This window comes from Neolamprologus brichardi, chromosome 7, assembly GCF_056152115.1.
Source record: "Neolamprologus brichardi isolate AB-2024 chromosome 7, ASM5615211v1, whole genome shotgun sequence".
NCBI lineage: Eukaryota > Metazoa > Chordata > Actinopteri > Cichliformes > Cichlidae > Neolamprologus > Neolamprologus brichardi.
The window spans coordinates 59,140,107-59,248,203 of record NC_142110.1 but is presented as its reverse complement, the minus strand read 5'-3'; the positions used below and the strand labels follow the sequence as shown (position 1 = coordinate 59,248,203).

The window sequence follows — 108,097 nt, the reverse complement described above, 5'->3', positions numbered from 1 at the left end:
TCCCACTGTTGCTCATATGGGATCATATGATTGTTGGGTTTTTCTCTGTTTCTTTGTATTATTGTAGGGTCTTTACCTTACAATTTAAAGTACCTCGAGGCAACTGTTGTTGTGATTTGGACCTATATATTAACCTGTTTGCTCTCGTGTCATCAGGCAGAAATGTAGTCAAATGCCTTTAGTCAAGATTGGATAAAACTGACATATTGATGTTTTTAACTAAACAAATATAGAAGCTAGCTCAGAGAACTCAATAGGAGAGAGGAAGTCTAAATAAATATGAGCAGTTACTAAAGTTGCTGTAGGTTAAGTTGTCATTTTTATTTTGTCATTAGTAGTTAATTAATAATCTGAGTTGTCTCTCAGAAAATGGAGACAAAATAGTGTGTGTGTCTAGGAAGAGAAAATTGTTTGTGATTGCTTATATTTGTGCCATAGGGAGTTTGACAGCGAAGCTGTAGACTTTGAGAACTCTGTATGCAAAGGAGGAGCGACCCAGCAACTTTTCTTTAATGTGCACTGGGCATTTTCAGCTTTGTTGAATTTTTGACCTTTTCCTCTGCATCACGTCTGACAGGTCCAGCTATCTGCACAGTAATCATCAACCTTGTGTGTGTGTGTGTTCTGTGGGTTATCATAAAAAGTGGACATGTTAAAGAGTCAGTATTCACTTGTCTGTCTGAATGCATTTGCAGCTATTATTGCGTCAACTCTTTTGTAAAGGCTTTCCACAAATTTAGGAGTTTATTAATTGGAATTTTCAACCTTTATTCCAAAAACACAATTAAGAGGTCAGACACCAATATTGGATAAAAGTCTCCATTCTAATTCATCCCAAACATGTTCTATCGGTTGAGATCAAGACTCTCTCCAGGCCAGCCAAGTGCTTTCACCCCAAACTCGCTCATCCATGTCCTTATGGACCTTACTTTGCACAGTGGTGCACAGTCCTGTTACAATAGGATGGAGTCAAGCTATTCCCAAAAAACTGGAAACATGAAATGTTCCAAAATGTCTTGTATGCACCCAAAGGGTCACCTTTAAGTCTGACAAGTAGGGATTGAAATTTAGTAGAGAACTGGTTCAATTCCTTGGAATTATTAGCCTGCTTGGCTGCCAATTCTGCTTATTAGTTCCGCTTGCTCTTGTGCTACAGTCAGTTGATTATAGTTCATGTCCCCTAAAGAGAAAAATAGTAGCATCCACAGCATGGATATGGACATTACTTTTATTTTTATTGTATAAAAGGACAAGAGAACAATGGTAAAGACCAAGGAGCTTGGAAAGAAAAGCGGCTGGACTTCTTACTTAAAAAAGTCAAGACGCTTTCCTTTCCAAGCTCCTTAGACTACGATGACCTGGATGACTGAGAACCTTCACAGGACAATGGTAAAGAGCAAACTGTGTCCAGGACAGACTTTGGTTTTTGCTATCAGCTTTGTGTTGATACATAAATCAAAGAAAAAGATCATAGGTGTGATCTTATTAGAATAGGGATTGTGCTGGTGTGTGGGACTGTGGCCTATAGGTTTATGTAGTTAAATGGTAATTATGAGACAGTGCATTTTACAGAGAAACGTGAAAGCAATGTAGTAAGCACTGTAACGAATGACCTTCGCCTGGGAATAATTAAGTAACGCACTGCATTACTTTTTTTTTTTTTTTTAATGTGTCCAGCAGTTGTAACAAGCAGAATTATGATCGGAATGCTTTCTAGTGACAGACATATTTGCTTTGCCAAGAGAAGGACCTCTCTCTAAGTTTCTTTTGCTAATGTTTTTGTTTTATCTATTTACATTATTTTATTATTCATATGTCTAGTGGATAATATGCTAGAGCACTTAAAGGCCAGATTCGTGAAAGATAAGAAGAAAGCAGAGAAATGGGCACTGGACACAGCTCCAAAAGCCAAGGGTGTTGGTGTCAGGGGATCAGAGGCAGCATGCAGTTGAGGCCAGCTCCCCAAGCAAAAGTCGAGGACATGGCCACAGACCCCAGACCCTCGAGAACTGCCCGAGTCCCCACCAAACAACGAAGAATCCCAAGGCACTCCAAAATACAAACCCTAAGGGTGCAGGCCAGCAACCATGCCAAAATGCCCTGTCAAATTCCAAGGGGAGGAGAGGGGCAGTGGCGACCAGTGGCGACAGCAAGGAGAGTAATCCCCTGCATTACTTTTAGAAAACATGTTCTGTGTAATATGTGTAATACAATGCTTTGTTTGAGTAACAACCTCAACATTGATGACAATATACATAAACATTTGACCACATACTATACAATTAATTTGCTCACATGTGATATCCTTGATATGCTGCTTGCCCATGGTGGTGACTTTCAAAGCGGAGCCAATGGGAATTCAATAAGAACCAATGGGAGAATTGATAAGGAATCAAATATCAGTAATGGAATCTGAATTGCAATTCCTATCTCTACTGACAAGCCAGATGGGGAGGAGGCAAGACTTCCTGCACCCATTTCCTGTACTATATCTGGGGCCTCAGTTGGCTAGTGGTTTGGTGCTAGGCTAACTGCGTATCAAGGTCATTGCTAGTTTTGGTGTGTTCTTCTCCCTGCTGCTCGCCACTGTTTATTGTGGACAGCCTGGGTCTCCTTGGTATTTCTCTGTCCACCTCTGGCTCCCGGGGGGCATTGTTGGAGTCTCTCACTCTCATTATCAAGTACTTTTTATGACAAGCGCTCATACAGAGACACTCATATTCTTTTTCTCTTACTCACACACACACTCACACACACATACACATATGTATGTCTGTTTGTGTAACCACCTCTGTTTTGTTAAAGATGCAGCAACTTTTCAGTTCTCCACCCCTTTTTTCTCTCTTTCTGTCTCATTTTCTTTTTCTGTTCCACGTCCTTTTATCTTTATGTTATTATCTCTTCTCTTTCATCAAAATGGCCCTCACCTCTTTTCAGCAACGGCTCCACTCAGAGCTCATCTTGGCAAAAGAAAATCTGTTTGGGGCAAAAAAGCATTCAGACCATGATTCTGCTGACTAAAACTGCCGAACAGAACCGGTTAGAAAAAATAAAAAAAATCTTCTCTTGGCACAATGCAGTCAGACATGTGTTGTTCTCCAAGCAACCACTAAGCCCGCACTCATCCATCTGTGACACGTCAGACCAAAAGGGTGACTAGCTCAGCAGGTAGAGCAGGTCACCTACTGATCAGAAGGTTGGTGTTCGATCCCTGGCTCCTCCAGTCTGTATGCCAAGTATCCTTGGGCAAGATACTGACCCCAAGTTGCTCTCCAATACATCCATTTCAGCGTGAATGTAGATAGGAAGCACTCAGTTTAGTTTAGAGGAAAGTGAATGTTGTATAGAGTGCTTTGAGTACTCTGGGAGAGTAGAAAGGTCCACTCCAACTATTACCATATTACTAATGAGCTGTATTGTAAAGTGCTACTGGTTTTCTAAATGAGTATGAAACAGTATGGATCGTTTCTTTGTTTTACTGCAATTGTAACACAACCTATGGTGGCAAATCTGAACTTTGGTAGGTTACTTGAGTGGAAACAAGCTAGAGGTTGAAGCTGTAAGCTATAAGCTCTTCGCCACCTGGAGATTACAAGAGCAAGGGGATTGACCCAAAGAGGCCAGAGGGATTACAACACGGAAAGGCTCTGGAGGCCTTCTGGTGAAAGAGAGGGACAGTAACGCTGTCTGATTAATCTCAGGTATACATCAAATGAGTGAGAAAATGTGTAAAATATGAAAAGGTTAGTAATCCAATCCAACTTTATTTATAAAGCACTTTAAAATAGCCAGCACAGGATCAGAGTGCTGTACAGTAAATAAGTTAAGAACAATAGAATAAAACAAAACAGCAAAAAATAAAACACATAATACATAAAATGACAATTAAAACAGCCCTATATTAAAAAACAACATAAAACAACACAGAGTCAACTAATAAAAAATAATAAAAAATAAACTGAAAAAACAACATGTCACGTGGTGTCACAGGCCAGGGAAAGGTAAATGGGTGCTTTCTTATACAGTAATTTTTCTACTGTACTTAAGCACTCAAAGTACTTTGTACAACATGTCCCATTCACACATAAATTCATACAAGCGCTTTGCGTATCTAAGTGCTTTCTATCTAATGGTCACACACACACATTCACACTTTGATGACTCTGTTTTCAGTCTTCCCCAAGGTTATTTTAGTTATGGAATAGCCAAAGATTCAAATGACCAACCTTCCAATTGTTCAACCTTTTCAGGCGCAACATGTAATAACACTATAATACGTGTTAAATTAAAAAGCCCTTTTAAGTCTTTATAAGGTGCTTAATAAAAATTAATATGTTAATAAGAACTGAAAAAATAAACATATGTTAAATGTTTTGTGTGTTTATATGTTATCCTATAAAGCAACACACATAAGTAAATGTTTAATAATGAAATACTAAGTAAATTAGTTGAACTTATTAATATTGTTAAATTAGAAGTTTCCCTTCAAGAATATCCTACAAATGAATTCTAAATCTGTTTCTAATTCTAAAATTCAACACTCTCTGTTCACTTATTTAAAAATAAACCATATTGTAAATATTTATAAATTTTATTACCCGTTAACTAAGGACTTAGCAAAGTCCTTATATTAAGCGTCAAATGGCTATGCTACTTAATATAGCCATGAGCCTGGGAAGAGATGCAAATCCTTCCCAGGCTTTGTTTCAGAATGGATATCCAGGCGTAATAAATCTCCCAAATCAAATAAGTAGAGCTACCAGCTGTGACAATCTGTGATGGGAGCAGCTAAAAGTAGCTTTTAGTGTAGCTACTTATTTATTTCTATATTTATCCAGCTGCTTCTTTATTTGTTAGTAGTAAAAAGGGACTACATCACAGCAATTTTTCTGCACAAGAAACAAAAGGATATAGAAGTGTTACTATATTATATTCAAATATACCAAAATACATATACATATGAGATACAAATTTTAAAAAAAGACAGACATTTAGTATTATTGGCTATTTCACCTCTCCTTGATGTAGTGGTACAGAGAATAGATAATGCAATACATTTGTTAAAATACTTACTGTTCATGTCAAAGTCAAAGTCAGCTTTATTATTAAAAACCATATTTACAGATCATACACAGGAATTTGAAAGTGCAATGCTCCCACGACCCGCAGGGTACACTAAACAACATAAAGATAAAAAGATAAAAATAAAATAAAAGTCTTATATACAACACAATACAATCTTATATAAACAGCAATGTCCAACACAATCCGAGTGTTTGTGGGCAAGAGTTTGTGTGCAAGAGTTTGTGTGCAAGTGGGTTGGGGGAGTCAGGCAATAATTTGATAAGATTTATCGCAACATGTCTATGTCACTTAATTACTATGTTTATCCTATACTCCATCTTACATCAAGAAGACTTGAAGCTAATCTTGAATCCTTACAGCATCCTGGAGCACATCCAGCCTACAGGTGGCTAACACTCCTCTGGAGTCACTGTAATCTGGAAAGATCAAACGCAGTTAGTGTCTAATGTTTGGATTGAGGGCAGAAGGCACCTTAACCAGAAGTGGAAATGGTAACACCCTTCTACTTTAACAGAGTGACTGTGGATAATGCCTGCCTTGAGGCCACACTTGAGGAGTTTACTTTTTTTGTGTGCATGGTTATTCTGTAAATAAGACAAATTGCGACATACTAATTAATTGTAGAGGCAGGGTAATAATACATTAAATAATAGGAATAATTAGTCAGAGTTCAAAATAATTCTAATTATTAAAATTATAATTTAATTCTAAAAAAATCAATTTAAAAATATGGGGTTTTTTTGGGTTTTTTTAGCTCTGTCTGGGTTTGGGAGTTACGATCTCTCTTCTTAGATCATCATCCCCATGATATGGCTGAATGGATGGATGGATGTGTCTAAAGTCCATTCTCAAGCCACAAATAAAAGAGCTCAATAGTATTGGGGAGCTCGTATTGCAGTATTTTTTACAGTATCAGATTGATATTAGATTTTTGGGGGGGCATGACGAAAATATGTGCGAGTGATTGGTGTCCAAACTTCCACACTACCTGCAACATGGCTCCATCTTGTTTCCTCAAATTCTGATAAATATTATTTTTATAGTCTTCTTCTTGTAGGTCAAAATGTCAGTTAATACATTAACCTGCCTGGATATCGGTAGTTTGATATTTTTAGTATCTGAAGAAAACCTTGTACTCCAGTCCACATTCCTGTAGCTCTGCAAACCTTTAAAAGTATCCTCTATGACTTAACGTGCAGACTGCTGTAATGCCCTTGTCCCACTACTATCTGAATCCACTATCATTAGATCTTGGTTTGAATTATGATCAAGGGCTACGTCAATATTTTAATATTGCATAAAAATACCACTTTGAATTAGGAAAGCCTAATCCTCCCTTCTGCCTGGATATAATGGACCCTCTGTCTTTTGCACATAAAAATCTCAAAATACCTTTATTGCAGAATTTAAATTGTGTGTCAGAGATTGTATGGGGAATAGACTGAAAAAGATAGAGCAATTGTGGTAGTATGTTCACTTTAATGTCAATTTGAGTTCCGAAGCATCTAATTTTTGTCTTAACGGTGTCACGAATTGTGTTATACTTAATTAAGATATTATTAATATATTTAGTTACTTCAATCTTCCATTTGATCTAATATTTCTAGAAATTTCTTGGGACCACCAACCCATTCATGTCTATAATTGTTTTTCCCCACTCAGCGACACACCTGCCAAGGAACGTGCTGCAGTTATTGGATAAACTTTTTTGAGACATGTAAAACTATGTATATGAGACATGTAAAACAACAGCAACCATAGTGTCCATTATTTGTCTAGTGAACTGTCCAACATTGAGCGAAACCTGAAACTGCTGGCTAAGGATTAATGTAAATACCTTAAAACTGTAATTCATGTCAACAGTAATGACAACAGGTAACATGAATTGGAGGACACTAAAATTACTTTTCCAAAACAATGTAAGACTCTATACATTGCTGGCTGGCTGAGTGTAAGAGTTTTAATCTTACACACCCCTTTGCAGCTCCTCTCCTCCCCTTATCTCCCCAAAACTCCATCCTGTAAGAGACTGTCTGCCCCCAGACCACAGAAAACATTCAAAATTCAGCAAAACCAATTTTAAAAAAGAACAATGTAGTATCTAAAACTGCACCAAAGACTCAAACAGTGAAATGTGGATTTTTAAACATTAGGTGTCTCTCTTCTAAATCTCTGTTAGACCATCAATTAACTGAACTTACAAAATATAAACAACATAATTCTGAAATCAACAATAGCATACAGATTAAAGCTAAAGAGTATCATCAACATAGCCTGGAGAACATTTGCTAATAAGATGAAGTTAGCTAAATAAGCAATCTCATTCCTAGAGTATTTAAAACATAGAATGGGAGGCAGAGCCTTCAGCTAATGATTGAAGTTATTATATCTTAATCATTAGTTATTATTAATATCTGGCCCATCTATATATACATACATAAACAATAAGATCAGATATAAGGATATTGCATGTTAAAACTGCACCTGAGTTATTTATGTACTATGCGTATATCTTTAGATGGGTACACATACATAGATGGGTATACAGTCATGTGCATACAGACAATACAGGAAGGGGCTCAGCAAAAGCAAAAAGCAGCAAAAGTCCTCTCCAATCCTAGCATGTAGTTATTTTTATTTTTATTTAATTTCTTTTAGCTTTTCTTAAGTCTGCTCTGGTAGTCCCATAAGCTGAGATGTCTTCTTATTTAAAGGTAGTGTCTCTGGCTGTGAGCAATCATTTGATATCACTGTTCTACTATGATTTCAGTTAGTCCACAGTGATGTAAAACTTGCTTCACTGGGCACAGTGTCAGTGATACTGGTGTTCTGGTGGTTTCCAATTCACGGTAGGCTTGAGCTTGGTGGTTCCTAGGTTATTCTTGAATTTCCAAACCATTTTCTCCTCATCCTTCCCCAGACCTATCTGGTCATACATCCAGAAAAACTATTTGAACTGATTTATGTGATGTTTGAACTTGGAATTTGTGGTTGTTCAGGAATGCCTCCAAGAGACCTCTCCAGCTTGTATAAATCTACAATTCTCCTTTGTACATGTTTAATCTGTTCCTTGGACTTTAAAAATATACCTGATCTGACTGCATCACTTTCTAACTTTGCTACACCTGCTGTCACTGAAGATAACAGCATTTGAGATTCTAAATCTCAGGCTTTGCACAGAGCAGTTATGAAAGACAAGAAGTCAGACACAGATATAGAATAGAGAACTCAGTAGGCTTTTAAAAAATAAAGATGTGCAGACTAAATGCTCTAGTTCTAAAAAGTTCACAGTATGATTTGACATGGTATAAAGAAGAAAACAAAACTGCACTGTAGGTGATGTAATCCCAGGTTGAGGTTTTGTGGTCTATGATTTTAAAATGATGGAAGTTAAGATTTGTAGCATAGTATATTTACAGTCATTGATCCTTATTTCTTATATTTTTGCACATTTGTCACACTTCCATGTTTTAGACATAAAACTAATTTTAAATGTTTGCTAAATCACAAATTAATGTTGATTAACCAAAAATGATTTCGTTAATTACCAGTATTGTTAGCTTAGGGTACCTGTGGCATAAACATTACATTGGGTGGTGGTCTAATAAACTTATACACAATTGCAACTTGTGTATGCCACTTTTCACTATGATGAAAACTGGGAACATAAACTGCATATAAGAGCAAAAGAAAGAATAACACATATATTCTTTTGGCTTGATTACTTTCTATTTTGTAACAGAATTTTGTAACAGAAAAAATCCAGGAAATTTGTAATTATAATCATGTTTCTTTACTTTTATTATTTATCTCTCTTTTCTTTTACACTGTCACTCTACTCCCACATTCCTCTCTTCTGCAACTCAGTCACTTTTAATATCTTCCGCTCCAGTGAGAATTTGGAACCATAACACTGATCAAAGAACTGGGGACCGGGAGGTAGACTGGGGTATTTTGGATAGTGTGTTGAGACTGGCCTATTTAAAAGGAATGTGAACTGATTCTACTGAGACCTAGTAGCACTGGCTGATGAGGGCACACATTAATATGTATTGAAAGAATTCACTGTACTTGCCCAGCCATTTTCCCTAGATACCCACAAATGTGAAAAATGGACTGATATTTAGATACTGCATATCTGCCTTAAATTGGTAGTCACAGTGTTTTTCCAGTGTAGGTTTTAGTTCCCATTAGTTATGGTCAATGGCCAAATGAAGCTCACTGAAGCTTGTATTGAAGAAGGATCTACTAGATCTACTAGTAGAGGTGCTACTTGAAGCTTTTCAACACAGCCCTCTTTGGTGGCATCTGGTGGCCAGAAATATTAAGACCAGCCTGAATCAAAATGAACTGCTTCATCATGATTGCCTGCTCAAGAGAACTGATTTGACAGCTTCTGTTTGATATCATGTGACGATTCTTTGTGATATTGGGCTACCGTTCTGCTCCTGTGAACACGTTTTTTTTAACAAAAAAAATGTTATTTAATTTAATAATTTTGATGAATAAACCATCCTTGTTTAGACATGGGCCATTTTTTTCTTCCTTTGCTTGTGACTTTGTAAAAATTGTCAAGTCTGTCTAGATTACAATTAAAATTGCCATTTTGAGGCTAAACATGCAGAGAAACACAAGGTCTTGACTGATGTGGAGTGGTAGGGGGTATTTGAACTTAAAAGCAAAAAGGAATTTGAATCGAGATTTACACATTTAAAGACCAGCTCAAGAACAACTTTGTCATCGTAAAATTGAAAAAAAAAAAAACAGTAAATGATGAGGAGCTTATCAAAAAAATGTTTGGCAGTATCCAGACAAACCAAGACTTAACAAAACGTAACACTTTACATTGCAGGAAATCTGTACAGTCGACAAACATATAGTTTTTCTCCTACGCTCTGATCGAGAGCTGTCATGTCTGCCACACACTCCAGTTACTCATCTTTGTATAGGTCATCTTTGTAACAACACTTTGAGAATACAGAGGATGTGGCAGTAATATGCTGAATGAAAGGGACTAGGTAAGGGAGTGATTTGACCATGGAGCTATATGTATGCTTGGAAAGGTTTAAACTGAAAAGAGACAATCTGACAGATTTTATAAAGGCTGTCCAAGTTTATATCTATTATGATGGATGAAATGGATACTAATGCATCAGTATTCTAATAGGATAATAAAATCGGATATATTAGCCTAGAATGAAGTAAAAGATATTGAGAGTCTTTTTAGCAATTAGCTACAGCATATTCTTCCTCTTCTTTTTCACTCACTTCTTCTTTATGCTCCAATGAACACATCCGGAGCAACTTGGGGTTCAGTATTTTGTTCAAGAGTCCTTTCACATGTAGACTGGAGCAGCGAGGGATCGACCCACCAACCTTTAACACAGAAACCTAGAAAATGATCTGCTCTACACAGCCAGCCTGGAAAGAAACCCAATTCCAAAGAAGTTGGGAAGCTATGTAAAATGTAAAAGAGAATACAATGACTTTCAAATCTCATAAATCCATGTTTTATACCCAATAGAACATAGAAGACATATTAAATGTTTAAACAGAGACATTAACTCAATGTATTCCTTTTTTTCTCACAGGAACATTCTGCACAGCCACAGCAGACAGATGCTTGTCTGCACCCTGCCAAAATGGTGCTACCTGTGTGGACACAATGGATGATTATGCCTGTATTTGTGCCAGAGATGGGGTGAGGTACATGGGCAAAAACTGTGATGAACTCTATGACGCCTGCTCTTTTGCTCCGTGCGAGGACTGCAGTAGTGTTCCTGGCACCACAGAGTACCACTGCATCTGTCCAGACGGACTGACAGGAGATAACTGCACAGAGGAGGTGGATGAGTGTCAGAGCAATCCTTGTTTCAAGCCTCGTTCTCTGTGTGTAGACCAGCTGAATGGCTACTTCTGCAGGTGTCCATCTGGGTATGGAGGACGAGACTGCAGGACACCTGTAACCGATTGCATTGATGAACCCTGCAAGAACAATGGAACGTGTTTATTACAACCCGAAGGGTTCGAATGCCATTGTGCACCTGGGTTTGAGGGAAAGACCTGTGAGGAAGATATAAATGAGTGTTCATCAGAGCCCTGTCAGAATGGTGCCATCTGTATAGATGGAGTGGGAGAATTTCACTGCTTCTGTGTCCCAGGTTTTCAGGGCTATAACTGTGAAATTGATATCAATGAGTGTGCTTCAAGACCCTGTGAGAACAACGCCACTTGCATTAATGAGAAGGACCACTATAAGTGTGAGTGCCTGATGGGCTTTAAAGGTACATTCAAAAGTTGCATACACACACATCAAAGACATAGAGAGGAAAACTGTGTCCATATTACGTTATAGGCATATATTTCTAAAAAGGCCTAAAACTATACTAATACTAAAGTGGCTAAGGCCAATTACAATTTATTTAAATGGCACATTTCATGATATGAAAACTCAATGTGGTTAACAGAGAAAATAAAGACATAAGAACCTGCAAAGGTTTACAGTTCCTTGATGCAATGAAAACAGCAAAACAACAAAGCACCACAAAACAAAACAGTAGCAATTAAATGTATGCATGTGTGAAAGGTTTTGAGCGTGTTTTTGAACGTACACAGAGTTGTAATGGCTCTCAAATGAGCAGGCAATTTGTAACAAAGAATATGACCAGAATATCTGAAAACGCACTCAGCAAACTGAGATATGGAATTGTTAAAAGATAATCACCAAACGGACTTAAATTCATGAGCCCAACTTAACCAAAGTTAATCCAAGTATAGGCAGAGGCAACATCTACGCTAGGAGTTCCCAAGGAGTGCTCTCTCACATAAAACAGAAGTTCATTTTTAGAAATTAGTCCTCAAACTGAAATGGATTATGTGCTTCCAGCTACAGGTTGAGATGTCATTTACTTTGTATTCCTACCACTTTTAGGCAATGTGAACCAAAGTCTCACATAGGCAAGACTTCCATGGTAGTAATAATACAGAAAAAGCAAGAACAGTAAAAAAACAAACAAACAAACAAACAAACAAACAGACAAAAAACAGATGAACAAGCAGTTGGTGACAGGTGGAAGTAAAAAGCCAACAACCAGCAGTCTGAGATGATGGGTCCTGATTGTTTAAGACCTTGTATGTGATGAGGAGGATTTTGAATTTGATTCTGGATTTAACTGGGAGCCAATGAAGCAAAGCCAGTTTGGGAGGAATATGCTCTCCATCGAGTCTAATCAACTCAAGGCTTTTAGGACAGCTTGATAATGATGAAAACATTCCAGACATGAAGTGATAAATGCATGAACTACTTTTTCAGTATCACTCTGAGACACAACATTTCTAATTTTAGAGATATTGTGCAAGTGGAAGAAAGCAGTCCTACATATTTGTTTAATATGTGCATTAAAAGACATATCCTGGTCCAATACAACTCCAAGAGTGTTACTGGAGGCCAAGGTAATGCCATCCAGAGTAAGTATCTGGCTAAATACTACCGGTATGTTTAACCAAGATTTTTAGGACTGAGTACAAAAATCTCAGGGTTATTTGAATTTAGAAGTAGGAAGTTAACCTGCTTTCCAGTTTTCTTCTGAGATTTCTGCACTGGTTCCTTGTATATTTGCTCCCAATTTCACAGAAAGTTTTCAGGGTCTTTATAAATATATTAACTCTTCAGTTGTGCAGAAGCTAAAGAGTCTTTATGTTTTGTACATAACTGCAGCAAGGTGCTACCTTAAATCAATGGACCACGGGGATTACCTTTTTAATTACAAAATGTATTGTGAAAAAATGGAAAAATGAAAGAACCTCCACATTGTTAATGCGCTGACAAATAAACTTCAAAAATATGTATTTCAAGAGTATATGTTACCACTAATTGTGGTCTGAACAGAAACTGGTTAATTTGATTATTTGCTTAGTCCACACATAAATTTTTGTTTCATATCACATACTCATTTTCACTAAGAATGCATCAGTAGGAAGACCGGTGCTCGCTCACATCATAGAGGCATTTCTGCTTCTGCTAATTCTATTGTTTTGTTTGTCGTTGATAAACTGGGCACAGCCGCACAGAGAGTATTTTAAGCATTTAGGTTAGATTCATCTCTCATTCAATTAGTTTGTTTAAGGATTTTACCAGAAGCTTTTAATCATCAAGGGTATCTGAAGACGAGAATAGACACACTAATGTTGATGGTCGCTGATCTCAATGGGTAGTTGATTGTGCTTTGTTTTCTTGACATGACAACTTATTATTCTTTCATCGCTTTGATTTATCTCCTTTGCTTGACTCCCCCCTTCTCTTCCAGGAGTCAACTGTGAGACTGAAATAGATGAATGTGAGTCAAATCCCTGTCGCAACGGAGCCGATTGTCATGACCTCATAGGAATGTACTCTTGTGAGTGTCTACCTGGATTTGGTGGCATCCACTGTGAAGTTGATGTTGATGAGTGTGCCAGTATGCCCTGTCAGAACAGTGCAGTCTGTCATGATATGATTAACAGGTAGGCCAGTCCATCTGTAGCTGCCACAATAGCATAGACCATAAAATACTAAAGACAGATACTAGAAAGCTACCAGGTTGCTGTTTTAAGGAGCTGATCACACCCACTAAAGGCAGTAGTCGAGTAGTCACACTAATTCTCTCAGTCAGCCCTAATGATTTGTGCAAGAGTTTGATTTGTGCAGGAGGCTGTTAATACACAACATACAGTTTAAACATGAGGAAAGCAGTAATATCATATACTATAATGTGTGCTTTTTTGAACATGAAAAATAGACATAATAATCATAATAACTTAACTTTTTTTTTTTTAAATCCTAGTACCTTATTTTAGATAGGCTCTTTATTGCCATTGTGCAATTTTGTTCAGCAAAACTCTTTAATGGCAGTCTTTTTCAAAGCAGCATATATAATAAATGATATAAAAAGAAAAAAAGAAATAGGAGGTACTAAATTGACTATTACTAAGTAGTTTGAGTTCAATAGTGCAATTATGAAAAGAAAAATAATAATAAATATCAGACAAATTATGGCTCATATGAATGTCCAATGAATGTGACGTGTTGGGTGTAAGGTGCAGTTTGCCAGTCCAGCTTTCACAGCCCTTGGAAAGAAGCTCTTGTTCAGTCTTTCTGTGTGTGCTTTATTGACCCCGAGCCTGCTAGAGGGGAGGGAATCAAAAAAAAAACCTAGTCCATGACTGTCTGAGATGGGGGCTGGGAAGACTTCAGTGTAGACCTGGTCCAGTGTTTTTTCATTCCATGTTCCCATGTGGATGTTTTTGTGTTGTTTTTTGTTTTGGTAAAACAGACTTCAGGTTTGTTTGGTGAAAGCCACACAAACTAATGAGGAGTAAACTGGGAATGGGCCGTCTGTGGATAGCCTGATGCAGCCTGGCTTTGTATGATCTCTATCCAGTGTTATGGATTATCCAAAATGGATAATGAACATAGTGAACACATCTAAGAAGAGCTGAAGAGTTTCATTCAGGTTTCAGAGCTCACAGTACAGAAACAGTACTAGTGTCCTCTGACAGTGGACTCATCTGTGTGGCTCTCTTCCACAGCATGTCTTTTATCCTGTCTTCCTTCTCTCACCCCAACCGGTCGCAGCAGATGGCCGCCCCTCCCTGAGCCTGGTTCTGCCAGAGGTTTCTTCCTGTTAAAAGGGAGTTTTTCCTTCCCACTGTCGCCAAAATGCTTGCTCATAGGGGGTCATATGATTGTTGGGATTTTCCCTGTATGTATTATTGTAGGGTCTACCTTACAATATAAAGCACCTTGAGACAACTGTTGTTGTAATTTGGTGCTATATGAATAAAATAAAATAAAATTGAATTGAATTGAATCTCTGGGCTTCTCCTGCTAAGCCTCAGTGCTCAGTTCGATACTGTTGGCTGTAATATTTTATGGCAGCTATTTGAGTATACAGTAGGTCTTGTAAGCTGCTGTGCTGCAGTGGTTTGAATCATATCTATCTAATAGACTCCAATTTGTTCATGTAAATGGAGAGTCCTCTTTACACACTAAGGTTAATTATGGAATTCCACAGGGTTATGTGGACCATTTATATATGCTTCCCTTAGGCAGTATCATTTAGAATGCATAACATACATTTCCACTGCTATGCAGATAATACCCAACTTTATCGATCCATGAAGCCAGATAATACACACCAATCAGTTAAACTACAGGCTCTAATTTCCTGCCTCTTAATTCAAATAAAATTGAGGTTATTGTATTCAGCGCTAAAATCTAAAGAAGAAGCTAAAAACCAGATGCTTACTGTGGATGGCATTTGCTTGGCCTCCAGTAACACTGTGAGGAATCTTGGAGTTGTTTTTGACCAGGATATGTCCTTCAGTGTGTATATCAGGGACTAGACACGGGGCGATCGTGGCTCAAGAGTTGGGAGTTCGCCTTGTAATCGGAAGGTTGCTGGTTCGAGCCCTGGCTCGGACAGTCTCGGTCCTTGGGCAAGACACTTCACCTACCGCCTACTGGTGTTGGCCAGAAGGGCCGATGGCGCGATATGGCAGCCTCGCTTCTGTCAGTCTGCCCCAGGGCAGCTGTGGCTACAACTGTAGCTTGCCTCCACCAGTGTGTGAATGTGAGAGTGAATGGGTGGATGACTGGACGTGTAAAGCGCTTTGGGGTCCCTAGGCGGGACTAGTAAAAGCGCTATACAAATAAAGGCCATTTACCATTTACCATATAGAAAGAGAGAGTATATTCCTCCTACATTGGCTACTCTTCATTGGCTCCCTGTCAAATCCAGAATCAAACTTACAATCCTGATCCTCAAATATAAGGTCTTCAATAATCAGACCCCTCTTATCTTTATGAGTTTACACTACCGTATCACCCTATGAGAGCACTTTGCTCTCAGATTGTGGGCTTACATTATAAAATGATGTAAAAATCTGGGCTTCCAATGTGCAGTATTTAACATTTTAGTCCTTGTAAGGCTCATTTCATTTTGTCATGTTAGTGATGTCATTATCATTGTTTCTATTATCATAGCTACTGCACTAATGTATAGAATTCCCTTTTAACCACATTCACCATGCTCATATGCTTATTTTATATATTTATTTTAAATGCTGGGCTACCTCACGATAGAAATTGTTACATTATAGCTGTCAAAGATATTCAGCATTCATCTATTGCAAGTTAGCTATAAACATTACAATACTTATGTGATGTAACTTAATGTGATGTAACTAAATGTAATGCATCTTAAATGTAACACAATTAAAACTTTAATAATTTCTGCTTAAGTTGCTTCAGATCAGATAATGAATTTCCATGACCTCAAATTACTTTTTTATGTCATTAACTTCCACTTAGCTCTATAAGCTCAATAATATTGTTATTCTCTTAAGACAAAAATGCCTTCAATCTGCCTATATAATTCACTATCAAATATGTGTTTATACATAACAAAGTTTTTTTTAATCTTGTGGAGTTTATGCTAAAACCCAAAAATCTTTATATTTCACTTGATTTCATTCATGAGACACAAACTAAAACTAAATACCACAGATATTTTTCCATAGTTCCTCCTTTATTAGAACAATATATTTCTATTACAATAATAATATTAAATTTCTGAGGTTAAATTAGAAGAGAAAATTAGCATTGACCTTCAGATGGTTGGACACTTTGTTCCACGTTCTCTGAATGTTGATATCCTTGTGTCTTTTACAGCTACGCATGTGACTGCTCTGATACAGGATATGAGGGCAATCACTGTGAGATAGATATTCCTGAATGTCTGTCTGATCCCTGCCAGCATGGTGGTACTTGTCAAGAAGGAGTCAAAGAATACACCTGTCTCTGCTGGCAAGGTACTGATCTACAAGCTCCAATCCAAACATTTCTGTCCCAGACACAAGAGTACAAACTGTGAATGCCTCTGATGTTCACGACTCTCTCTAATAACACCCCATCTGTTTTTGTTGTTGTTGTTGTTTTTGTGTGTTTTTAACCAAACCACAATGAGATACTGGAATTGCCTACAGAAGAAATCAGAGTTGCAGTTCACTAAATCAGAGTCATGTTTTTTTTGTGTGTGTTTGTTTTTTTAAATATTTTCAGTGTGTGACGCACACCTTTTTTCTCTCTAGGTTATGAAGGACCAAACTGTGAAGCTGATATAGATGAGTGTGCTGATCAGCCCTGTGAGAACAATGGGGAGTGTTTTGAACGCTCTGATGCGTCTCACTGGGAGCTAGACTGGGAGCTGAGCTTTGCAGATGCAGCTGGATATATTTGCCAGTGTCAGTCGGGATTTGCAGGTCAATAAAAGTAAAGGAATCAGTGAGCAAAGAATTATCTATCTATCTATCTATCTATCTATCTATCTATCTATCGATAGATAGATAGATAGATAGATAGATAGATAGATAGATAGATAGATAGATAGATAGATAGATAGATAGATAGATAGATAGATAGATAGATAGATAGATAGATAGATAGATAGATAGATATTAAAACTACTGATAATGTTATATTTTGTTTGGCATAACAGGAGAGAACTGCTCTGTCAACATTGATGAGTGTGAATCTGAACCCTGTCAAAATGGAGGCATTTGTAAAGACAAGATCAATGGATATACCTGCACATGTCCTGCTGGATTTTTAGGTAGGTCTTATAATCTTGTAATACAGAGACAGAATTCCCTGTCACACTCAAAATTTAAATTCTGTATTAGTGTGTCTGTGTTTCCTAGTTTATAGTGAATTAAACAAAAGGTGAATCTTGCAAACCATTCTCTCTTATAAAATAAATTAGTAATACATGCACACAATTAAGCAACATTGGATTTCAATTCTGTTAAAAACAAACAAATGAAAAAAAGTTTTTGTCTCCTGGGATTTTCACCTTGAAGATGAGGAATATACTCCTGTGTGTGACCTTTACACGACTTTCTATTTTTTACTATATATGTTTTATTACGATTAATCTTTATTATTCATTTTTTTTAAACCTGTTTATATAAGTCTGGACAGCAAAACTACTCATCTAGGTCACTTTCTGGATTACCAGAAGTACCCTTGGTCAAGATACTGAACCCATGCTGCTCTCCAATGCATGTATGAATGTGTGTAAATGTTAGATAGGAAGCACTTAGAAAGAAAGTGCTGGTGTGAATGGGTGAATGTACAAGTTGTGTAATGCGCTTTGAGTCTTCAGATAGAACAGAAAAGCGCTATATAAGAACCAGTCCATTTACCATCTCCACTACCATCAGGTGGTCATCTACCTCCACCATATCTAACCACCAATTTTCTCCTTCCAGGTGAGTTGTGTGAAGTGAACATTGATGAATGTGAGAGCCAGCCCTGCCAGAACGGTGGCTGGTGTGAAGATGGCAGGGCCACCTACATCTGTCACTGTCCTGAGGCAGCTGCAGGTGACCTTCCTTGGGGAGGTCGTCACTGTAATTTGAAACTCCTTGGTTGCGTTGACCATAAATGTCAGAATGGAGCCACCTGCCATCCATGGCTAGAGGATGGAGAACATGGTCACACATGCTTGTGCCCTCATGGATTCCTAGATGAGAAATGCTCCACCAGAACAACATTCTCCTTCTCCACTCCTGGATTTATTCACATTCAAGTTGTTGTAGAAGAAAGAATTCGGCGGGAAGTTGACCACCATGTTCACAAAGGTCTCGGGATACAGCTTCGCTTCCGGACAACTATATCTAATATGTTGGTCTTCTTCAGAGGGGATGTGGACAACCACCTCTTTCTAGAGATTGTGAATGGTAGTCTTCATGCAAAAGCCTCTTCTGAGGAATCGGAGTTGGATGTAATATTTCCTGGCTTGGTTAGTGATGGAAAATGGAGGGACGCTCACGTGTTTATGGCTCAGGAAGGTCTAGTCTTAAATCTGAAAGGTCCTGACTGTGACAATGATGGATGCACAGTTATAGATAGTGGTGCAGGTGAACCACCTTTCGAGCTCTCTGAAGCCTTTACTCATATTTATATAGGCGGAGCACCAGAGGACCTTTTAGAGTACTCTAAAAGTGGTGCAGGATTCATTGGGTGTATGGAAGACCTGATGATTGACTCTAAGCCTATTCTACCACAAACACTTCCAGAGGACCAAGGCCATGAACTGGGATGTACTAAGACTGAGTGGTGTAATACTGAACCCTGCAATGGCCATGGACGGTGTGTGGACCTGTGGACCAGTTACCAGTGTGACTGCTACCGTCCCTTCCACGGTGAAAACTGTTCTGAAGGTAAAAATGTTTACCACAGGCAAATCTTTCCTTGTCAAGCTTGTTATATGTTGTAATCCCAATTTCCCAGAAACTAAAGCCTGTAATAATATATATGGGGAACCATTGGGGGATAATTGAAGGGATTTATCCATTCCCCTTACCTATTACTTTGCTTTACCTTCTAAAAAAATAAATAAATCAAATTCATTGATTTTATAAAGAATAATGATGATTATGTAAAGAATAATGATTACATTTCCTTAGACTACGATGATCTGGATGACTGAGAACCTTCACAGACAATAATGATTAAAACTAAAACTAAAACCTGAGATAGTCCAGCTAAAATAATAAGCAAATAAAAGTCAGTTTAAAGGAACTTAAATTCATATTACTGAAGAAGGAATGTGAATTCAAAGGAAATTAGACCAGCTGACAACTAGACCAGCTCTTTGTAAACCACACACAGAGACATCACTTTACATTGATTATATGGTTTTCCTTTGAAAAGTACCAGTCTCCATTTTATTTTTTAAATGCTAATTTTGCTGGCCTGAGATTCACATTTGATTTTAGTTTCAAAGAGATATGAATGTAAAAGGTATATATACATAGCGTATGTGAGAGAAATAACACAGGGAAAAATATTAAACATGCTAAATGAAATTTGTAAAATTACTGAAACACTTGGTACAAAAGCTTTTGTTGGTGAGAGGTTATACTTACTGATAGTAATTAGATTAGTAATAGATTTCATAGGAATGGATTTCAGCAAATGTCATGACTTTCCATGCCTTTTTGCGCCCAACTTTCTTTGTGTGTTCAATACTTTTTTACTGTCATTTCTCCTTAAAATACTTAATTTAAGCATATCTATGCACGCTATACTCAGAAATATGAAGCTAAAGTACACTCTAGCTCTTCCAGCATGGGCTCCAGCAGGAGATGTGAAACCAATTTAAAACAGCTGGGGAAGAATTACTGGAGTGATATTCAAGTGATATCCAGTCGAATCAATGACAGATCTATAAAGGTAATGCTGAAATGTAACCAGTGGCGACATGTATAGACACTTATCATCTTTTGACCAAAATAGACAAAATAATTATTGTTGGGCACTTTATTTTTATATTACATTTTAATAATAACATTCCAATTGGCGTCCATCAAAATGTTAATGAATAATAATTATTTGATTCCCTACTGAATTTTTAAGTTTCCTCATTTATAAAGAACAGTCTCAATTTTTTATGGGCCTTTTATTTTCATGGAGAGAGTCAAAATATCAACCAATATCAAGAAAGAAAATATCAAGAAAAAACACATTCAGCAGACATTATTGAGTGAAATACATATTTGAATCACAAGCAAAGCATGACCAAGTACTTGGTGGAGAAAACCTTTTTGGTCTACTCCCCTTTACAGAAACTCTACTTGAAGGCAACTTGAAGCTTTTGCTCCCACCACAGATTTTCTATAGGTTTAAGGTTTGAAGAATTTCTAGGTCACTCCATTCCTTAACCTCTTAAGCCCCAAGCCTAACTGATCTCCTGCCTTTTGCCCCCGTATCAGGGGGCATTGGGGCTTAAGAGGTTAATATGCTTCTTATTTAGCCACTGCATTATTGCCTTAATGGTAAGTGATCATTATCATGCTGGAAGACCAATTCACAATCCATTCTGTGTTCTGGCTGAGGAAAGGAGTTTCTTATGCAAGATTTCATGATACATGATTTCATGATACAACTATTGTCCTCTCACTGTGGTAAAATCATCCTCACCAGATCCATACTCTTACCAGAAAAATAGTCCTGAAGCATAATGTAACTCTGTGCTTGACTGTGGATGGTGTTCTGTGGGTCATAGACAGCATTTCTCTTTCTCTGGAGCTGTAGCCCTAAACAGAACTCCTGCACACCCACCAAGGAACAAACTCTGGTTATTGGCAATTCAGTTTTAAGAAATATGACACTAGAGACACCAGCAACCATTGCTAATTGTCGTCCAGGGGCCAGAGCAGGGGGCACTGAAGAAACGCTGAAACTGTTAGCTAAGGATAAACGGAAATTTCATGAAACAGTAATTCCCATAATAATGAAATCCTGTTAAATCAATCAGAGACATTTAAAATGAATGTTTATTTGTTGTGTAACTTTGCCAAAACATTTAGAATCCAACTTTATTCATCCCTGAAGAAATTACGTGGTTACAGTTGCTCCAAGACAGTAAGAACAGTAATTAACTGAACTAAATTAAATAATACAATATATTGTCAGATTCTTCTTTTCTGGTCCCCTCCCCAATCGGACCAGTAGTGACATTCTCATCAAATTCCTGGCTCTCAGAGTGGTGTCCAAAATATGATGTGGGCTTTACTGATAATTGGGAAACCTTCTGGGGAAACCCTGGTCTTGTTAGAAAAGATGGCATACATCCCACCTTCTTGTTTCAAGAAATCTGGCCAGATTTATTAAACCCCCAAAACATGAACCACCCCAAAGAAAAAAGGGCACTAGAATCCCAAAAAATTGTGGAGTCTGCCTGGCCATGAATCAAGACTAGCAGGGATGGATAGTAGGACCAAGCTGAGGAGCTGCTCAGGAGGGGGTAATCCCAACAACAGCGAGATGAATTCATCAGAAATTATAAGGTCGTTGGTTTGTATCATATCTTTCTAATAGGCTCCAATTTGTTCATGTAAATTGAGTCCTCTTCACACACTAAGGTGAATTATGGAATTCCACAGGGTTCTGTGCTACGCCATTTATTACGCATAACATACATTTTCACTGCTATGCAGATAATATCCAACATCGATTCATGGAGCCAGATAATACACACCAATTAGTTAAACTACAGGCTTTGATTTCCTGCCTCTTAATTCAAATAAAACTGAGGTTATTGTATTCGGCGCTAGAAATCTCAGAAATATGGTATCTAACCAGATGCTTACTGTGGATGGCATTAGCTTGGCCTCCAGTAACACTTTGGGGAACCTTGGAGTTATTTTATTGACCAAGATATGTCCTTCAATGTGTATATTAAACAAATATGTAGGACTGCTTTTTTCCATTTGCACAATATCTCTAAAATTAGAAACATCCTGTCTCTGAGTGACACGAAAAAAAAACTAGATAATGCATTTATTACTTCTAGGCTGGACTACTGTAATTCATTTCATTCAGGATGTCCTAAAAACTAAAAGCTTTCAAGTAATCCAAAATGTTGCAGCAAGAGTACTGACAGGGACTAGAAAGAGTGAGCATATTTCTCCTGTTTTGGCTTCCCTTCATTGGCTCCCTGTTAAATACAGAATTGAAGTCAAAATCCTGCTCCTCACATACAAGGTCTTAAATAATCAGGCCCCATCTTATCTTAATGACCTTATAGTACCATATCACCCCATTAGAGCACTTCACTCTCAAACTGCGGGCTTACTTGTTGATCCTAGACTATTTAAAAGTAGAATGGGAGGGAGAGACTTTTTCAGGCCCCTCTTCTGTGGAACCAGCTTCCACTTTGGATTGGGCCTAATCTCTACTTTTAAGATTAGGCTTAAAACTTTCCTTTTTGCTATAGCATATCGTTAGGGCTGGATCAGGTGACCCTGAATCGTCCCTTAGTTATGTGCATAGGCTGCTGGGTGATTCCCACGATGCATTGAGTATTTCTTCTTCAGTCACCTTTTTCGCTCACTATGTGTTAATAGATCTCTCTGCATTGAACTATACTTGTTATTAATCTCTGGCACTCTTCCACAGCGTGTCTTTTGTCTTTTCTTCCTTCTCTCACCCCAACCGGTCACAGCAGATGGCCGCCCCTCCCTGAGTCTGGTTCTGCTAGAGGTTTCTTCCTGTTAAAAGGGAGTTTTTCTTTCCCACTGTCGCCAAAGTGGTTGCTAATAGGGGGTCATATGATTCTTAGGTTTCTCTCTGTATGTTTTATTCTAGGCTCTACCTTACAATATAAAGTGGCTTGAGGCGACTGTTGTTGTGATTTGGTGCCCTATAAATAAAATTGAATTGAATTGAATTAGATGTATCATTACGTACATTTACTTTCAATACTACTGATGTTTATTTAGACTTTTTCTCTCCGTTTAAACATTCTGAGCTAACTTCAGTAATATCTTCTTCAAAGCCATCAATGTGCCTATTAAATGTTTGCCATGATTAATCTGTTTATAAATGGGCAACATACTATAGCCTTCGAGTGGAGGTAATTAAACCATTACTTAAAAAGCCATTGCTTAACCCAGTTGTCTCAGCCAATCTCCAATCTTCCTTTTATCTCAACATTTTTTGAAAGAGTAAATGTTATCTGATCATCTGCAGAACTCGCCTCCAATTCTGGAGACCCACAAACTCACCACACTTGATTCCTACTTCCGCTTGATAGGTCCCTTCACCTCTGGTGTCCATCATTTGTTCAGGGGATTACTGCCACGACAGGCCACAGCTTTGTACTGCTGTCTCGGCATTTAACACAAGCTATTCAGGCTCAATCTCTCTATTCTCCATCATAAAGTTGTGTTGGTGGTGTGATTCAAAAAATCTCATGGGGCTTCTGCCAGACACTCTCAGTGTACCCTCACTCTATGTTTGGTTACACCAGACTTATCCACCATCCTCCCCATGGTGTTTGTTATGGACAAACTGTGATTAGTACAGAAGTCCAACAAACAACTTGGAGGTTTAGGTTTAGCTCAACTCTCCCTGAAATGTCACCATAAGAATACAAGGACTAGAAAGATGTCCTATTTCTCCTATACTGGCTGCTATTCATTGGCTTCCTCTTAAATAAACAATTTAATTTAAATTCCTTCTCTTCGCATACAAAGTAAACAATCAGACCCTATCCTAAAGACCTCTTAGTAGCATATTATGCCAATAGAGAACTTTGCTTTCAGAGTGCAGGGTTACTTGCCGTTTCAAAAAGCAGAACAGAAGGCAGAACCTTCAGCTATCAGATCCCTCTCCTGTGGAACCAGTTACCAGATTCCCTGCCTAATTTTAAGATTAGGCTTAAGACTCCTTATTGGTAAAGCTTATAGTTTCACTTACTGAGCCTTGTTCTGCTGAAGGGCTTTTCATGTTGCAAGGAATTTCTTCCTTCCAGTTGTTGCTAAGTGCTTGCTCATAGGGGATTGTCTGTTCGTGTTTTGGGGTCCAGGGTTTTTTTTTTTACCAATATAAAATACTACAGTGAAATTGAAAGCTATGTATAAACTATCTGTATGAATGAGTGAATATGGTTTTTAGTGTAAAGGTGCTTTGAGTGGTCAGCAAAACAGAAATTACAACACAAATACATGTCCAATTACCTTGCTATCACCTAATGTAGACTTTACTACTTTTACTACAGACATCCAGGTGTACATATTTTTTACAGAACATTTTAACTTAGATGTGTGCTAAACATAAAATAGAACTGGACTTTATTAATGGAATACCCTGGGGCATTGTTGCAGAGGTGTACATGATGTTTTTAATGTAGTTCAATTATTGTTCCCTGACAGAATTTTCTTGGTGGACCTACAACCATGAAGACACAGTGAGTTCCAGTGGATATGATATTGTTAAAAGCCACGGGAGCAGCTTCAGTGTGTCTTTCATCCTGCGCTCTTTAAAGCCAGATGGGTTGCTTTTCCAGCTGAGGAGGCCCACAGAGGAGGCCTACTTCTCAGTTTACCTGGGCATGGGGAGGGTTTTTGTTAGCTCTCTGCCAAGTAGTGCTCCACTTACAGCTCCAATATTTGTGACTAATGGTGAGAAGCAGCTTCTGCAGGTGGAAGTGCAACACAGACAGGTCATCTTTGAACATGCGGGAATTCGCTACAGAATGGGAGAGATCCCTGAAGTTAGTGTTAACAGTGGAGATCAGGCCTATGTGGGAGGACTTCCAAAGGAATGGCCCTCTGATACCTGGAGGGGACGTTTCAAAGGTTGCCTTCAGGATCTTCGTTTAGACTCCGTGCATTTGGATGTGGACGGTTGGAACACCTTGAATAAAGTGGACATTTATTCATTAACCTATTCTGAGAATGTAAAGAAGGGATGTGTCAGTGACAATACCTGCAAGGTAGGACAAACTTCCTAAATCTTTTTATATTCTTTTGTGTCTTTGTGTTCTTGTGAAAAATACCTTTAGGTATGTTGTTCACCTTCATGTTGTTTGGATGTGCAGTTCTCAGTGAGTGTATAACTATTGTCTTTTTGAAAAAGTAACTTAACTGTCTGCTTATGGTGTATTTAATGGACATCAGTAAACTGCTATTATAAAAAGACAGGTTACACTTTTCCTTAAACCATCTCTAAACTAATGAGGTGATATTTAGGCCAAAATGGTACCCACTTTGTTAAAATATGACTCAAAGGGGAAAGTGTTATAAATGAAACACAGACCATTTTGATACTAGTCCAAAGCCAACAGTTCTGGGCGGCTCTCACTTCATGTTGGCTTTCTCTGCGTTACAGTTTCACGTCCTGTTCTTGTTACAACGCACAGTGGTGTCTTTGTGTAGCATATCTGTGTAGCCCATTTAATTCAAATTGTTTATATAATTTCTTATTTCATAGATCAGTCTTCACATCTTTTATCCAAAGCACACTCTGTGTTGAATCACCTGCTAATTATATTCACAGTAATTTGAATATAATAAGTAATAATGAGTCCCCCAGTCCGCACCCTTGAAAACCTGCAGCTAGCCACGCCCCTGTGATCACTGTGGTCAAAGTGATAAACACTGTTAGCACTCCCCCAGCAGACTGTCCTCTGAGTGGTGTCCAAAAATGATGTGGGCTTCATAGATGATTGGGAAACGTCTGGGGAAACCTGGTTTTGTCCAAATTTATTAAACCCTCAAAAACATGTCTATGCAGAATCAGGACGAGAAAGCAGAGTTGCAGTCTTGCAATTCTCTCTGCAGCTCATCACTTCCTGTTATCCCCCCGAAACCCCATTATTATTAAAGATTAGGTCTCTCTTAGTACATCAATTATTAATCGAACAACAAACTTTTCATTGATTTATTGTGCCTTACCGAAAACTGGTTACAGTAAGATGATTACATTAGTTTATATGAATCAACACCCCTGATTTAGTGCTCATGTAATATGAAATAATTATTGTTATTATGTTAAGTAATTATTGATTTGAAGATCTGTGTAGATGCTGAAAATGACAGACTCAACACAGCATTAAGTTAATTATCAATTATTAGACTCAACTGGCTTCTCTCAAAATGTAAAAGAAACCACACATTATTTTAATCACACTGGATTTTGTTCTGACATATGGCATAAAAACAAACATTTAACAATATTACCCCAGAGCCCTCTTTTGTGTGATCATTCCCTAAAACATTTAAATGTACAATAACACACTAGAGAATTGGGGAATACATTTTATCACAATAGATGTCTTTTAAGTATACAATTCCTCTTCTGTTTCCTTTTTCAATGCCACTTGCCAACACAGTGCAGAGCAGTTACCTGAATTCTACTCCCACAGTGGCCAATTATTCAATTCAGTTCTATTCAGTTTTATTTATTTAGTATCAAATCACAACAACAGTTGCTTCAAAAAAATTATTATTGTAATGACCCTAAAACAAAGGGGGAAAAAAGGAAAAATGATAACAATCAGATGAGGCCTTTTGCGCAAGTGCTTTGGCAACAGTGGGAAGGGAAAAGCTTTTAACGGGAAGAAAGAACCACCTCAGAACCATGCTGAGTTAGGGGCAGCCATCTGCAGCAAACAGTTGGGGGTGAGGGGAGGAAAAAGACATACTATGGAGAAGAGTGAGAGATTAATAATAATTAATGATTAAAGGCAGTGTGGGGTATAAACACATGGTGAGTTAAGAAGAAACAGTGCATCATGGGAAGCTTCCTGCAGTGTAACTAAGGGAAAATTCAGGGTCATCTAATCCAGCCCTAAATATTTGCTTTATTAAAAAGGAAAGTTTTAAGCCTAATCTTAAAAGTAGAGAGGGTGTCTGTCTCCCCAATCCAAGCTGGAAGCTGGTTCCCAGAAGAAGGACCTGCAAGCTGAACAAGGCTCTCTCTGCCAGGCCTTCAGCCTGGGATGCATGAGGTTCGCCCTGAGTTCCCAAAGGCACTGGATGTTGAAGTGCTGCCTTGATTGATGTTTCTCATTTTCAAGATATTGCACAAATAAAAGGAAAGCAGTCCTGCATATTTGTTTAATATACGCATTGGACATATCCTGGCCAAAAATGACTTCAGATTCTTCACAGGGTTACTGGATGTCAAGGTAATGCTATACAGAGTAGACAACTAGTTAGATTTCTAGGGGTGAATACAATAACCTGAGTTTAGAACCAGAAAATTTGAGGTTATTTTTATCTGAATTTAGGTCTTTAAACCTTTAAGACATTCCTGCAGTTTAACTACTTGTTAAACTGTATGGTATGTATGGTATGTTATCTGGCTTCATGGATAGATAACTTTCGTTATCATTCGCATAGTATTGAAAATACATGCTATGTCTTCTAATGATACTGCTAACAGAAGCATGTATAATGTCATAGCACCTAATTCTGTGGAACTCCATAAATAACCTTAGCATTCAATTTAATTCAATTCTGTTTATATTTCGCCAAATCATAAGTTTCAAGGTACTTTACATTTTAGTTTAAAAAAACCCCACTACAATAATATACAGAAAACAGAAATTACAACAATGATATGACCCCCTTGGAGCAAGCACTTTGCATTGGGAAGCAAAAACCCCTTTTTAACAGGAAGAAACCTTGAGCAGAACCATGCTCAGAGAGGGGCAGCAATTTGCAACGTCTAGCTGGGGTTAGGGGAGGAAGACAGGACACTGACACTGTGGAAGAGAGCCAGAAATGAATAATAACTAATAATTAAATGCAGAGAGGTGTATACACACAGAGATTGAAAACAAGTGACTGAAGAAAGTAGCTGTGTGAAGAGGACTATCCATTTACATGTATAAACTGGATATCTGCAAGCCAATCGAACTTCTTTTTATCTCAAAAAATCTTGAAAGAATAATTACGAACAGCTACAGAGAAATGTTTTATTTAAAGAGTTTCAGTCATGTTTTAGAGCTCATCACTGTCCTGAAATAGTGCTAGTGAAGGTTAAAAATTATCCTTCTAGGATAATTTTTATCCATCTCCGTGCTTGTCCTGCAAGACCTCAGCGTTCGATACTGTTGACCAAAATATTTTATTACAGCAATAAGAGCATGATGTAGGTATTAAAGCACTGTACTGCAGTGATTTGAATCATGTCTATGTAATAGATTCCAATTTGTTCATTTATAAATCCTTTTAGAAGCTTAGAGAGTCTTCTTCACACACTGAGGCCAATTATGGAGTTCCACAGGGTTCTGTGCTAGGACCAGTTGTCCTTACATTATACATGCTTCCCTTCGGCAGTATCATTAGAAGGGATAGCATACGTTTCCATTGCTATGTCGATGACACCCAACTTTATCTATCCATGAAGACAGATAACACACACCAATTAGTTTAAACTGCAGGAAAGTCTTAAAATTGACCTAAAATTTCTCCGAGTGATGTTGAAAAGCTTTTCCATGCATTTATTACTACTAGTAATATTACTTTATTACTTCTGGACTACTGTAATTCATTATTTTCAGGATTTCCCCAAAACTCCATGAAAAGCCTCCATTTGAACCAAAATTACTGACAGGGACTAGAAAAAAAGAGCATATTTCACACATACTGGCTTCACATCATTGACTCCAAAGTGCAGAACCAAGTGCTGAGTCAGCTGAAGTAGTTTTAATAGACTTTATTATCTTTGCAACAAACAAAATAATAACTTGGCATAGAAAAGTAGCAAACTTAAAGTGAACACAATATTTAACTTTGATGGATGAGGGGTTTGGGCCTGGGAGGGCTAGTGAAGAGGACTGAGTCGTGGCAGGTAATACAAGTTATTGCACTGAACGGAAAGGGAAAAGGAGGTTAGAGAGATCATAGAACTTCTCCAGGTGAATGTGGATCTTAAAAGAGGGAATAGCTTGTGCTGCAGGTGGAGTCAGAGGTACTTTAAGAGGAGGAGGTGAAATTCCAGGTGAGCTGAACAGAGAGAAATGACTGAGCTGGGTTCCAAAAAATCCTGTGAGCAATGGTGGCAGGAGGGCAGACAGGTGTTGAGCAGGAAGTTTTCCCAGTAACAATGAGTATGACTGGGAATCCGAGGAGTGAGCGAAGCTGAAGAACGGAGCTGAGATGTGACCAGAAAACTGCAGCACAAGATAACAAGGGAAGTGCAAGGACTAGAAACAATAGCAGTGAGAGCCTGTTACCAACATGGATTAGTTGACAAACTGATGGTGAAGAGACGTCAACGCAGGTCTTAAGTAATGTGGACACAGGTGAATCAAGAACCCAGTGGAATTTTTCCGCAGCTCACCCAGCCTGTGACACTCTGCTCACTTACAAGGTCTTGAATAATCAGATAATAATAATAAAATATCCTATCTTAAAGACATCCAAGTAACATATCACCCAAAAAGACCACTTCACTCTTAGACTGCGGGTTTTCTTGTGGTTCCTGAGGTATGTAAAAGTAGAGGGAGGCAGATCTCCAGCTTTCAGGCCACTCTTCTGTGGAGCCAGCTTCCAGTTTGGATTCAGGAGACAGATACCCTCTCTGCTTTTAAAATTGGGCTTTTCTTTTTGATAAAACATATAGTTAGGGCTGGATCAGGTAACCCCAAATCATCCCTTAGTTACATTGCAATAGGCCTAGCTGGGGCTGAAGTGTTTCTCCTTCTCTCACCCCTTGTGTTTTTACACAACTCTGCATTTAATTATTAGTTATTATTATTAATCTCTGTCTCTCTTCCACTGCCTTTGTCCTGTTTTCTTCCCTTTACTCCCAACCAGTCACAGCAGATCACTGCCCCTCCCTAAGCCTGGTTCTGCCAGAGCTTTTTCCTGCTAAAAGGGAGTTTTTCTTTCCCAGTGTCACCAAGGCCCTTGTTTATAGGAGGTCATCTTATTGTTTGTCTTATTGTCTTTTCTCTGTATTATTGTAGGGCCTTAAATCAAACCAAATGTTGGTGTGATTTTGCACTATATAAATAAAATTATTTGAATAAAATAATAAAATGTAACTGATTATTTCCATATCAGTTCATTGTTCTACAGAAATGTAATCTGCATGCTTCCTTTTATAGATGAAGCCTTGCCAAAATGGAGGATGGTGTACCATCACATTCAACGATTTTACATGTTCTTGTCCTGAGGAATACACTGGGAAGACCTGCAAAAAACGTGTGTGGTGTGTCAGCCACCCATGTGTCAATGGTGGCCAATGTGTGGATCTACCTGATGGATATGAATGTAAGTTTATAAAACTTCAACTCCTATTATGCCATGGAGCAAAAAAATATATATTTCTGTTCGCCTACCACCCAGGCAGATTCTCTTGTTTCCCTAGGCACACAAAAACCAAGGGCTGAAAGTAAAGAATAAATATAATTAGTTTATTTGTCCAACAGATAATTAACAAAAAAGATCAAATATTATTGCAAAATAATAAATAGTAATAATAGTAACTGTTTTAGCACAAAATCCAAAACCAGATTCTTAGATACACTATATTACCAAAAGTATTTGTTTATCTACCTTTACACCTATATGAAATTTGAGGGACATCTCAAGTGACATTAAATATAATGCTGTCCCACCTGTTGCAGTTACAACAGCTTCAACTCTTTTGGGAAGGCTTTCCTTAAGGTTTAGGATTGTGTTTATAGGAATTTTTGACCATTCTTTGAGAAGCACATTTGTGAGGTCAGACACTCATGTTGGACGAGAAGGCCCGGCTTTGTAGTCGCTGCTCTAATTAATCCCAAGGGGTTCTGTCGAGTTGTGGTCAGTACTCTGTGCAGGCCAGTCAAGGTCTTCATGTCTTTATGGACCTTGCTTTGTGCATTGGTGTGCGGCCATGTCGGAACAGGAACGGACTGCTCCCACAAAGTTGGGAGCATGAAATTGTCCAAAATATCCTGGTATCATGAATCATTAAGAGTTTTTTCATTGATACTAAGGGGCTGAAGCTAACTCCTGAAAAACAACCCCACACCATAATCCCTCTCCACCAAACTTTACACTCAGCCCTGTGTAGTCAGACAAGTACTGTTCTCTTGGCAACCACCATACCCAGCCTCGTCCATTGGATTGCCAGATAGACTCCAGAGTCGAGTGGTTCTACACTGTGTAGTGGTGTGTGTCCAAGTGTGACTCTATGTTCAGAATTATGTATAATGATGTGTCAGACACACATTTCCTATCTTTCACATTCCTGCAGCCAGTCTCAGACACACAAAGGCATTAATCTGCCACGATGAAAGCTGGATCATGTCTACACACACAAAATTCAGACATTAGAATCATTGTCATTACCCAAACTACATTTGTAATTCAACATATTGATTAGACTTATACTTTGATTATATTTTTTGATTAAGAATTAAAGATGATTTACTATTAGCAAATGCACATATGGATCAATGGTACTGGCTAAAAAAATAAAGCTAAGAAGAATGGTTTAGGATGAGCTTACCCTCTGAATCAAGTGTTGCAGAGGTCAGTATATCACCAGACTCAGGGGTAACTGATTCAGCCACAGGGAGAAGATCTTCAGCAGTAAGCCTGGGCAAAAGAAGATCAGTGTCCAGGGTAACTAGCTCAGATACAGGAAGAACACTCTCTGGGTAGTTTGCACAGTGTTCACACAACCTGTAATGTTACTGGAGGTCAGTTAGGGAGGTAAACATATAAGGTCCATCTCAGTCCATGTGTCTATGTGCAAGCACGTTTCTCCCACACTCAACAGAGAGCAGTGGCACATCCAAAAAAATCACTCCTAAGCTGTTTTTTTGTTTCAATGTATTGGGGTGGGGGTGGGGGGCTGTAGCCTATCCCAGCTGTCTTAGGACGAGAGGGAGGGTACACCCTGGACAGGTCACCAGTCTGTCGCAGGGCAAACACATAGACACAGACAACCATTCACTCTCACTTTCAAATCTACGGGCAATTTAGAGTTTCCAATTAACCAGTTTCCAATTAAATATCTTCTACACGACATCCATATTTTGAAATAATAAGGAAAAATTGTTCATTTTGTTCATTTTGACTCCTAGGTGTTTACAATGCCACATTTGAGAACAACGCTGTGCAGTACAGTTCTGGAGGCTCCCTGGTTGAGCCTATCACTAACATATACATGGAGTTGAGGACCCGGTCAGAAAATGCTGTGCTCCTGAGGGCCTCCTGGGGCTCTGATCTCCTAATGGTGGGTCTGTTGGACTCATCAGTCCGGGTGGAGATCCAGCTAAGCAACAGCTTTGAGCCTCTGACCTTTACAGGCGTCCGTCAGGTTGCAGACGGGAGCTGGCACCGTGTGAACATTTCCATGACTGAAAAGGACCGCAAAGCCTCCCCCTGGATCATCACTGTGGATGGAATCACAGATGCTAACAGTGTGCCAGAGCGCACAGGTAGTATTCGCTTTCTCAATCAGAAGGGGGCGTTACTAGCCCTTGCAGAGAGCTTCAATGGTTGCATGGGTGCAGTGAGGCTCGGAGGAGTTTACCTTCCTTTTGTGGATGATTATAAGGCCCCACAACCTTCTCAGTTCCATTTAATTGGAAAACCAAAGATTTATTTGGGCTGCACTGGTACCCCTGTTTGTGATTCAGATCCATGTCTAAACGGAGGCATGTGTGAAGACCTCTTTAATAAATTTGGTTGTATCTGCAACTCTGGTTGGGAGGGAGACCAGTGTGAGATGGACACTGATGACTGTGCATCTCAGCCCTGTGTTCATGGAAGCTGTAAGGACTACTTGGCTGGTTTTCAGTGCCATTGCCACCTGGGATATGCTGGCACTCTCTGTGATGAAGATATTGATGAGTGTGAGCATCATAATTGTGAACATGGAGGAACCTGTCAGGATGGACCCAACATGTACACCTGCATATGCCCTAAGGAGTACAGGGGCCCACACTGCCAGTGAGTTCTCACTAATTGATCATTTGTTTATTCCCTGTAGTTAAAGGTGAACTGCTGTAGTGAAGCCAAACTACACAAAAGTATTGGGCCACCTGTGCATTACCCCTAGAGGAATTGCTCGGCCATAGAAATTCATTCCATAAAACTCCCTGCAGACTGATGTTTTTTGCTGATGTTAATGCCAATCCTACTCTGTTTTATATGGTCATCCACTTTATGGCTGAATTAAAACCACTTTGCAATATTAGTACTTATGACTGATTATGGATCACTGATCTTGAAGAAATTTCCTAAAATGACTTGTTGCAGCACTGGCATCCTATTACAATACTATGCTCAAATTCAGTGAGCTCTTTAGAATGACCCATTCTTTCACGAATATTTGTAAAGGTAGATTGTATGACTAGGTGCTTGATATTATACATGTGGCCATGATACTGAAAACACTCAAATTCAAAGATTCAAATGTTTTGCCCAATACTTTTGTTCCTATGGTGTATGTAAGATATGCATGCTGCCAGCTTGTGCTGAGTGAGTTAAGAGCACAACTAATCTGCCTCATTTTACACCATATTTGTCTTCACAATTAAAAAAAATGCAAGGAAGCGTTATTGTTTTTCTGTCTTTGTTTACATTTTTTTGTTTATTAGTTTGAAAAGACATTAACATTGTAGATTTAGCACACACTACACATGCACTCAAGAATTCCTGCACATCTTGCCAAGATAAACACTAATACTATTTCCTCCAGGTGGGTCTATCCTCCTATACAGTGTGGTAAAGATGTTATGTGTGCAAACGATGGTGTCTGCAATGATGGACTGTGGGGGGCTAACTGTACATGCATGCCAGGTTTCACAGGCACCAGGTAAGCTCACATCTGAGTCATTTTACTCTAACTGTTACTAAATTTAAGTAATACCACATGTGTGTATGTATATCATGGTAGAGGGGATATATATATAAATATATAACCATAAATATGACTATAATTTTTTTTTTTAATATCTCCATAGCTTCAGAGTTGTTAATGTAACAGTTAATGTTGACTTCAGGTAATTTCTGGTAATTCAGGTAATTTTTGTCTTGCAGATGTGAAATGGAGATCAATGAGTGTGGGTCTAACCCCTGTAGAAATGGAGGTTCCTGTTTGGATCGATTTAACATGTTTGTATGTGAATGCCCGCCCGGTTACAGTGGTCCAGTCTGTGATAGTAACGTATGTTCGCTTCAATTTCTTCTTCAGAGCTAGATAGACGAGATCAATAACTTAGTTGCAACATTTAACGAATGATATATTATATGTGTTTCCCAAACTAAATTCCTTTTCATATTTTACATGAAGTTTCACAACAGCAGTATAAACTTGATTTAGATTCACATCTTTCTAATTTTGAAATGACTGAAAATCACACTATGTAATGGAAACAACCATCAGTAAGACCAAACCTCTACACTTTTTGTCTCTGCAGAAAGAAGCCCGTATACAGGGAATCCCCTGGCTGCTAATTGTGATCCCGTTGCTCTGCCTGTGCATTCTCCTAATGATTATTGGCTTGACCTTTGTAGTGCTCACAGCAAGGAAGAAGCGCCAGTCAGAGGGCGCTTATAGCCCCAGTTCTCAGGAACTAGCTGGAGCCCGGCTAGAGATGGACAGCATGCTCAAAGTACCACCGGAGGAGAGGCTTATCTGATCTGACAGGAACACAAATCGATAAAGGGAGCTAGAGGTGATCCGATGCTGTGGGGAGGTGCACAGGGCTGTCACTGTCAAACTGTTAGATCCTCTGAATGTCCAGGCTCATCTGATGTTATAACCCCCTCCTTATAGACCTGTGCTACAGAAATATATTGACAATGTAGATTGTGCATATTTCATCATCTGAGGAAATAAGCCCTATGAACTTCAGGAACTCATAGCCATCAGTTTATCCTCTGATGACCCCCTCTTATCAGAAATCATGCCAGTTTTTTATGCTCAAAACTGCTAAACAGAGGACAAATAAGCTCTCCGCTACATGGTCACCTTTGGAAAATGTCCAACAGGTTCATGACACACCAGTGGTGCTGCTGCTGGAAACTTTGCTCCAGTGGAGACACTATGGCTCTGAGAAAACTCTTTACTGTTCTTTCTTTTCTGATAGACATGTTTGGCAACATGACTTATTTTTCAGTTTTCCTGGTAATATGGGACTTTGTAGCAATTTTTAGAAATGCTTTTTCTTGTAAAATATTACATTTATTTACATTTGTGTCCATTTGTATGCACATTAATTAAATCTATAAATGTAATAAAGGCCAACTAGAGGTTTTTACTGCTTGGCCAGGAAGAATGCTTGTTATAAAGAATTTAGACAGTAGAGATAAAGTTAAATTGTTTGCTGTTATTTTTAATTCTAGTCTAGATTTTCATTGTCTCTTGTGCTCAGATTTTCTTTCCGACAAGGTTTTTTTCCTAGTTTTTGTTTTGTTTTGTTGTTGTTGTTGTTTTCAAAAAAGCAAACAAACAAACAAAAACAACATCCCATTTTTGATATTAGGGTCATTCGGTCTCAAATCAACCAAGGGTTCTGCTCAACTGTCTCTGATTTGCATACAAATTTGAGAAAATTTGATCATTTGGTATATCTTAAAAAGTATTTCATATATGAAGCTTTGGTCTATTAACTCATAGTGAGTGAGGAAGGTGAGTGAAGAAGAAATACTCAATGCATCATGGGAATCCCCCAGCAGACTACACCTATTGCATCATAACTAAGTCAGGATTCAGGATCAGCTGGTCCAGCCCTAACTATATGCTTTAGCAAAAAGGGAAAGTTTTAAGCTTAATCTTAAAAGTAAAGATAGTGTCTTTCTTCCGAATCCAAGATAGAAGCTCGTTCCATTGAAGAAGCCCATATGGAAAAGATATATATAAATCTTATAAAGTTTGTATCTGTCTTATGTGAAACTTGTATGAAAAGCATACAAGAATAAAAACAGATATAAGATCCCATAAAAAATTATATAAATGAAGCTTGTATGTTTTGGATACTTACTAAAACAATATATGAAAGTAATGAGAAAGTATATGATGTTATATGATTCATTATATGAAGAAGGCCACATCTTATGCAAGTCTTTTATAAGTTTTTTTCTATTTCTTTTCCATATGGGAGGGCCTGAAAACTGAAGGCTCTCCCTCCCATTCTACTTTTAAATACTCTAGGATCAACAAGTAGGCCTGCAGTGCAAGAGTGAAGTGCTCTAATAGGGTGATATGGTACTAAAAGGCCATTAAGATAAGATGGGGCCTGATTATTTAAGACCTTGTATGTGAGGAGCAGGATTTTGAATTCAATTCTAGATTTAACAGGAAGCCAATGAAGGGAAGCAAATACAGGAGAAATCTGCTCTCTCTTTCTAGTCCCTGTCAGTACTCTTGCTGCAGCATTTTGGATTAACTGAAGGCTTTTCTGGGAGTTTTTTGGACATCCTGATAAAAATGAATTGCAGTAGTCCAGCCTGAAAGTAATAAATGCATGAACTAGTTTTCCAGCATCACTCTGAGACAGGATATTTCTAATTTTAAAGATATTGCACAAATAGAAGAACGCAGTCTTACATATTTGTTTAATATGTGCATTGAAGGACATGTCCTGGTCAAAAATCACTCCAAGGTTCCTCGCAGTGTTACTGGAGGGCAAATAATGCCATCCAGAGTAAGAATCTGGTTATATACTATATTTCTAAGATTTTCAGGGCCAAGTAAAATAACTTCAATTTTATCAGATTTAAGAAGCAGAAAATTAGAGGTGAGCCAGGTCTTTATGACTTTAAGACAGTCCTGTAGTTTAACTAATTGTTGTGTGTTATCTGTCTTCATGGATAGATAGCCTTCGGTATCATCCGCATAGCAATGAAAGTGTATGCTATGCCTTCTGATGATACTGCCTAAGGGAAGCATGTATAATGTAAACAGAATTGGTCCTAGCACTGAGCTGTTTGACAACTACTCTTTCAAGAATTTTTGATATGAGAAAAAGGTAGGATATTGGCCTATTATTAGCTGGCTTTTTAAGTAACGGTTTAACTGCTGCCAGCTTGAAGGCCTGTGGTACATAGCCGATTATTAGAGATAGGTTAATCATGTTTAAGACTGAAGCATTAATTAATGGTAGGACTTCTTTGAACAGTCTTGTAGGAATGGTGTCTAAAAGACATAGTTTGGAGGAAGTAATTACTGAAGTTAACTTAGAAAGATCAATTGGAAAAAAAACTCTAAATAAATATCAATGGTACTGAAAGTAGCTGTAGATAATGTTACATCTGTGAGACGATTATGAGTAATTTTTTCTCTGATGGTTAAAATGTTATTTGTGAAGAAGTTCATGAAGTCATTACATTAAAGGGATGGTTGGCTCAACAGTGCACTGACTTTTTGTCAGCCTGGCTACAGTGCTGAAGAGAAACCTGGGGTTGTTCTTATTTTCTTCGATCAGTGATGAGTAGTAAGATGTTCTAGCTTTACGGAGGGCTTTCTTATAAAGCAACAAACTATTTCTCCAGACTAAATGATGATCTTCTAAATTTATGACACACCATTTCCTCTCCATCTTACGAGTCATCTGCTTTAGGCTATGTGTTTGAGAATTATACCAGGGAGTCAGGTACTTCTGATTTGAGGCCTTAGTTTTCACAGGAGCTACAGTATCCAGAGTCGTATGTAGTGAGGAGGTAAAATTATTAACAAGATAATCGACCTTCAGGTAGCTGCTCTGCTCTGTGTTGGTACAGGGCATTGAAGATGATAACGCCACATGAATTATATTCTTAAACTTAGTTACAGCGCTTTCAGAAAGACATTTATTGTGATAAAATCTACTCGCCACTGCTGTGTAATCAATTAGTGTAAATTTAAGTGTTATCAGGAAATGATCAGACAAGAGAAGGTTTTCAGGAAAAACTGTTAAACGTTCAGTTTCTATGCCATATGTTAGATCAAGATCTAAAGTGTGATTAAAGTAGCATCTACATGAATGTTAAAATCACACACAATAATTATTTAATCTATGCTGAGCACTAAATCAGATAAAACGTCTGAGAAATCAGACAGAAACTCTGTGTGAGGCCTGACAGACAATAGATGAAAGCAAATAACACTGGTTTTGAATTTTTCAAGAAAGTAAAAGTCTGTCTTGGTCTTTGGTTGATTAATAGGTTGGTGTGGAAAATTGCTGCCAAACCGCCCCCTCAGCCTGTGCTTTGAGGTTTCTGATAGTTAGTATGACTCGGGGGTGTCATTTTCATTTCATTTTCATAACATAATCATCCTATTGTAACCAGGTTTCTGTAAGGAGGAGTAAATCGATTTGTTGATCAATTATTAACTGATGTACTAACAGAGACTTGGAAGAGAGAGACTTAATGTTTAATAATCCACATTTCACTGTTTTACTCTTTGGTGCTGTTGAGGATACTGTATTGTTCTTTCTTTGTGATTTTTTATGTTTAAGTCATCTTTTTTGCTTTGTTTTTTGTGTGTTTGGGAGCTGACACAGTCTCTAAGGGGATAGGGTTTTGAGGGGATAACAGGAGGAGAGAAGCTGCAACTTTACTTCCTGGTCCCAACTCTGGATAGTCACGTTTTGGGTTGTTTTTTTTGTTGTTGTTTTTTTTTTTTTTTTTTGGGGGGGGGGGGGGGGGGGGGGGGGGGTTGATAAATTTGGCCAGATTTCTAGAAATAAGAGCTGCTCCATTCAAAGTGGGATGGATGCCGTCTCCCAATTATCCATATCATACTGTTTTCAGAATAAAACATTATTCTGAAAACAGTTAGGTACAAGGACTACATGGAAAATAAATGAAAAAGCAGCATATATCCAAAGAAAAATCTTCAGCAAGCCTGGAGAACTATTGATCAGTAGCACATAAAAACATCTGGGAAGTAGGGATTCATCAAGACTTTTGTCAGTATTTTTTTATCAATGCATTATAATGATGAAATTAAAAAAAACGTGGGTTGTGTGGGTTGGACTTTAATTTTATCCATGCAAATTATCCTCATCATCACTACAAGCAAACTTATCACACAGAAGGTGTTCTTTATGAAGAACCAGAAGGTTCTTTCAATAGGTTGCCTCAAACCAAGAGTGTTGCATCCATTCTTGCATGCTACAGAGTAAAGGTAAATAAACGATTCTGGATGGACATGAATGGACAGGACAGGATGGTTATTGGGGTAGTTAGTTGTAGCACAGGGGGTAGAGCTATAGCCAGCAACCTCCTTGGTAGATGCTCAGGAGGTAGTCTTCCCTTGACCTTTGTTGTGTTCTCCCTCAAGCTGTGTGTCCCTCTTCACATGGCTACAGAGGATCCTTTCCAGGATGATCTGTAACTGGCTTATGTTGTGTTTACTTTGTATGCTCTGCAGTAAAACTGTTTCGGAGTCTAGTTGGGTTCAATTCTACCAGCCACACAGCAAGCCTTGACGAGACTGCTAAGAAATTGATGACGCCAGCTTTACATGACTAAAAAGCATGACTGGTGTAATTATAAACTTTAATTTTAATTCAGTTCAATTCAGTTCAATTCCATCCATCCATTCTATTCTGCTTATCCAATTCAGACTTATGGGGAAATTGGCCACAGCTGCTATAGGGTGAGAAGCAGGGTATACCCTGAGCAAGACAGCAGTCTGTTGTAGGGCTAACACAGAGAGACAGACAACCATTCACACTTACATTCATACCTATGGCCAATTTACAATCACCAGTTAACCTAACCAATAACTGCATGTCTTTGTGAGGAAGGCGGAGTACCCGGAGAGAACCCACACAGGCACGGAGAAAATATGCACCTTCCACACAGAAAGGGCCCAGCCAAATGGTGGAGTCGAACACAGAACCTTCTGGCTCTTAAGGTCATTTCAGAAGGCCACTTTATATTGTACCACAGTGCTGCCCAATTTAATTTAGTTCAGTTTAATTCACTTCACATAGAGTGAAATCACAACAGTCATCTTAACAGTCACTGCTTTATATTGTAAATTAAAGACCAATACAAATTGGTGTATGAACACATAGTGAGAATTATTATGGTAAGCCCCCCACTAGTGTAAGTCCATTGAGGTCTAACTAAGAGAGAATTCACGGTCAACTAACCCAGCCTTAACTATGCGCTATAGCAAAAAGGCACATTTTAAGCCTAATGTTAAAAGTAAAGATAGTGTCTTTCTCCAGAATCCAAACTGGGAGCTGGTTCCAGAGAAGAGGGGCCTGAAAGCTGAAGGTGCTGCCTCCAATTCCACTTTTAAAGACCCTAGGAACCACAGGCAAACCAGTCATCTGAGAGTGAAGTGGGTGATGCACTACTATGCAGTCTTTAAGATAAGATGGGGCCTGATTATTCAAGACCATGTACGAGAGGAGAGGATTTTAAATTCCATTCTGAATTTAACAGGTAGTGTATGAAGAAAAGCAAGTATGGGCAAAATATGCTCTCTCTTTCCTTGTCAGTACTCTCGCTTCAGCTGCATTTTACCACCCCACTTGCACATTATAGGAGAGATTTTCTAATCTGGATGATTTCGTAGTTAGCACAAGGCGAGTCTCCTGGCCTGCATCAGCTCCAGAACCCTGCATTATCTACTGGGTAAGACTAATAGGATCAGGGGTTAAGACTTAGGGGTTAAGAACAGCTCAACTTGATGAAAAGAAGGAAATACAGAGAGAAGATTTTGAGGAGACACCTGAATCCTCCATAGTACTAAAGGGAATGAGCAGGACCCAACAATCATCACACAGGATTACTGCACATTACTGCACAGCGAGAGGAAAGCAGTAGCTGGTATTGTCTCACACAGGAGCATCTCTGTAGACCCATTCCAGGTCAGGTATGGAATTATTGGAGAGATAAAGTGGCTGGTGCAATGTCATGGTATGCTGTGGCAGGCAGGATGTAGGACCCAAACGCAGGACTTGGAGACTGAATGATTAACTAAGGGTGGCAGCTTTATCGCTGGAGAAAAAAACACGCACAGGACAAGGACTAACAAATTAAAACAGGAAATACATGACAGGCACAGAGGCACGGACATGCCACTGAACAGAGGGAACACGGAGCGCAGGGACAGGAATAACAAACTGCGACATGAGACTGAATGACTCATGTCTACTGAACAATGACAACTGAACAAGAAAATGAAGATAAAGACAGAACCTACACTAAAAATGAGGGACACAGGAACAAAACACAAGAACTAGAAATCACAAAACAAAGAAGAACTAGAAAGCTAGAAATACAGAACCATAAACCAAAAGACTAATAATGATAAACCATAATGAAATCAAAGCTTAATAATAACACAAAACACTAGGTCACCAACCCAGGACCGTGACATGCAAGCCAGAAAAGCCAGATCTGCTGCACTGAAGTCAGAAATTCAGCTTACCTCAACTCCTTTGTCAAGCCAGACACCTGACAGGGTATAGATTGAGCCTTTTGTCCAACAGTTGTCAAGCTCTCGGAGTCCTCTGGAAGGTACCACGTGACCTCCACACATCTGATGGACGGGAGGTATGTTTTAAATGGACTGAAATAACCAGCTGGAAAATAGGCCAATGAGACTGCTGCAGGAGTGGATTTGTATGTGTGGGCAGTCAGTGCCGCGGAAGAATTGATGAAGCTGATAGAAAGGGCCAGGGGACGAAAGGGTTTTCCTCTATTTCCTAGTGATAAAGCATTTTTATCAAAGAGAAATCAAAATATAAATTTGATCAATATATAAATGGGAAATGTCGTTTGAGTAGTAAAATGTTTCTAATGTCTGAGTTTTCTGGTGGCGTGTGTGCACGTGAGCCAGCTACAACCTTGGCAGTTTTGTGTCTGTGGCGGAGGTGTGGTCCCGGGCGCGGCTGCAGGGGAGGAGTGGTGCAGTGAGCTCAACGGGGCGGTGCTGGAGACGCAGGTGAGAACAGCTGATGGCGTTTGGAAATCAGCTGAGACCGGAGCTGTCAAACTGTGGACGGTCATAACAAATGAAAATTAGAAATAAACGTGGCATCTGGCGACAAACAACTGTGCGTGTGTGTATGTGTGTGAAGTGCATTTCACAGTGTCCATCTGGAGGAATGCGGGAAGATATGTGTTATAACTGTTAAACACAGAACCATGATTTATATGTGGTTAACATGAGATCAAAATATAACCTAACATATTGAACATAAATATGTATCAATTTCCATACTTAATATGTGGTTATACCAGCTAAATTATGCTCAATTATACTGGTATGTTGAACATGGAGGCATGTTGCTATTGACCCTGCAGAAGGTTGGTGATCTTCGTGCATAAGATTAACCTTCATGCATCTCAGCATCTCATCCACTGTGTGATTTTCACATGGCCTAGTTGTGTTAACTTTGTTACACTTTAACTGAATTCATTGAACTAAATGTACATTTTATACCTAGATTTGCAGGCAGACTGGACATGTCTGTGAAAACAGATATTAATCAAGCATAACATTCTACCATTAATCCATTAATTAATAATTGTAATTTAGTATATTAATCCAAAAATAATAAGTTGCTTTACTATTATTTCAGCATTTTTTGAAAATTTATATACAATTGTTGCCAAGCATGAAAGTATCATTTTGACTAAAGTGATTTTGGTAATTACAAGTACTGTAGCTTTAGGACAGCTGTGGCATTAACCACAGCTGTCCTCAATTTACACAGCCATGGCATAAACCAGTGTAATGGTGTTATACATTTAGGGGGTTCAATTTGGCCCAGTCTCTTGGAGCATTAAATTTTTTGATGGTCATTAAACCTGTGTTTTTCAAATATTTTTCACTTATGTTGTATGTTTAGTAACAGTTCAAAAAATAAGTCACCACATCACACCAGTTCAAGCTAACAAAATCCAGCTTTAAACACACAGAAATATCTAATGGCAACATCAGATTGAATTAAAAAAAAAAAAAAGTTAAAGTAATATAGAAAGTTAAAAAAAAAACACACACACACACACAGACAGTGTCGTTGACACAAAACATTGTGAAATATGTAATTTTAATGAAACTGATATTTGTAGATTTAAATTATATGCAAATGCAGTAGGATACTATTCAGCAGTCTTTAGTCATTCTTAGAACAAATATAGTGTTGTCTTTACAAATAGGCACACAAGACAGCAGCTACAGCTGATCTGCACAGCACTTTCAAGCTGTTAATTTTTTTGGTATTCACCACACATGAACGCATCAAAAATATCTGGAACTCAGTAAAAAGCTGAGAAAGACACTGACACAATTGTGTAATGGTAGCGAGGTCAGAGCAGATAATTTAGAAACTGATGGCCAAAGTGTGAGAAGCTATTATTATTCCTCTTACATCACAATGTTTAAGCAGCCTCATTAGCTAATCACAGTTGCAAAAACCAAAAAAAGGAAAATATATCAGCAACAGGCTTGTCCAAAAGATCCAGCAAAACAATACTATACAACAAGGGGTTTTAAAGTATTCACATATTTAGCGGACAAACAACTTTAAAATATTCCAGGAAATGTAATGTAATCTTATGCTTGAAGACGGTCTTAAAAAATTATTGACAACACATTTTTTCAGGTCAGAGAGAGAAGCATTAAACAGAATTTATCATGAAAGCAACAAAAAAAAAACAAAAAAAAAAAAAACCCACACCCAAGCAAAGAATTCATTGTGTACAAAGCTACTAAAACATCAATAGAAGAACTATGCACATGTGAGGTGCACTATATTTTGTAGCGACAGCCACTTAATTCCATTAGGATGTTCTTTTGCTATAGCAGACTAGCTAAAAATAATAATGCGAGCTAATCATAGAAGCTGACTTCATGAAAACGTGTGCTATTGTGACATTTATGCGCTTTCAGGAAATAATGGGTGCTATTCTTAAAGTTTATACACAGATAATGGGATGGCACTGAAGACAAATGACCCACAAGAGAGCTGCGCAATGAAATGTACAAGCAAATGTTTTGGTAAATGCCTTTACAGAAAGGCATTTTCCCCAGGAAAATCACACATGACGTAACACAAGTTCACATTTTGTAGAAATGCATCCACGTTTCCCAATCTGTTTAATAGAAAGAGTTTGTCACTGGTCATCAATCAGAGGGTGAGGGTGTCATCACGTGATCATTTTTACCTTCTATATCAGGACCTTCTGTTGCAGTTAATCGGTGCTTTTGGAGCAAACTGCTCTGGAGCCCACTAAAAGGTAATAGCCTACTGAGAAGCTCCACAGAGGACTTTATAGGTACAAATTTCTTCCATCAACTTTGAAATGATGGCTACAGCTGGGTATTTACAAATCAACATCACTTTGCATTTCCTCTGAACAAACCATTTTACTGCTTGTTTTAGTTTATTTTTTGAGGATAACACAGAGCTATTGTCTAAACAACTAATACTCTAGGGACCTTTAATTTTTTTTAAATCGCTTTTGCAATTTCACATTCATGCATTTGACCAAAAACAGTATACTCACAGTTCCTCTTGTGCCCTGAAGACTACTACACTAAAGAAGAATTAAAACAAAAAAACAGTCTGTATTATACTTGCTTATGAACACAATCATGGACACTTGGAATAAAGAGGACCTCAGCATATTCAAAGAATTACAACACCTGCGTAAGAACTGTTGTCATGTTGACTTCTGTAGTTCAGTGTTAGAGGCTTCGAACTACAAAAAAAGTAACTGGTTTGAAAATCACTTCATTTCTAATGCATCTACACAGATAGACTCGTGACATGACAACAGAATGACTAATGTACCCAGCACAAGGAAGGTGGTTTTTAATGGGGCAGCTGATTAATGTGCGTTTTATTTATTGTATCTTGTATTTCTTACTTCGGAATTTAGAATCCTGCCTCAAAAATATAAGTTCTGACCTGCATTCTACAACGGAAAAACTGGGAGCGCCTACAGACTCATCAGCCTGGTTGCAGATACATACAAAATGTACCTGCTCTTTGTTTTTCCACTTAGGCAATCAGGACAACTCTATTATTACTGACATGGCATTTTTCAACAGTCTTTAATCTTCATTTAATCTGTATTTTTTTGAGCTAGACAAGTATAACAGACTGAATCAGATTATTCCACTATTAAAAGCAACCCAAGGTCCTGGATAGAGCAGTGCTAGAAGTGACATAAAATAATCTTTATGCACATATAAAGATTTTAGTCAAATGTTTCCCATTTCCTCCGGAGGTCCTCCACCTTCTGATTTTGGGATGAAGCTGGTCTGGCCAAGGACAACAGGTCCCCAAAAGGATCCTGAGGCTTCTGACTGTCCTGTTCAACATTAAGTGGCTTTCCCAGTGCATTTATAGCTGTGGAAAAAGTGTGATTGCTGGCAGAGGAGTGAGGCAGAGAGGTGACTGATGACGGGAATGCTGATTGGAGCAGTGAATAGCTGGGTGGGGCAGTGGAACTGCCTGGCGAATGCTGTCTGTAAAGCCCCGGTAGTGTTGTAAATGACTGCTGCTGCGTTGGAGCAGGCATATAAGGGCCTGGCGGAGGTCTGGAGACTGTATTAAAGGGGTTTCCACTTATAATTGGTGAGTAATGCATTTGAAGGGAAGGGTTTTGCAAAGACTGGGTGAAAGGGTTTAGTGATAGGTTTGGATATTTTGGGAAAGAAGGCAAGCCCTGTGGGTAGGATCCAGATTGTAGTACTGGCTTGTAGGAAGATGAGATACTACTATCTGTCCCATCAGTTGGTGCAGTGGAGCTGGTCTGTGCTGAGTTCTTTAGAGGATCTAAAAGGCTTATGAGATCTATACCTTCCTTGGTACTCTTGGGGGTCTTCAGCAAATCTCCATCTGTGGACATGCTCAGAGCTTGTCTAAACTCTTCTCCCCCTGATATAGTCCTTCCTTCACCACTTCCTGCTGGTTTGGAGCATGACTGGGCTGTGGGAGGTGTCAAGACAGAACCAAGCTCAGGTGTCTTCCTTCCCTGGGGACGAGGAATAGTGATATTACTAAGAGAGGAAAGGTCCAAAGGCTCAGGGCATGTGCTGGAGCTATCAAGCCCTGGGGAGTGGGTTCCTGTGTACACAGGAAGTTGGACAGATGGAGGTCTATTACAGGTAGAGGGACCAGGCAAAGGCATTTTTTCATGACCTGTACTCCACAGCTTGTTGTAAGAGTTGGAGAGCTTGAGCCCTGGAAATGTTCGTGAATTGTCACCAACGTTTACGTCCAGCCGCTGCAAGCACAAGAGATCAGAATTTAAAGAACCACTTGAGTTGTTTTTCTTCACAATTTAGCTCAGTAAATCCTACAGTACTACTGCTTCTTAACTCACATGTAATATATATACATATATTACACCATGTGAGTTTTTGAGGTGAGATGAGATTTATACACACACACACATATATATATATATATATATATATATGAGCATCTGGGTTTTTTTAAATACAATTTTAAATAGTGTTTTCATAGTGTTCAACGGGTAGACAACAAAATATGTGATCCACAACTACGTGTCTTCTAAAAGCTTTTAGATCATCATCTGAGGACCATTTATACTCATGTACAGATTGTGGAATTTACAAACAGTCTGGAATATCTGGATTTAATTTAGAAAAAAACTAATCTTATATAATAAAATTAATTATAATACAAAAACTATTCAGGTAGTGTCTGGAACAGAAATCTCACCTGGTAGGTAAACTTGGGCTGCAACTCATCGGAGTCTTTAGAAGTCCTCAGATCCTCGAGACTCTTAGCCAAGGCAACTGGTTGGCTGTCAGGTTCGTCCAGGCACCCAAAAAAGTCACCAAGCAAGTTGAGATTGGAGAACTTCTCATTGACTGGGCTAGGGGGGGCAGTATGACTTTCTGGTGCCCCAAAACCAGTATCATGACTTTCTATCAACTCAACCTCTTTTAGTGTGTGGTACGGCTGTGGCCTGCAGGAAAAGAGATAAACCTTTTATTATAAATTCTTCCTCACAATGGATGTTATATGCACTTTTCTACTTGCTTATGACAGCATTTCTCATTCACCATTCACATACACATTCATACAAGCATTTTTTCTATATCTAAGTGCTTTCTAAGCAAGATTCACACGCCAATGAACACATTGCAAGCAACTTTGAGTTTAGTATCTTGTCAAAGGATACTTCGACATGCATACAAGCAGGAGTCTGGGATAAAACAACAGACCTTCAAATCCACTATTTTCCACTTAGGCAATCAGGACAACTCTGCTCTACCTTTTCAGCCAATGACTTTAAAATAATTTAAGTTTGGAACATTTGCCCTTCAATGTTTTTGACTTAGACAGGCAGAGTTGGAGAACTTCATCATACTGGTTCAAAGAATCATGGTACAAGTCAGATATTAATAGAAATTAATCATATACATATTTTCTTTGTTTATTTCAGTAGATGCACTGCTCTACCTCTATCACAGCCACCCCTCTTAAATTGCCCCTCCATGAATGGCCACCTCATTGTTTTGGAGGGATCCCAGGAGCCATGTTGTCAGGGGCAATTTGCCCCTAGTAAAGGCTCCCAAGGCAAATTAGTACTGGGTAAGGGGCCAGACTAAGTCTGATTTTAAAAAAACAAACAAACAAACCCTATAATAAACCCCTATACCAATGAAATCCATAAATATTACCCAGACCAGGGGTCGGCAACCTGCAGCTCTTTAGTCCTTTTAGTGCGGCTCCGCGTGGTTTGGGAAAATAAATTAGAAGTATTTAGCTGAAGTGTATTTTATTTATGTTAGTTCATTTTTAACTTGTAGTTCTAAATTGGAAGATTATTGTGATATTTAAATATAAAAATAAAATTATATTCTATTATTTTTTCATCGCTCAAAAGAAGCGTCACACTGGCAGCCGCCGAAACGCCGTGCATTTATCAAGACTTTCAACCCCAGGTAGGCCAGTTATGGATCTTCGGATCCACATTATGTCAGCAGCTGTTCTCCACCGTGAACTATGTTAAAAACAAACACCGCTCACGCCTCACAGATGACAGCTTACAGTCCTGCGTAAAGATGAAAGTGACTTTGTACAGCCCCGATCTGCAGATGCTGTGCGCAGAGGTTCAGGAGCAGAAGTTCCATTGTAAACATATCACGGCAGACCCGACGCTGTTTCCATGAACACGCTTTTCAGCATCTCTTTATTGACCACTTTTCACACATGGTTGCTGTACGCATACAGCCGGCTGTAGCTTTGCAGCTCACAGCCCGACACATACCAACACAACAGCATAGATAGCACAGATGTTAAGGCGGCGAGGCGTGATTGCGGGTCCCGCTCAGGTGCGTCCACCTCCCCTGCAGCGGCGCTGCAGACCGCGCCCCGCCACACACATTAACCAGGTAAAATACATATTTAGGCAGAATTTTGCAAATATTTATTTTTCATTTTTTAGCAGCATAGTGCTTTTTTTTCAATTACTTTTTAAAAGTCAGGTCAAGGCTCCAAAATCCCAAAGGCGTTATAAGGGTGGCGGCTCACAACAGTTTTTGTTTGCTGGATCATTTTAGTTCAGCTGGGTGTCTTTCCTTTTGTTATATTTCTCTAAGAGTTCAAAATGTGTTAATTACATAAATAAATTGTAACTTTCTCTGTAGCACTTCATGGATTTCATAAGCAACACACCTTAGCTGTTCACACAAAGCATAAAGGTAAAAAACAATATATACAGTATCTTCATTTTAGATGTCAAAAAGTATTTGCGGCTCCCAGTGTTTTCTTTTGCGTGGAAACCGGGTCCAAATGGCTCCTTGGGTGTTAAAGGTTGCTGACCCCTGACCCAGACCATAATTATGGGGACCCCACCCTAGAGTCAGGCATAGGGGAGGGGCTCACTTGAGAGCACCTGGTGGTCATGCCTTAACCTATGGAGCCTGCCCAGACTCAGCCTGAATGAGTCACATAGGCCAGTCCTACCATAGGCCCACCAACTGATCTGTGGTTGGAACCACAGGGGTCTGCTGTTTTTTTCGTTTCTGCTTTTTCATTTTAACCTGTTTTGGTCCCTGGATGCTTAACCTTGCATAAACTTGCATGGCTTTGAACACTTCACTGTCTCTAAAAAGCCTGGAGTAGAGGATTGGGGAGAGGAAGGTCAGGCCATCTCTGGTTAAACAGCTGATCCAGGTAATCATTACAAAATGGATGGATGGATAGATGGATCAATGGAGTATAATAGTACTAAAAAAAGCATCTACAGTAATAAAAAGACATGTTAACATAGAAGTAAAAGAAGAGCTGTGCTTATCACTGTACAGTGATAAGCATCGCCACCTTAGATTAAGAAGGCTCTTGGATTTATTTTCCTAGTTGGTTGGGAAATTTGTTTGTGAAGTTTCCATATTGTTCCCCTGACTTTCTCCCAAGTTTGAAGATCTGTATACTTACAGGGTTTTTTTGTTTGTTTGTTTTTTACAACCGTAATGCATTTTACTGGTATACATTTAATTTCTTTAGAGATCTTTAACCACCATTAGATAACATCTCTGGGGTAGGTTGCACTCACAGGGATAATTTTCTATGAAAGAGAAGTCATATGATCTGTGGAACACCCATTTGTGATTGGTCAGAGGCTTCCCACACCACCCCTTTCACCCTTGAGTTGATAACAACCCTCAACAACGTATGACCACTTATCCTTGTCACCAATTTTCCACCCCGATAATTGAAAGATATCCTGGGTATGTTGAACTTAAGTTTAGATCCCAGGTTTCATAAGCCCGTACAGAACGGAACATTGTTTTGTTTCCCTAATCGTACTAATTGTAAACCAATCTACAAATGTCCCTATCCAAGAACCTATCCAAATGTACAGCTTTAAAAGTAGCTATGCACAGACATGCCCACAATTACTGAAAGAGAAAAGGAATAAGAAAGGCTTGTTAATGAACCAAACAGTGCAAAGTCAATCAGGGAAATGCATACAGAGGCGACCACTCAAAAGGGACCGAGAAGAAAAAGCTGTCAGGAAACCCAGAGATGGACTCATTGTCGTATTGGAGCTCATCTCCAGACGAATCCTCAGACAGAAAGACTGTGTAGTGACGAGTAGGACGGACAGGGCTACGGTGACAAGAGGAAAGACAACAGAAAATACACAGTTCATTACACAGGGGGCAGAAAGCAAGAGGCACATTAAGAAGAGAGATTAGAAGAATTAGAATGAGAAGTTTTCTAGTTTCTTATTATTTTGTTGCTCAATTTAAGTTATATAAGAGTATTCAATTATTGATTTGAATGGGCAAAGGGTTTGTTGAAAAAGAAAATAATCCAAATTTTTGGCACTCCTTCAAGTAAATCCTTAATTTTTTCTGATTTCCAATGATGCAAATCTTGTTCCTGTAATGGTACACACAGCTTCTGTCCTATTGCTCCATCTTTATGATGTCAAAAAGGGGGGATGTACTTATATAGGCATCACAGAAATCCCTTCCACCTAATGTTCAAAATATCTGTTTACACAGTGTAGCCAATCAGAAGAAAGGTGGTTTAAAACAGTTTATTTCAGACATAGGGGCTAAAGGGGTGCATCCATCACAAAATGTATTGATTTGTCTGAATTGTGAGTGATGCACCAAGAGGCAATTGAAGGGAGTCTGATTTGTGTCTAATTCACTACAGCAGTACAGAACAACTGTTTCACCATCATCAATATCTTTCAGTGGTACCAAACAAACATTCCAATTATACTCTTAGTCGAGTCGCTTTTGACCAGGATATGTTGTTCAATGCGCCATGTTAGACAAATGTGTAGAACTGCTTTCTTCAATTTGTGTAATCTCTCTAAAATTAGAAATATCCTGTTAACTTAAAGACCTCATGGTACCCTATTATCCCAATAGAGCACTTCGTTCTCAGGCTGAAGGTATACCTGTGGTTATTAGGATATTTAAAAGTAGAATGGGAGGGAGAGCCTTCCGGTTGCAGGTCCTTCTTCTGTGGAACCAGCTCCCAGCTTGGATTAGGGACACAGACACTCTCTACTTTCAAGATTAGATTTAAGACTTTTCTGTTTTGACAAAGCTTATAGTTAGGGTTGGATCAGGAGGCCTTGAACCCACCCTTAGTTATGAGTTATTATTAATCTCTGGCTCTCTTCCACAGCATGTCTTTTGTCTCGTCTATCTCCATTTACCCCCACCGGTCATGGCAGGTGGATGCTGAGATTATATTATCAGTTTATATGTGGATTATATATGGAGACCCATTTTAATATGATGAACTTAGAAGTGTCCAGGTATGTTGATTGTAGATATTAACAAGGTTAAAGAAACCCACATGTTGTTTGAATCCTTTAGGCCCACAATTTATCCACTACCTTATCCAACAAGGGAACATTAACATTATCTCTTGGCTGAACAAACTCAAAAACAGTGGAATTTGCTGTTTATAAATAAAGTATGCTTACTGGTCAATGCTGCTTTCCAGACTCAGATTGCTGCTTGGTCTTTTCAACAGCACTGGTGGCCGAGCCTGTGGACATGACGAAATAGGAGAGAAAGGAGAAATTTTAATGTCAGAAATACAAATAATGTACCACTATCTAAAGAAAGATAGATATAGATTGTTATACATATATTGTGTATATATACAGTGGCTTGCAAAAGTATTCGGCCCCCTTGAATTTTTCCACATTTTGTCACATTACAGCCACAAACATGAATCAATTTTATTGGAATTCCACGTGAAAGACCAATACAAAGTGGTGTACACGTTTGAAGGTGAACAAAAATCATACATGATTCCAAACATTTTTTACAAATAAATAACTGAAAAGTGGGGTGTGCGTAATTATGTGGTTCTACAATACTTTGTGCAATTACAGCTGCCAGTCTTTTAGGGTATGTCTCTACCAGCTTTGCACATCTAGAGACTGAAATCCTTGCCCATTCTTCTTTGCAAAACAGCTCCAGCTCAGTCAGATTAGATGGACAGCGTTTGTAAACAGCAGTTATCAGATCTTGCCACAGATTCTCGATTGGATTTAGATCTGGACTTTGACTGGGCCATTCTAACACATGGATATGTTTTGTTTTAAACCATTCCATTGTTGCCCTGGCTTTATGTTTAGGGTCGTTGTCCTGCTGGAAGGTGAACCTCCGCCCCAGTCTCAAGTCTTTTGCAGACTCCAAGAGGTTTTCTTCCAAGATTGCCCTGTATTTGGCTCCATCTATCTTCCCATCAACTCTGACCAGCTTCCCTGTCCCTGCTGAAGAGAAGCACCCCCAGAGCATGATGCTGCCACCACCATATTTGACAGCGGGGATGGTGTGTTCAGAGTGATGTGCAGTGTTAGTTTTCCGCCACACATAGCGTTTTGCATTTTGGCCAAAAAGTTCCATTTTGGTCTCATTTGACCAGAGCACCTTCTTCCACATGTTTGCTGTGTCCCCCACATGGCTTGTGGCAAACTGCAAACGGGACTTCTTATGGTTTTCTGTTAACAATGGCTTTCTTCTTGCCACTCTTCCATAAAGGCCAACTTTGTGCAGTGCACGACTAATAGTTGTCCTATGGACAGATTCCCCCACCTGAGCTGTAGATCTCTGCAGCTCGTCCAGAGTCACCATGGGCCTCTTGGCTGCATTTCTCTCAGCGCTCTCCTTGTTCGGCCTGTGAGTTTAGGTGGACGGCCTTGTCTTGGTAGGTTTACAGTGGTGCCATACTCCTTCCATTTCTGAATGATCGCTTGAACAGTGCTCCGTGGGATGTTTAAGGCTTGGGAAATATTTTTGTAGCCTGCTTTAAATTTCTCAATAACTTTATCCCTGACCTGTCTGGTGTCTAAATCCAATCGAGAATCTGTGGCAAGATCTGAAAACTGCTGTTCACAAACGCTGTCCATCTAATCTGACTGAGCTGGAGCTGTTTAGCAAAGAAGAATGGGCAAGAATTTCAGTCGCTAGATGTGCAAAGCTGGTAGAGACATACCCTAAAAGACTGGCAGCTGTAATTGCAGCAAAAGGTGGTTCTACAAAGTATTGACTCAGGGGGCTGAATAATTACGCACACCCCACTTTTCAGTTATTTATTTGTAAAAAATGTTTGGAATCATGTATGATTTTCGTTCCACTTCTCACGTGTACACCACTTTGTATTTGTCGTTCACGTGGAATTCCAATAAAATTGATTCATGTTTGTGGCTGTAATGTGACAAAATGTGGAAAAGTTCAAGGGGGCCGAATACTTTGCAAGCCACTGTGTGTATATATATACATATATGTATGTATACATATATGTATGTATACATATACACACATATATGTATATATAACACCCAGCATGCCCCTGCGGGCGGTTTATCCTTCAAGCTCTACCAGAGGTCCTCTACCAGAGGCCTGGGAGCTTGAGGGTCAGTATCTTAGCTGTTCCCAGGACTGCACTCTTCTGGACAGAGATCTCCGATGTTATTCCCGGGATCTGCTGGAGCCACTCGCCTAGCTTGGGAGTCACCGCACCTAGTGCTCCGATTACCACGGGGACCACCGTTACCTTCACCCTCCACATCCTCTCGAGCTCTTTTCTGAGCCCTTGGTATTTCTCCAGCTTCTCGTGTTCCTTCTTCCTGATATTGCTGTCATTCGGAACCGCTACATCGATCACTACGGCCGTCTTCTTCTGTTTGTCTACCACCACTGTGTCCGGTTGGTTAGCCACCACCATTTTGTCCGTCTGTATCTGGAAGTCCCACAGCATCTTAGCTCGGTCATTCTCCACCACCCTTGGGGGCATCTCCCATTTTGACCTCGGGACTTCCAGGTTATACTCGGCAGAGATGTTCCTGTACACTATGCCGGCCACTTGGTTATGCGTTCCATGTATGCCTTGCCTGCTAGCATCTTGCACCCTGCTGTTATGTGCTGGATTGTCTCTGGGGCATCTTTACACAGCCTGCACCTGGGGTCTTGCCTGGTGTGATAGACCTCAGCCTCTATGGATCTTGTACTCAGAGCTTGTTCTTGTGCTGCCATGATTAGTGCCTCTGTGCTATCTTTCAGTCCAGCTTTGTCCAGCCACTGGTAGGATTTCTGGATATCAGCCACCTCCTCTATCTGCCGGTGGTACATACCGTGCAGGGGCCTGTCCTTCCATGATGGTTCCTTGTCTCCCTCCTCTTTCTTGGGTTTCTGCTGCCTGAGGTATTCACTGAGCACTCGGTCAGTTGGGGCCATCTTCGTGATGTATTCTTGGATGTTCGTTGTCTCATCCTGGACTGTGGTGCTGACACTCACCAGTCCCCGGCCCCCTTCCTTCCGCTTAGCGTACAGCCTCAGGGTGCTGGACTTGGGGTGAAACCCTCCATGCATGGTAAGGAGCTTTCTTGTCTTTATGTCAGTGGCTTCTATCTCCTCCTTTGGCCAGCCTTTTACCCCAGCAGGGTACCTGATCACGGGCAGGGCGTACGTGTTGATGGCCCAGATCTTGTTCTTACCGTTCAACTGACTCCTCAGGACTTGCCTGACCCTCTGCAGGTACTTGGTGGTTGCAGCTTTTCTAGCGGCCTCTTCATGGTTCCCATTCGCCTGCGGGATCCCCAGGTACTTGTAACTGTCCTCTATGTCTGCAATGTTGCCTTCTGGTAGTTCAATCCCTTCAGTTCTGACTACCTTCCCTCTCTTTGTTACCATCCGACTACACTTCTCCAGCCCGAACGACATTCCAATGTCATTGCTGTATAGCCTGGTAGTGTGGATCAGTGAATCGATGTCTCGTTCACTCTTGGCATACAGCTTGATGTCATCCATGTACAGGAGGTGGCTGACAACTGCTCCGTTCCGTAGTCGGTATCCGTAGCCAGTCTTGTTAATGATCTCACTGAGGGGGTTTAGGCCTATGCAGAACAGCAGTGGGGACAGAGCATCTCCTTGGTAGATCCCGCACTTGATGGTGACTTGTGCTATGGGCTTGGAGTTGGCCTCTAGTGTTGTACGCCACATCCCCATTGAGTTCCTGATGAAGGCTCTTAGGGTCCCATTGATCTTGTACAATTCTAGGCATTCCAGTATCCAGCTGTGGGGCATTGAGTCATAGGCCTTCTTGTAATCAATCCAGGCAGTGCACCGGTTGGTCAGTCTGGTCTTGCAGTCTCAGCTGACTGTTTTGTTTACCTGTAGCTGGTGTTTTGTGCCTCTGGTATTCTTGCCAATTCCTTTCTGTGTCCCGCTCATGTATTGACCCATGTGCCTGTTCATCTTAGCCGATATGATGCCTGACAGGAGCTTCCATGTAGTACTGAGGCAGGTTATTGGTCGGTAGTTGGTAGGGAATGGTCCCTTCTTGGGGTCCTTGGGGATCAGGACCGTCAGACCTTCGGTTAGCCATTCCGGGTGTCCCTCGTTAACTAGCAGTTGGTTCATTTGTGCTGCCAGACGCTCGTGGAGTGCAGTCAGCTTCTTTAGCCAGTAGGCATGAACCATGTCGGGCCCTGGTGCTGTCCAACTCTTCATACTGGAGACCCTTTCTTGGATATCTGCCACTGTGATGGTTACTGGACCCGAAGCCGGTTACCAAGATTACGTGAAGTACCCTCAGAAGGTCTGCTAGAGGATGTTAATGCAGCACTACGGACAATACCTACAACCACGATTACCGACACTAACAAGCTGATCTACAATACGGCAGCAGTGATCAGTGAGATGCTTGGCTACAAGTTGAACAGCCACAAGGGGCAGTACCCTCCATGGAGAAGGAGGCTAGAGGGCAAGATCAAAGTAGCACGGAGGGAGGTTAGCCAACTAACGGAGTTGCAGAAAGGTGCGACAAAGAAGGTGCATATATATATATGTATATATATATATGTATATGCATATATATATATATCTATATAGATATATAGATATATATTAGGGGTGCAACAATACTCGTATTGATATTGAACCGTTCGATACAGTGCTTTCGGTTCGGTACGCATATGTATCGAACAATACAACATTTTTAATTTATTTGATCAACTTTCCTTCTGACGATGCTGTCTGTGTTGAGTGCTCAGTGGATCTGCGCTCGACAGTGCGGCCTAGGCAGAGTAGTCGAACGCAGATTCACTGAGCGCAGGGCAAGCTAGTGAGACAGAAGTTAAGCTCTCGTTGCAACATGGCAAATTGAACCTTCCCCACCCTCATTCAAATGTGGCGTTTGGAACTATTTTGGTTTTCATGTGAAGTATGACCCTGAAGGTAAGCGCATCATGGACAAAAGTAAAACAGTATGTTGGATGTGCCACGCAATGCTCAATTACATTGGTGGGAACTACTGCGTTTGCTCGTTAACGTGTTGACGGCGTCCAGCCCCACGCACGGGGCAATCCGCGGTAGCTCGTTAACGGAGATTTGCCATGTTGTGGCGTTAACGTCATTTCAACGAGATTAACGCTGACAGCACTAGTGGGAACACAACGAATATGACTGCACATTTACTCCGACATCATCCTAGTGCAAAGACAAGTGGAAACAGACAAAAACAACAAGCACGCATGCTACAAACTTTACCCGAGCCATTTAGACAGCCGTTAGCCCATGATTCTCCTTATGGGGACCTGATATGTTTAATATGCTGCTGAGAATATAGCCCAGAAGAAGCGTATAGTATAGCTTTTATTTTGGAAAGAGACATTTCTATGTAATAAACTCTCTTTTCCAAAGATGAGTGATTTCTCAATCAGATAGATTTATTTTTTTATTATTTTGTTGTTCCAGCAACATTAAATTTAAAAACTGTACTTTTGAGTTAAAATATATATTTATAATGTTAATAAATGACAAATTAAAAAGGCATGAACATTTTTTTTTGTATCGAAAAAATATTGAACCGTGGCACCAAAGTATCGAACCGAACCGTGAATTTTGTGTATCGTTGCACCCCTAATATATATGTGTGTGTGCGCATATATACAGTGGTCCCTCGCTATAACGCGGTTCACCTTTTGCGACCTTGCCGTTTCGCGGAACAACTCTTTCCAATAGCTTTAGCTCATAGCTCATTATTATTTCTACTCTATAGTTACTACAGCTCTGCCCATTACCTTTGTTCTGTTTTATGTCATGTTTTCCAGTCACTGTGTATTTATATACCACTCTGTATTTAATATTAGTTACTATTAATCTCTGGCTATCTTCCACAATGTGTCCTTGTCCTACCTTTCTCCCTTTACATTTTTTCCTCACTGACCAAAGTTCTTGCTCACAGGGGGGTCATCTGATTATTGGGATTTTCTGTTTTTTCTCTGTATTATTGTAGGGTCTTTACCTTACAATGTAAAGCACCTTAAGGCAACTTCTGTTGTGATTTTGCCCTATATAAATAAAACTGAAACTGAACTGAATTCTTGAAAACTGGGACCAGTACACTTCTTCTCTGCTCTTCAGACTTCCTTTCACTTTGTGTTAATCAATCTGGTTAGTCCATTGCCCTCTCTTCTATACAACTCCATACTTCACAGGACTTTTTTTCCTGTGCCCAAGTGCTTTCAAACATTCACATACAGACTCAGACTAATGGATCCATCAGAGGCAATCCTTAGTAGATCCCTGATTCCATCATTCAAACAACCTTCCAATTTGTAAATGAACCACTTTGCCACCCATAAGCCGTTTCTTAGATATTTGCAATGAATAGCTGTACAGGTGTACCTAATAATACAGCCCATGATTGTATATAGTTTAAAAAATAATTACACACGTCAGCTTATCTACTCTGGAACGTAAATATATAGATAGTGCTTTGCGGGCACATTTTAATCTTTTTTTTCCCAAATTTAAATAATTACAATATACAATATCAGTCTCATATTTTTGTACTGGGAAATGCAATCAAACATAATGCTACAAACAGAATAATGCTATTTTAACAGACCAGATTTAAATCCCCCTTTGACATAGCATTTCAGGTGTGCTATGACATAAGAGTTTCATATGAAACGTTTTTAGCGTTTTTACATTGTCACATCCTTTTTGCCCACCTGTCCCAAGTGCATAGTGACTGGCCGACTGTCTTCCCAGTTTTGCAGTGACCTGTTGCTTCTAGCTGCACCAGTGGAGGTGGCAAATCCTGCTGTGCTGTCATCATCAGTCACTGCTGACCCCTCAGTGGAGAGTCCATTCTCTGCTTGCTCCTGCAGTGGTGGTGGTGGTGGTGGTGGTGGTGGTGGTGGTGGTGGGGGGAGGGGGGGGGGGGGGACACAGGAAGAAGAAAAGTTAACAAAGGTGAAAGTAGTGATGGCAGAGAAGGAAAAGGAGGACAGAGGCTGCATGCTGTGGCTGGAAGGCCATTGGGTCAAAAATGACAGGTTAGGGAAGCCATCATTATAATTCATGATTAAAACTCCCAAATGATTCAGAGCAGGAAAACAAATCAATACCTTTTGCTTCAACCGACTCTTGACTTCTCTGATCCTCATTTTTGCATGGTCCTTGGCCTGTTGAACACATAAGCACACATAGGTCATTGCCATTGTGAATGTATTTACATCTTCTTAAGATTCTTACATTTCAAAGGAAAGTTGAGGCAAGTCTCATCTACACAGTGAAACTACGTAAATAAGAATGAAGGTGCAGAGTATCACCCACGTAGACACCTCATGCTCACAGATCCTTTATACTTTTCAGAGGAGCTCTGTTAATTAAACCTTGAAACAATATAGCTTTGTAACACACAAGGTTTGTTGCTGATATGGTTGATCACCATGTTAGCTCATATTGTAACACAGGGGATTTATATTAACAGCTGATACATGGAAGAAATTTCAAAAGTCACTAAAGTGCTCACAAATTTATAAACTGTCTTCATGGCTGGGTTTGCTTTGGTCTTCACTGTGTTGAAGATGGCTCCACCACCTTTCTGCAAAACAAACAAAAATGTTATATATTTATATATATTACGATTAATTTTTAGTTGAACCAGTATCATCAAAGTTCTCAAACTCCAATCAAAATCCTTAAAACCAGTTGAGACATTAAATTAACATTAGCCCTTCAAAGTTTCTGTCTCAAAACCGAGAGGCGGGTGTCTACTAATCTGAAGGTCAATGGTTCAATCCCAGGCACCTGTGGTCGGCATGTTGAAGTATCCTTGGGCAAGATACCAAAAAATCTGATTCCCCTGATGCACACTTGAGTGTATGAATGTTAGGTTAAAAGTACTTAGGAACAGAAAATAATTTGCTTATATGAAAGTACGGGTGAATGAGTCTTATGGTAAGAAAGCACTTTGACTCCTCAAATAGAGTAGAAAAGTGGTATATAGGTACTAATCCATTTACCATTTTGTTAGCAGTGATTTAACCAACATGGAAAAAACTTGTCAAAGCAAGGTAAATGGTGTCTTTCCCAGTTTGCAACAATTTTTAATCTTTTATTCAGAGTGTTATCAGTATCATTCTGCATTATGTGATACCTCACATACAAGAAACCTGTTAAAACCTGTTAAAAATGTTACTCATGGAAATAACTGGTGATATGAAATAAGTATTGAAACGTCACCAATTTTCTAAGTAAATATACTTTTAACAGTGCTATTGACAAGAAATTCGTCAGTGAAATTTATTTAATAAGGAAACTGAGGTTTAGTTCTTTCCATAGATTTTCAATTGGTCAGGTAATTGGTTGGGCCATTCTAGCAGCCTTGTTTTCTTTCTCTGAAACCAACTGAGAATTTCCTTGGCTGTGTTTGGGACCACTGTCTTGCTGAAACGTCCACCTTCATTTCATCTTGGTATATGGTATTGGTATATGGTATTTGGTTATCTTGGTATATGCAGCTGATTCTTAATCAAGAATGAACCAGTCATTTGTTTCATTTATCCTTCCTTAAATTATATGAAGTGTGCCATAATGAAAAACAGTCCCATGCCATGATGTTCCCGCATCCATCATGGCATGGGACTGTTGGTGTTTTTGGGGTGATATGCAGTACCTTTTGACTTCAAAATATGGTGTGTATTATGGCAAAAACATTCAATTTTGTTCTCATATGAGATGTTTCTTGTGTGACACCTTGGTAATGAGACATCTTTTTTATAACCCATCAGTTAGGACAAAAACAGCTGATATTATTTTGCACTAAGTGGCAGCTTTTAATTACTGATGAATTTCAGCTGGTGTCATGATTTTTTTTCACCTCCCTTTCTTCACGTGCTTGGTCCTTTTTCCCTGCGTTATTTCGTATTATTACATAATTTATGGACATTGTGTAATAATCTATGATTTGATTTCTTTGCATGTGTGAATTGAATGGATAGCTACCAACATCTGGTGAGAATTTTATGCCAACAGCATCTTTAGAAATATATTTATTTAGAAAATTGGTGATGTGTTCAATACTTATTATACCTGCTGTATTTTTATTTGTATATATTAGCACCTACAATTATATAAAGCACTGAAGCACATAGAACAAAGTGATTAGAATAAAGGAGTGAATGCAACATATTGTCTATTTGCAGAATCAGACAACACGATGTGTTTATACACCTCTCCGCATTTAATCATTAAGTATTATTAATCTCTGGCTCTTTTCCACACCATGTCTCTGTGCTGTCTTCATCATCTCACCCCCAAGCGGTCTTGGCAGATGGCCGCCCCTCCCTGAGCCTGGTTCTGCTGAAGATCTCTTCCTGTTAAAGGGGAGTTTTTCTTTCCCACTTTCACCAAAGTGCTTGCTCGAGGGGGAGGGTTCTAATTGTTGAGTTTCTCTCAGTTTCCTCTGTATTATTGTAGGGTCTTTGCCTTACAATATAAAACGCCTTGAGGCCACTGTTGTCGTGAATTGATGCTATATAAATAAAATTGAACTGACTTGAAAACTTGGTTATCCAATATGAGAATGATCCCAAGTACACAACCAAATCTACAACAGCATGACTGTAAAAGAAAAGAATCAAGTTGCTGCACTGGCCTAGTCAAAGTCCAGGCCTCAACCTGACTAAAGCACTCTGTGTAAATAAAACCTGGAATGTGGAATGTTGCACAAAAAAAATGGGCACAAATTCCAAAAGAGAGAAGCTGAAAAATTTATACAGAAAACAATTATTTCAAGTTACTGCTAAAAGTGGCTATGCAAGTTATTGAATCATGGGATATATGTAGTGTTTTTCACACGTTTCACATGTTGACATGAACTTACTTTTCTTCTGACATGACAGTAAATACCAAAAAAAGTGGCATTCTGTCTCTCCTCATAACGACAGAGATTTGTGCTGGTGTGTGAGACCATGACCTAACAGCATAGCAGATAACTGAAACAATATTTCAAAAATTTATACAATTGCCAAAAAACCTACATGTTCAACCCTCTGGAGCCATTTATTTTTAAAATTAATTCCATTAGCTGCTGAATTTTCAAAATTTCCATGATTTCTATCTTAGCAAACAGCTGTTGTCAACAGATGGGTAAAATTTTACTCTTGATTTATAAGCTTTTGACTATAAGTAAAATATATAATTTAAAAACTTCTTGAATGCTTCTTTTTCCTTCTAACAAAACAAGATAATTGAGATGACATATGTTTACATGTTTCAATAATATTTACAGCTGAAGAGTGCAGTGCAGGTTGAGGGATTACCCTCTTAACCCCTTTGATTTTATGGATACAACTTGGTTAAGAAACTAATCTTAGTATTCAGATGTGCTTACCTTTACAGTGAACAACCACTGGTGGTAGGTTTTGTCACTGCCTGTGGGGGGGAAACAAAAATACACAGCATCAAGCAAGTTGAATACTGGATACTAGATGAGGAAATTTCATATCCTATTACAGAGCATAAATAGTATTCCAGTGAATACTGACCTGCATATTCACTCATGTTGATCTCCTCCTCAAAGATGTCACTAAAACCTTCGCCTGAGTTCAGCAGGTCCAAGCGGCCGTCAATGAACTACAGGTCAAACCAAAACACATGAGCCAGCAAAAGGAAGCTGTGTGTGTGTGTCACACAGTGGAAAATTGTGTTTTTATATTTTGTTTAGTGTCGATTTTATTTGCATGTTTTTATTGTAATAGTGATATTGCATGTTTTTATTGATATTTTTATTGCATGATTTTATCCCCATATTTATAGTGCGTGTTTGGTGTTGTTGTGTAGTATTTTTTCCACTGTGTATTAAGCGGACAATTGTAGGCACCTGTGATGTGGGGGCGTTTCCCGAGGTGGCCTATCAGCCACCAAACGGACTTAAGGGAGATGGTGAGCACAAAGAGGAGAGAGGAGAGACACACGAGGGGCAGGAAACAAAACATGTGTAGCCCAGCACCTGCAAAGAAAGACCGGCCTGCCTGTGGGACGGCACGAGATAGCCGACGATCGGCCAGCATAACCCGGCGATCCAGTCCAGACGGACAAAGTAGCAACAGTGGGAGGCAACGCGTGAAATCCACAGTAGGGCAGGGGGACGCCTCTGCCTGCATTTGTGAGTATCGCTTTCCCACTGTTGGGCGCTAGGCGTAGCTTTGCCGGGGGAGGATAACAGCGGCTGCGCCGACAACGTTGCTGGCCCGTGTCTGTTGTTTCAGGGCGGGGCTGCGAGGGAGGCCGCGTGCAGGTGCGGAGAGCGGCTGGACTACACGGCCGCGTACTGTCAGGCGGAGATAGGAGCCTCCTCCCTGGTCTGCTGCTGGCGAGTTTTACCATCCCGGAAGAGGAGCTCCTCTCCTGTCTCTTCTCCAGCTAAGGAACATTTGCCCGCATGCGTGTGGCTGGACAAGAGGGAATATAGGACTCTGGGGGGAAGTTTTTATCATACAAAAAAAACCATTTATTTAGTTTTGGTTCTTAGTGTATAGTTATTCCTGCCGGCAGGGCTTTTAGCGGGTTGCGACCATTATTTTTATTGTGTAGCGGGGATTTTAGCCTGTATTTGGGGGTTCTGACTGTGTTTTACCCTAAAAATAAATGGTGTGTTTAAAGCTGGCTTAGTTTCTGTTCTCCGAGCGCTGACCCACTCACTCCCTTTTCCGCTTGTATATATACGGACATGGTGGTTAAGAGTTAGGTCCACCAGTTTAGCGGCTACATGTGTGTGCACATATGTGTGCGTGTGGCCTTTTATAGTAAAATGTATTTATTTTTATTTTATCTTTACACTTTCACAATGAAGACATTGTGCCAGTACAGGTAAAGGTTAGTAGGCTAATGTTTAGGGTTAGGCACAGAGACACAGTGAGGGGTGTAAGCATATAAATACCTGTTTGAAGAACTGCAGCTGAATGGCATTCTGAAGGAACTGTCTCATGGCACTCGACCGATGGTTTAGAAAGGTTTCTTCATTAAATGTTATACGTTCTTCCTAGAATGCAGAAAAAAGATACCAACTGTCACAGTACTTTATAACAGTGTATAACTCAGGGATGTGAAAAAAAAAGTTTCACAAGATGCCATAATCACATTGTTTTCTTTTTCACATCACTGCATTTATAAAGTAGTGTCTTACATAAAAGAGCAAAGAAACCAAATTTAGTCCATCCTATGGTGACTGACATCTGACATTCCTTTCAAGCTCAGCCCCTCAGGGTTTAAGTGCTTGGAATTAATATTACACGTACTTTGCCTTCACAGTTTTCTGAAAATTAGAGCCCCCTGCTATCCCTTTGTCACCAATAGGCAGGATTAATGTTATCAAAATGAATGTGCTACCCAGGTTTCTCTTTTTATGTCAGGGGAAATAATATTCCCCTATTTCTGTCCAAACAGTTTTTTAAGTCCTTAGACCAGATGGTTTCTTCTTTTCTGTGGAAGGGCTCTCTCTATTGTAAAAGTTCACCTCTAATGGAGATCTTTCCCTACCAAAATTTTTGATGTATTACTGGTCTTCACATACTTAAACGTAAATTCACTTACTGCCTAAATTCACCAGATCTGATTTGGTGTAAACTTGACATTCAATCGTTTCCACCTTTTTCACCCACCTCTCTTATCTATTATTAAACTATTAAACTAAATCTTCTGTTACTTTAAATCCCATAGTGCTCTCTACACTTAAGATTTGGTCTCAGTTTAGATCTCATTATAAATTCATATCTTCCTCTAGCAGAATACTGTTGTTAAGAAATCATCATTTCCCCACTGCCACCACCTATGCCGCTTATTTGATCTGGCATAAAACAGGAATAAAAACCATGCAAGCCCTTCACAAAGAGAATGTCTTTCTTAGCTTTTCAGAGCTGTCCCCAAAATGTAACCTGCCTCCTTCTCTTGTTTCTCTGCTTTTAAATTAGACACTGTATTTCATCACTGTTTCCAAATTTTCCAAATTCTCCCTGCTGACCCATCATGTGTTGACCTTCTGGTTCGTAGGCCTAATCAGAAATGAACTCTATCTAATATATATCATACACTTATGGCAACTGAATCTGACTCATCAGGTAAAATCCGAACTGTGTGGGAGCGTCAATTAGGTGCTGAAGTGTTTGAATCATGGTGGGATAATGTGATTCTCGCCATACTTTCAAGTACACCATGTGCTAGGTTATGGCTTGTACAGTTTGAAGTTTTAAACAGTCCATTTTTCAAATTCCCATTTATCTAAAATATTTCCTTCAGTTCTAGACAAGTGTCACATTGTAACCTAAGTCATATGTTTTTCTTCTATCCAAGTTTGCACAGATTCTGGAGCGATTTCTTTTCTGTATTTTCAGGAGTTTTTGAAATCCAGATCAGAAGAGACCCTCTAATTGCCATATTTGGAGTTCCAATGACACCTCTTAACCTATCCCCCCAGCAAACTGAGATCTTGGTTTTCTTTTCCCTTCTTGCTAGATGCTGTGACTAAGTTGAAAAGATTTGATATTTATTATTATTTAATTTAGTCACAGCACCCCTCCCTTTTTTTTTTTGCTTTCTGTTCTTGTGTTCGTATGACGTTTTGCATATTTTAATTTGCTCTTGTTTTAAAAGAAAAGCTAAAATGCTTGGAGAAATCTAATCACATATAAGATGTATATAATGTGTACAAGCTTGTATAACATCTTGACAAAAAATAAAAGAAAAAAAAAACTGAAGTTAAAGTTAGGTAAATGATGACCATAGACACTATAAAACAATTATATTTTATATCAAACTTCTATACTGTCTATGATGATGAGGACTTTTGTTCTTCCTTCTCATTTTTTTAATAATTATCATGAGTACCACATGTTCATATTCCTCAGTCCACTGGGTTAAAATGGAGACTGCACTTTATCTACTTGGAGCCACAGTGAATTGTGGTACTAGAGCACAATAGATGATGGCTTCAACAGATCAGCACTTCCTGCCTCACACCCAAAGCAGACATGCTGACTGCAATTTACAGTGCACAGTCCAGTTTGGTAAGCAACAGCTTTCATTTGATTTAATACGTGCAAGAAATACCTTGAACATTGACCTTACTTGAATGGTCCTGTTACTTAAACTAACAGTTTAGATTGGAGCAGTTTGAGTGCTTCACATATTATATCTATGCTACATTCATGGTTGTGATCTAGTTCGTGCACTGACCAACTCAATCTGCAGCGCACTCCTGTAGCTGCCGAACAGAGCTGCCTGACTCTTGAGGAAGGCTCGAGCCACACAGTCTCCTGTTGTTGCTGAAACCTTCTTCAGTCGACTTTTCAAAGCAGAAACCTTAAGGTATTAAATTTAGTTATTAGAAAACACTTTCAACCTGGAATGGTTGCTCAATTTTTATAAAACTGTTTCTCAACAGGATAGCAGTCCTATAGTTCCTTACCACATCATTGGGAAGGCTTTGGAGGTCATCATAGGGGCTTTCAAGCATGTTTGTATCTACATTAAGGACCACCACATCATCCAGAGCCATCCCTCGAACTTTCTACATACAGTAGAGAGAAGACATGGCATAATACCAAGTGTCAAAATACACAAAGATTTATGCATAGACGCCAAATGTTCAAACAACTAGTCCGTAGCAGAGAAAGAATGACTGAAAACAATTAACTTTTTCTACTAAATGCCAGTTGAACACACCTACCTCCATTAGGCTGGAGTGGACTCCAATGAGGTAAGGCATCGGGGCACTGGGGGGAAAAAAAGCCACACATAGCTATAAATGAGCTATTAGCGTGGTTGTGTAATCTTAACATTGCTTTTCAGTCTAGTTGGCAGGCACTTCCACAACCTATTAAGATATTTTTTCTCATTCAACTCCAGAAACAGTGTGCAAGAGATGCTGCAATTATTTTGCTGATTGCAAGATCATTCAAATTTATCAAGACAAATGGTAAACATTGAGGAAATTAATTAATCGATTAAAAAAAGGAGTCAGCCCGAAAACATGAAGGTGTCTTATTGAAATATGAACTATACTTTACATATAAATTATATTCTGCAGATCGCATTTGAGTGTGCCTTGGCACCATGTGTTTTACCATGTAGAGAATCTGGAGTGTAGATGATGCCCAGTACACTCACCAACAGTAGTCTAACAGATGCTGAGGCAAGACAGGGATGTAAACATGTTGCCAGTGCATTGGAAATAACATGGCTGCAGACCCATGGACACAAGCTGTTAACTGTGAACACCCAAAGAGATGTTTTGTTTTTTAGACAATATGCAAACTGCACCAGAAAAACTGGTTCTAAAGTGACCATATAGACCAAAGTGCTGGTCTAGATGGGAAGTAACCAACACAAAATTAAACTATGGTCCCATTAACTTCCAGAAAGATAGAATAGGGTCTAGGATGAGTGCGCTGTGAAGACGATACCCTAGGGCAGACCTTCCCAAAGTGTGGGGCCCGCAGAGCCATTGCAGGGGGGGGGGGGCGCGGTATGAAAAGGGAAAAAAACAAACAAACAAAAAAACAACGCTTGGACACTGCTAGCACGGGGCTCCCACACAAACGCAAAGCGGGAGCTGAATATGTTTCCAAACCAACTTCCTTCCAACCCAAAGACTAGAAAATATAGTGAAGCATATCTTCTCTTTGGTTTCACCTGCACAAGTGCCAAGGTAGGTCTCCCCTGCAGAATTGGTTTCCCCTGCGTCGGGAGCTGGGCTCTCAAAATCACGGACAAACAGTATCCCACATTCTTGATTTTTAGTTCACAAACACTTCTTCCAATGACTAACTACTCCTGACATTTTGGAGATGTTAGCTCTTTATAAAGCAAAGTTACAGCGGGATACAAATAATATCAGGCTGATCCTACCACGATTTGTTCCCACATTTTTTGATGTTTTTAAACCCATTTTGCACAGAGAGGCATTTTTTGAAAAAATGTATTGATAGCAATGTTGAAATATTATTACACGGGAAAAAAAACAACTACATGTAAAATAATCACACAGTGACGTCTCTGCCTTTCTGAATGGAGGGACAGTAACTGCGTGTGTATGTAAGCGTGTAAAACCTGCAGATAGTCAGATTAACAGTATTTTGTCTCTATCTGCCATTCTGCAATTCATCTCATGTAAACAATAACGTGGCGCACAGCTGACGTGAAAAAAAGGCACATACCTTTGACGTTGCGTGATGAACTCTGTATTCCTCGTCCACACGTAAACGCAAAAAAGGAGTTCTCTCCGTTTTCGGTGATTCGAAACGCCGTTTACGTGTGGACGAAACAGCTGCGTTTTCAAAAATACCCGTGTAGGTGCGGACGCAGCGTAAAAGAGTTAGTAGTTTATTTTCTTACTACCTGTCATTTATCGCAGATTACTTTTATTTGCTTAGTTGTTTACTAAATGTTTGAGGTGTGAAATAAACCGCAATGGAGCAAAATATGGGTGTGTTTGGTTGGAGGATGTGTGCGTGCACGTGTGCGCGGTGTGGGGGGGGGGGGGCAACATTTTTCTTGTAAAACAAGTTTGGGAACCACTGCCCTAGGGTACAGTATCAATCCGTTTTACATTCAGACAGCAATTGTGAAAATACAGTTCAAGGCTTCAAAACTTCAGACTGAAGCCTTGAAATTTTCAGACCTTTAATATACAGACATATTAATCACTCAGGCTGTAATCTCCAAGTTAATTGGTTTGGTCAATGTGGTTTCATATGTCCTCAATGGACAATTAGGTTTATTTTTATAAAGATGAATTCACAACCTGTCCACTGTTTACTACACTTTTTATCCAGTGACAAATAGGATACCTCTGAATTGTAAAAACAGTCAAGAAAGATTACGTTCTTGTTCTGTCTATTTGAGGGTTAAAAAATGCTCAAATAGTCACTTAAACGAGACCCACCACTCTCTACTTTGAGGGACTGTAAAACTACGAGATTAAAATTTGGTATAGGGTCTTTAAATATGTTCAATTTATTGTACAAAGAATTTCAAGCAAACAAACAAACAGTTAATTCAGAAGTGGCTTGGGTGGAAACATTTTCCTCACATTTTAGGAGGTGGAGCAAAGGAGAATAGTGATTTTGTTTTCCTTGATAGCTACCTATAGCTTTCATTCGGGTAGTTGGAACAACAAGGATGTGGTTGAAAATTGGAAATAGGAAAACAAATGGAAAAATGTCAAAATCTATATTACAGCTACATTGAAGGTTGGTGGATGTCAAAGGGAAACAAAAAAGCAAAACTGAAAGTGAAATAAACGAAATAAAACCAAAGAGATCTTCACTGGCTTTTGCATTTGATCATATAGCACATTATTTTCACTCGTTCAGTAACAACACTTGCCTGTTTATTACCAGTGTTCTAAATATGGGGTGAAATGATATCTGTGGCCACTTTAAGGGAATTGTTTCAAAATGACAGTTTAAAGAAAATCTCTTCATGGTCATTAACAAATTGACAAATTACTGAAATATTCAAGGCCCAACAAATTTCAAATTTCCCACATGTGGGACTAATAAAGGTTATCTTATCTTATCAAACTGGCAGAGCATTAACAGAGAGAAGAAAGAGGAAGTGGACTCTACTTACAGTGCTAAGTTTGCTACAGCAGATGAGGATTCGACGTTCATAAAGCATACTAGCATACAGATGAAGCATGTTATTGACATCTACTGCTACAAAGTACTCTGTTAGGTTTCTCTGCAAGGATCAAACAAAATAAGAAAAAACAAGAGTTAATTGTGACAGTAAAGACCAGTGAGAATCACATAATGTCAACCTGTGAAACTCCATATTGTGCATTTCATTTGACAAATGCAGTGCAATATGGCAGTCATGTTAACTGCACAATGTACATATGTTTTGGCACATTATTTATGCACTCCCTACAGCACTCCCAATCGAAGTCACAGTAGCTGATCTGGACTAGAAACTATCTAATCCAATGATTTTTTTTGTCATTTTCATTACAAGCTGGACATAGTTGATGACTTTTTAAATTGGCTTGAAGACAGAAAGTACTGCTTCGATGTGACCAAAAACCTGTCTTTCCCAGAAACACAACACTCAGGATCTATGGGAGAAATTTGTAACAGTAATAATGTGTAACAGTTAACTGCCAAGTAATAACTTAATCTAGTGCAAAGTCAGCAGCCTTAAAAAAAAACCCAAAAAAACAAAGAACATTTTGAGTCTATACATTTAGTTTTATGTCCCAGTGATCAATGAAATTCTAATTCTTTCATGTTGGGTAGTTATTTTGACATAAGCTGTTTCAACATGGCTGTCAAGAGGTGAGACTTTGGGTTTACAGGATCAAATATCTGAAGCAAATTTATTCATTATAATTTTTTGATCCTGACAGCCTAGAGCACTTCTATATTTCTGCTCTTACAGAAGAGTACGGCAACTATTTATTTGCAGTAACCCTGTTAATGTACAGCAGATATTACTGTGTCTATGGGTGGAACTTTACCATTCAGTAGGTCTATCTACACACATAGCATGGGAAGACCTCAAAAGTCAAAAGATGTTCATGTTCATAAGAAAAAATACATAAGCGCATATTCATGTGCACTCAAAAACCTGTCTAAAGTCTCTCATTTCAAAGTCATAGTTGAGATACGAGTCAGCTGTCAAAATGGTGGCGTTCTGTTTGACAAAATGTAAAGCAGCTTTGAGATTTGACTTTAATGTTTTCAGCATAAAGGAAAAGTAAACACTCACATTCTCAGGTATGCTGGGAAGTTCCTTTGTGTCAGGCACAATGAAATAGGAATGCTAGAGAGAGACAGACAACAAGTGTCTGAGTGCTTCACAGTATGAATAAAGAATGTAGAAAATCTAAGCAGCATTTCCTGCATGATGATTCATAATAACACCTAGTGTAGTAATCCAGGAGAGCGTCACACTTTAAAGCTAAAAATTAAACTTAGTTTCAGGATTTTGTATGGGTGATTCCATTATTCCATTATTTCCTCTGTATGAAGGAAAGGTAATATGTGTTTTCCAGTGTAATTACGAGTTTAGTTGGATGTGATGTGTTGAGTCAGACTCACCACACCAAGGTGAATGGGGACACAAGGTTCAGGGATGGGCAGCGTATACAGTAACAACAGGAGCTCTTGCCACTGGCTTTCCTAAAAAAAAAATAAATGAAAATAATTAATAAAAAAATTAATCAGAACACGCTAAATGCATGGATAGCATGTCCTCATGCGAATAAATACAAATAGCACAGCCTGAACCGATAACCTGTTATGGTGTAGGTAGAGTCTCAGAAAAAGTCCCAAAACTGCAGCTACATTTGAAAGCACCAGCAAGCCAGGGCCAATAAACAATGATCGTATCTGATGCTAAAAGTAAAATGGACAAAAGATCTGACATGCATGTATTGGCTAATGAAGAGACTGGCCAATGAATTCCTAACTGAGGTGAAGAAATCCAATTTCAAGATAAATGGTGTGTCATTTCTCACCTGTCCTTTGACAGTGTAATCTGCAAGGATATTAAGCAGCTTGTAGAAGACTTCGAACCAGGGAAGGTAGCTACAAAGTCACAAAACCAGTTTTTAATTAGCACAATTCAAACAAGATGGAAATCTTCTATTTTTAAAAAAAAAAAAAAAAAAAAAAGTAGAGTGGAGTTCATTCAGCAATGGCAGAAATAAAGAGAAACACAGGAAACCACAAAAATGTAGACTGACCAAAAATAAAACAAAAAAACAATAGTAATGACTAAGTGCCAAAGAAGGAATATTGGGTAAAATATTCCAAATAATGTGGTAATTCATGTACTCAACAAAAAAAAAAAAAAAAAAAAAGAGTGTAAGGTGCCTTTGAAAAAAAATTAACAATGGTGATAATGTTACAACAAAAGCGTTTTATTCAAAGGTTGTCATAGTTATATAGAGCCTGCAATGGTTTTAAAGCATTGAGACCATGTAATCAAACAATAATGAATATAAGAAGAGACCAAGTAATATATGCTACCAGTCAAACATTTCGATACACTTTTTCATTTAATGGTTTTTCTTTATTTTCAGGACTCTTTACATTGTAGATTCTCACTGAAGGCATCAACACTATGAATGAAACACATGGAATTATGTAATAAACAAAGTGTGAAATAACTCAAAACATATATTTTAGACTCTTCAAAATAGCCACCCTTTGCTTGTTGGGCCTTTTCCCTTCACTCTGTGAAGGTCCATCCTAAACCATCTTGATTGGGTTTAGTCATCTGGCACAGCACTCCATCACTCTTCTTCTTGGTCAAATAGCCCTTATACAGTCTGGAGGTGTGTTTGGGGTCATTGCCCTGTTGAAAAGTAAATGGTGGTCCAACTAAACGCAAAACCGGATGGGATGGCATGTTGCTGCAGGATCCTGTGGTAGCCATGCTTGTTCAGTGTGCCTCCAGTTTTGTATATAAAAATTAAATTCCCAACAGTGTCACCAGCAGAGCATGCCCCACACCATCACACCTCCTCCTCCATGCTTCATGGTGGGAACCATGCATATAGAGACTATTTGCTCACCTTTTCTGTCTTACACAAAGTGTGGAACCAAAGATCTCAAATTTGGCCCAAACAAATCTCTTCTACTTGTTGCTTTTCTTAGTAGTGGTTTCTTAGCAGCTATTTGACCATAAAGGCCTGATTCCCCAGTCTCCTCTGAACAGTTCATGTAGAGATGTGTCTGCTACTGGAACTCTGTGTGGCATTTATATGGGCTCTAATCTGAGATGCTTTTAACTTGCAATTTCTGAGGCTGGTGACTCTACTGAATTTATCATCAGCAGAAGAGGTGACTCTTGGTCTTCCTTTCCTGGGGGAGTGCTCATGTGAGCCCGTTTTTTGTTTTTTTTTATCAAATCACTTGATGGTTTTTGTGACTGTACTTGGGGGCATATTCAAAGTTTTAGCAATTTTCCATATTGAATGACCTTCAGTTCTTAAAGTAGTGATGGAGTGTCATTTCTCTTTACTTAGCTGTTTGGTTCTTGCTATAATATGATTTCCAACAGTGGTCAAATAGGGCTGTCAGCTGCGTAGCAACCTGACTTCTGCACAACACAACAAATGGTCGCAACCCTATTAAGAAAGTAAGTAATTCCACAAATAAACTCTGACAAGACACACCTGTCATTATGAAGCTCACTGAGAGAAGGCCAACGGTTTTCTGCGCCATCAACAAAATGGCTACTTTGAGCAATCTAAAAGAAAATACATATTTAGTTATTTATTTATTTTTTCTTTGCTGTATAATTTCATATAACTTGCTTCATATATTTGATGTCTTCAGTATGTATCTACAATGTAGAAAGTAGTAAAAAAAATAAAGAAAAACCATTAAATGAGAAGGTGTGTCCAAACTTTTGACTGGTAGTGTACATACATGTTAGCTGTATTAGCTAAATTTAATTAATTTAAATTTTATTTATATAGCAACAAATCACAACAACAGTTCCTCAATATGCTTTATATTCTAAGCTAAAGACCTTACAATAATACAGAGAAAACCTCAACAATCAGATCATCCCCTATGAGCAAGCACTTAGAGACAATGGAAAGTTAAAATTGTTTTAATACATGTGAAGACAATACGGATTTAACCATGTGGTAACATTCAAGAGAACATTTGTATGTTTGGCATCAGCTTCAATTTCATTATTACAGTTTCATCAGCATACATTTGAATATTAGTTCCAGTAAAATGGTCAAATGGACAGTTCTCTGTAGATCAGGGGTTCATTAACCTCGTACTCAGGCTCACCAGTTCAAGCTTTCTCTCACACTCAAAAAAAGCTCTTGTTCAGGAGACAGAGCTCAATCACTACTCCCAGCCAACTAATGTGACATTAATTGCCTGGTAGTGGCGATTGGGCCCATGCTAGGGAGGCTCAGATGGACATATCACAGCGGATTTAGCATGTACTTACTGTAAGTACATGCTTATGTTTCTTTTCAGTAGTTGTTATAACTAGCTAGTATTTGAGTAAAGTGTTATCTGTAACTGGCAACAGCTGTGATTGCCCAGCTTATCATAGACATAGCAAAGTCTTTGATCAAGTTGCAGAAATTAGGTAGCTAAAGCATAAGCTAAAAAAAAAAACACCACCAACAACAACACACATTTATAGCAATCACTGCAGGATTTGATATCTGAAACGGAAGGATCTGAAGGATAGGATAATCTGAATTAGTTTTGAACCTACATAACTCTGGCTCATTATACAGCTGGAAAAAAAAGCTGAAAACAAGGTTAATGGCAATATAAAAAACTACTGCAATTCCCTGTACACAGGATTAGGCATTTCCACACTCTTTCATTTGCAAATGGTTCAAAATACAGCTGCTTTATTTTTAACTGATTCAAAGGAAAGACAGTACATTACTCCTGTTTTAGCTCATCTGCACTGGCTACCTATGAAGGTTTAAATACATGAAAAAAGTTTAGTACTTGTTTTTTAATGTCTTCATAGATTAGTGCCACAATATATTACAGAACTTTTAATTCTGTCTTTTGCCTCCAGGTCACTGAGATCAACATCCTGTTAGTTTTCTGTCAGTGCCTCACCCAAAAACTAAAGGCAACCAGGGCTTTGCAGTTACAGCTGCTAGACTCTGGAATAGTCGGACACCACATACTGGAAAAAACGAACAGATTTAGATTTAACAGACAATCCCAACTGGTTGCCCCTCTCCGTTTCTGTCAGGGATATCTTCCTGTTAAAAGGGATTTTTCCTTCTTACTGTCACCAAGTGCTTACTCATGAGGTGTCATCTGATTTTTTCTCATTATGATTATAGGGTCTTTACCTTAGAATATAAAGGTCCCTGATGTGACGGCTGTTGGTTTTTCACTATATAAATTAAACTGATTTGAATTGAACTTACTAGGATGACTAATTTTTAAAGACTGCAAATAAAGTATAATCACAGAAAATTCAAAAGCTAAAGAAGATTCACGGGCAAGATTCTCAGTCTGATGTCAATTTGTTATCACTAGTGGAGATAACAAAATATGTACAGTATCTTACTGCCAAATTTAACATCTCATCAAAAGTCAGGCTTATTTGTTTTTCTAGACCTTCTTTTATTTGGCAATAAAACAGTTTTATATCAGCTTTTTACAAAAAATCCACAATACAATGAACGCACACCCCACACTCACCTATACACATACTTACCTAAGAATACAGTAGCAAGTGTGTGCACCTGACGAGAGGCGGCAAAAGCCAAACCTCTGTTTGCTCTCAATGTCAGTCAACACAAACGTAAAGTTCTGGCCAACTTGGTTGACAGAAAGACTGTTGGTTGAGAGAGGAGGAGAAGACAAGACTAAGTCCTTTCCATAAGATACAGATACACAAATAAACAGAATATATAGACAAACCGACTTCATATAGAATAAAACGGACATCTGTTAATGGTCCCAAATAAAACTTAATAAAAGCAGAACAATCAATGAATGAATGCTGTTTTGTTTGAGCTTAGTTTAGCAGACAGTCTTTAGGCCAGCTCCTGAACTCCCATCAGGTCTCAATAGTTTTAAAAAGATACTGGCGGCAACCGGTGGTATTCCTCAGCCTCCTAGAGATACACCTATGGAATAAAATTTCGAAATCCTACTTCGCCTTGTTCTCAGGTTATCGCATTCAAAAGATTTTCAGAAACCTTGACGTCAAGGTCACTGAGAAACTCATCTAAGATTCTTAGTAGATGAACCTATGGTATCAATTTCAAAATCCTAGGTGACTTTCATCTTGATGTTTCGAGTGAGACATTTTGGGGCTTTTATGTCCAAGTCAAGATATGACATCCATGTTTTACTGAAAAAGGCAATCAAGCATCGTCACCTATTCAAATCAAACAGGCAAAAATGGACTGTTTTAGCATTTATACTACAGCACCTAACAAAAGCATTGTATTATTTTAATTTCCCCAAACCAACATCTCAAAATGACCCATCTTTAGCTTATAACAACAACATCTAACATTACTTTTTTTCCCTCTTGTTCTTAGTGTGGCTAAATACTGTATATAATTTTGCTAATAGCCCAAACGAGCCAAAAATACTATAGCATTTAATAGTGTCATTAACATAAATAATAGTGTACCAGCACCAAAAACTTAATTGAATACCCAAAGCAATGATTTTAATTCAATTCTCTTAGATTTAATCAACCCTATGTAGGTGCAGATGTGTATGAGTGTATACCTGTCCATGCTGAAAGGGAAGCAGAACTTGGACACAGTTTTAAGAGTTTCCTGTGGTACAAAGAAAGGGATTATAAAGTACATTAATCCATGAACAAGGTTAGAGGGGCTCAAATTGAACATGTAATGTGGAGCTATCCATAGAGAACAGTGTGCATAGAGGCATTTACATTATTGACACTACATAATAATTAAAATTACATAAAAAATAATGCTTGTCAAAGAGAGAGTGAAAGCATGGTATGTACAACTGTAGAAAAGTACAATACTGTAAAAAAGAAAATGTAAGACCTGATCTCTGTAGTCGTCGGGAAACTGCCGACGAACCTCTGGCCCTGTTAGAAGCATACAGACAGGAAATGACTTCACTGAAATCACCAGCTTCCTTTCAACAAGACAACCCTAAAGACTATGACCCAATCCACGAGGGTTAGGGGTTTCCCCACTTTCAGTATATGTATCAGGAGTCGCTGACAGACACATTCAGTCTTGTGCGCACATGTTCTCTTAGTTAATTTCTGCACCCCTAACTCACAGTGCACAGTGCTGTGACATTAAACCTTAAGAGAAAAAAAATGAAAAAACTTCTTTCATCATCTTTTTTTTCTTTTTGTTTAATGATTATGTTTAGACAAAATATGCAAATTAATTATCTGAGAGTTATCACTCATCCCTTTTGTAAAAGAGAAACCTGACTGATTTTGAATTTAAACAGTTATTCTCATAAGAAAGAAAAAAAGCAGAAAAAGTACAAATAAAAAATAAAAAATTGAACAAATCCAAGTGACCCAAAAATTTGCAGTTCACATGCATGAACTTGAGTGACATCTTATTCTTAATGGGTTTACTATAATAACAGCTTCAGCTCTTTTGGCAAAGCTTTACACAATTTTTAGGTTAGGTGTTTATGGGAATTTTTGACCAATCTTCCAGAAGGGCATTTGTGAGGTCAAACACTGATGTTGGACAAGAAGGCCTGGCTCACAGTCTGCCCTCTAATTCATCCCAAAGGTGTTCTGTCGAGTTGAGGTCAGGACTCTGTGCAGACCAGTCAAGGTGTTCCATACCAAATTCCCCCCATCCATGTCTTATGGACCTTGCTTTGTGCATTGGTGCAGTCATGTTGGAAAAGGAATTTTTTTATTTTGTTGCTACACCAAACTCATGTCTGCACTCATCAGCAGATTTGATCATCACTGTATGTTCTGCCCAGGAGGTGAGCTTGAACTTTACTGCAACATGTTGAGTGCTGCACTGTTCCCTCATATGACAAGGGAGAAACAACGTAAGCAAGGGTATAAATCCCCCTTACAAATTACACTTCTAATATAAAAATTCTGCTTAAAACAGTAAATAAAAAACAAATGGATATTGCATCTTGAAGACTGCAGTTTCATCATTTCCTCTGCAAACAGGATAAAATTCTTAGAAATACAGCCAACAACCTCTCCTCAGTATCCAGGAAATTAGTCACTTGCTGCAGATAAAAAAGCTTTAGAGACAGAGTAGAGATATATCACCATTTGCATAAAAGAAGCAGCAATTATCCATAAGCTATAACTCAGCTGGTGCCATCATCATAACCTCTTGAAATGTTTCTACTGACATAACTCTTCTCTTGCTAGCCAGTATATACAAAAATTATGAAATAATCAATAAAAAAAATTCAAGTTTATAATAGGGCTGAGCCATATCATACCGTACCATATCATACCGGCAATACTGGTATAATGTTGGGCAACGATAAGAAAATGAAATATCGTGATAGAATATGGGTAAAACGCGCATGCACAGTGCCTTTGTTTTCATACACACATGGCGGAAAAAGCATGGCGGCAACGGAGAATAAGAAGGGCGAAAGCGGATCGTTGAATGAAACGGATGAACCAGAATTGGTTTGTAAAAATGTTGCAACTTCAGTGGTGTGGAACTGGTTTAGCTTTTGTCCGTCAGATACACAACAAAGCACTATTTTTGGTAGAGCATGCTAGCAGGCCGTCGTTAATACAGTGTTTTTTTGAAAATACGGCACACTTAAAATTAATCCTTTGATTTGCAAAACGTGTAAAAAGTGTACCAGAGAACTATCCACAGTAATATGCAACAAATGGTGTGGCCCTTCTCTCAACGTTTTGGAATAAGTATGAGATTGCACAAAGAGACAGGAGGCCTAAATAGCTAGCTTTATTCCACCTTCTCTTTTGGGAAAGGGTAGACTCGACTTTATTTTTCCTGCGGAGGCTGAACATCCTCTGAAAGCTGCTACAGATGTTGTATCAGTCGGTGGTTGCTAATGCAATTCCCTATGCTGTGGTCCGCTGGGAGAGCTGTACCAAGAAGAAGAACAATCACTGGCTGAATAAAATAATCAAGAAGGCAGGCTTGTTTGTTGGACCCTGTGGAGGCAGTGTTAGAACAGAGAATGCTGTGTAGTTTAAAGTCAGTTGTGTACAGAGAAACTGAGGTCGTCTTTGGTTCCCCAGGGGATCAGACTGCATAAAACATTGGAGGGGAAAGTGCATTAGGTTGGGTAAAAAAAAAAAGTCCCAAGAAACATACTCGATTTCAACTGAGTTTTTTTTTTTCCTAGTGTTAGGGAATGGAAGGTAGATAACCAGCAGTGAAATTTGTATTATGAGCAGATGTGGATGTGGATACTAAGGATGTGTGCAAAGAGTCAACTAGACTACTAACTGTTAATAATGTGACTAGGCAGTACCAGTCATTTAATCTAATTGTTCACATTTTAATTGACGCCCAAACCTGGCAAACTGTTATGTTCTAAGTGTTATACAGCTGTCTTCCACCAGATATACCATAATTCAGTGAATAAAACAAACAATATCATCCACCAGGACGACTCAAGAAGAATGTGATTACTGGTTTCAAATGCCTTTATTTGGACAACTTTTTGAATTGTCCACTAAGTGGTTCTCAAATGTAACTAGATATCTGAGTGTTTCTTAGTCTTAGACTAGTCAGCTAGTCAAACTTTGTTTCCTTGCTACGTCAGCTAAGAAATTAGTTGGTAAGAATATTTCTAGTGGATACTATGATGACAAGAACTATAAAGATATGATAAAGATGATAAATCGATTTATTTTCCATGTTACTTAAGTACGTCTGGTTTGGTATGGGTATTTTTATAACTATAACCAGAGAACATTTTGTGATTAATGCCTTCAAAAATTCTGGTAATTCTAACCTTGAAGGGGTTCTATGTATTGAAACATATTAGATTTTAAATTCATTATTACTTGTTTATGTACACCTAGTTCCATGATCAATATGTAAAAGAAAATATAATTTTTAAGGACTTACCAGAACTGTGGATGCCTGGGTTGGCCACCTCCATATACACCTCAAAGGTAGACTCAGGGTTCTCCCTGCAACAAATAATAAAAAAATTAGCTTTATGGGCGCCAGTTTAGTTCAGTTGGATGAGCAGGCGACTATATGCAGCATGGCTGAGAGCGGCTGGCCCCAGGTCTGAGTCTGACCCACGGCCCTTTGCTGCATGTCTCCCCTCTCTCTTTCCCGTCAGTTCACACTGCATCCATCTAATAAACCCGAAAACAAAGGCCAAAAAATATATTTGTAAAAAAGCTTTATGTTTACTTATGTTGCAAACAAAAATGAAAGCAAATATAGAACAAGAAACATATAACCAAGAATTAGACATCCATCAAAAAGATGAAGGAAGAAAACTGGTAAAGGACACTGCAAAGTGGCCTACACCAAAATTGAAGGAGCTGCAGGAATTTCTGGTAAGTACTGTACTGTTAATGTTTCTCATGGTGTCTGTGCACATATGTCGAGATCTGTCCACCATATTGGGTGTGATAGCACAGGGAGAAATATTCCCAGACTGACTGGCAGTGGTTCCTGGAGGTTACTGGCTTTGGGAGAAAATGGTTGCAAAGAAGGTGCTCCACCAAAAACAGCCTAATGATTGCTTTGGTTAAGTGACTGTTGAGCTACAGCCAGGAGGTAGAGCAGGTCTCACAGCAGATATACCTTTTTACAAGAAACTCACGTAGAAGACAGTGGGTATCTTAGGCTAAAAACCCAGTTGGGTGGGTCAAGTATGTTTTTCTTCTTTCACGACAAGTAGTAGCATAGGTGTAGCTGTATTAATACATAAATGGTAAAGGTTGGTAAAGTGAGCTAGAGATAAATATGTGACAGGTTTTGATTTTTCAGGGACTCTTACATGGTGAGGAAATTACCATTATGAACATTTACTGTTCACCAAATTATTCTTCAGAGTTCATACTCAAAACATTTGCAAAATTTGTAGAACTATCCCCAACAAAGGTCTTAATAAGAAGAGATTTGTTTCTTTAATCCTTTACTCGACAAACATCCGCTGTGAAACAAACAGACTGTGGGCAGGCACAGGGGTTTGGCGCATTTCAGAATTATGTCTAAGATCTACAGTTCCTCATCATCCATATCGCCAGACACGGTCAACAAGGCAAAGCAGTGGAAATCTTTCTGTCAGATGACATCATTTATCCAATGAAATAAAGAGTTGAAATTAGCTGTAGACCATGCATTATGTCTTGATTTTTTTGTTTTTTTATTTTACACATCGCCCCAAAGTTCAGGGATCGCAAGGGGTGGGTTTAAAAAATTGATTTTCCTATTCAAATCAGTTTTAGTTTGAATATCGATTCATTAAATCCTGAATTGATTTTTAAATATATTTATTTAGCCAGAAACGCCAGAATCTCAGCTTAAAGCTCACAAAACTATTTCAAAAAACCACCAAAGAGTTATAACACCAAATGATTAAAGAGCAGGTAAACACATTCCACAGAAAGATGTAAATGCAAAGCGCAACCCGGCGGCACGAACACAGACAACTCATCGGGTGCTAAAAGTCGACATCTCACAGATTCTGAAGCTGCAGGTTTGTCACCCTCCGACCAAAATTCACTGAAAAAGCAGCAAATGAAGATCAAACTACGCTTCACATTTGAAAAATATTGTCATAAATTCCCACAGTGTACTTCCAGTTTACCACCAAAAATTAGTGTTTCTACATTATTCACTTGCTTACTAGGCACCAATCTACCGTTGTGTGTGGTGCTGTTGACTTTTTTTTTTTTTTAATGACCTCCAAACAGAAAGCCTCATTTCTGCTGTTCAATACCAAATAAGTGTAAACTTTTACAAAATATGCCAAATTGCAAAACGCTGAGCTATGTCTTTAATAAAACCTCTGTAACTTAGCTCTGCTTCACTTCAGCAGCATCAGGTAATGTTTATCTGTTGATTCATGGATTTCTTCTGTTTTTGACATTCTGCAGAATATTTTTAAGCTGGTTATCTGCTATAAAAAGCCAGGCCAGGAAAATCTCCTTTATGTTTTTTTGTTTTATCCTCAGCTACTTTGACACAAAGACATCTGCTATGATGCTTACACCTCTGATACAGTCTCACAACTGTCAGCTTTGTTTTTATGTATAGACATAAAGAATTAAAAGTATATGGATATATACTGATAAATGATCACAATTATAATATGTCTGACTGTCTGAGTTAAAACTGAATCTTGAAATTGAATTAGTTATAGAAATCAGTGATGATATCCAGCCCAAACTGTAAGGATTGTTCTTAAAAAGCAGGCAAAGTAGGGCCTCCACATAACCCTACTAACATGGTGTCTCAACACAGTGCGGGAATTTTCTTACTAAATCTGTCGTTTTAGTGATATAAATCTCATAAATACACCATATCTGTATACCAAAGCCAATCTATAGATCAGTTGTCCTTTTCTATCATGCCACGAGAATAGCCTGCAGTCATCGTTTCTGCTGCACTTCTCAGTCCTGAAAAGTAGCATCCGGTTTTGGGGGGGGAAAAAACATCTAATACTGTTACCATGCTTAAAGTGGCTACATATCCACTCACTGTCAGTCACCACTAACCGCGCGGAAAGCTTTGTGAGTTACTAGTACACCTCAGTGTCATTAAAAATATATAAATAAAAGGTTCTTGTTTTTTTGTTTTTTTTTCCAGGTCCCGTCAGTGTTTTTAGCCTGTGTCACAACAAGCCAGGGCCTCATACTCTACGATATCTTCCCCATGACTCTGTGGAACACTGCTAACACAACAGTTTTAACTAACGCACCGAGAAATATACTTACTTGATTCGAGACCCCATCCTGTATTTAGTCTCCCCGCCGTGGCTGGCAGCAGACAGGCAGTACGCAGACGCGTCACTCCGTATTTTTCTCAAGCTAACCTGCCCGTCACACACAACAGTACACCGCCATGGTGAATCGCCATGCGTAAGTCACGCTCCACTTTGTGCCGCTCCTGGGATTTGTAGTCTTCTATGTAGAAGAGGTGAATGTCAATAACATACAGCTACCTAGTATTAGAAACTACAGCTTCCACAATACGTACAAGACGATTGTGTCGCGTGGTGCTGTAAAGTTTCTGTTACTCAGCATTTACTGTAACGGTAGCTCCAGTGCAGTTTATTACATCATTTTGAGGTTTTATAGCTAATAATTAAAAACAGTTTTGGAGATAATTTATAGTTTAATATAAATTAGTAATATTTTCTACCAATATTAATTTTGAAATAATCTAAAAGATAAATTATATTATTTATGTCACAAACATTTTGTTTTTAAATGTAATGTAATGTAAAAAGAAAATAAATGAAAATGACAGCTACGTGGATTAACAAGAGGAAAAATTGGGACGGATGCTCCAAAAAACAGCAGATTTGTGTGTCCTATGTTTTTTCTTACAGTGAAGCTGTTTTTTCCAAAACGCTAGAGCAAACTAGAAAAATTATAAAACAAAAATTCCCACAAAGTTTACATTTTTGTTCTACTATTCTCTAAACTGTTCAAAATATTTAAATGAACCTTCTGAAAACACATCAGACCTCAATAGGAAAAAAATTACACTGGATATCTATGCTGATGTGGACTGGATAATCTGTTAGGATGCCACATTGTTTGATGGAAATGAAAATTATCAACCTACACAGGGCTAAATTCAAAGACAGTCCAAAAATCAAAGAGGAAAAAACTGATGCAACAGACTAGTCTGTTTTTGCTGAAATTTCATTGCTGCAATGCAAAGTGGTATTCAGCAGTTTATATAGCCTCTACATGCTTGTATGCATGACTGACAACATCAGGGCATCCTCCTACTATGATAACAGACAGTATCATGGGGGATGTCCTCCCAGATCTGGACCAGACCATCACTGCCCCACAAACTGAACCAAAATATAATGTCCAAGAGGCTTTCTATTAGAAATAGCTCAGGCGAGTTTGGGGGCAGGAGGAACCTAGTGCACAAGCTTTGGCTGTGACAATGGCTTCAAGGATTTCATCCCAATGTTGAATGGCAGTCAGGGTGCCGTTGCATAACCTGTAGAGGTCTGTGCATCCCTCCATGGATATGCCTCACCAGACTATCACTGACACACCACCAAACACCAAAACTTTTACAGGCAGCATGACATTCTCCACAGCTTCTCCAGACCCTTTCACTTCTGTCACATGTGCTCTTGGTGAATCTGCTCTCATCTGTGAAAAGCAAAGGGTGCCAGTGGTAGGCCTGCCAATTCTGATATTCTATGGCAAGTGGGCTCCATGGAGCTGGACAATAAACACAGAGCCTACTAGATGGCATCGGGCACTTGTGCGTATACACACACACACACACACACACACACACACACATACACACATATATATATATATATATACTTTAAATACATATATATGAATATATTCTCAGTTTACAGCACTTTTGTTATAAATGCTGGTCAGGTTGTTTTAGTTTAATTATTTTTTGGGTGTGGTTCACACTGCAGAGACAAAAAAGGTGAAGTTTGAACTAGTCTGGCTCTGTCACTATTCTTAGTTCTGTATCAGCCTACAAGCCTGGACCATAAGATTTGCAACAACACCTCCTTGAATTCTTTTGTTAAAGCCCTGTAATTAAAGTCTGCACTTCAATCGCATATTGATGTTTGATTGATGCTGAATCCACTGTGGTGGTGTACAGAGGCAAAAAAATATATAAAATCCCAACAAACAAACAAACAACACTGACCCAAATAACCATGGCAAAATACTATTGCCAAAGCATCAAAAATACATATACAAATAATTAACACAACATAACTTAAGGATAAATGTATATTAATTCAGTTTAATTAAATATGCTTGATAAATAAACAATTATAAAATGTATGGACCTGTGTGTGTTCAGGTCTGTCATTATTCTTTGTTCTTTTTTTTTTTTTTTACATTTTGATACAAAATTTTGATTTTGTAATTTTGTATTACAGATCCGAACAGATTGAATTGTGTTCTTCCTTGCTTTGTTGTTTTGTAGTTGTTGTTTTTTTAATTCCCCGAATGATTAACGTTTTAATAGAAATTTCATCTCCGTTTCAACCTCATCTGTCAAACGGCCACCACGTTTTTTTCTTTCGTTTCAACATGTTAATTTATACAAATCTATTTTCACACCAGACTCTAAAAAAAAGCCCCATCCCGTATGCAGGAGACTTAGAGAAGAAGCATAGTCTCCGCGCCCTGCTTCTTATATATATATACTGACCCACTTTGCTCAAACACTTCTCACAATTTCGCGTCCACTTTAGCAACCAGAGACTGAAAACTTTGTGGTATCTTTCTGTTATTCAGTTATCAGCGAGCTCTATTGAACAAGCTGCTTGACAGCGAGCGGGGGGCGGGGGGCGATTGAGAGAGACTCGGGGGCGGGGGAGAGAGACTCGGGGGCGGGGGTCTGACTCACATTGTTGGTGTGAGGAGTTGCACAACAACACGAACTAACAGAAGTTGTAAAATGTGGAAGGCCTTCACGCAGCAGGACATTACTGACTCCTCTCCAGGTAAGACACAGTCAGTAGTAAGGAGACGGTGGCAGCTCGCAGAATTGTGCAGCAGCTCGCTTCAGTAAGTTCGTGTGTGGCTGAATCATAACACGCGTCATGGAACAGGATACAGCCTCATTTTGGAGAGCTGCACAACCTTCGTAGCAGTTAACTAGTTAGCAGCAACGTTAGCGTGCTGCCTACCCGGACAGAAACGAGACCTTATAGATTCCTGGTCTATAGTTTAAACATATTATTATATTTTTTTTCTATTTTAAACAATCGTGCTGCACCAGGCCCGGAAAAGAGCACGCAGCAGAACACTTGGACTGAAATTCACATCCATTTAATTTCCATGTTTCCATTGCCACTTTAAAGTAATTATCGGCGACCTGTCACTCAAGCTAAATGAAGTAATGGTGAGTGTTATTGGGGTAATTCTCGTCTCTGCAGGCTCTTCTTTCACAACAGGAAACCACTGCAATACTCGTAACTTCTGCAGCTCCTGGTTTATCTTCCTGTGAATATATTTTTTGTACTTTTGACTTAGACCAATTTGGATTATACATTAAGTTAATCAATTACAACTTAACGTGAGGTAATTGGGTAGAACAGAGATGCGGCATTGGGTGTATTATGTGATAGCATCTCTGTCATTAGTTTAAAAATACACACAAAAAAAAAACCCAAACAAAACACATCCATATAACAATGACAATATTTATGTATCAAACATGAGTAACAAGCTGTACCCCCCACCCCTCCTGTCTGTGTGTGTGGTTTCTGTGTAGAAGTGAACATTATATGTAGAAACGGTATAAGAAAACCACTGTACTTGTTTAAATTTCTTGAAGAGGTTTCAAATCTCATCCAAGAGCTTTTTCAGTTCTAAAACCAAATGTTGGAGAGTACCGGGTTTTGGGGTTTGTCCTTTAAGATGTTTGTTGACCCACGCCTTATCATATGCTCATCACATGAGCCAAGGTGTGAAAAAAAGGTATGGGTCATTACAACTAGAAGTTTTAGGTGAAACCACTGTGAGACTTTGCCTCACTCTATCATGTGACCTGTTGAGATTACCCAATTAAGTTTTTGTTGTTGTTGTTTTACCAACAGTAGCCAAAAGCCAATGGGCAATAGTTTCATTGAGCACTCGACATCGTTGAATATGAAGGGAAAGGTTCAGTAGTAAGACTGTCTATACAGGAAGCGACTAATAGTCATGTGGCATCCAGAGATTGCCAATGACATTGAGCAACTTCAATCAACAACGATTTTCTGCTGGCATATGAGGGCGTGGCAGCTATGTCAGATTGTTGTTCTTTTGGCTGTTCCCGTTAGGGGTCCCCACAGCAGATGCCACCATCTTACCTTAGCATAGTTGTGCCCATGAAAATGCCAAACTCTACCAATGCCAAACAGCTTATTCTGCTATTCACTCTTTTTCTTAACTTCTGGTAATCAGATGTCCTGATTAGTGCATGATTAGCATGGACCTTGTTACAGCGATCAGTTGGTATCTGCTCCAAGCATGTCATATTTGCATTTGGCAATGCATTTATTACTTTCTAGGCTGGACTATTATAATAAATTATTATCAGATTGTTTTGAAAATTCCTTAACAAACCTTCAATTGATCCAAAACGTTTGCTTTTGGTTTGTTTTTATTGGACTCTTAAATTGTGAGAGAAGGTACAAAATTGTTAAAATAACTCATCTAGTCATAATAACTTAGCACAGACAGAGATGCAGTACCAGTTATTTTGAGTCATTTTTAGTGATCTGGTGGTCGGAAAATAGCTTTGGTTTTTTTTCCAGTAAAACTAGAACAAAGGCTTGAATTATTGTAGTCACCACAGGACCCAAACTTGTTGCCCAAACCTGGCAACAGAGTCCTTTTGTAACTGGAGAAAAGTTAATGAAGAGTTAATGACTCCACATTGCAATTAAGTACAGTATCCAGGTGAATGAGTCATTAAAAAAATTACCCTATTCAAGAGTTGTTATGATTTGGATAACTATCCATAGAAAGTAAATCTGATTCTTGTAAAAAACTATAAAAATGCTCTTAAATGATGTTCAGTTGGGTATTTAAACATACACAACTGTGCAGTCTTGCCCTATGGATGTGACATGTACACTGCTAAATTGAATGTTACAGCTGTGACTCAGGGGTTGAGTCGGGTCATCCACCATTCAATCAATCCCTCACTCCTCCATTCAGCATGTTGAAGTGTCTTATGGCAAATTGAACCCCAATGCTTTCATCATAATGATGTAGGAGTCTGCACGTGACAAGTACAGGGTGGGCCATTTATATGGATACACCGTAATAACATGGGAATGGTTGGTGATATTAAAGTCCTGTTTGTGGCACATTAGTATATGTGAGGGGGCAATCTCCTCAAGATGGGTGGTGACCATGGTGGTCATTTAGAAGTCGGCCATCTTGGATACAACTTTTGTTTTTTCAATAGGAAGAGGGCCATGTGACACATCAAACTTATTGGTAATGTCACAAGAAAAACAATGGTGTGCTCGGTTTCAATGTAACTTTATTCTTTCATGAGTTATTTACAAGTTTCTGACCACTTATAAAATGTGTTCAATGTGCTACCCATTGTGTTGGATTGTCAATGCAACCCTCTTCTCCCACTCTTTACACACTGATAGCAACACCGCAGGAGAAATGCCAGCATATTCATCCAGTATCCGTAGTTTCAGGTGCTGCACATCTCGTATCTTCACACCATAGACAATTGCCTTCAGATGACCCCAAAGATAAAAGTCTAAGGGGGTCAGATCGGGAGACCTTGGGGGCCATTCAACTGGCCCACGACGACCAATCCACTTTCCAGGAAACTGTTCATCTAGGAATGCTCGGACCTGGCACCCATAATGTGGTGGTGCACCATCTTGCTGGAAAAACTCAGGGAACGTGCCAGCTTCAGTGCATAAAGAGAGAACAATGTTCAAGAATCAGTGACAAAGTTGAAGTTGCACCAGGGCTGGATATTTCAACAAGACAACGACCTTTAACACTGTTCAAAATCAGGCAGAGGATCAAGTACAATGTTCTGGAATGGTCATCTCAGTCCCCAGACCTGAATATTATTGAAAAGCTATGGTGTGACTTAAAGCGGGCTGTCCATGCTTGAAAACCATCAAACCTGACTGAACTGATGTTTTGTAAAGACGAAAGGTCCAAAATACCCTCAACCAGAATCCAGACTCTCATTGGAAGCTTTAGGAAGTGTTTGGAGGCATTATTTCTAATTTAGTTTAAGTAACTATTGCACACTTTCTGTAAATCCTATAAGCTTCATTTCACTTCTCAAATATCATTGTGCTCATCTACTATATGATATGTTTAAATGAAATTGCTGATCCAAACAACCAATGATTTATGAAGGAAAATCATGAAAATTATCAAGGGTGCCCAGACTTTTGCATACCACTGTATATGAAAGAACACCTAGAGAAGTAAGTTCAAGAGCTACATGTCTTAAACTAACAGGTCATCTTGATTTTAACTAATTTTATTTTTTATCTATATGTGCCAAATCACAGTTATATACAAACTGTAATGGTTATAAAGCATAAAGACTAGGGCTGGGTATCATCACTGATCTCCCGAATCGATTTGATCCACGATTTGATTTGATTCAATTTGAATTGGGAAATTTTGCCTCAGACAGTCAGAAAAATTAGAATTCTGATCACGTATCAGTACATATCCATATCTTTTATAAAAAGAAAGCTGACACTTGCCAGACTTTATCAAAGGTGTAAACATCACAGCAGATGCCTTTTTGTCAGAGTAACTGAGGATAAAACACAGAAAAACATGAATGCGACTTTCCTGGTCTGGGAATTTGACCTTAAAAATATTCTGCGATAGATGAAAAACAAAAGAAAACCATTAATCAACATATGAACATTACCTGATGCTACTGAAGTGAAGCAGAGCAAAGTTACTCAGGTTGTATTAGGGACACAGCTAAGCATTTTGCATAATTTTAAAAAGTTTAAATTTGTTCAGTATTGAACAGCAGAAATGAGGCTTTCTTTTCGGAAGAAAGGAAAAAAAAAACAGCAGCCGACAGCGCTATAAACAACGGTAGACTTGTGCGTAATAAACAAGCGAATAATGCAGAAAACAGAGATTTTTAGATTGGAAGCTGTTCTTGAAGTACACAGAGAGAGAGAGAGAGCTGTGCATGAAGTGTGATTTTTATCGTGCTGGAAGCAAAACAGCAAAAGTAAGGAATTCATGACGATGTTTATGTGAAGCGAAATGTGAAGCGTAGTTTGGATCTTCTTTTGCTGCTGGTTCAATCAATATTGTTTGGAGAGAGATAAAACCTGCAGCTTCAGAATCTAGCGCAAAAAGGATTTAAACACAAAGCGTGGACCCGCCGAAACATTAGAATCAGTGAGCTGTTGGCTTTCAGGTCCGAACGTGTCCATGCCCGTGCCGTCGGGTGAGAAAGGCGACATCTCACTGATTCCAATCCGTCGGCGGGTCCGTGCTTTGTGTTTACATCTGCAGAATCTGTGTACCTGCTCTCATTTACTGTTTTAGCTGTTTGGTGGTTGTTGAAATTCTGTGAGGTTTAACCTGAGATTCTGGCGTTTCGGGCAAAATAAATTTATATTTAAAAATCAATTCAGGATTTTAATGAATCGATATCACGTTATCCAAGCTAGAATCGATTTTAATCCCTAAGTCCCCACCCCTAATAAAAACCATCCTGTGACCATGTAGTAATACAATAATTCATATAAGTAAAGACCTAGAAATGCATGTACATTTTAGCTGCATAAACAGACATCTTATTTCATATGTATGTACATTCAATTCAGTTTTATACAACCAAATCACAACAACAGTTGCCTGACACTTTATATTAAGATAAAGACCCTACAATAATACAGAGAAAACCCAACAACCAGATGATCCCCTATGAAGAAGCACTTTGTTTTTTCTTTCTCCATTTCACCAATCTTGTAGCTGGTAGAAACATGTGGCAGAACCGGCCTCAAGGAGGTGCAGCCATCTGCCGTGACTGGTTCAGAGTGAGGGGAGAACAAAATAACAAAACAAAAAAAAACACTGTGGAAAAGAGTCAGAGATTAATAGTGATTAAGATTAATAGCAAAGATTAATGGTTAAATGCAGGGAAGGGTATAAACACATAGTGAGTGAAGAAGAAACACTCAGTGCATCATGGGAATAGCCTAGACCTACTGCAGTGTAACTAAGGGAGGATTCAGGCTCTCCTGATCCAGCCATAACTATATGCTTTATCAAAAAGCAAAATTTTAAACCTAATCTTAAAAGTAGCGAGGGTGTCTGTGTCTTAAATCCAAGTAGAATCTGGTTCCACAGAAAGAGGGCCTGGGAGCTAAAGGCTCTGCCTCCATTCTACTTTTAAATACCACAAGTCAGCAGTCTGACAGCAAAGTGCTCTAATGGGGTGATATGCTACTATGAGGTCATTAAGATAATATGGCCTGATTATTCAAGACCTTGTGGTGGTAGTATTTTAAATTTGGATTTAAATTCTGGATTTAACAGGAAGCCAAGCCAGAAGCAGATATAGGAGAAAAATGCTCTCTCTTTCTAGTCCCTGTCATAACTCTTGCTGCAGCATTTTGAATTAACTGAAGGAGGTAGTTCAACCTAGAAGTAATAAATGCATTAACTAGTTTTTCATGCTTACACTTTATCCCAGTTTCTGCGTATTATGACTGGAGTTTTTTTTTTTTTAATGTTTTAAGCAAATGTTCCATGATTTTAAATAAGTCATTTCAACTATTCTTTGTTGCAGAGGTGGGTAGGTGTGATGCAAACATGGAGGTGCAGAACAACAACCAGCCCACCTTAGACAAACACAATAATCTCTACAAGATACCAAGCCAGGAAGATCAGGTAGGTAGTAGTATTGACCCAAAAAATAGTATTGGCCTGTTTTTGTTTTTTGTTTTTTTGTTGTTGTTTTTTTTGCCAAAAGCAGAGCATTACATGTTCCAAAATGTATAGTGTCTATATGACATTGTAAGTTAAAGCACTGTACAAGATAATTTTAGACACTGTCACTAACAGAGTGTAATGTTTTTCTTCTATTAGCATGTGGTAGTTGATGATAACTACCATCAACATATTCAAAATCTTCTGTCTGTATTAGCCTTAGACTTTGAAACAACACATAGTATTGAAAGATATGTTAAAATCACCAAGCTGAAAGAAAAAAATGACATCTATTGAGTTATAATATACTGCTTTGTTTTACTGCTGATGGTGTTTTTCTTGTTCAGAAAAATGTTCCAAGCTATAATTACTGCTGCACAATGGCAAACTTCCACATTGAGAAGAAGATCGGTCGGGGTCAGTTCAGTGAGGTCTATAAAGCAACATATCTGCTTGATGGACAGCTGGTGGCACTCAAGAAGGTCCAGGTACAGCTCTTTGTACTTAGTCGCCATACATGTGGTCTTAGATCTCACTGCAGTGCAATATCATTTCCTGTTTATGTTTATTACAGTGGAAATTGGTGTTTTGCCAGTTAATGTGTTTAACTTGATTACTTAAAGTATTTTATTTTACAAAGTAAACTGTACACACCTTATCAAATACATTCTTCTGCTTAATCATCTGCAACTTGTAGGCATAATGTTAATTTATTTTAGTCTTTGCTAGCTTAGCTTTAACCACTGTTTAACCACCGGTACCATAGTTGTTTACATGAATGTGTCAAATATTAAGAGAATTTCAGCTTCCTTTAGTGCTTATAATACTAGTAAAATATATTTAGCCTGTTTGTATATTTGGAGGCCAGACTTAGTGAAGTGGAGATGCTACTGTTCCACACCATTTAAAGTTATACAGGTAGCTAGTCTGTAGTTGGTGTGTATTTAAGTAGGGTTGGGCGATATGAGGAAAATCTAATAACACAATATTTTTTGCCTATATCATGATCCACAATATGTATCACGATATGTTTAAACAACCTTCAAAAACAAATCTTGTTTTCAACCATAGTGCCTAAACTTATTCAAACTGACCATTCATTATTATTTCTACTTTGAATACAAAAATCTTAACGAATTCAAATGTTTTATTTTAACTGGGTTTTTTTTTTTTTTTTACCATGAGTTGCACACAGAGGTTTTTCACAGCTGATTTATTTATCATTTTCTTTGGTGTGTGGGAAGACGTTGACATGCAGAGTTTAAAACAGTCTTCATTTTCAGTGACTGACTTTTTAGCTGGTGGAATAAATTTGTGATGCTGCTACCTTTTGCGGCAACAGTTTTATGGCATGTTTTGCAAATTACTGCATTTATTTTGACATCGTCCTTGTGAAATCTAAACCACAGTGAGTCTTATTCCCTCTCTCATGTGAACCTCTCTTCTGATATATAGAAAGGAAAATATGGGACTATATGAAAGGACTTATGACTATACGCCTAAAACACTGTAAACTGCTTAACTCACGGTAAAAATTAAATTGGCTGCCTGTAAAACCAAGATGCATGAAGCTGAATTCAGTTCTGCTGTGTTACCAGTATAATACCAGTATAATACCAGTATTACTCAGGAGTAGAAGTATGTTGGGCTTAGCTTTAAACCTGGAGGGTGAGCATTGAGTGAGGCGACTAGTGGCAGCTACCACAGTTGCACCAAACACAAACTAAGACATACTTTTTCTTGGGATTTAGTGAAATTGTAATTTATTCAAATACTATCCTTCCAAAATTTTACGCTCACAAAAGTTCCTGCAAATAGAAAAGCAATAAGACTAGCCTAAAAAGAAAAGTTGATAAATCTTTCCCAAAGTGTTTATTGATTCATATCTTCAACTCTTTCGTCTTAATTGCATCAGAGTAGGGTGCAAGAAAACATCCCACCTTAACAGCTGTTGATAGCTACTAGTTTTCATGTTAAGTAAAATTCAGACAAAACAAGGAACGCATTGCTTGAAAATGCGTTTACATTAACACTGTATTTCATCTTCCACTGACTGATGTTTTTTTTCCCTCAGGAGCCTAAGATACCTGAGCTCTTGATCTTCCTTCTGTTTAATAAACCAATTAGAGTATAGTTATAGTAATCCATATGAGATCTTTCATGAGATCTTTCTGTCTGCTCCCACGCTACCAAATGTTCTCCATTATAGTGTTTATTCAAACTCAACACTCCCTGTTTAGAGTTAAGCATTTTAATATTTCACTGCACAGAAAGACTTCATCTTCTGTGTTCTCATTCTGAAACATGAGTAAGAAGTTTTTGTGGAAAACAAACCATCTTTTACTTGTTAATAACAATGGTAAATGAGGAAAGCTGTGCCTTTGGCATTTACCCACTCATAACTGTTTATTAATTGACACATTATTCTACCGTGAGAAAGAGGCAGACATGCACATCTACGGAAGATCTCAGAAATACTTATAATTTAATAAAGATAGTCTGACAAAGAAGATGGAGATGGTTTTATGATCTATTAATAAAGTCAAACTAAGATTTGATCATGTAATCAGTTGTAATGACTAATGCATGTAATCTTGTTACTGTGGATATATGCTAATTGAAACAACAGCAGCAACTCAATGGTGCTGAAAGGTATATACAGGTCTTATACTGACATGCGCTCCCATCCAGACATCAAGGGAAGGTCTTGCATATTTCAGCAAGATAATGCTAAACCGCATAATACATCTATTTAAACAGCATGACTTTGTAGAGAAGACGTTAAGTGCTGAACTAATGTGCCTGCAGTCCAGACCTTTTACCAGTTGAAAGCATTTGACTTATTAGGAAACAAAAAAAATGTGACAAAGAATACTTGGGACCTTTAAGCAGCTAGAATCCTGTACTAGACAAGAATGGCACAACATTCCTCTCCATCAACTGGTCTCTTCAGTTCCTACATTTTTATTCACTGTTGTTAAAAAATGTGGGATGGTACGCAGTGGTAAACATGACCTTGCCCCAAATTTTTTTTAGACCTGTTGCTGCCATCAAATTAAAAAATTAGCCAATATTTTTCGTAAAATTGTTCATTTTATCACTTTAAACATTTGGTATTGTTTTATGTGTCCTGTTGTGAATAAAAACATGGGTTTATGACATTTGTGAATCATTTCATTATGTTTTATTTACATTTACATATCTTTTCCAAATTTTTGGGAATTGGGACTGTATTTCCTGACATGGTTATTTCTTAAAACATTTAATTTTACAATAATGGACTACACAGCACTGGGGGTGAGTTTCAGTACACTAGATATCTATCTGAAAGTACTATAACTAAATGTAAGGCAGTGATTCCTCGATTGTTGTTTTCTTAAGCGTCATGAGCCAACACAATGTGGAGGAGCTATCAGAACTTTACTCATACAGAAGCTGATTATCGTGTCAATAGTGTCACAGTCTCAATATAATACAGCCTTACTGATGGTTTATTTAGATCGTTTCTCTTCTATTGACTTCTTTTAGCTGACTTGAGTAATTAATTTTTCCAAATCATCTTTTCTTCCCTCACCACTAAACTGCTTGTTGAAGATTTGCAGGTCTCTTTCAGGTCTCTTTCAGTTAAAATGAAGTTGTTTCTTTCCACATTTGCTCACAATGTATCTTTGCAGATCTTTGAGATGATGGATGCTAAGGCTCGTCAGGACTGCATCAAAGAGATTGATTTACTGAAGGTAAAGTCTGTCAAAGCAAATTATACTCTGGTTGATAATAAGTGAATGAGTGCGAAATTGGGTGGCTGTTACTCAGGAGAAAGATCAGGTCATCACTAATTGGAAGGTTGGTGGTTCAATCCTTGGCTGCTCAAGCTTTTGTGCCTAATATCCCTGGGCAAGATTCTAACCCCAAGTGGCTCTCCGACGTCGCCATCGGAGTATGAATGTTGGATAGAAAGTACTTAAGGATAAAAAAACAGTGCTTGTATGAATGGGTGTGAATGAGGCAAGTTGTATAAACTGCTTTAAGTGCTCAGGCAGAGTAGAAAAGTGGCATATAAGAACCAGTCTCAAATCTGAGGCTACATCAGAATGCTTTTTACTCCCAGCCATTAAAGACTTGTGGTCACCAAAGATGGGCAGTAACGCATTACAAGTAAGTTACAAGTAACACATTACTGTAATCTGATTACTTTTTTCAAGTAACGAGTAAAGTAAGGGATTGTAATTAGATTATTGTTACTTTTCCATAAGCATTCTGCGTTACTGTGTTACTAAACCGTGATTTTGTTTGTGAGAGTGTCTAATGACAATGACGTACGAACGTGCGACGTCCATGGTAGCAACACACGTTTAGATCAACAATGGATAATATAGAGTGTGGGAGAGAGTACGATCATGCAGCGTTTAAAGCTTGGAAGTACTGACATTACTTTGAGTTTGATTCCGTAAAAAGTGACAAAAACATTAGCATCCACTGTACACTCTGCGTAGGAAGCAAACTTCTTTCTCCAGCAAAAAAAATTAAACTTCAAATCTGAACAAGCACCTAGCATGCTGCCACGGGAATGTAAAATTCAGAGAAACCCCCTGATCCCCCCCACTGACATGACTGCAAACCTCCACCGGCCCCACTCCTGCTAAACAGGTGAAAATAGATTTAAGAGCGACAGGACTCAGTGTCGCTGAATCTTTGATTTCATTTATTTTTTGCTGTGTTTTACTTGCATCTATTTGAAAGAGTGAGTGTAAACATAAAAAATGATTTAATTGTATATGCTGGAATAAGCAGAAAATAGGTTTAAATGTTAAACAAATTTCTTCCAGTCAGAGAATGTTGCATATAATTTAATTTTTGCTTGATGCAATGTGCATAGAGTTTTAAAAAGAGACTTTTTCATTTGATTCAATTTGATATGATTGATTATGCAGAAAAAATACAATTGGGCTGAAAGGTCTATTGCTTTATTATGTATTCAGGTTATGTATCATGTTTTTAAAAAGTAACCAAGTAGTAAAGTAACTAATTACTTTTGAAAATAAGTAATCAGTAAAGGGATTACTTTCTTGGAGAAGTAATCAGTAAATAGCAACTAATTACTTTTTTCAAGTAACTTGACCAACACTGGTGGTCATCCTGCCAGACAGGTAGATGGCATGGACCCAAGTTTGTGAATGATATAACTTGAGAGTGAGGCAATGTAAGAGTTTCAAGTTCACCATAGGTGTATCTACTAAAAATCTCAGATGTGTTTAAAACTCAGTGACAATGACCTTGGCGAAGGTCACTGAGTTTTCAGGAAATCGTGTGAGGCAGCACAGGATTTTGAAATTAATGGCATTTGATGCCGCCAGTATTTTATAAAATGTGTTTGAAACATTTGCATGGACGGCTCTGCTATACACCTTGCTTGCGACAGCTCCGTTGATGCTACCATTTTTCTTTTGTTTGTCCACTGCAGCAGCTGAATCACCCCAATGTAATCAAGTACCTTGATTCTTTTATTGAAGAAAATGAGCTCAACATTGTTCTGGAGCTTGCGGATGCTGGAGATCTGTCCCAGATGATAAAGGTCAGAAAACCCTATGACTCGTTCAAATCTCGGTCAAAGATCAGAGGAAATGTTTTCTTGTGAATTCAAGAACTCGAGAACGATGCAACATAGGATTTTGAAATTGATGTCATAGGTGTGTTTACTAATAGGCTGAGGGATAATGCTAGGAGTTGCCAATATTTTTCCACTTCCTTGATTAACTTTTTGTATATAAATGGCCCTGAGTATTCCTGTGATCATTTGAATTTATGCTTGCATTTTGGATACAGTTATTACTTAGTATGTAATTTATCAATTCATATATAAAAATGTATTGTTAATTAATAAGCTCATATATAATAAAAGTCTAAAGAAGTGATTTAAATATTTAAGTGCACATTAATTTCAAATATATAATGATAAAGACATGAGCTCATTGTTTGTGAAGGTGTTAATAAAGGTTTAATGAATATTTGTGTGGCCTCATTTAAAATGAGGACTATTTTTGCCTTGTAAAGCATTTATAAATAAAGTTCTATATATATAAATATATCTAGATATATATATCTAGATATATATATATATCTATATATAGATATATATATCTATAGATATAGATATATATCTATAGATATAGATATATATCTATAGATATATATAGATATATATCTATAGATATATATATCTAGATATATATATATATATATATATATATATATATATATAGATATATAGATATATAGATATATATATATAGATATATATCTATAGATATCTATATATATAGATATATATATATATAGATATATATATAGATATATATAGATATATATATATATATGCACAGGTTGGTCAGTCTGGTCTTGCAGTCTCGGCTGACTGTTCTGTCTACCAGTAGCTGGTGTTTTGCGCCTCTGGTATTCTTGCCAATTCCTTTCTGTGTCCCGCTCATGTATTGACCCATGTGCCTGTTCATCTTAGCCGATATGATGCCTGACAGGAGCTTCCATGTAGTACTGAGGCAGGTTATTGGTCGGTAGTTGGAGGGGACCGGTCCCTTCTTGGGGTCCTTGGGGATCAGGACCGTCCGACCTTCGGTTAGCCATTCCGGGTGTCCCTCGTTAACTAGCAGCTGGTTCATTTGTGCTGTCAGACGCTCATGGAGTGCAGTCAGCTTCTTTACCCAGTAGGCGTGAACCATGTCGGGCCCTGGTGCTGTCCAACTCTTCATACTGGAGACCCTTTCTTGGATATCTGCCACTGTGATGGTTACTGGACCCTGTTCAGGGAGGTCGCTATGGTCTGCCCTCAGATCCACTAGCCACTGAGCATTGCCGTTATGGGTTGCGTCCTTCTCCCATATGCTCTTCCAGTATTGCTCCGTCTCCAGCCTTGGTGGTGCTGTTCTCTTATTATTGTTCCCTTGCCACTGAGAGTACACCTTTGAGATATATATATATATATATTCACAAGGATATATATATATATATATATATATATATATATATATATATATATATATATATATATATATATATATCTATCCTTGTGAATATATATATATATATATATATTCACAAGGATATATATATATATATATATATATATATATATATATATATATATATATATATATATATATATATATATATATCCTTGTGAATATATATATATATATATATATATTCACAAGGATATATATATATTCACAAGGATATATATATATCCTTGTGAATATATATATATCCTTGTGAATATATATATATCCTTGTGAATATATATATATCCTTGTGAATATATATATATCCTTGTGAATATATATATATATATATATATATATATATATATATATATATATATATATATATATATATATATATTAGGGGTGCAACGATACAACAAAATTCACGGTTCGGTTCGATACTTTGGTGTCACGGTTCGATATTTTTTCGATACAAAAAAAATGTTCATGCCTTTTTATTAATTTGTCATTTATTAAATTTTCACGGCACATTCTGCACCACATCTCTGTGCGTTCATCATTTGTTTGAAGCCAGCTCACCTCCTGCAACCACTTTTCCGAGAATACGTGCTTCTTTTGTGGTTCGGACTCCTTCTGACATTTCTTTGGAGGTGGAGGAACATCACAGTAATTGCTTAAAGGAGCTTCTTCGACATCTTTAAGAGTTCTAAACAAATGTCTGTCCTCTTCGTTAAAATCTTATGTACGCAAACACGCGTTGCAACTTCTTATCTTGTGCGGGTTTTTATTTTGACAGCGAATGCGCACCTGCGGACCACTTATGTGCAGCCCTGGTTATTTAGCTCGTCATATTGCAGCCACAGAAATTCTTTTGTCCATGAAACCATAAAGCTGCACTTTCTTTTTGCCTTATAGTCTGATTTGTCATAACCTTTCCGTTTTGTCACTTCTTCACCCTGACCTGTCTTATTTGGCTCAGCAGAACTAAAATATATATCCTGCTGCTTTTACACACGCACTAACATAACGCTCAGCGATTCTCTGCGCGATCAACCTCTCACATGTTTAAGCTGCAGGAGATTTCACTTGTCATGTTTGCATAGTAAGCTAACGATTGATAAGACGATGTCAGAGGAATTGGTGCGCAAATTATCATCACTCACCAATCAGTACTGTAGCTTTCTATACACAGTTCACGCGATTGCAAAGTGAAAGCAAAAAACAAGCGCAAATTCAAACGCGATTTCAATATGTCACATATTGACAGTGGCCGATGCCAATGACATAATTACCCAGCTACATTTCCGAAAGAATGCAAAAGCATTGACATATATTTTTCCTTCCTACGATAGGCCGACGGGCAGGGCAGAGATAGATTTTGGTAGCCCGACTGGAAAAAAGCCCCAGGACGTCGGGCTAGCGATTTTGCGAGCCCTGTATCTGATTGAGGAATCACTCATCTTTGGAAAAGAGAGTTTATTATGGAGAAATGTCTCTTTCCAAAATAAAAGCTATACTATACGCTTCTTCTGGGCTATATTCTCAGCAGCATATTAAACATATCAGGTCCCCATAAGGAGAATCATGTGCTAACGGCTGTCTAAATGACTCGGGTAAAGTTTGTAGCATGCGTGCTTGTTTTTGTCTGCTTCCACTTGTCTTTGCACTAGGATGATGTCGGAGTAAATGTGCAGTCATATTGGTTGTGTTCCCACTAGTGCTGTCAGCGTTAATCTGAAATGACGTTAAGGTCACAACACGGCAAATCTCCGTTAACGAGCTACCGCGGATCGCCTCATGAGTGGGGCTGGAAGACGTCAACACATTAACGAGCTAACTGCGCTAACACACTAGTTCCCACCAATTGAGCATTGCTGGCACATCCAACATACTGTTTTACTTTTGTCCATGACTCGCTTACCTTCAGGGTCATACGTCACATGAAAACCAAAATAGTTCCAACACGCCAGATTTGAATGAGGGTGGGGGAGGTTCAATTTGCCATGTTGCAACGAGCTTAACTTCTGTCTAGCTAGCTTGCCCTGCGCTCAGTGAATCTGTGTTCGACTACTCCGCCTAGGCTGCACTGTCGAGCGCAGATCCACTGAGCGCTCAACACAGACAGCATCGTCAGAAGGAAAGTTGATAAAATAAATTAAAAATGTTGTATCGTTCGATACATATGCGTACCGAACCGAAAGCACTGTATCGAACGGTTTGATATCGATACGAGTATCGTTGCACCCCTAATATATATATATATATATATATATATATATATATATATATATATATATATATATATTCACAAGGATATACAGTGGGGCAAAAAAGTATTTAGTCAGCCACCGATTGTGCAAGTTCCCCCACTTAAAATGATGACGGAGGTCAGTAATTTGCACCAGAGGTACACTTCAACTGTGAGAGACAGAATGTGAAAAAAAAATCCATGAATTCACATGGTAGGATTTGTAAAGAATTTATTCGTAAATCAGGGTGGAAAATAAGTATTTGGTCAATAACAAAAATACAACTCAATACTTTGTAACATAACCTTTGTTGGCAATAACAGAGGTCAAACGTTTACTATAGGTCTTTACCAGGTTTGCACACACAGTAGCTGGTATTTTGGCCCATTCCTCCATGCAGATCTTCTCAAGAGCAGTGATGTTTTGGGGCTGTCGCCGAGCAACACGGACTTTCAACTCCCGCCACAGATTTTCTATGGGGTTGAGGTCTGGAGGCTGGCTAGGCCACTCCAGGACTTTCAAATGCTTCTTACGAAGCCACTCCTTTGTTGCCCGGGTGGTGTGTTTTGGATCATTGTCATGTTGGAAGACCCAGCCTCGTTTCATCTTCAAAGTTCTCACTGATGGAAGGAGGTTTTGGCTCAAAATCTCACGATACTTGGCCCCATTCATTCTGTCCTTAACACGGATCAGTCGTCCTGTCCCCTTGGCAGAAAAACAGCCCCATAGCATGATGTTTCCACCCCCATGCTTCACAGTAGGTATGGTGTTCTTGGGATGCAACTCAGTATTCTTCTTCCTCCAAACACGACGAGTTGAGTTTATACCAAAAAGTTCTACCTTTGGTTTCATCTGACCACATGACATTCTCCCAATCCTCTGCTGTATCATCCATGTGCTCTCTGGCAAACTTCAGACGGGCCTGGACATGCACTGGCTTCAGCAGCGGAACACGTCTGGCACTGCGGGATTTGATTCCCTGCCGTTGTAGTGTGTTACTGATGGTGACCTTTGTTACTTTGGTCCCAGCTCTCTGCAGGTCATTCACCAGGTCCCCCCGTGTGGTTCTGGGATCTTTGCTCACCGTTCTCATGATCATTTTGACCCCACGGGATGAGATCTTGCGTGGAGCCCCAGATCGAGGGAGATTATCAGTGGTCTTGTATGTCTTCCATTTTCTGATGATTGCTCCCACAGTTGATTTTTTCACACCAAGCTGCTTGCCTATTGTAGAGTCACTCTTCCCAGTCTGGTGCAGGTCTACAATTCTTTTCCTGGTGTCCTTCGAAAGCTCTTTGGTCTTGGCCATGGCGGAGTTTGGAGTCTGACTGGTTGAGGCTGTGGACAGGTGTCTTTTATACAGATGATGAGGTCAAACAGGTGCCATTCATACAGGTAACGAGTGGGGGACAGAAAAGCTTCTTACAGAAGACGTTACAGGTCTGTGAGAGCCAGGGATTTTCCTTGTTTGAGGTGACCAAATACTTATTTTCCACCCTGATTTACGAATAAATTCTTTACAAATCCTACCATGTGAATTCATGGATTTTTTTTTTTCACATTCTGTCTCTCACAGTTGAAGTGTACCTCTGGTGCAAATTACTGACCTCTGTCATCATTTTAAGTGGGGGAACTTGCACAATCGGTGGCTGACTAAATACTTTTTTGCCCCACTATATATATATATATTCACAAGGATATATCTATATATATCCTTGTGAATGATGCTGACCCAGTATTGCCCTTATATCCCCTTAAATTAGACTTTATAAAGAATGATTTAAACATGAACCATAAACCAACCATAGTTTCCTTAACTAACTTGTCTCATTCTGCCCCCACTCCTCTCCTCTTGTCCTTGAAGCCTTTTCTTTTTCCCGCCCTCCTTCCTTTGCCTTCAGTTCCATTTCAAAAAAGAAAAAAATCGAATGATGCTGACCCAGTATTGCCACTGATCTATCCAATAATGTTTGTGTGTGTGTAAAAGCTAGACAAAACACTTAAAGTGCTAGGAATAAAGAGCTGAAAGTGTGTTTAAATGATTGAGGGATAGTTAGAGCAATAATATTGTGTCATTGTTCTAACACGTAGAATTAGATTAGTTACACTTCTTCCTTCTTTCTGTTCAGTACTTCAAGAAGAAGAGACGACTTATCCCAGAGAGAACAATTTGGAAATATTTTGTGCAACTGTGCAGCGCTCTGGAGCACATGCATTCACGCAGAGTAATGCACCGTGGTAAACAACTAGTCACACTCCACTTTGCATTTTTACCATGCACATCTCATCTCCATTGCCATCATTATGTTGATGTAGTTAATCTGCTCAAACTATTCTCTCACCTCAGTTGTTGTGCATTCATATCTTCCTAAACTTCTTTCTTTTGTCAGTCAAAATTAAAATACAAGGAACTGATATGTACAGGTGTATCCAACAATTGGGAATAATAACATGTTACATGATATTAAAATAAAAAGAATCTCTTTCCAAAGGAAAAAATAATTTGCAAAATGTTGGATCCTGTTGTTATTTGCACTTTATTCAACACGCCCAAAACAATTTTGGTATGGAGTTTGTATTTTAATACTGTGGTACTTGCCAGGTTGGAAAAGATTTAGGCCAAAAAGCAGAATCTGATTGTCAGAGAAGTTGTGATTTTTATATTGATAATGATGCTTTCCATTAAAATTAAAAAAGAAAATCACAGTAAGGTGTCAGTTTCACTGAAAATCACATTATGCTTTTTGGCCTACCTAAAGCTTTTTAAATCTGATTTTCATAGAAATTGTGATTTTGTTTTTCTATTTTAATGGAAAGTATTGTTAAATAGAAAAATAACAGCACAGACCAAACATTTCTAATATCCCCCCAAAACCAAGCAAAGTTGAATTGGTTTGTGACGTAATTACAGCAGTTTTCACTGGACGCGGTAAATGTTGGAGCTGTAGCTTGTCTGTAAACAGAAAACGGCATGGCTCTTTCTTAAAATTGAATTAGCCATAAGCCCATAAGCACACCTCTCATAGTTGCAGGAAATCAACTACTGTGTGTAGAGTGTATATAATGTCACTATATTCTTGGGTTTAGAACAGAATTGCAGTGTATTTGCAATGAATGTCGATGTGTGCATGTGTTTAAACCAGATATCAAGCCAGCCAACGTGTTTATAACAGCCACCGGTGAGGTAAAGCTGGGAGACCTTGGACTAGGACGCTTCTTCAGTTCCAAGACCACTGTAGCACATTCTTTAGGTGAAGCACACACACAACACACGTTTATGCACAATTTCTATGTTGTGCATAATTTTCTGTCAGATCAGCTGTTGATTCAGGCATGCAGATCATATAGAACACAGAATTAAATATTTTAGTGACAAAAATGGAAACTGTATAAAACAAAAATCTAAACAAAGATATCTTGGGTGTGTGGTAATAAAAAAATAAACAATTCACTGTCATGTGTGTTTTCCTACTATAAGGTGTAACACTCAAACTACTGCATAAATAGTGTTTTCATCTTTTTCATTTGTGCACAAAATGACAAGTCTGTTGTTTTCTGTGTGTCAGTGGGAACACCTTACTACATGTCACCCGAGAGAATCCATGAGAATGGCTACAATTTTAAGTCAGATATCTGGTCCCTGGGCTGTCTTCTGTATGAGGTAGGTCCAAAGACACTTTGACCTTTTCATTGTGTTTATAGTGAATGATTCAACAGAAAATGACTTTCTTACCCTGGAAAAAAGAAAACCAAGCTTGTGGTGCCCGTTGGCTGATTAGTGCTGGTGCTATACTATAAGTGAATCTACTATGAGGCGAACAGTATTTTCAACAGGTTTCAACCTCAAACCCAGAGGTGGGATCTTATAAATAAGCTTAAACGTTGTCTTTTATTTACACTTCTGCCGAGCACCCTGGCACGAGAATAGAGACCTCTCTGAACACCACAATGTTACTTGAACTCTGGTCAGGAATAATATTTCACTTGTAGGTAGTGCCAACCAAGCTAATTCATTTTTCTTCTTTCCTTATTCCATGAACCCTCTTCCTCTTTGCTCCAGATGGCTGCACTGCAGAGTCCATTTTATGGGGACAAGATGAACCTTCTGTCCCTCTGTCAGAAGATAGAGCAGTGTGATTACCCCCCTCTCCCCCCGGACCATTACTCTGATAAGGTAAAGTAATACAAAGCCACGTTTGGTTTTGATTAACTTTTTGGTTTATTATGTTGCTAGTTTTATTTTTCTGTTTGGCAAAAAAGGTGTACAGAGCCTTGCAGGGGCCATATGAAGAATACATAGGTCCTTATATTGAGTGCTTGAAAAGCTATTCCATGAAAGCTAATACAGTTTGTTTCAACATGTTAGTTCACACAAGATAAGTGAATATATGGAGAGGGAGCCTACCTTCTCCACTCGCACTGATATTGGTAAACTTGGACAGATAATCATAGATTTGACCTTCCCCGATCAATAACGCACAAGCGCAATGCTGTTGAAACAGTGGCTCATTCCAGTCGTTGCAAGTTAAAAGGTTTAGACAGCATAATGTGTGGTATTTTGCAATATAAAGAAAGTACTATATTTGCCCTTGCATTTCTTTCTGTGTCTGTGGTCTTACTGACCACAGAAAGTGCTTTAGCTACAAGCCACATTTAATACATTTAGCATGACTGAACAATTCTGAGAACATGGCCTGTGGGTAAAGTGAACTCTCAAGTCCTACTTTACTACTACTTACTTTAGCTGCTTCTCTGAATGTGGTGATTTTTGTTCTGTAAAATAGCCCTGAAGCATGTGTCCTTTTGCTTACACCAATTTATGCACAGCGTAGTTTGTTTTGTTGGTTTTTTTTGTTTTTTAAAAGCTGAAATAACAGCCTCATGCTTTTTGCAGCTGCGTGACCTGGTCAGCATGTGCATCAACCCAGACCCGGACCAGAGGCCTGACATTGTCTTTGTGCTGCAGTTTGCAAAACAGATGCACATGTGGACTTCCAGCACCTGAGTGACACTTTCAAGCCCTCTTATCTGCTCAATTTGAGGCTTTCCACTTACTATGTGCCTGTCCTTGCAGAAGCAAGTTTGCCCTTACCTCATCTTAGCAGACTGTAACCTTGGAAATACTGTGATGTATCTTTTCAATCATGGAAGATGTGAAGAGGTACATGGGTATACTCACGGAAAACAAAAGTGAGAGGTAACCGTATGTCTGCCTGTTTCTTTAGCTGAGAACATAGCCAAAAGAGCTGTGTCTCCCTCTGATGACAGATTCCTCAAATAAGAGTTGCATTCCCAGTTCAACCGTGTCTTCCTGTGTAGTAGGGCTGGGCAGTTTGAATATTTGTCATGTCTTCTACTATAATCATATCATACATGTTTTTATACATTGTAAAGTACCTCATTTAGTGTTCAAAATGGACAGCTAATAAATACCTATTCTCAGAAAAAAAACAAAAGAATGCAGTTTCAGGGGAAACTGAAATTGAAGTGAAATCATAAAATAAAAATAGTTTTATGACCTGATGAAGCGTAGCTAGTTAATAATGCCTTTTACAAACAGTGGAGAGCTCAGCTAGCACTTCTGGAATATAAATATAGATAAATCTCACATAGGTCATTCTATTTAAGCTGCTTGGGCCTACATACATTTGCTGCTCGTTGCAACCCATCTCCAACTCCTTTTTTTCATCTTATTCTTATGTGAAATAATCAGTGCTTGCGTGTTGGCACTGATGCCTGATCTGTTTGTGCTGAAAACCTTTTAAGCTTTTTGTTGTGGGAAAGGCAGGGAGGTCATCCACGAATAAGGCCAGAAATTAAAAATGACTCCAAATGGAATAACAATCCTATTTTAACTGAGAAGTTCCTGACAGAACTGTGGCTGAAAGCTTAAAGAAGTAGCCAGGTTTATGGCATTATTCAATAATCACTTATAATAATGCTTTCTCATGGATGTCACATTCATTCACCTGTGGACAAGCAGCTGAGCACCCACAGTGTTTCTGTCTTTTCTGATTCAGTATATTCTCTAAGTCTATGGAAACCCTAAGAACAATTTGGGAAGTTTTCTTAAGGGCAGTTCTCCATCATGTAGTGATTTATACATTTTCCCTGCTTAAAGACCTGGTGAAGGATCAAATCCTGTTAGGGTTGCAACCAGTGTATAAATTTGTGAAATCAAATATGTGGAGCTGTCTGTTGTGCAAACCCCCTATGAATGAAGAAGCAGTCAAAAGAAGATGTTGCTTCTGACTGAGGACAGTTTGTCATGTATGTATCTAAAGGTTGCCACCAGTGGCTCAAATCTGAAAGTGAACTTACATATTCATAGAACTTTCCAATCATATGTTGGGCTTTAAAGACTGAGTTACCACTGAATTTCTTGGATCAAGCCTTGTGAAGTCAAATGTGGCCGTATTTTAATTTTATGAGTTGGGAAATCATGTTGTGTCCACCTTATAAATCTCACTTTACTCTCCTTTTATCTGTGCTTTGGTTTCCACAGGTTTCAAAAAGAGACATTTGAAGCTGTTTCAGTTCTCCACTGTGTTCACATGCTGGTCTGTTATCCTCAGCGTCTTAAAGCCTGTTACTTACAAGTAAAGTTCTGTCAGTCAATACCCAAGGTCCTGTTAAGACTACATTTGATTTAGTTGGTTTAATTTGCGTTGTCACATTAAAACTGATGGAACAATAGAATCAAGAATCAGATGATAGTGAAAGACAAATGTTGTGTTGCTGGGAGGAGCAGTCATGGGACTGTGAGAACTTAACTCCATCCTGTTAAATTTTGTTTATATCACATTCTGTCAGTCCTGCAAACCAAAGACATAGAACAAAGGTGACCTGACTAAATGAAAAATACAAGTTATAAATGACTACCAAACTGCACTCATAATTGGCTGAAAGTATAAAAACGACTCTGGCTGAACCTCTGAAATCTCAGAATTTACAAAAAAAACCCCAAACATCATCATGTGCCCAATTGGCATTCACCACAGAGCATCACATAGGACACCCATTTAGTTCACAAGTGAAACAGGTTCACAGTGAACAATGTGACAGGCATGAATAGGTCTAGATGGTGGCAGACCTGTCAGTTCTGATATTCTCTGCTGAATTCCAGTTGAGCCACATGATAATTGTGAGTGAGCAGTAAAAGAAATCGGCTCTAATGCCATTAATTGCCTAAATGTTTCTTTGTGTTGTTGCTCGGTCACTGTGAACTGAATAGCCATATGTGCTCCTCCACATAAAACTCAAAAACCTTACCATCCCCAATCAGCTCCATAGATAATTATATTTAGAGATCTGGAGTTTGTTTGTTTTTTTATTGTTGTAGTTGCCTAAATGTTTACATTTTGCATATCTGCAGTTTTGGGAAAGAAAAAGTGCTTCATGCCACAGTTTGAGTAAAGGCGAACAAATCAAACACACACAGAAATTAATCTGGAATTGATACTGTCGTGGTGAGTGTTGCTCCAGTGGTGTTGTAGTTTTGTGTTGATTGTATGAGAATGCAGTCATGGTCTGCTTGTAATTTATAAATCTAGACCAATCTTGCTGTGAAACTGTAAACACCATAAACATTAGATGCTGTGAAAATGAATGAATGAATTACGCAATGTTTTTGAAATACATGTATTAGATGCACAGAGTGAGAGCTTAGTTTTCATCTTGTTTAAATAACTTGTATCTTCGTCTTCCATCTACCATGCTTATCAATCGTCTCCAAAGCATTGTGCCATTATGTTTGTGTTGACTGTGCTTTTCTGTGCAAAGTGATATTAAATTCAGTTCAGTCATATTTATTTTGATGTAAAGCTTTGCTTTTACCTTAATCACACTGAAACCTGGAGCAGATTCAATGTGAGGATGAATATGTTTGCTGTAGGTGAATTTAATTTTTTTTTTAAATATGTTGGTTTAAATTCATCAACATCCCTTATTCATAACTGTCAGAATCCTGAAAACATGAGTTTGCTAGAGTAGCAACAATCTTTCATGGTAGCTAATCAATGAAAGACTTAGCTATAATTTTCTTGAATGTCTTA

The 108,097-nt window shown here is 38.6% G+C and overlaps 3 protein-coding genes across 5 annotated transcripts; 2 read left to right on the top strand and 1 right to left on the bottom strand.

Annotated features, from left to right (window-relative positions):
- Window positions 1-9,281: 9,281 nt before the first annotated feature.
- crb2a (crumbs cell polarity complex component 2a) lies at window positions 9,282-35,612 on the top strand. The gene is made up of 13 exons (XM_035910591.2): window positions 9,282-9,351; window positions 10,677-11,369; window positions 13,392-13,587; window positions 16,796-16,935; window positions 17,215-17,385; window positions 17,622-17,735; window positions 18,394-19,347; window positions 24,847-25,409; window positions 30,537-30,702; window positions 32,508-33,378; window positions 34,130-34,246; window positions 34,471-34,597; window positions 34,851-35,612. The coding sequence occupies exons 1-13, from the start codon at window positions 9,282-9,284 to the stop codon at window positions 35,070-35,072; spliced, it is 4,404 nt and encodes a 1,467-aa protein (XP_035766484.2). The 3' UTR covers window positions 35,073-35,612.
- A 7,798-nt stretch (window positions 35,613-43,410) lies between these two features.
- dennd1a (DENN/MADD domain containing 1A) lies at window positions 43,411-82,210 on the bottom strand. Of its 2 annotated transcripts, XM_087843978.1 has the most exons (23): window positions 82,076-82,210; window positions 79,242-79,306; window positions 76,212-76,255; window positions 75,922-75,971; window positions 74,891-75,010; window positions 71,175-71,244; window positions 70,756-70,836; window positions 70,424-70,477; window positions 69,287-69,397; window positions 66,821-66,921; window positions 66,381-66,426; window positions 66,120-66,221; window positions 65,888-66,013; window positions 63,597-63,698; window positions 62,203-62,290; window positions 62,049-62,089; window positions 59,184-59,255; window positions 58,777-58,833; window positions 58,378-58,530; window positions 51,832-51,896; window positions 50,349-50,486; window positions 47,085-47,334; window positions 43,411-46,623 (listed from the first exon to the last, which is right to left on the bottom strand). In XM_087843978.1, exons 1-23 carry the CDS (start codon window positions 82,090-82,092, stop codon window positions 45,592-45,594), a joined length of 2,985 nt encoding a protein of 994 aa, XP_087700104.1. In that variant the 5' UTR covers window positions 82,093-82,210; the 3' UTR covers window positions 43,411-45,591. The 2 variants fall into 2 exon arrangements, with proteins under 2 accessions (XP_087700104.1, XP_087700105.1); XM_087843979.1 differs by lacking the exon at window positions 50,349-50,486.
- A 2,512-nt stretch (window positions 82,211-84,722) lies between these two features.
- nek6 (NIMA-related kinase 6) lies at window positions 84,723-107,850 on the top strand. 2 transcript variants are annotated; one of them, XM_006797320.3, is made up of 10 exons: window positions 84,723-84,822; window positions 90,639-90,739; window positions 91,126-91,266; window positions 94,453-94,515; window positions 96,240-96,350; window positions 102,173-102,281; window positions 103,187-103,294; window positions 103,610-103,704; window positions 104,104-104,217; window positions 104,938-107,850. In XM_006797320.3, exons 1-10 carry the CDS (start codon window positions 84,777-84,779, stop codon window positions 105,046-105,048), a joined length of 999 nt encoding a protein of 332 aa, XP_006797383.1. In that variant the 5' UTR covers window positions 84,723-84,776; the 3' UTR covers window positions 105,049-107,850. The 2 variants fall into 2 exon arrangements, with proteins under 2 accessions (XP_006797383.1, XP_035766470.1); XM_035910577.2 differs by lacking the exon at window positions 96,240-96,350.
- The last annotated feature ends 247 nt before the right edge of the window (window positions 107,851-108,097 follow it).

Bases quoted from the DNA above. Each gene is read 5' to 3' on its own strand.
- crb2a (XM_035910591.2), top strand. From the start codon at position 9,282: ATGGTCAATGGCCAAATGAAGCTCACTGAAGCTTGTATTGAAGAAGGA. The intron at 13,588-16,795 runs GTAGGCCAGTCC...TGTCTTTTACAG, and splicing joins TGTCATGATATGATTAACAG to CTACGCATGTGACTGCTCTG. The intron at 34,598-34,850 runs GTATGTTCGCTT...TTGTCTCTGCAG, and splicing joins GTCCAGTCTGTGATAGTAAC to AAAGAAGCCCGTATACAGGG.
- dennd1a (XM_087843978.1), bottom strand. The intron at 75,011-75,921 runs GTATACACTCAT...CTCAACCAACAG, and splicing joins TTCCCTTTCAGCATGGACAG to TCTTTCTGTCAACCAAGTTG. The intron at 70,478-70,755 runs GTGAGTCTGACT...GTCTCTCTCTAG, and splicing joins TCCCCATTCACCTTGGTGTG to CATTCCTATTTCATTGTGCC.
- nek6 (XM_006797320.3), top strand. From the start codon at position 84,777: ATGTGGAAGGCCTTCACGCAGCAGGACATTACTGACTCCTCTCCAG. The intron at 90,740-91,125 runs GTAGGTAGTAGT...TTTCTTGTTCAG, and splicing joins TACCAAGCCAGGAAGATCAG to AAAAATGTTCCAAGCTATAA. The intron at 103,295-103,609 runs GTGAAGCACACA...TCTGTGTGTCAG, and splicing joins CACTGTAGCACATTCTTTAG to TGGGAACACCTTACTACATG.